Genomic DNA, 144,179 nt, shown 5'->3' on the forward strand with positions numbered 1-144,179 from the left:
TGGAGCCGCACGTCTTCGGGAGGACACGGCTCCCGAAGACTTCCAAATACCCTTTCGGTGGGGGATTGAAACAGGGGGAGCCAGCACAGGATAGAGAGCACCGAGAGAGGAGACGGAAGGCTCTATACAACCCAGAGCCTTCCCTCTCCTTAGGTAAGTATTTGCTTCATTCTTTTAAAAATGCGGTTCCCATTCACTTTAAAGGGAAGATCCGCACTGCTGAAAAAAACTGCACTCACCTGGGGCTTCTTCCAGCTCCTGGCAGTCGATCGGTGCCCTCGGCGCAGCTCCTCTCACTCCTGGTGTCCAGTGGTGAAGAAGCCGACCTCGCCAGATCGGCTTCCGGGTCGGCGTCATGTGCGTTCCACAGTGCGGGTCACGTGGTGTATGTGATGTCATCGGGTCTTTACTGCGCAGGCGCAGTAGCTCTGCGCCTGCGCAGTAGAGACCCGATGACGTCTCTACACCACGTGACCCCCACCGTGGAGCGCACAGAAGCCGACCTGGAAGCCGACCTGGCGAGGTCGGCTTCTTCACTGCTGGACGCCCGGAGGGAGAGGAGCTGCGCTGAGGGCACCGATCGACTGCCAGGAGCTGGAAGAAGCCCCAGGTGAGTGCAATTTTTTTTTTTTTTTAGCAGTGTGAACCTTTCCTTTAAGTCTTCTACACATGCTTGATGCATGTCATCTAGTGGGGATTGGGACCCAATCCCTCAGGCGACATTGCAGGGTCGACGCTGTGCAGATGCGCCACTAGCCTAAAGGCTAGTAAGTGGCAACATATTTTATTGCAATGCGGAAAGGGCAGAGGAATAATGCGGGGCGAGAATGACATCACACGGCAGGCAGAGTGAGTGGGGAGAACAAAGCTCTCACCCAGACCGAACAGCAGTGGGGAGTCGGGGGCTGCTGTTCACATGCTGGATTCTTTGACAGGTCTCTTCCCAAACTAATACTGCTTCCCTGGGGCCCCTGCAGGAGTGCATGTAAAATGCTACAAGCAAATTAGGGCGCAGGGTGAAGCAGAAAGATGGTTCACTCTGCTCCTGCTGAAACGCCTGCCAGTGGTGTAGCTAGAAACTATGGGGCCCCATAGCAAAATTTTCATGGGGCCCTCACAACTAGGCACTCTTGAGCTATGCCACCTTCCCCTACCGTATGGATATGAGTTGATTTGGCAATTTACATTGCCGTGCAATGTAGTCTGTGTATAGTCCTTGAGCTAAGAGACAAAGTCTGTGGGTGGAGAAACAAAGTAACATATCAAGTACAACCTGGGCCCCCTCTGCTCCAGGGCCCCATAGCAGTAGCTATGTCTGCTATGGCTATTGCTTCGCCCCTGCCCCCACCGACTTGTAGCAACTCGGGGGAAGACATAATACGGGCTGCGGCTATTGCCAGCTGCTGAATTATCCCGTTAATTTGTGTTCTATTTACTGCCGGTGCCCAAACTAGTCACTAAGCACCATTATCACCGTAATTCACATCTGTGGGGAGTACTCTGCAGGAGCCTTCGAGGACCACCATGGGAGACCGGGAAGGGGGGAGGGGTTCTATCTACCGACTCTGGAGCCTCAAGGGGACAGTACTGTCTGGGGAACAGAGGCGCCACCTAGCGCCATAGATCCATAGCTTCTCCCACTCATCCTTTGGGGATCCTTTGGATCTCTCAGCAACACACAAATTCTTGGAAGAGCTAGCCATACACTATTCAATTATCACTCGATTTTCTGTTTTCAAGACATGCTGCCTATTGAGTGAAATCTTGCATTTGGTTCAATCACCCAAATCAAAGAATTTTGGATGAAAATCGATCTATCAAGAATAATTTGCTAAATCAATTTCGGCAGATTCTACCAAGAGAGAAATCTGTTAGGTGCCCTACACCACAGGCTGATTCCCATTCAATTTCATGCTGAAACCGATCCAGAATCGACCCTGTGTGCTGCCTCGTTGCTGTGCCTCCCTAATGCCCGCAGTGCCAAATTGTATACATTAACTGTCTGCGGCCTCCGCTTGTACCCCAGTGCTCCGGGCGCATTCTCCTTTTCTGCATACACGCGCGCACCATTTGGTTTCCTAGTAAGGGCGCGCGTGTAGCATTAACCAGATGCCATATGACCTACAAAAGAATCATGCAAATAAAAATCTGCATGTGTCAGACTGTTGCTATCCCTATGACATTTTGTCTAAGAAAACATACCCATGGGAAATAATCCATATACTGTTAGCACAGTGGAAGCTGCCAATCAGTGGCTGTTACTGCAGCTGACACAGTGACAGCTGCTAATCAGTGGCTGTTACTGCTGCTGGTACAGTGGCAGCTGCTAATCAGTGGCTGTTCCTGCTGCCGCCACAGTGGCAGCTGCTAATCAGTGGCTGTTACTGCTGCTGTCACAGTGGCAGCTGCTAATCAGTAGCTGTTACTGCTGCTGGCACAGTGGCAGCTGCTAATCAGTGGCTTTTCTTGCTGCTGCCACAGTGGCAGCTGATAATCAGTAGCTTTTCCTTCTGCCTCCACAGTGGCAGCTGCTAATCAGTGGCTGTTACTGCTGCTGGCACAGTGGCAGCTGCCAATCAGTGGTTGTTACTGCTGCTGGCACAGTAGAGGCTGATAACCTACAGGTGAACAAAGGGAGTGGCAGAGCGGCGACACAAGGTTGCCTTTGCATGTGGCAATGCAGCTATGGCCTGCGGCTTGCATGGAATAAACACCTGTAGAGAGCTTTGGGGGCCACTACAAAAGGCTTGGCGGGCTACATTTGGCCCCAGGGACGATGGACTTTGGATATGCCTGCCCTAAAGCCTTGTACAGTACACAAGATTAGGCATGTTACCCATTGAGGATCGGTACCCAAACCCTCAGGCGACATGGCTGGGCTGAGGCTGACAGACACGTTGTTAGCATGCAAGCTAACAATGTGTTCTGGTTCTATGCAGTGGGCAGAGCGTAGTGAGCATGACATCAGTGCATGAAGTCAGTACGTCACATGGTAGGCGGGGTAAGTGGAGAAAACCATGCTCTCGGCCATCAGTTATGCGGAGGGATCCGCCAGGTGGTAGTGATGGGAATTCTGGCTCTTTTAAGAGAATCGGCTCTTTTGGCTCGGCTCCCATCAAAGAGCCGGCTCGTATGGCTCTCAAACTGCTCTTCATTTAATATCATTAGAAGCCACTCAGATACGGAAGAAAAACCCCACCCCGTCTCCATGACAACGCCAGGCTGCTTCTCTGAGTGAGGCAATCCCTCCTGCTGCTGCTGCTCCGCCCCATACACCCCTACAAGCTACAGGAGGACGACTACATCTTCTGGCATGCCTCAGCACCCTTTATTACAGAGCAGAGCTTTTTAAACTGAGCACCGGCTCTTGTCGTTCGCAGCAAAGAGCCGGCTCTTAGAGCCGGCTCGTTCACGAACGACCCATCACTACCAGGTGGACCCCATGTCAGGGCGGACAATAGGGTAGGGGGCTGCTGTACACACGCTACATTTTCAGCAGTGGTTGAGTTTCATTTAGCGTCCATATTCATTTTCATGTGTGTGATTCCTGTGCGAATTCAGGCGTGGCATTACAGACCATTTAAATCAATAGGCTGTTTTCATAGATGCTTGCAGGGAAAAAATCAGAGTGCCTGCTGCATTTTTCAGATATCGCATAGGGTTTGGAAGCGATTTCTCATCACCACCGATGCTGCATCTAATTTGGAAATGGACGTGGCCCCTAGCAGCTAAATCAAGCCTGGGGTCTGATTGGCTCACAGTGATCAAGAGGACAGGAGCCAATGAAAATGGCTCCTGACCAATGTACGCAACTCGGCTGTCTTTAGTTCTGTGGCAGCGGAAAAATGCATGGAGTCGCCAGCATTAAAACTATGCTGCATCTGGCTCAGGCAGTCACAAGTGCGCATAGTAAAACTCCCGAAAGGGTTTATTGATAAAGTAACGTGTTGTTCGTTTATCCAGATTTCTGTTTCAATATCACATTTCCTTTAAATCTCACTAACCATAAAAAAAATAAGGAAATCAATAAAGGAGTAAATATTTTTTCATGGTGCTGCAAGAGATCCCTGGCAACACACTCTGTTTATGAAGCACGTCATTTCCAGCTGATCTACTCCCTCTTTTTTCACTCCGTCTACCCTCCCCCGGCGAAAGAAGCCTATTGCATCAAAGCACTTTCATTTCCTCTTCTGATGCATGTCTCATATTTTGAGTCATACTGAGAAACTATTTAAAACCTGCTCAGAGTTTTACAGACAGGCACTTTCTTGTTGATTAGACACAGCATACCATGGGCAATGCATATTAACATCTTAAATACTTACAGCTTTCACTCCAGAACCAGTTTTCTGCGGTTTAATGCAAAGTCGAAACTTTGTGTTAACCAAGGTAAAATAAATGTCCATAGACTTTCATTTTACCTTTCACACCCGGCGCTGCGTTTTGATGCATTGCGGTTCGACGCACCCGGGAGCTTTTAATTGTCAGAAGCCGGCGGTTTCCTGTCGGGTGGAATTAATTAATACCACCGCTGAATGCGTCACACTGCTACAACCCGGCGACACGCGCAGAGCATATAACGCGTGCAGGAGAACGGCTCCTGCACGCATTCTAGATGTGAAAGAACCCTTAACACTATATATACAGGGCCGGCCGGCCCGCCCATGAGGCGGGTTCCTCAGGCGGCAGGAAGTGGAGGGGCGGCACCAGATGAATGGCTGTGACTGAGCGGGGGGGGAGCCAGAGCCGCGGTGAGGGCAGCCCGACCTCTCCCTCCCTCTCCCCGGGCCGCCCTCCATGCTCCCCCCTCGGACTTTAGGCAGCAGAGTTAGCGCGCAGGGAAGCGCTGCTGTACACAGTCACAGCCTGTTACTCACCTCCCTGGATCCGATCGCCGCTCCCGCCCTGCTGGTCTCCTCTCTGCAATGTAGCCGCTGATACATTACACACGCGGCTGCTTCCTGTTTACACAGGAAGCAGCCGCGTGTGTATCAGCCGGCTAGGCAGAGAGGAGACCAGCAGGGCGGGAGCGGCGATCGGATCCAGGGAGGTGAGTAACAGGCTGTGACTGTGTACAGCAGCGCTTCCCTGCGCGCTAACTCTGCTGCCTAAAGTCCGAGGGGGGAGCATGGAGGGCGGCCCGGGGAGAGGGAGGGAGAGGTCGGGCTGCCCTCACCGCGGCTCCGGCTCCCCCCTCCGCCATTATGAGGGGGCACCTACCTGGGCAAGCTACCTATCTATCCTATACTGGGGGGCACCTACCTAATCTAACCTGTTTTGGGGGCAGCTACCTATCTATCCTATACTGGGGGGCTCCTACCTAATCTAACCTGTTTTGGGGGCAGCTACCTATCTATCCTATACTGGGGGGCACCTATCTAATCTAACCTGTACTGGGGCAGCTACCTATCTATCCTATACTGGGGGGCACCTACCTAATCTAACCTATACTGGGGGCCAGCTACCTATCTATCCTATACTGGGGGGCAGCTACCTATCTAACCTATACTGGGGGGGCAGCTACCTATCTATCCTATACTGGGGGGCACCTACCTAATCTAACCTATACTGGGGGCCAGCTACCTATCTATCCTATACTGGGGGGCAGCTACCTATCTAACCTATACTGGGGGGCAGCTACCTATCTATCCTATACTGGGGGGCACCTACCTAATCTAACCTGTTTTGGGGGCAGTTACCTATCTATCCTATACTGGGGGGCACCTACCTAATCTAACCTGTACTAGGGGCAGCTACCTATCTATCCTATACTGGGGGGCACCTACCTAATCTAACCTATACTGGGGGCCAGCTACCTATCTAACCTATACTGGGGGGCAGCTACCTATCTAACCTATACTGGGGGGCAGCTACCTATCTAACCTATACTGGGGGGCAGCTACCTATCTAACCTATACTGGGGGGCAGCTACCTATCTATCCTATACTGGGGGGCAGCTACCTATCTAACCTACACTGAGGGGCAGCTACCTATCTAACCTACACTGGGGGGCAGCTACCTATCTAACCTATACTGGGGGCAGCTACCTATCTATCCTATACTGGGGGGCACCTACCTAATCTAACCTGTACTGGGGGCAGCTACCTATCTATCCTATACTGGGGGGCACCTACCTAATCTAACCTGTACTGGGGGGCAGCTACCTATCTAACCTATACTGGGGGGGCAGCTACCTATCTAACCTATACTGGGGGCAGCTACCTATCTATCCTATACTGGGGGGGCACCTACCTAATCTAACCTGTACTGGGGGCAGCTACCTATCTATCCTATACTAGGGGGCACCTACCTAATCTAACCTGTACTGGGGGGCAGCTACCTATCTAACCTATGCTGGGGGGCAGCTACCTATCTAACCTATGCTGGGGGGCAGCTACCTGTCTAACCTATGCTGGGGGCAGCTACCTATCTAATCTATACTGGGGGCACCTACCTAATCTAACCTGTACTGGGGGCACCTACCTAATCTAACCTATACTGAAGGGCAGCGACCTAATCTAACCTATACTGGGGGGAAGCTACCTATCTAACCTATACTGGGGGCACTTATCTAACCTGTATTGGGGGCACCTACCCACCTAGCTAGCCTATACAGGTGGCAACTATACTGGCTACCTATACTGGGGGCACCTACCTAACTAACCTATACTGGGGGTACCTACCTATCTAACCTATGCTGGGGGCAACTATACTGGCTACCTATATTGGAGGCACCTACCTAGCTAACCTGTACTGGGGGCACCTACTTATCTAACTTATACCGGGGGGGGGGGGGTGCCTGCCTATCTAACATACTGGGGGCAACTATACTGGCTACCTATACTGGAGGCAACTACCTGGCTAACCTATACTGGGGGCAACTTTACTGGCTCACCCATGCCTGGCCACCTATACTCTGGGGGGACCTATAGCTGGTTACCTATACCGGGGGGGGGCGCAATTTTTACACCCTCGCCCTGGGTGCATTTTAGCCTAGAAACTGCACTGTTGCCGCCGGCCTCCGAGTCCGATGACTCTGAGCTCTGCGGCCTCTCCTGTCTCCTCCAAGGCTGCATGCTGGTGACGCTGCCTAGTGCCTAAGCCTGCTGATTTGATGGCGGCGGCTGCCGCCCGCTCTGCTGCCCTGGCTGCGGCTGATTGTCACGGTCAGTCACTGAGCAGCGAGCGCCGCCGACGTGTCGATAATGATGATAAGGCTGGCTGGCTGCCGCCGGCTGCCGCCGCCCGCCGCTCGTTTTGTAGAAATATTGGGGGGGGGCGCCATCACGATCTTTGCCTCAGGCAGCAGAAAGTCCAGGACCGGCCCTGTATATATAATTGATAAATGAATAAAACACATGACTCAAAGCCTTTTAAAGGCCATGACCCTTGATTTATTGGGGGTTTTAACCATTAAAACCCCACAAACTATTTTTTACTCAAACCACTAATGCATAGTCTGAACAATAAATAACTTAAGCAGTCCATAGTACCCGTCCACATGGGAAATACTACCTCACAAGGCAGAGATAGCCTGATACCCCCTCCTTCCTCATGAAGCTGAGCTCTGACCGCATACCACCTGATTTGGCTGTTGCTATAACAATAATGGTCCATTGTTCGCACTCAGGTAAATCAGGGTTTCTCCCTATGACAACCTATCTAAAACCTAGGAGTTTGAGAGAGTGCCGTACACCCAGTCATGTTAGCAGAATTTCCCTATGAGGTCTCCTGCTGGGTCTCCTAAACTAGACTAGCACCATCATTTTAGAAAAAATAAAAACAGCCTAAAGGCCCATACACACGTCGGATTTTTGCGAACGACCCGTCGTTTGAACGTTCCGTCGTTCGCACGTCAAATCCGGCGTGTGTACAGACTATCGTTCGGGTGACAAGACTGGCTGAAAACCAGTCTTATCACCTGAACGATAGTCTGTACACACACGGGATTTGACGTGCGAACGACGGAACGTTCAAACGACGTGTCGTTCGCAAAAATCCGACGTGTGTATGGGCCTTAAGGCTATTCCTCATGCCAAAAACAAGTCATTTATCATTGAATGCATGAAATCCATTGTTTTGCATTCCCCCAAATTATTACCCCTAGCATGGGGCTTGTTCCCTTACCAAGCTATTCCATAATTGCTCCCATCTTACCCCCTAAATACCTTTACATAAAACTTGAAAGAATTGTTGAGGCAAATCCATAATAAGTCCTCACTGCAGGGGCCAAAATAGGTCTTATGCTGGGCATACACGGTTGTTTATGCGCCGGAATCGAGCCGCACGATAGATTCCGGCGTGTCCCCGCGGGTGCCTGCATCGATTCCGCTCGTCCCCGCAGGCGCTTATCTTCCGCTCGCTTTCTCCCATTGTTCCGCCCTCGGGTATCGAGCGTGGAATTGATCCAGGCGCTGATTGGAAACGTCGGATTTTAGGCATAAACAAACCGTGTATGCCCAGCATAACATAGATATGAAATCCCTTTGATTCCCACCTCCTCAGACCTGTGATCACTTCCTCACTTAAATAAAAAGCCTCTGTCGCTGCCCCTATGCAAGATGAATGGGAACACCCCCCCCCACACACACACACCCCACACACACACACCCATTCTTACTAAACATTTCTTAGGGGGAAAAAAGGATGCCACTCGCAAAGACGTGAAAGAAGAGACACAGAGACAGGACAGAGCACCGATCCAGGAAATGTGTGCAGTCTCAACCAAATACCTCTAGCCAACTGATCTGTCTTGGACCGTCTGTTGTAAACCAAGACAACATCCAATTGCACAACACCATCCCCTTGTCTAAGAGAAGACACTACCCATTTTAAGGGCAAACCAATTCCAATATGCTGAGAGCTGCAAAATATGCTAAACAAACAGCTTTAAAAAATACCAACGTGTAACTACAGGATCAGATCAAATGCAACTTTGCCCACAAATCTCCTAGCAGAATGAAACAAACAGGGTGCCTACCATCATAATCCATACCTCCCAACATTTTGGTGATAAGAAAGAGGGACACTTATGCTACACCTCTAATCACACCCCTAATAAAGCATACCATCAAAATTGTATGAGAAAAATATGTTGTTTTATGATTCAGACCACACTGGCCCTTTCTATCCTGGTTCATTTTCCTTCATAATAACACATGGAAATAAGAAATGTATCAATTGGATGGGTATAAAGTTTAGAGTCAATTTAACACATTTTCAGTAGAAAAATATATATTTATATAGATCTGTACATCAGTCCTGAAAGAGGGACAAATGAGGTAGAAAGAGGGACTGTCCCTCCAAAAGAGGGACAGTTGGGAGCTATGATAATCAAAAAAAATGCTTCCTGTAACTTTACACAAATTGCTTAATCAGGAAGTGAGAGTTAACAGGTAAGCCACCCCAACAGCTTTCTGAAAAGCAAATCCCATCCAAAGCAACAAGAGACATACCCTTACCAGCCCATTACAAATAAATGCCAAAACAACAGAAACATAATTAGAAAAACATGACACTTTATTAGCAGAACAAATTTTAGACCACTTTACCCACAAATCTTTGTATGAAGACCAAGTTGCCAGAGCCAAAGACCTTTGTACCATATCTTCTATGACTCCCAAATCACATTCCATAAGGGCCTGAGCCCACTGCTGCAGTTGTGTCCGCTTTTCAGTTACACATCAACACATCAATGTTAGAGATGCTAAAAAGCGGACAGAAGCGGATACAACTGCGTCAGTGGGCTCAGGCCCTGAATGGCTGGGACACTCTCCCTTAACAGTTCCGCCTTTGGTACCGAAGCCTGGAATGCCTGAAATTTTTGACAGGAAAAAGCATCTGCAAAACAAGTTGTCTTTTCCAGGAAGTTATTTTGCTTCAAGACAAATGTTCAGTCAAAAGCAGCTCAAGACAATGCTGAACCAAAGGGCACTTAGAGGTCATACAATTTACTGCTTTAGGCTAGGTCCACACTAGACACAGTTGCAGGACGGACACTGCAGTCCTGATCAGGGGAAGATTAGGGGAAGTACCACCGTACTGCAAACTGATGAAAGTGCATCAGTTTTGCATCAGTTTCCGTTCAGTTTTTCCCTGACAGAAAACGTCTCTATCATTAGGAAGGAGTGGGAGGATTTTTTTGGGCCAATCATAAAGCTCAGGCTATCCGTTTTCACATCTGTTTTTTTCCTGTGGAGCTGGAGATGCGTTTTCTCATTGCTTTTCACTACCCCTGCGTGTATCCGTGGTCCTGATCTGTTGCGTGAAAATGCAGCAGATCCGGACCTTCCGTTCAGGTTTTGAAAACGGGTCCCCGCAACCGCAGACAGATCCATTTTTTACTTGGATGAGGCTGGCTGCTATTTTGAACATTAGTATCCGGGACTCCGTTTTTCATCAGGTTTGAAAAACGCAGCCACGGATACGTTTCCGGATCTAGTGTGGACCAGGTCTTATTGTCAGTCTGAAAAAAAAATTCTCCTATTCCGAAAAAGTTCACCCCAAAACACAATAGAGATCAAATCTGCCAGCAATCTTTAGAACACGCCAAATCAATTGTAATTGAAATCGATTCTTTCTAAAAATTGTTCAAAATCAAAATCAGTGTGTGGAAAGATTCAATCCCATACACATACTAGATTGTTCTCAGACGAGGTGACTGGTTGGAGCCGTCTCTGCTGAGAATCTAGTATGTGTATGGTGGTCCTGATGGGTCGCAGAAAGATCTGGAGTGCTGTATTATATCAGCCAGGCCCACTGTTCCCCTACTCACCCCGCCCCATTGAACCAGCACTGTCATATAACGTGCTGTCGTTTATCTATGTACTTACTTCCAATTTACCTCAGACAAAAGGATCATTCCAGAATTCCTTAAAACTTATCTTAACCACTTGCCGACCGCACACTCATAACGTGCGTCGGCAAAGTGGCAGCTGCAGGACCAGCGACGCAGTACTGCGTCGCCAGCTGCAGCCTAATTAATCAGGAAGCAGCCGCTCGTACGAGCGGCTGCTTCCTGTCAAATCACGGCGGGGGGCTCCGTGAATAGCCTGCGGGCCGCCGATGGCGGCTCGCAGGCTAGATGTAAACACAAGCGGAAATAATCCGCTTTGTTTACATTTGTACGGCGCTGCTGCGCAGCAGCGCCGTAAGGCAGATCGGCGATCCCCGGCCAATCAGCGGCCGGGGATCGCCGCCATGTGACAGGGGACGTCCTGTCACTGGCTGCACAGGACGGATAGCCGTCCTGTGCAGCCCCGATCACCGGGGGAGGCAGCAGGTAGGAGAGGGAGGGAGGAATTTCGCCGCGGAGGGGGGCTTTGAGGTGCCCCCCCCGCCACCCACAGCAGGCAGGAGAGATCAGACCCCCCCAGCACATCATCCCCATAGGGGGGAAAAAGGGGGGGCAATCTGATCTCCCTGCCTGCACCCTGATCTGTGCTGGGGGCTGCAGAGCCCACCCAGCACAGATCAATCAAACCAGCGCTGGTCCTTAAGGGGGGGTAAAGGGTGGGTCCTCAAGTGGTTAATGCGCACGCCCATTCAATCACTCTTGTTTGTTATTGGCCAGCCTAAAGGGGCCCATACACCTAACGATTTTCCCGCCGATATACAGCCGTTTCGATCACTGTGGTCGAAACGGCTGTGAAATCGGCCCGCACACCGCTGACAGAACGATCGATTTCCGTCCGAAATCGATTGTTCCCGTCGATTCCCGTCAACCCATCCATACGGAAGATTTTTCTCAGTCGCCGGCGGGTCGGGAGTGCGTCGTTAGCGGTGTTCGAATGCCCGACGACCGACGCAATACAGCGGTAATACATTACCTGCTCCAGCCGGCGCGAGTCCCCTGGTCTTCTTCTCCGCTTCGGGCTCCAGAGCTACACAGAACTTCCTGTCCCGGCAGGAAGTTTAAACAGTAGAGCGCCCTCTACTGTTTAAACTTCCCCTGGACAGGAAGTTCAGTAGCTGGAGCGGAGCGGAGCCGGGGTGGAGAAGAAGACAGTGGAGACTCAAGCCGGCCGGAACAGGTAATGTATGAGGGGGGGGGGGGGGGGATTCGATCAGAGAGGGATCTATCTGTTGGTCGAATCTGCTGGCAAATCGACCAGTGTATGGCCACCTTTATGCTAGGTACACACGAGATTTTTCTGGCAGATTTACTGTCAGATCAATTACGGTAACTCCAACATGTCCAATCCGATTTCTGATCGATTTTCCATTTACTTCTTTGAAAAATCGATCGTACCTAGCATTAGAAATTGTTCACAGTGAAAGTGCTTTTAAGTGCTTTTCTGATCACCAATGTTTTTCAAAAAAAGTGCTTTGACAATAAAATCCTATGGCAGTTTTCACACTAGAGCAATTCGTTTTTATTAAAGGAGTACTGTATTGGCTAGGGGGATAAAAACAGTTAAACTTACCTGGGGCTTCTAATGGTCCCCCGCAGACGTCCTGTGCCTGCGCAGCCACTCACCGATGCTCTTGTCCCCCCCCCCCCGTCCCCCCCCTCTCCCCTCCCGCCGGTTTACTTCTGGAATTTGTGACTTGAAGGTCGCAAACCCACTGTGCCTTTCTTGCTCCCGCTGACGTCACCGGGAGTCAGTGGCGGCGCCAGGGGGGTGCTTAAGCACCCCCTAAATTTGCCCAAGCACCCCCTGACGTGAACTGACTTCAGGCGTCTAAGAGACGCTGAGTCAGTTCACAGCGGCAGCCCGGAGCAGCAGGCAGGGCTACGGTAAGATGGCCGCCCGAAGCCCTGCTCTGCAGACTTGGAGTCTGCAGTGCAGGGCTTCGGGCAACCAGATTCCCGTAGCCCTGCTCGCCGGGTAATGCAGGCTGCTGCAGAAAGGAAGAGGATCGTGGGAGCTGAGCTGCACGCCACAAGGAGGTCGGAAGAGGAGGAGGTCGGAACAGTAGGTCTTCTGACTAGGTGAGTAAATGGGTTTTTCTTTTCTTTTTCAGGTGGTGCTGCTGATTGGGGTCAGATCTGATAAGGATTGTGCATATTGGGGTCAGATCTGATAAGGATTGTGCATATTGGGGTCATATCTGAAAACGGTTGTGCATATTGGAGTCATATCTGATAACGATTGTGCATATTGGAGTCATATCTGATAACGATTGTGCATATTGGGCTCATATCTAATAACGATTGTGCATATTGGAGTCATATCTGATAACGATTGTGCATATTGAGGTCATATCTGATAACGATTGTGCATATTGGGGTCATATCTGATAACGATTGTGCATATTGGGGTCATTTAACGTATTTTTTGTTCAAATCTGCTCACATTACGTGTATTTTCTTGAGAAAACCTGCACAATTATGTGAATTTTCTGGGGAAAGGTTCACCAAAACTTGGGCCCTCTGTCTTTGCCTTGCACTTTTAAAGGGAACCCGAGGTGAGAATAATATTGAGGCTGCCATATTTATCTCCTTTTAATTAATACCAGCTGCCTGGCTGCCGTGTTGGTCCTCTGCCTCTAATTATTTCAACCATAGACCCTGAACAAGCATGCAGCAGGTCAGGGGTTTCTGACAATATTGTCAGAACTGACAAGATTAGCTGAATGCTTGTTTCTGGTGTAATTCAGTTCACTACTGCAGCCAATAGATCAGCAGGGCTGCCAGGCAACTAGAATTGTTTAAAAGGAAATAAATATGGCAGCCACCATATCACTCTCACCCTGGGTTCACTTTAAATTAGTTAGCCCCGCCCTCATCCGGTCATGATCACGCCCATTTCGCCACTGCCGGGAGTTGCCTTCTCCTGCGTAGTACACTCCCAGTGACGTCGGCGTCTGAAATGCGGCTGCGCAAGCGCAGTGGGTTTGCGACTTTAAAGTCGCAAATTCCGGAAGTGAACCGACGGCGGGGACCGGAGCATCAGTGAGTGGCTGCGTGGGCACAGGACGTCTGCGGGAGACCATTAGAAGCCCCAGGTAAGTTTAACTCATTTTTTCCAATTGCCCCTACAAAACTTTAAAATCGCGAGAAAAGGTCTGCATGTAACATTATTATAGCAATTGTAATTGGGTTCTAAGTATAGTGTGGAAGCGAACACAAAAAGCACCTGGTGCTCCCTTGCCTATATCTAAACCTACATACGTACTACTTCTTCATTATCCAAAATAATTGTTCAGAATAGTTGTTACATGTAGTGTTACCCTGTACTAAATCGAAATGTGCAGGATCCAGGGTAATAACTGATCTCCTTCACATTTATTCGGCAAAAGCTGCGATTTGCTGCATTATTGCACATTTATATTGGAAGCAATGAGTAATGGCATTTTTTGGCAGCCATGAATAGGCACTTGTAGGAGATGCTTACTGTGTCTGGCTGTCACTTTCCAGCCATTTTCTGGCATTCCCAGGCATGATGAGCTAATTCTTCCTGGCAATAGTTCATATTTTGTACAGATGGACAAATCACTAGTAACTGCTTCTAAAACACTTGCAGCAAGATTTTTAGCAACACTTGCACAAACTGGTTTCATCATGAACAATTATCTACTGGTGATTGGTGGAAAATTCTTCTCCAAACATGCAAATATCTATACAAGAAATAGAAAGCTTTTCGCTGCCAATGAATTTGCTGGTATCTGGTTAATTGACCTGTAGCTAGTGGATTTTATTTGTTAGCATGGCTTCTACTTCCTGCGGCAGTGGGGATTTAAACACAAGGGATGGGGACCAGCCAAAGTGGGAAGCGTACTTGATGTGCTGAACCCATGTTGGTAATCGGGGTAGCGGGCAGGGGCGGATCAAGACCAAGTTGCGCCTGGGGCAAGGTCAGGTTTTGGCACCTAAAGGTCAGGTTTTGGTGCCTAAACTGCCATTCATTTTGCCTCCTTTTTAAGAATTCAACAAACTGCGCCTGGGGAAAGATACCCGCTTGCCCCCCCCTAGATCCGTCCCAGGTAGCGGGAACAGTGGCGGGGAGGGTGGTCGGCCCCCTCTCCCTCACCTGGGTCCCCACCATCCCAGCTCCCCCTCCAGCTATGTGCCGCAAAAGTGTAGTGAACGAGCGAGAGGGGAAGATTACCTTACTTCCTCTGTTCGCCGTGACTTCCTGCAATGCCGCCCACTAGAGCGTATACTTTTGCGGCACATAGCTGTTATGGCTATCTCTTTGTCTTTTTAAACAATAAAAGAGCTATATATTACTGACGTGGTGCTGTGGACTTTTCGTGTTGGACTTTACTTGACCCATTCAGGGCTACTGGGTCTATCCACTCTAGCACACGTCTGTCCCCATTTGGGTGCTGGTCTACCTGGTTCCTGCATAGCTGGATGGGGAGCGGGGATGGTGGGGTCCCAAGTGAGGGAGGGGCAGGCCGACCCCCCTCCCCGCCGCTGTGCCCGCTGCCCCGTCCTGGCTGCTACCCCCTCAGGCTACCTGGGGGAACACGGAACACCTATAGGGGGAAGGAGCAAGCAGTAGGCAGTGCGGATCTCCCTCCATTTTGGGTATCATTCATAAAGAGGCTGTCGGTAGTGCGGGAAAACACCGTTCTTCTCCGCAACCGGTAATTAAGACTTCTGGGTGGGCATTCATAAAGAAGTTGCCTGTTGCGGTAGAAGTGCAGAGGTTTTCTGGAGGAAGCTGGCGGTAGCGTGGCGGAAGACATGCGGAAACATAAAAGCTGCCCGATTCCCTCCGTGCGCTCCTCTGCCTGATGCTGCTTGGGAGGTCCGTCCCATTCATTTACATGTAATCCGCCCGCCTATCGCTACTGTCGAGCAAGCGGTATTTTCCTTCCGGATACCGCTTGCTCTAATGTTTATGAATGGATGTGTTTGTTACTTTTTCTAGATTAATCTAGAAAAACTCCGCACAAGGCGGAAATGTATAGCTCTGCACGGGAATGTCATTTTTTCATGCGGAAAGAGCCTTTATGAATGCTGACTTTGCCGAGTGGTCGGTAAAGTCAGCTGTTTTTAGCATTTCCGCATGCGGAAATGCTTTATGAATGATACCCATAGTGTGCAAAGTTCTCTGTGTAGAGGGAGATCCGTTTTTGCATTGCCTGCCACTACCCCTCCGTGTATCAGGGATCGATCAGGGTCCGTGAAGTTCCGACAAATCCGGAACCTGCGTTCAGTTTTTCCAAACGGCTCCTCGGAATGCACACAGATCCGTTTTGGAAGTGAGAGAACACTTTTGCTATTTTTAACATTAGTATCCGTGGCTCCGGTTTTGGTCCGGGCCCCAAAACGGAGCCACGGATACTTTCCTGGACGTAGTGTGAACCTGCTCTAACCCCTAGTTAAGGATATGTTTGCATTTTGGAACATGCACATAAGGGCCACACTGAGTCCGTTGCATAGCAACAGGCTGTATGACAGCTTTTGCGATACAATGATATTCCTATGGGGCTTCCAAATCCAGTGCGTTGTCGGCGGGTTCTGATGCAGTAATGCGCAGCATGCTGTGTGTTAATCGGGTAATGCGTGTGTTTACAGTGACAGTGTGGCATACTATCATGGTACTGTATGCCTCACTGTATGGTTGCATTGCAGCCAGGGCTGTGGAGTCAGTACAAAATTCATCTGACTCCAACTCCACCGCTCTGACTGCAGCAGTAACGTGCGGTGCAACATTTTTGCTATGTTGCGTTGCGAGCTGGTCCAAATGCAAATTACTTGGTGTGAAAGGGCCCTAAATGGCAGTAATCACTTGCAGCGAGTCTTGCACTTTTCAGAGCCCATTCACACCAAGAACATGTGAAAATGCAGGTTTGTGTTCACACATTTGCATGCGTTCAGGGCCAGATTTACCATAAGGCACTGTAGGCACGTGCCTACAGGCGCCTAAAGATGGAAAGGCGGCTCACTCTCCTCCTCTAGTGCCACTAGCTACTCAATACTGAAGGTACCTCTGGCTACCTAATGTTAAGGGACACTTAAGGGACACTTGTAGCTATAACTGACAAAGGAAGTAAGGGAGAAGTGACAGTTGGGCCAGTCAGCACACTTGTGGTGCAGTTTGGTTGGGGTTTGTAGGTTCATGAAGGACATCTCTGCCTATAGGCTCCTGTGATGCAAATCCGGGCCTGCATGCGTTAAGTGGTTGCTGACAGGAAATAACAATATTTCTTCACAAATTTGTCTAATGCTGATGCCAGGAAGACACCAAACTGCAGATGGAAACCTTAGCAAGTAGTGACACATCACTAATCTAGATATTTAGATTGTAAGCTCGCAAGGGCAGGGCTCTCACCCTTTTGTGTCATGGAATGTTATTAGTGGCGGCTCCAGGAATTTTTTTTAGGGGGTGCTATGCAGGTGCTGGACCAATTTCCGGGGGAGCTGACGACCTAAATGGGTGTGGCTACAACCTGCGGCGCGCGAAGCGCGTCGCGGCAAAAAAATGGGCGTGGTCATGACCGGATGAGGGCGGGGCTAACTGTAATTTAAAGTGAACCCAGGGTGAGAGTGATATGGTGGCTGCCATATTTATTTCCTTTTAAACAATTTTAGTTGCCTGGCAGCCCTGCTGATCTATTTGGCTGTAGTAGTGAACTGAATTACACCAGAAACAAGCATGCAGCTAATCTTGTCAGTTCTGACAATATTGTCAGAAACCCCTGACCTGCTGCATGCTTGTTCAGGGTCTATGGTTGAAAGAATTAGAGGCAGAGGACCAACACGGCAGCCAGGCAGCTGGTATTACTTAAAAGGAGATAAATATGGCAGCCTCAATATTATTCTCACCTCGGGTTCCCTTTAAAAGTGCAACGCAAAGACAGAGGGCCCAAGTTTTGGTGACCCTTTTCCCAGAAAATTCACATAATTGTGCAGGTGTTCTCAAGAAAATACACGTAACGTGAGCAGATTTTAACAAAAAACACGTCCAATGACCCCAATATGCACAATCGTTATCAGATATGGCTCCAATATGCACAATCGGTAGCAGATATGACCCCAATATGCACAATCGTTATCAGATATGGCCCCAATATGCACAATCGTTATCAGATATGGCCCCAATATGCACAATCGTTATCAGATATGGCCCCAATATGCACAATCGGTAGCAGATATGACCCCAATATGCACAATCGGTAGCAGATATGGCCCCAATATGCACAATCGGTAGCAGATATGGCCCCAATATGCACAATCGGTAGCAGATATGGCCCCAATATGCACAATCGGTAGCAGATATGGCCCCAATATGCACAATCGTTATCAGATATGGCCCCAATATGCACAATCGTTATCAGATATGGTCCCAATATGCACAATCCGTAGCAGATATGACCCCAATATGCACAATCCGTAGCAGATATGACCCCAATATGCACAATCGGTAGCAGATATGACCCCAATATGCACAATCGGTAGCAGATATGACCCCAATATGCACAATCGGTAGCAGATATGACCCCAATATGCACAATCGGTAGCAGATATGACTCCAATATGCACAATCGGTAGCAGATATGACTCCAATATGCACAATCGGTAGCAGATATGACTCCAATATGCACTATCCGTAGCAGATATGACCCCAATATGCACAATCGGTAGCAGATATGACCCCAATATGCACAATCGGTAGCAGAAATGACCCCAATATGCACAATCGGTAGCAGAAATGACCCCAATATGCACAATCGGTAGCAGAAATGACCCCAATATGCACAATCGGTAGCAGAAATGACCCCAATATGCACAATCCGTAGCAGATATGACCCCAATATGCACAATCCGTAGCAGATATGACCCCAATATGCACAATCCGTAGCAGATATGACCCCAATATGCACAATCCGTAGCAGATATGGCCCCAATATGCACAATCAGCATCACCTGAAAAAGAAAAACCCATTTGCTCACCTACAGCCAGAAGACCTTCTTTCCCGACCTCCTGTCCCGACCTCATTGTGGCGCGCAGCGCCCGCGCGCCCACGATCCTCTTCCTTCCCGACGTCACGACGAGACTTCCTGCCTGCATACTGAGAGCAGGGCTACGGGAAAATGGCCGCCCGAAGCCATGCACTGCAGACTCGAAGTCTGCAGAACAGGGCCCCGGGCGGCCATCTTACCGTAGCCCTGCCTGCTGCTCCGTGCTGCCGCTGTGTGAACTGACTTGGCGTCTTTTAGACGCCTGAAGTCAGTTCACTCCAGGGGGTGCTTTGGGGGTGCTTGGACAATTCTAGGGGGTGCTCGAGCACCCCCCTCGCGCCGCCCCTGAATGTTATTAATTCAATTGCTTGCACACTGTTAGAAATTTTACATTTTAGTCATCATGTTAAATCAAGTTGTAATCAGCAGTGCTGTATCTTGTATCAGTGTTCATATTTGATGTATATCATTGTCTGTATCATTATGTATCCCTTGTTTGTTTTCTTACATTGTACAGCGCCACGGAATATGTTGGCGCTTTATAAATAAATAATAATAATAATAATAATAATATTCCTAAATATATGATGGCTGCAGCATCGGTCTACACCAGAGCTCTCCAGTCTATGACAGCTTTTATGGTAATTTCTCAGATTAAATAGAATATGAAAAAGTATTGTTTCCTTTCTCTGTATGCTGAACGATCCAAATAAACAGCTAATGGAAACCTCTGCTGCCCTAAAGTCCATTAGTGTGAGTTCTCTGAGCAGCTCTGTCTCATTCTGCCTAATCACTTTAGGAGAATCTCTGAATCCGGGAAGCCTTTTCTGCAAAGTAATGTACTATTGATTTATGTTAGAAAAAAAGATCTCACTTCTTTTACTGCATCTTCTCATCATCTTAAAGCGCACCTGAATTGACACATGGCATGATGAGATGAACATGGGAACATAAAGTGCTAAGTCTCTTTAGAACTTGCCTGCACCCACTTTTTATTTTCTTGCATTGCAAGTGTTAACAGAATAGAGCAGTGTAATTTGTATGGAAATGAAGGAGTCCCACAGCAAGTCAAATGCAGCACCGGCTCTCCTGAAGAGTAAACAAAAGCAAATTAGTGTTATCTGGATGAGTAAACACTGCTTAGAACAAAAGAGAGCTGCAAAGTTAAGGGTCCTTTTACACTTGGTGCAATGCGTTTTACACGCTGCAAAATGGTTGCGATACCACTTTGGTCCACACACTTTAGTATATGCGGCAGACTGCATTGACTTTTATTGATTCTGATGTCCCGTGCCTGATAACGCACTGCAGACCTGTGTCAGCTAGAGCATTTCCAGTGTGTCACATCACATTGCAGGAAGTGTAACATGCTCTGCCTTTGCAAAATGGCTGTCGCAGGTCGAATTAGTGCTCAACACCCACCTCCACTCCCATGAAGTGGCACTGTGACGTCGGCCCCCACGTTTAGTAAATCTACTATGCATTACTGTTTGTGAATAAAGCTGGATTGTGCAATAAACTCCACGTGGAACTCTGATGGTGCATGCTTCTTATTTCTTCACATTACCGTAAGTGTAACATGTTCCATTGACTTTAATGGCCATTGCGATGATGAGGTGCATTTGGTGAAAGCGATGTTGTGCAGTAAATGTAGAAGGGACCCTAATGTTTATAATTTATTTTTGTTGGCAGCCGAATGAACCAGATTGTAGTCACAGTAAGGCCAGTTGTACACATGGTGCTGTGTGATTTGCACGTGGCAGAAGAGCCTACCGTAGCGCATTGCACCATTGCATGCATTGTTGCCTGCGGCAGACTGCACCAACAGGGTCATCTGCATAGCCATGGATGCCTGACAGAAAGTATGCTACGGCAACTGCACCGATCTGTGCATGCGCGCCGCACCAATGTTTAAAGACTGTTTGCTGTGCCATCAACTCCCACGGAGTTACGCGCCGTGCACTACCACTCGGTAATGTGCTGCAGCTTATGTGTCGCCCAGACTACTTCTGTCACATCGTGTTGCACCACAGGCACAGTGGCCTGTCTCACTGAGATCATTGGTTACTGCAACATGCTGCGGTGGGGTAGAGTACCGGGACACACTATACAGTATATGCAAGGGGCCTGAAATGGATGTTGTGCAGACTTTAGAATGAAAATTTAACCCCTTATTTGAAAATGAGGGAGAATTGTTTTATATTGTTTCTGCTACATGTACAATTAATTTCCTAATAGGTTTCAGTTAAGGTTTGCTTTAACTAAGGATACAATACACACATTTCAGTTGAGCGCAATTAGGAACAACAGTGGCTTTCACAGGCTGGTGTATTATGTACAGTTTATATGGCGACTTCCCCTGGTTGGTTGCCTTGTGTGTAGGCCCTTAGAAACAAGAATGAACTGACCTACCGTAGGCTAGATGTTTCAAGCCATGCTGCAGGAGTATAATGTTCCCAGAAAATACAGAGGTGTGTAATTACAAGCTACAGTGGCAGGCTTCTTCTCGCTCCACACTTTGTAGGTCACACAGACTAATGAAAGGTATTATGTGTCAGCCAAAGAAAAAAAAATACTATTATTTATTAATACTTCTTTCTTCTGGCCTTATGTGCATTCAGTCACCACAGTGACTCTTGGTCAGCTCACGCAATGTGTTGTGGTAGAAATGTGAAATATGAAAAGTTGCCTATAAGTTACCAACAGACATCAGACACAGGTTGTATTTAACAAGGTGATCCATACTAACTGATGGATCAGATGTATGGAGAAGCCTGGTACACATTTTCAATTATGGTTGGCCAATCGCTGACCAATTTTACTGCCTCCATTTAGTATGAGGGTTTAAATACACAATCTGCTCATAGTATTCAATATCTGGTGACCCTCATACTACATGGAGGTGGTAGGATTGGTCAGTTATTGGCCAATCAACGTGGAAGGTGAGTACCAGGCTTTAGTCATAAAGCAGAATTATAGTTAACATTCCCTCTTCTTGCCTTGAATAGTCAAACCCATGGATTCATTTCAAACCATAGCTAATTTCAAAGTCAATATGGCTAAATGTTTAATTTGAACTTAAAACACCGCTTTCTGGAAAAAATGTAAAGAATTTTTCCTGAGTAAAATGCTCTATAAATTTATTTCGTCTTACTTCACTAAAAATCTGACAGGTTTTAGACTGGTTGATCTCCTCAAGGGGGATTCGTAGGGTTTTCTTTCATTTTGAAAGCACTGAATGGCAGTTGCTCAGTCCAACTGTCAAAATAGTGTGCACACAAGTAGGAATATGGCATCTTTGTATAGATCCTGTCCTGCATCTTTGTGAATATGCTTTTGTAAAGAATAAAGAAAATACAGGGTACCTCCCCCCAGAGGAGATGGACTAGTCCAAAACCAGTCAGATCTGTTTTTACTGCCTACTATATGCGACAGCAACATAGGATAAAAGTAATATATAAATACTTTAAGCCATGGTGCTAAAGACATTTTTGGACAGTTCATGCTTATAAACATTGGTTTGTAAAGCAGAAAGCTTCTGTGTACTGAAGTTATCCAGTTGTCAGTTTTGGGTGAGGACAGCTGAATCCAGCTTCTACCAGTGGGCAATCATATTTATACTTTAGATGTGGATTGCCCAATAAATGCGGTCATACACTTATACAGTAGATTTGCAGCAGATTCGCCCATCAGATAGATTTCTGTCAGATGCCTGTCAAGCTGAATCTGACAGGAATCTATCTGATGTGTGCCACACACTAGGAACAGATTTCCAATAGATTTCAGAATGAAATCTATTGGAAATCGATCTAAATGCATTATTGGACCATTAGATCCAATGCAACTCTATGAGCCATCGATCTGCTGCCAGCAGATCGACCTAGATTTTCCATCCAGTCAGATACATCAAATCGATCGAAATCGGCCGCAAATCGATTGATCGGATAATTCGATGGGATCTATTTTTGATCGATTCTATAGAATCGATCGATCGATGGCTGAAATCGACCAGGGTATGGGCCCCTTAAGATGCATTTTCTAAAATCTGTTTGATTGGAAACATTACCTGAGTGATTTTTTTTATTTTTATTTTATTTCCCTGCCCTAAATACTGTGCGGCAGATTAGTGAAGGGGGTCTTCAACTATTGATGTGTCATGCTCTATGGAAGCCTAATGGAGTTTAGAGCATGACCCCAGGTCACCCTGAAGTGGAGCAGACAGTACCACGGTATTGCCCTTGCAGTGAATTCCATTCTCAGTTCTTTACAATTGTGCAGACTGGCAGAGCATTTTAATGAGCTGGCAAGGGGCCCAAAGGACACTCACACACAGAAAAGACTTTGCTCTATCCCCAGGAATAAGGGTGTGTACACATGCCCAAGTTTGTGATTGGTCAATTTTACTACCTCCATGTAGTATGAGAGCTTCCCTTATACTACACGGAAGTGGTAAAATTAGCCAGTTATTGGATATGTATTTGCACCTTCACACCTATCTAGGATTCCTGCATTACGTTCCCCTCCGTTGCGGCAAGGGGCTGCAAAGGCAATGCAAGACTATGGAGCCTTGCATACTTATTGCGGCCCTTTGCAGTGCGCCGGAAGTGTCCGATTCGCCACTCAGGCGACACACAGTCAACAGCTCGTTACCGATGGACTTCCATGTTGACGCAGCAGCAGCAGCAGAAGTAATGTAAGTCAGTGGGACGCATACCTTTTAAAAAGTTTGGCGGCAGCATTGCGGCGCTTATAAGCAAAAAGACAGGAATCCCTGGAAATCCCAGTGAAGTACTTCCTGTCCAGCAGAGAGTACATCACTGGGCGAGGGGCAGCACTATGCATATGACCCTGTTGCGTACTCTATTGCAGGGTCATATGTTTGTGTTTTTTTGCGTTGCTGTGGGATGGGGCGGGGGCAAGGCTTTGCACCACAATGCACACTTTTAGTGTGAAACTGTGACCCAATCAAACAGTATATATAATCATTTTTTTTCCCATGATTTACATGTTACCGCTTGGAAAACTAATCCAAAAACATGGCCTGACATACCACTGCTATGCGGACAACACCCAACTATATCTTTCCTTCCAGCCTGGCGTGACAGACCCAACTCCAACTATAAACGCCTGCTTACACGAACTACAGCAATGGATGAATGACAACTGGCTGAAACTGAATGCAGACAAAACTGAAGTCCTTCTGATTGGAGGGCAGCGCATGACAACAAAACAACTTAACTTGCAGTCTTAACCACTGGGAATAGGAGGTACGGATCTACACAGCTCTGATCATGTGCGTAGCCTGGGAGTTATAATTGATGGGGGTTTAAACTTCAGAACTCAAATCTCTGATGTGGTGAAATCATCCTATTTTCACCTGAACACCGCAAAAATCAAGCACCTCATCCAGCCCAGAAGATTCATGCCTTCATTACCTCTCGACTGGACTACTGCAATGCTCTCTACACTGGCCTTCCAAAAAAGGACTTGTACCGCCTAGAGCTGATACAGAATACTGCTGCCAGACTGTTAACCAACCAACCCCGTCACTGCCACATAACGCCAGTCCTGCACTGGCTACCTATAGAATGGAGGGTCCTATTCAAGATCGGCCTACTGACATTTAAATCACTAAATAATCTGGGTCCTGGATACATGAAAGAAATGTTGCAGCTGCGTAGCAATTCCCGCAATCTCTGATCCACAGATTCTAATAATCTAGACATACCCTAAGTCCACTTGGAAACTTTTGGTCCCAGAGCCTTCTGTCATGCTGCTCCTACGTTTTGGAACTCCTTACCTCAACAGATCAGGACAGCTCCATCCCTGGACGTGTTTAAATCCAGATTGAAAACCCACCTGTTCAGTTTGGCATTTGCAGAAATATAACTTTTGTTGTGTGAATACTTCACCCTACTACCAATTACTGAATCTGAGAGAGCCTAAGTGCTTTGAGTCCTATGGGAGAAAAGCGCTATAGAAATGTTATTGTATTGTATATTAACCAAACATCTTGTGCATCACACCTCAGTGGGCATGCACTGGATCTCTTAAGCATTTGGTAACGGAGTTCACATCATTTTTAATAATCAGTCAGTATATTAATATTCAAATGATATACTGGAACAAGGGAGTGCCATAGTCTAAATGGAGTGCAAGGCTCCGTTCACAGTGAAAGCTGCAATGCATTTCCTGTAAAAACAGAAAATGCAACATAATGGAATGAAAAAGTCGCACCACACTTTATGCAACCTTTAGGTTGCATACAGTGAAGCATACAGTCAATGAAAAGTATGTTTCACTGCCTCTGCTAACACCCATGTTATGCAGTAATGCACTTCATGCAGTGCTGTAGTGTGTTGGATTCCAATGCACCACATGCATGTTGAATGTTGCATAAACTTACTATTGCAGTGCGACTTTCTGCATTGAGATGCCCTAATAAAGTCACATTGCAATACACCACTGTGAGGCCCTTTTTACACCTAAGCAGTGCGTTGATTGTGCAGCAGGAGAGCTTGAAAGAAATCAGTATTCATATTACCCTGTTCTAAGCTGAGGCAACAGGGTCATATGCATAGCCCTGCCCCCTGCTTAGTGACGTACTCCCTGCCGGGCAGGAAGTACGTCACTGGAATTCCTGTAGGTCTGCTCATGTGCGCCGCACCGCACTCTTATCGTTTAGGGCCTGTTTCCACTACATGCAGATTGGATGCAGGATGGATGCAGAAAAACTGACTCCAATGAATGCCTACTGGAAAATCTGCATCAGAAAAATCGCGTTTAGTGGAAACAGGCCCATAGGCATTCATTGGAGTCAGTTTTTCTGCATCCAATTTGCAGCCAATCTGTGTGTAGTGGAAACAGGCCCTTACACAAGGGACTGTTTCCACTACACGCAGATTGGATGCAGAAAACACTCCAATGAATGCCTATGGGCCTGTTTCCACTAAACGCGATTTTTCTGATGCAGATTTTCCCATAGGCATTTATTGGAGCCAGTTTTCTGCATCCAATCTGCGTGTGGTGAAAACAGGCCCTCACTGAGTCATTGACTTGCATTGCTGCATAATCCATGCAAGAGGCTCGGATCATGCGGCAACACACTGCAGCCTTTGCGTCGGCATTGCAATGGTTTGAATACTTCCAGCATACCGCGTTGCGTGAAGTGTGCAAGTTTTCGTAGACTTGCAAGGCTCTTGCGGCAGGAAGCGTAATGCGGGGCGACACTGCGCCAGTTAAAAAGGGGCTTGAAGGTAGCTCAATGGATCAAATCAGTTCATTGTAATTATAATATGCTTTGAAATATGGCTGAAAAATGCTTTCTTCTTTGAAAATTATGTGTGGTTCTAGAGTGAGTTAAAAAGGATTTTAGCCCTTTCATTTACACCCCTGCCATTTTAATAAGTAACTTTTCTCAGCACAGCCATCATTTTGGAGTTTAATGTGTGTTTCCACTTGCAGTGTGTTTTTCCATGCCTGTCTTTTCTGGACACCATGCTTATTTACACATGGAAAAAAACCTGCGCTGGTTTCCAGAGCAGTATGTTATTAATGAATAAAGCATCCATGGTGTTTGTAAGACGACAGTAGAGCCTAAGGTAGTTTTCTGTACTCAAAAAAATGCGTAAGATGTGAGCAGCCATTGATTAATGTTCAGATCTAATGCATTTTTCTGTGCAATATGAAACCTCACACAAAACAGCATTGCCCTTAAAACTGCAAAGAAAGAAAATCTGTCTCTCTGCCTATGGCTACGCTCACAGTGGTCCATTGCGGTGCTTCGGACAATATAATCATATTGTAATGGTACGTCACATAACCTGCACGCTAACAGTTGTCGTGAAGCATACAGCGCATGCTTCACTGCATTCATCACACCACATAATGCAACTTTCCTCCTGCATTGCGATCCTGCTTTTGCAGGATATGCAATGCAACGTGAACAAAGCTTAACTCTTGACTGTTGAGAGAATGTTTAACACTTCTGCAACTCGTAATTTAAAATATATATTGAATGCAAAATTAATTTGTAACCATGAGCTCCACAATATTGTATCGGAGGCAGGGAGAATGGAATCTACATTTTGTTTTGCATATAGTCTCTGAATGAATCTAATGTTCAGCGGGATGCATTGATCAGTACTCTCTGATCAAGATACTGATTTAATATTGAATAGCATTCGTCTGTTATCACTGCAGGCAGAAATCTTTGGGCACAGGGTAGGGGTAAAAATCAGTTTTAGGCATCCCCATTGCAGTATAACACTCCAATGTACTGTCAAACATCAAAAGGCCCCTTTCCATTTTATCAAATGGTCAGTACGCAAACTGGAGGACTAAAAGCTTGTACAAGTGCTCTGTGCTTAAAGGACAAGTCCGAGGAAAAAAAACAAAAAAAACACGATATCTACTTACCTGGTGCTTCCTACAGACCCTGGCAGCCGATCTGTCCCTTGCCACAGCTCCAGTGGCCCAGGGTCCCCTCTGTTGCAGAATCTGACCTTGGCAGGTTGGCATCTACTGCACCTGCGCGAGCTCCGCTCTTGATTGCGCTCACATGGTCTGGAGCGTTTGCGCAGGTGGACCTGGGACAAGACCGGAGCTGTGGTGAAGGACACACATGACTTCTAGGGGCTGGAAGAAGCCCCTGCTAATTATAGATTTTATGAATTGCCTCGGAGGAGCACTAGACACCAGGGAACTGTATAATTGACGGAGGAGGGCCACTAGACACCAGGAAACTGTATGGGGGGCATTACACACCAGAGATCTTTATAAGGGAGGGAGGTGGCCATTAGACATTGGGATTGGCCGGCAATTTAATCCCAACGTTCAGTTTTGGCCCACTTTGTATTTGACACCCCTGCTGTAGTGTAAGTACGAGGCTTTATATTTGGGTAGCTAGTGAACCAGTCCTACAACACTGCATATTCTTATTGGCCATTATCTCTGGTGCATGGTCTTCTAGTTATCTCCTGCTGAGTAGAACAATGCCTAATTGCTAGGCAGATAGATGGTTAGATAGATAATTTCCAACATGTTGGAAATTATCTATCTGGCAGGTAAATCTAATGCCTAGTACACACCATACAATTTTCTGTAAGATTTTCTGTTAGATTTAAGGTGGCTATACACTGGTCGATTTGCCATCAGATTCGACCAACAGATAGATCCCTCTCTGATCGAATCTGATCAGAGAGGGATCGTATGGCTGCCTTTACTGCAAACAGATTGTGAATCTATTTCAGCATGAAACCGATCACAATCTGTGGAGCTGCCGCTGCTGCCACCGCCCCCGACCCCCCCCCCCCCCCCCCACATACATTACCTGCTGCGGCCTGCGCGACTCCCCCAATCTCCGCTGTCTTTTCCATGCTGGGCTTCAGGTTCCAGCTGGCTTCACAGAACTTCCTGTCCAGGGGAAGTTTAAACAGTAGAGGGCGCTCTACTTTTTAAACTTCCTGCCGGGACAGGAAGAAGTGAAGCTGCAGCCCTGGAGCGGAGAAGAAGACAGCGGAGACCGGGGGAGTCGCGCCGGCCAGAGCAGGTAATATATTGCCGCTGTATTGTGTCAGTCGTCGGGCATTCGACCGCCGCCATCAACGCACTCCTGACCCACCGGCGATCGAGAAAAATCTTCCGCACGGACGCATCAACGGGAACGATTGATTTCGGACGAAAATCGATCGTTCTGTCAGCGTTTGCGCAACGATTTCACAGCAGATTCGATCACAGTGATCAAATCTGCTGTAAATCGGTGGGAAAATCGTTAGGTGTATGGGCCCCTTTACCTGCCAGATAGATAATTTCCAACATGTAGGAAATTATCTATCTAACCATCTATCTGCCTAGCAATTAAGCATTGTTCTACTCAGCAGGAGATAACCAGAAGACAATACACCAGAGATAATGACCAGTCTATACCAGTACTTTACAGAAAATAATCTAATTATAGAAAATCTAACAGAAAATTGTATGGTGTTTACTAGGCATAACAGAAAATCTAACAGAAAATTGCATGGTGTGTACATAGCATTATAGAGGTCGCAGTGATTCCTGGGAATAGTGTTGATGCAGTAATCCATTGCCATGCAAGAGCAGAGAGAAAAGAATGCAGTTAACTTATTAGTATATTGAAAGCTTTAACTACTAGCCGACCGTGTCATGCCGATGGGCGTGGCCGTGGCGGCAGCCCCAGGACCTCCTAACGCCGATCGGCATAAAGTCCTGGGGCTCTGTTTTGTAGGAGATCGCGCGCAAATCTCCTGCTTGGTGGCTGGAGCCTTCAGATCGCCGCTTGGGAGACTGATAGATGGTGAAACAACCATCTATTTACACGTACAGCGCTTCGAGCTACAGCAATGCTGTACTGGGGACACGGCTGTCCCCTTGTGTCCCACAGGAGCGATCCGCTGTGATAGGCTCGCTGTGATAGGCTGGCCAGGGGAGGGAGGGTAAGTGAAAAAATATATATATATATTAAAAAAAATACAATAAATATTTATAAAAAAAACAACAACAAACAAACCTGGGGGCGATCAGGCACCACCAACAGAGAGCTCTGTTGGTGGGGCGAAAGGGGGAATCATTTATGTGCTGCAGCCCTGCAGCTTGGCCTTAAAGCTGCAGTGGCCTATTTTACCAAAAAAAGGCTTGGTCTTTAGGGGGTTTAACAAGTCCTCAAGTGGTTAAAGATCTCATTTTGAGGTGTGGTCCCCTTTAAAGTGAACCCAAACTCTTGCACAGGACAGAAGGTAAACAAAGAGAAATGCACCCTGTGAACTCATGCAATTCTGCTAAGTGTGATCCTGGCCTGTATGTATTTAGAGAGTTTAGCCTGTCTAATTCCCCTGTCAAATCACAAGTTGTTATTTGATCCCTCAGAGGGGTTAATTGGAAAGCACAGGATATTAACATTGGGCTCTATTCATAAAAAAGATGTGGCGAAAAAACTCCTGGAGGGAAAATACCGCAGCGGTATTTTACACTTCTGGGTGGTCATTCAAAAAAATCTTGAAAGCTGCGATGCAAGAGCGGAGATCTCCCGCTGAAAGCTGTCGGTAAGCTGTCGGAAGGCATGCGGAAACACTTCAGCCGGCAGAGTCCCTCCGTGCACTGCTCTCTCTGGGAGGTCTGTCCCATTCACTTGTATGTAATCCGCAAAATCAGAGGAAGCGGTATTTCCCGTCCACATACCGCTTCCTCTAATCTTTATGAATGGCCATTTTGTTACTTTTTTCTAGATTAATCTAGAAAAACACTGGAGAAGGCGGAAATTTCTCGCTCTGCTGGGGGATTGTAGATTTTCATGCGGGAACAGCTTTTATGAATGCCCACTTTGCTAAATGGATGAGAAAACCCGCTGTTTTGAGCGGAAAACTTGCGGTAATGGTTTATGAATAGAGCCCATGTGTTTTCTTCCATGAAAGCAGGAAGCAGAGTAGATGTATTGCAGGATTTGTGTCTGCTGTAACAAAAAATGTTTTTCTGGAAAGGTTATTATGCTGTTGTGTATCTTAGAGCAGAGAGGAAGTTCTGAGTTCAGGTTCGCTTTAAGAGCCAAGTATGAAGTTTAAGCTAGAAAATCTCTGACACATCCTCAACTACAAGGCCAATTTGATGCACAGCTCAGAGCTGAATACCTGCTATGCGTAACATAACAGGTCTACTCTGCAGACTGCATAGCTTTCCCCTAATCACGGAGATCTCCTACACTAGAATCTAGTCCCATGAGCACATCCCGACCACGCCACTACATCCCCTGTCCTGTGCTGTGGTCCAGACTGCCCCGCCCCCCGCAGGTGGCCCGGTAGCCGCGATAGAACACAGACAGAAGTGTGAAATACCCCGCCCCTGCCACGAGGCGCCGGCGACGCCCCTTCGTACGATTCAGCCAATAGCCGAGCTCTTGTTTACTTTTCCTCGCCGGTTTCCCAGGCCCGCCCATTATGGTAATAGTTGTGTGCCCGGAGTGGAGCGAGCAGCTGGGAAGAGTTGTTGCGGCGTATCTGTGGCCACTGGCCAGTGCAGCCGTTGTGACGGGTCCTTTCCTCGGTTATAGGCGTGTGGCTTAGGCGCATCAGGGGGTGGGTGCGTCCCGCAGTGATACTAGTGTTATTCCGGGAGGGACCTTATCACGGTGCTGTGTCTGACCTGCTCCACACCAGTGTCCGCCTAGAGATGGAGGGACTGCAGAGCCCGGGCGCCGGGGACAGCAAGGTCAGTGACAATGGAGGGGTGTGTGACAGTGGAGGCCATACACCCGTGTCTGATGTCCCCTGGCTGCTCTCCATGTGACCCATGCCTGCCTCTCCCCTGTGATGCTGCACTCCTGGGACAAGCCACATTCTCCATGCTGCTTGCATTGTTGCTGCAATAAAGATGCCCATTTCTGGTGCAAGCTTGCACCCTTCTTCATGTAGTCCCTCACATTACTTATTAATTTAAAGTTTATTACCTAGCTTACCCTTCTACTGCATAGGATTGGTAAGATTGAACAACCAATATTTTATTAAGCCTGGTACACACTTTCAATCATGATTGGCCAATCATTGATAAATGTTACCATCTAGTATGAGGATTTACCTATGCAATCTTCATAGTAGTCAATATTTGTTGAACCTCATACTACATGGAAGTGGTAAAATTGGTCAGCGATTAAGCCAATCATTGCAAATGTGTACCAGGCTTTACTGATGGGCACCTCAACAGTCTCCCAGGTTTGACCAGTTCAGGATGGACCTTTTATTGACGTCTATAGGCTCTGCACCCTCCGCACTGCATTGGTGTGTGGGATAAGTATTATTATTTGAGCAGTAATTGGTAGACCCTATGAGATTCTGAGTGCTAATTAACTGTTGTAATGAAAGTGGTCTTTGCTAGCCATACACGGGTTCTTCACAGCCCAATCCAGCAAGTGATTGACATTGGGTTGAGTAGCAGTAAGCAAGTCTGTCACCATGTTCCTTTATCTGCAAAGTAGAAACTTGATAGAACTGCTAGCAGTGTACCGCTTTATGCAGCAATACATGACTTCCCTGCTGCTCAGTCCCACCTGCTTGATGGACAATTTCCATTATGCCTAATCATCCTTTCGATTGTTAAACTGCCCCGAATAGATCAAAAGTTTATTGTCTGGGAATATTGAGGCAAAAGAAGCTTGTTTTGTACAATCAAAGGGGTCAAATGGCTGGAAAAACGAATGTGTGTGCGTGGTCATCTTTATATGGTTAAACTAAGACCACGATGGTTAACTTTTGGCACTCTGAAGCATTCTATGAGCCTTTCAAGGGCTAGTTCACAGTGCTCAGTTTCATTGCAGAATTCTGCATGTTGGCTCTCTGCCAATATAATTCTATGGGCCTGATCACAGTATTCCATTGTAACCGTCCTATTATAACTTGCTGCATGCAGGCTTTGTATTAAGGTAGGTGCACACATAGCATAACACGAAGGGTTATGTTTATTTTTGTCATGTGCAGGTTTGTTGTTTTTTTTTTTGCGTTTTTACCGCAGTTGCATTTTTCAAGCGTATACATGTTTCACATACAGAAAATGCTTGTATGCGTTTTCTAATTGCGTTTTATGCAAATTATCGAACACAACAGGAAGTGGAAATACATTATAAAACCATTTTTTTTTAATAACTCATGTAAAAAGCATGAAAAACGCATACCATCACGTTTACATTGACTTTCATTATGTGCGTTTTTGTATATTATGCAACAAAAATTTTTTTTTTTTCCCTGCGGCCCATAGACCTCCATTAGCGGCAAAAACAAAGCGGTTTCCGCAATGCTAGAGTTTCTAAGTGTGCACCTAGCCTCGAAGTCTATGTCCAGTCTCCATTGCACCTCAGTCATTATAACGAGTGCGTTATGCAACTGACCATTGGGAACTTAAGCTGAGTACACACGTACGATAACGATCGTTCAAAAACGAACGATAACGACAATCGGAACGATAATCGTGCGTTCAAAAAGTGTGAACGATCGTTTTTGTGAACGATAACGATCGTTATCGTTCAATCGGACCGATCCAACCCGGCGGATTTTTTCGAAAGATAATCGTTCAATCGTTGCAGTGTGTACAAAGATCGTCCGATAACGCATGTTCTTATTGCCTGTCATAACGTCACTTCCGTTTGCGCACGCATTTTTTTATCGTTCGTCGTTCAGTACTTTATACTTATATCGTTCACGTGTGTACACAATCGTTCATTACGAACGATCTTTTCAGTCTAATTTGAATATCGTGTAAACGTCACGAATCGTTCGTAACGAACGATCTTTATCGGACGTGTATACGAACCTTTAGCCTGTGAGTAGAATTAATTAAGATGCAGTCTGACATGTTGGAAAACTTTGTTAAAATTGACTCTTAATCCATTTTGTTTTACTGTATATAACTGCAGAATGATGTGTGGTAGCAAATGTAATGAATTATGATAGCATTGTTACATTAGCATACAAATCTTATTGAAACCACGCTTCTGTTTGTGGCAGGACTTATCGATTGTAATGCTCATTTCTATTGCCATTTCATTTGTTTTGGTGCCCTGGGATACCAAGTTCATGTCATATTCGATTTACATACATTTCTATGTAGATTGTTTTTGTTTTATTATATGGTCTATTTATAGTTTATTTTAAGTTTAGTGTATAAAAATTCCTAGCATCACATTAATTAAAGGTGAAGAAGTTACATCATATTTATTGCGATGTTGCCCTGGAAATGTAATACCTTGGCTCATGCAGTTTTACAAGCAACATTTATGGTTGCGTATTTCCTTATGTAGGCTACCAGATGAGAAAAATAAATCTCCATTGTGAAGGAAAGCTGCCAGCCTGCCTGATCAGCTCTTGTTTTCATGTAGGTTTATTATAAGATCAGTTAGTGCCAGTCATTAGACCACTGCAGGGCCTCTGCTCCCAGTGCCTGGTCTGTATCCCCTCTGGCTCAGAGGTATATGGGAAGCTGTCAGTGTATACCTACTTTTTCCAAAGACCTTATATTGGATTAGAGATGAGCCTAAATGTGCCCATTAACGATACAATTCCACGGATTATCTGTGTACTGTCATCGCGGTAATCAATTGCTAACAATTGGTTGTGCCCATTAATGCCGAATTTCAGCTAACCAATCCCCTTTTTAGATTCATCCCATTAATTTGGTCGAATTGGTTAGTGTGAATTTGTCATGGGCATGACCTAATGGAAACTGTCGCTTGACTGCAGGATTGTACCATTAATGGGCACCTTTAAGCCTTGCACACACTCTAGAGTCTAGATGGTTCTCAGGCTGAGGGGACAAGGGCTGTGGAGTTGATACAAAAATCATCTGACTCCTCAGTTTATGAATCCACCGAATTAGACTCCAGGTATCCAAACATTGCTCTGACTCCACAGCCCTGGCGTGTACAGTCTCTGCTGAGAGTCTAGCATGTGTATGGCAGCACTAATGCATCGAGACATCTGGCCTGCTGGGTCATCTTGCCCAGATGCAGCTTTGTTGTCCTCCTGCAGCAGATCGGGTGTTTCTAACATTTCTGACAAGATTAGCTGCATGCTTGTTTCTGGTTTTATTCAGACACTACTGCTGCCAAATAGATCAGCAGGATAGCCAGGCAACTGGTATTGTTTAAAAGGAAATAAATATGGTAGCCTCCATATACAGCTCACTTCAGTTTAAGCTAGCCCTCCACTTTTGGTCAGGTAAATGATCATCATTTTCCAGATACTGATTGTTTACTTATTCTGACACTTTGAACCATTACATATTGGTTTTTAAACTGTTTTTTAGTATTTGTATAGCGCTGACATTTTCAGCAGGGCATTAGAGTTTATAGTCATGTTACCAACTGTGCCTCAGAGGAGCTCACCATCTAACTTCTACCACAGTCACAGGCCCTTCCAGGGCCGGTCCTCTCATGAAGCAAGGTGAAACATTGGCATCAGGCAGCATGTTTGTACTGGGTGCTTACACTTTTACTTACAGTTTGCAGTCAGAGTAGGAGGAGAAGCGAGAGGAGAGCGAGTGAGGTGAAGAGGTCAGCATTGGGGGGGGGGGGGGGGGGGGAAGCAGCTTGTTGTGCTGTGTGAGGAGTCTGACAGTGGGGAGGGGGGGGGGGGCAGGAGAGCAGCAATTTCATTCGACTTGAACAGCAGAAGGGAGGAGGTGGCACTGCTGTCCTGACTGAGGAGGAATGGAATGGAATGGAGTGGCTGAGGGTGAGCAGTTTGTTTAGCACGCTGGCTGTGAGTCTCTGTGTTGAGCTGCAGCATGTCATGTGATAACATAAATGAAGCAGAGTAAATTGTCAGGTGCTATGCAATCATTCCAAATTGGGTGAGGGGAGGGGGCGTGTATCCTCACAAGTTTGCCTCGGGCAGCAAAAAGTCTATAACAGACCCTGGGCCCATCAAGTCACTGAGCAATTTTAGGGGAAGCCAATGACTCCATCTGTATGTTTTTTGAGACGTGGGAGGAAACTGGACTGTCTGGAGGAAAGTCGCGCAGACACGGGGAGAACATACAAACTCCATGCGTAGTGCCATTTCCTATATTTCAATTAGGGACCCACTGCATACATGGAAAAAAAATACCATCCACTGCACCAGCGATCAGTTAAAATCTTTTTTTAAAGGACAACTGAAGCGAGAGGGATATGGAAGGCTTCCGTATTTGTTTCCTTTTAAACAATACCTGTTGCCTGACTGTCATCCTGATCCTCTGCCTCTAATACTTTTAGCCATAGCCCGTGAACAAGCATGCAGTAGATCGGGTGTTTTTGACATTGTCAGATCTGACAAGATTAGCAGCATGCTTGTTTCTGGTGTTATTTCAGACACTGCTACAGCAAATAGGTCAGCAGGACAGCCAGGCGACTGGTATGGTTTTAAAGGAAATAAATTACAGCCTCTATATTTTCACTTCAGTTGTCCTTTAAAGGTGACCATACACTGGTCCATGTGGCCAAAAGATAGATCCCTCTCGGATCATCATCTGATCAGAAGAAAATTTATCTGGTCGAATCCTTCCACACTCCGCATATATATATTTTTTTTATAGATTTTGCATGAAATGTTTGTTGCAGTGCAATGCTGTGTGGCGTCAATCTGCTGCCTGTCCTGACCTGCTGACATGTGATCTAATGATTGATCAAGTTGGCATGCTGGAACATCGATTTCTAACAGATCGTATCAAATTGACTCCTTATCAATGGAAAAAATCCATTGTATATGGCCATCCTCATAACAATTACAACCCCATAGCAGCTATCTTTTTATTATCCAGTGCAGTGTACCCATAGTGTATAGGTACAGGCAAAATTGTCATTTGAACCTGGCATTTCCCTGTTCTGGGCATGGGGGAACACTGGCAAAAATGCAGACACCTGGATTCAGTGTCAGTGTTTACACTGTCATTCAGCTTTGACGCTTGAGCAGCAGATGCTACTTTGCAGCAGGGAAGAACAGGCCAATTCCGGGAGAAAGGAGAGGCAGAAGAGGGTGGCGTGGGAGTGATCAGGCCAGAGGGGGCTAGAGGAAGCCCCAGGTATGTATATTTTCTTTATAACGCCCATCTCAGGTTCCTTTAAGTCTCATAAACCCCTGAATAAGCTGTCTGTACAGCCAGTGATGTTGCCCAAGGGGTTTGGGTTCTGATCCCCAATGAGTGACATAAAGAGAAGCGTACGCATCTTAATTGGCTGTCGCATTGGTGTCTCATGGTAATTTCCCTGCAGGTAATTGCCCCTTTCACCTTTCCCAGTTGAAAATTACCATGATGATACACAAAATGTATAGTTCATGCATGGCAAGGATGATACAGCATCTGTTCCTAATGTTCTCAATGACCTGAGCAAACTTAATTATGCACAGAAATCAGAATTTGCAGGGCTGAACCAGAACTTTTCTCAGGACTAATAAGATTTGGGAACTGCTGATAACCGTGGTGTTTGCTCCCCAGCCTAATTAGCACCACGGAAAGTTCTGCTTTGACGTCAGTTCCATTTCCTATAGATCAAAAATAACATTTAAATTAAAATGCTCACCTGTGACCTGTTGTAGTCATGTGCCATTCACTTCTAGATATTGAAAAGACAAACTTATTCCTATGACAAGGTGTGCTGCAAGTGGAAAATAAAGTGGTTTGTTTTTTCTCTTCTCTTTGCTGAGAGTTTGTCTTTAATGTTTTCAGTCACATCATTTATTTGCATGTTTTGTATGTCTGGTGAGCAGCACGGTCACACCCTGAAGGGAATGATTTGCTTCATCATGCTTTCAGACTGCAGTAGTATCCAGGGGCGGCTCCAGTACAGCAGCGTCCCAGCAGACATGTACTGATGCTGAATAAGTGACTGAGCTACTTTAGACTCAATTTATGCAAAAAAAGAAAAAAAAATGTATAAGAATAAATATCTTTAAGTCTCCACTGCTCATTCTTTTTTTCTATAACCAAACTCACCTCTTTGTAGCACTATTCCTTTCCTTCATAGAACAGGCTATATTTTTAGCACAGTCTATTCCCTAGGTGTGTCTTCTGCGCTAGCATCAGCCATGACTGAGACTCGAGGAAGGTGTCTCTTGACTAAATCTGTATACTCCCCTGTGTAATTATAAAAATGTTATTACAATGACTGTGGATAACATTTTGGACTTTGCTGTTTGATTAAGATTGGCCATAAATGACAGCATTACCTTATTTGTCGGAGACTGATTTCCTTTGTATAACAGATATTGGTCATGTTCAGTTAAACACCAGCATTGAAATGAAACAAAGTCTTTTGATACATTTGCGTACAAATCCATGTGTTTTGCAGGTGCATGTGTTTTTTCTTTCATGTGAACACATATTAGCGTTCACACTTGTGTTAGCATTCAGTGTGCTGCACGTTTTTGTTAATTTTATGTACATTTTAATGCTGCAGTAGACCACACATACAACTCAAATCTGTAGATACAAATGTCACTTTTTTGTGCTTTTTATGTTTTAGTGCACATGCTGTAAATTTGGGAGTTGTATAAATGCTACAACTACCGGATAGTGGCATACCGTACTTTCCATCAATCATGTGAGTGAGGTTATGTGTGGAACTTAACCGAATAGAGGTGCACCTATTAAGAGGCATACGTGCATCCATTCTTGATGGGCTAATGTTACCACTTCCGTGTAGTATGACTGCTTGCCTAGACAACCTGTTCATTGTGTACATAGGCTTCAATTCATCAAAGGCTGTTCAATAACAAAAACCAAGTTGTTAAAATACCACGTTCGGTATTGTAGACTTGTGTGTGCTAATTCATCAATATTTTTACAGGTGCAGTAATTCACTGAAGCCCATTGATAAAATCCTTGGTCAGTAACTGTTCTCTGTGCAGTGAGGGCATTACAATAGGCATCCCCAACATCCCTTTAGATGTGCATGTTATACTGCCTCTGCTCACTCTGAATCTGCTCTGACTGTCCCATTAGTCTTAACGTTTTATTCAAGTGCCACAGCTTACATAAACTGCCAAGAAACATTACACATGCCCTGCTTATGTGATTCCCCCTCCCCCACTAGTTCCCACTAGCTCCACTCGAATTTAAGCAGGAATTAAAGGTGTTACACTGCCGGAAGGTGGCAGGAAAAGCTTCTCTCCCCCCCCCCCCCCCTTCACTGCCCTGGGGGTAGGTAAACTAGACCCTCCCTCAGAGCCTTGCAGAAAAGAGAGAACCTTCCCTATTGGCTCTCTGAGGGCTCGTTTCCACTGTAGCGGTGCGGAATCGCCTGGATTCCACCGCTGAAGAAATCGCATGCAGCTGCGTTTCCCCATGCGGATTTACCCGCGATTTCGCATGCGATTTCGCATGGCAGGGAGCCAGGCGAATTTAACCATGTCACTGCCTGTGTAAAGTTCCATTGCCTTTCATGCGAAATCGCGTGGAAATCCGCATGACAAAGCCGCATGCGATTTCCCTATTGAATGCATTAGCGGCGATTCGCCCGCATTCCTGCCGCACGCGAAATCTGACGTCCCTGTCGTGCAGATTTTTCCCGCACCGAAAGCCGCCGCCGCACACGTGGAAACAGCCCCATCCACTAACATTGAGTATGCGAATCCGCATGCAGTGCCCGCATGCGGATTCTCTATAGTCGAAACGAGTCCTGAGGCTATCAGTCAGAGGGATATCCACAGGGAAGGCATTCAAAGCTGGTTACAGACAGAGTAGAGCTGGAGGTAATCACTGCACATGATTCTGTGTGTTATGGAATGCTGTAGCATTGATCAATTGACATTTACTGACGTGTCAGTAATTTACCTCACTCCTCTGTAGTTTGAGCTTTTCATGTGGTAACAGCCTTGATGAATTAACATTTTCCTAAGTGCTCTGTAAAGTCAGCTGTTTTCAGCATTACCAAATGCGGTAAAGGTAGCCATACACTGGTCGATTTGCCATTAGATCGACCAACAGACAGATCCCTCTCTGATCGAATCTGATCAGATAGGGATCGTATGGCTGCCTTTACTGCAAACTGATTGGGAATCGATTTCATCATGAAACCAATTCACAATCTGCTGAGCTGCCGCCTGTCCCCCCGGCATAAATTACCTGAGGCTGGTTGCCGGGCGTAATGTCCCCGTCATGTGGCTCCTCCGGCTCCGACATCCGCATATAACTTGCGCTATCACACCAGTGACAGCGGAAGTTCAAATAGAGCGCCCTTTATTTGTACTTCCGCTGTCGCTGGCGTGACAGCGGAAGTTATGAGGATGCCGGAGGTGCCATGACTGGAGCAGTGACGAACGGGATGCCCGGGAGCCAGCCTCAGGTAATGTATACCTGCGTCGAAAGGCCTGAATCGTACGCCGCAAGCGACGCGCTACCTACCCGCGGGCGATTGACGGTAATTTCCCGCATGGCGCGATCGACAAACTGATTGATATCAGGAGGAAATCAATCGGTCGGGTGTGTTTAGCGCGAGCTATTTGACAGCAGATTCGATCCCAGTGATCGAATCTGCTGTCGATCGGCGGGAAATCGGGCCAGTGTATGGCCAGCTTGATGAATTGAAGCCAAAATCTGTTGGCCCTAACATAACATGAGTGGAAACATTGGCTAATCAATATTGAATGTGTGTATATGCCAGTGCTATGCAGGAGAAGTCGGAGCAATTTTTGGGTACCTGGAGTCGTAGGTTTCATAAACCTGAGGAGTTGGATGATTTTTGTACCAGTTCCATAGCCCTGCATGTGTGCGCCTTTAGTGGTAGGTCATATGGACAGCTGACAGTAGTTGGTTAACCCCCTGTCGACTTCAACCATGGAACCGCCATGTGGTGACAGAAATTCATTGTTGTTCATGGAGCACCACTTGGTGCTCTGCCTTTGCAAGCATGTCTGAGTAGGCAGCAGCCACCTACAAGACAATACATAAAGCATCTGTCACATGCACATGTCCACACTGTATGACAACAGCTAGCACAAACTGCTGTCAGTGGTTCATGCAAATGCCACCATTGGATGCAGTATATAGTGATGGAATGAGGATTTGATCTTCAAGAGCTCAGTGTTTGGGCTGGTGCACACTACAAGAGCCTTTTAAAAGCCAGAGATTTTAAAAGCTCTTGTTAATGCAATGCTATGGGGGATTTTTACAAAATCAGTGCTCCAGTGTGAATTAACACATAGGATAACATTTGCAAGAGCTTTTAAAATCTCAAAGCGCTTAGCAAAGCTCTTGTGGAGCCCTTTAACTGCTTGTTTACCACTTCGTAGCCCCCAGTTTAGCTGTTCCACTGTGGCACTTGAGCCATAGGGAAATGTAGACATTACCTTGCACATTCAGTTGTAACGGACAGCAACTGCACATGCGCTCCTCAGTGCTGGAGGGCACACATAGACTCAGACACCTGCAGTGTTATTATATAGGATGGTGGTTTTCTAGCTTTTACCATAGGTTGTCATATTGCTGTGCTCCCTAGCGATATGGACAGATATATCCGTCCATAAAAACCTGCTGTGAACAGTATAAACGTGCATACACATCAATACTCTCCCGCACTGTATACTAGACCCTTGCTTGACACATTTTGGCAAGTTGCAGGGAAAAAAGTTTTTTTTTAAATAAATTTTATCACTTTTTGCACAGAAATCCTGGGGAAATTGAACGCTAGGGAGGTTAAAAAGGACCAATGGTGAAAAATGCAAAGCCTGCAATGTAAAGCTTGGTGTGTACATCCTATTCTTTAATTGGCTAATTATTGGTAATTATAAATTACCACTTTAAAGGGATACTGTAGGGGGTCGGGGAAAAGGAGTTGAACTTGGGGCTTCTAATGGTCCCCCGCAGACTTCCTGTGCTCGAGCAGCCACTCACCGAAGCTCCGGCCCCGCCTCTGGTTTACCTCTGGAATTTCAGACTTTAAAGTCTGAAAACCACTGCGCCTGCGTTGCCGTGTCCTCGCTCCCACTGGTGTCACCAGGAGCGTACTGCGCAGGCCCAGTATGGTCTGTGCCTGCGCGGTACGCTCCTAGCGACACCAGTGGGAGCGAGGACACGACAACGCAGGCGCAGTGGTTTTCTGACTTTAAAGTCTGAAATTCCAGAGGTGAACCAGAGGCGGGGCCGGAGCTTCGGTGAGTGGCTGCTCGGGCACAGGAAGTCTGCGGGGGACCATTAGAAGCCCCGAGTAAGTTCAACTCCTTTTCCCTGATTTCCCCCCCCTCCCCCCCTACAGTATCCCTTTAATGTAGTATAATGGGCAACTGTCCCTGCGTATAGCAGGGACAGTTGTCTGTGTAGCTGGGTCTGTGCTTTTTGCTACTGCGCATGTGTAGGACAACAGGGACGGAGACAGGCGGGTGCGCGCAGGTGCGCATAGACAGACCTAGCCCGTTTTTAAAACTGGCTAAGGTCACTAGTGTATTATAAGAGCTTACCTACACGATTTGTTCATAGCATTCAAGGTCTTTTGGCCCTCATACTGCTAAAATTGGTCAGTGATTGGCCAATTAAAATTGGATGTGTATGTACCTTAATCTCCTTAGCGGTGATCTCGCGTCAGGCTTGGGACAGAAATCCACAGCTCAGCGGTAACGCCGTGCCTGAGTGAGTTATATGCAGGAGCTGCTGAAGATCTCTGGTATTTTTGTTTCTTTGTTTGTAGGGTCTAAAAGCTTGTTGAAAAAATTGCACGGCGTCTAAATTCTAAATCTGGAAATAATTATAACGTCAGGGAGGTTAAAGGACAACTGAAGTGAGAAGAATATGGAGGCTGTCTGGCAGCCCTGCTGATCTATTTGGCTGCAGTGGTGTCTGAATCGCACTAGAAACAAGCTCGCAGCTAATCTTGTCAGATCTGACAATGTCAAACACCTTATCTGCATATGCTTGTTCAGGGTCTGTGGCTAAAAGTACTAGTTGAAGAAGTTCAGCAGGACAGCTGGGCAACTGGTATTGCTTAAAAGGAAATAAATATGGCAGACTCCATATCCCTCTCACTTTAGTTGTCCTTCAAGGCTCTGTATTACTGTTCCATGGATCGGCAGGTTGTCATACACAGCCCACACCAGCTCAGCAGCTATTGCCTAATTGGTGGCTGCCCAGCAGGGGGTGGGCCGAGGTAAAGTGGGTGGAGGTGGCCACAGAGCTTCGGAAGATTTGGGGGAAAACAGCTGTGGCTTGCCCATAGAGGGGGTGGAGGTTGAGACGGGCTCATTTGTGACTCAATGTGATGGATGCATCTTGACTGCCCATGCCAAGAGCCAACAAGCAATGGGCTGGTGTCTGGAAGAAGCTGACAGGTCTTTGATGAGAGTTCTGAACTTTCTATAGTCTTACTATAGCTGGGATAATGTTCATATGCAATCAAAAAAGCACATGAGTTTTTAATGTACAGCCAGGCACATGCTACCTCCAAACTTCTGTGTAAAGTGTCGCATTACAATCTATGGGAATTTCACACCAGTGTGTATATTGACTTCTCTGAATCCGGTTTGAACAATACCTTTGTGTTAGGACCCCAGTAAATATTTTAACTTTGAAGTAGCCTACGGCTCTCTCCACTTTTATATTCAATACCTTTTGTTACAGGCACATTGGAGACTTCCCTGACATTTCATTGGATTGGGCACTGAATGTATTTACTGGAGTTATTTGAGAAAAAAGTTCCAGGCCATTCTCCCCTTCCTAATGTCTGCTGTGAAATGTAAAATACATGTGTATGCTTATGTATATAGTACGGTACAGTTTTGTTCTGGAGTAAAATGCAGTATAAAGGACACTTCTCCTGTAACTATGGCTGTAGGTTGTAAAAATCTTACAGGTTTTGGACTAGTCAATCTTTGTGGAGCATTCTTGTTTTTTTTTCAGGCACGTCTGATCTAATTTCCAATCGTTTTTCAGATTTTTCGAATCGCTTCAAAACAATATGCTCAAAAAAAAAAACTATCACAAATCCGAGCGGACCTGTCAGAAATGATTGTTTCAACCATCAATCTGGTGGAGAATTGCATTGTGTGTGATGGGTATAAAGTAGCGATGAGGCAAGCCTTGGGTACAAAAAACTATTGGCCCTAAAGTTGGCCACTGACGATACAATCTTTTTTTATCCAATCTTACCATTTCTATGTAATATAAGAGACTGCCTATAGTAAACATTCAATATATTCACTCAGTTTTCTCTTCTACTACATAGATTTGGTAAGATTGGATGAAAAATTTGTATAGTTAGTTGGCCACCTTAAAGGGAACCTAAAGCGAGTTAAATTATTTAAAATAAACACATGATGTAGCTGCATATGAATATTACATACTAACCTCACCGTCAGTTACTCTCAGCTCACCATTTTCTTCTTACAGTGATCCCTTCCAGTTCTGACAATATTTTGTCAGAATTGAAATATATACCAGTTGCTGTCAGTTATAGATCAGCAGCTGTCAGTTACAACTGTGCAAGGTAATGTCCATGTATCTGTATGGCTCAAGTGGGTGATATTACAGATTAAGTGTGCTGACCAGGAAGCTGTTATGGGGGAAATGGCAATTTTTAAAATGGAGGACGGAGAATTCCATCAATCACAGTGGATAAACAGGACGCAGGAGAGGAGAAAGAGATTGAGTAGACTACACAGGAGGTAAGTATGACCTGTGGATGATTATTTTGACTTTTTTATTTTCAGTTCAGCCTCTTTAAGAGGGAAGCCTTTGGATGCTATAGAGCCTGGGTGCTCACACTTTTTCAGCTCACAAGCTACTTTACAAATTAGAATCAATGATCAAGTAGTCCTTTGCAATTGATGGGTAGGTTGCAGGAGACATGTTTGGCACACCTGCTATAGAGGCTGCCCATGCCGTCCCCCGGTTCTCTGTCCCCGAGCGCTAACCCCCAAAGATTACCAACAAGGGTCTGTTGGTAGGAACCTCGGGGCCACACTGCTCTTCAGGCACGAGCGTGGCTGTTCTGCGCCTGCATGAGTACAGATGCTCAGTTAGGGCCAGCGCACACAGAGAGAGAGAGAGGTGCCTCCGCTCTCCCGATCCCCACTGCAATACATACCTCCCCCCAGGGATCCCGCGATGGCGCATCCTCCCGATCAGCTCCAGGCTTGACTATGGGGAGGATCGGGACTGCGCATAACGTTATGCTAATGACGTCCTGTCCGATCGCCGCCATAGCGACGAGTGAAGCTAATTGGGAAGCTGCGGCTCTTGTGGGATCGCGGACAGGTGAGTGTTGCCGGCGGCGATCGGGGGGAGCAGATAGGTGGCGGGGATTTGGGGGACTCGGGTAGCTAGCCTAGTGCTTGCTGTGAAGTTTACAACTACTTTTATTCTAAAAATCCCTCCTGCAAACGCAGCCTCATAAACTGCGTACCGCCAGGGAGGTTAAAGGAAGCCTGAAGGGACTTTTACCTAGGCCTCTTGCCAGCTCCCTGCAGCCTTCCTGTGCCCACGCCATCACGGAATAATCCTCCAGTCCCACGGTCCGACTAAGTTTCGGTATCACTGACTTGCAAGTCACGACCACTGCATCTGCGTGGCCCCTCTTACGCGTGTCCTCTGTGCTCATGTCGGGAGTGTCCTGCGCATTACGAGAAAAGTGCGAAGAGGGAGCCTGGCGATGACGCACGCGTCCAGGGCCACGCAGTTGTTGAGACTTGCAAGTCAGCAATACCAAAACTTAGCCATGCTGGGGGACTGAACGATCATTCCATGACCGTGCAGGCACAGGGTGCCTGAGGGGGCAATCAGAAAGAAACCCTAGGTAAGTGAAACTTAATTTTATTGCATTAGGGCCCGTTCTCACCTGAGTGGGAATCGCGCGATTCCCGCTCACGGCAAACCGCTAGCAGTTCTGCAAAAACCGCTACACAATGTAGTAAGTGGCAGTGTTCTCACTGCCGCGGTTACAGTTGGCGATAACCGCAACCGTGCTGCATGCAGCGGTTTGCCGGCGACTAGCGTTCTGTGATTAGCGCGCAAAGCACGCTAATTGCGATCGCTCCAAAACCGCCGCAGTGTCCAGTGATTTTTTTTTTTCCATGCTAATCACGGGAAAATCACTCCTGCAGTTTGATTACAAGTGTGAACGGGCCCTTAAGTCCCTTCACGTTTCCTTTAAAGTGGACCTGTACTCTTGCACAGAACAGAAGGAAAACATAGAGAAATGCGCCCTGTATGTATTTAGAGAGTTTAGCCTGTCTAATTCCCATTCATCTGTGACTTACCACAGGTTGTAATTTGATTTCTCCTCTGCCTCGATAGCGCAGCTAATTAGTAAACACAGGATGTAAGCAATGTCTGCTTCAATGAAAGCAGGAAGTAGACATGCTGCAGAATTATTGCAGGATTTGTATCAGCTGTAACAAATATTTTTTTCTTTAACCACTTCAGCCTTTAGTGTTTATGCATCCAAGCAATTTTCACCTCCCATTCATTCGCCAAAATAACTTTATCACTACTTATCACAATGAAATGATCTATAGCTTGTTTTTTCTGCCACCAATCTGGCTTTCTTTGGGTGGTACATTTTGCAAATAACTATTTTTATTCTAAATGCATTTTAACGGGAACATTAAGAAAAAAATCATTTTGTCAGTTTTGGGCCATTATAGCTTTAAAATAATACAACCCACGTATTTTATTTGCCCGTTTGTCCCAGTTATTACTGTTTACATTATGTCCCTATCACAATGTATGGTGCCAATATTTTATGTGGAGATAAAGGGGCAATTTTTTCTGTTTTGCGTCAATCACTATTTACAAGCTTATGATTTAAAAAATATTAGCAATATAACCTCTTGACATGCATATTACATTTTTTGATTAAATTTTTTAGAGTATTTTTCGGTGTGTGGGAGGTAAACCTTTAATTTTAAATGTAAAAATGTCTATTCATTTAAAAAATGTATGTAGATGTAGTTTTACAATTTGGCTAAAAGATGGCCACAGTCTTGGGTGAAATGACTAGCAGGACAGGACTTTCCCTGCACTGTACATTCTGTATGTTCCTGTTTCTTCCAGACAGACATCCACTGTGAACTAAATCTTTCATTGTGGTGATCCGGATGATTCGACTCACAAAAAAGATCCGGATCAAATGAACGATTCGTTCATGATCCGGACAACACTACAGTCCCACCAATAGTCATCACAGTGCAGTGAATATTAATTAGCCATGTGGCTGGCCACGAGGAGGGGAGACCTCCTCCACCAACATTACTGAGCATGTGCAAACAATCTAACGTCGCTTAGCCCAGTATAGCGTACAGCATGCAGCACTTTGTTTAAACGTGCTGCGTTACTATGTAGCACAACGTGTGCACTCTGAACAGCGCGATTGATTTTACAGTGCTGTGAGTTAGGCTGCGTTACTGGCTGCTGTAACGTGGGACTTTAACGTCCCGCTGTGAAACCAGCCTTAGAGTAGAGGAAGTTCTGAGTTCAGGCCTGCTTTAAAGCAAACCTGGCGGCAGACCGCTGTGATTGCTGCCACTCTAAAGCTATTCACAGGTACTAGATCTTCACCTGTTGAGATGATTGATCATTTTTGTCCTGGACAAAATTTACCAATATCCTAAGATGTTTGGTGAGCCGCTACTGACACAAAAAATATTGTGTTGTCGCTCCCACTTGTCTTCACCCTCTCCATAGATCAGTCGTAACTATAAATCGGTGGCTCCTAAAACTGTCACCAGCAAACATTTTGAGCAACAGTCATACAGTATCTGTATGGGTATCGGCTGCATAGCTACTGGAAGCACTGAAAAGGGAGGGAGCGGGAACTCTACCTCAGAAAGCAGAAGCTTATTGGTTAGTCATTTTCGGAACAGATCGGATAACAGGTCATGCACATATCTGGGCACTGGCTTTTTTTAATAAGCAGGGCGTCTATAGTATACTTAGCGGCTTGTTAACTACATACTGTTAGTCTTAAAATTTCAGTATGTAGATGTTCTTCTGTATTGTGCTACTTTTTTATTTTGTAAAGACTTCCGCTGTACACAATTGTTGGTTGTGGTGATGTAATAAATCGTGCCCGTTGCATTGTCCTCTTTGTACAGTGGTAAGCTAGGATTAGCAGAGTGAACTTTATTATGCAGAAGTTTGTGAGGAAGACTGCACTGTCTCTGAGGAGACATGTGTGGGGTGTTCTAGAAAACGTGTGCTCCTGTTCCCACAAAAGCCCAAAATGAGCAGACAAATCTCCTCTTCCAAATGATTAACTGCAGGCCAGAGCTTTCTCCTAATTTGCTCAGCCAGACTGTAATTCACTCTCATCTGTGTAATTGAAGGAGACAGCGCCCCATCATGCAGCCACTGTGTAATGGGATTTATGCCTAGTGTTGTGGCCAGATATGGTGCAGCATCCAAGAGTTTCAGGGCCAAAGCCAGAGAACATGAATAGGCAGAGCTAAACACAGCGCTGTGTAATATGTTGGCGCTTTATAAATACAATAAATAACAAGCCACCTCCTTTACACATAAAGGAAACAAGACTGCTATGTACTGCTCTATGCTAGATTTCTTTCTGTGCTTGAAGAGATTTCCTCAATTTCCTGTCCCTGTGATTGGCTTGTCTGAAAAGCAAGTGAAGGGAAACTCCTACAAGGCCACTCACCGCAATAAAATCCTGATTAGTGTTCTAATCGTTCTCCATTGGGTGTTAAAGAAATAAAAAGTTGGCTTGAGCTCCACTTTTATTTTTCAGTGTTAGAATGAAACTTCCATGAACAGTATTGCATGCAGGCTCTGCCTTTTGTAAACTCACTATTTAGTCCTTGAACAATGGCAGTAACTTCATTTCACCATTGCAACGGCCAAGTTTTTCAGCAGAGCCTTTATTCCAGGGCTGGAGAAATATTGGGAGCGTCGTAGTTAATGTGCCTTAAAGCAAACACGTGAGTGCTCCCCCAACCCCCCCCCCCCCCCAAAAAAAAAGATACTTGGCTAAGCAAGGGGAGTGGAATCTTCAAACAAGTTGGCCGTCAAATGAGTATATCTGCTGGGCGGATCGCGTAAGGCTCAGCAGTCGGGGCTGCCATACACATGCTTGTTTGCCGGCTGAGGCGGTCGTTATCTGCTGCCTCAGCCAACTTTAGTCAAGTGTGTGTGCGAGCCTTTAGTATTGGCCTGACCCCAGATCCCATGATACAGCTGCTGGAGTGAAACACAATGCTAAATGTGTGCTCAATGCCAAACAGATGTCTCTCTTTTGGGGTTCTGCTTGTGGCAGTTTTTTCACTCAGTAAATGCAGCACCTAGTTAGCTTGTTAACAAAGGGCTCTGTGAAATCCTCCCGACATTCCCATAGAGCACTATGGCCTCTCTTTCCCAATGGTAAACTATCGCTAAGAAGCTCATGTGACTGAGCCCCAAGTTTTCAGTGGGCTGCTGTTGGGTTGAAAGTTGTTGCCCATATAAGAAAGGAATTCCCTAGAAGCATACAAATTCACTTGCTATTTTTGGGGGATGTGTAATCGGATACAAACACAAATTTGCATACGTGTGCATCTGCTTTACCTGTGAATTTGCATGTGCGATTGCAAATGGTTTAAATTTCTTTCTGTTGACAACTTGAAATTGCGCAAAATCATGACTGCATAAACTAATGTGAAAATCACATGTGACATAAAGAACATTTTGGCACAGCTGTCCAGTATTTTCCTGGATGTGAATTTCGCAGCTAATGGAAACCAGCCAATTTAGATGCATTGAGAATTTGTGTGTATCAAATCCAAACAAATTTGCATCTAGTGGAAACGAGCCCTAAGCTTGTGCACATATTACCATTGCTGTGCTACACAGGTGGCCATTGGCTTTACCTGTGCTGCTCTCTGCTGCAGCGCTAACCACATTCTGTTACACTGAATGGGACAGTGTTGTGCGCAGAAACCCAAGCAGCATTGCGTTGTCTAAAAGCGATTCTGTACAGCGCATAGGTGTGCCCATCAGACTGTGTTGCCTGGTGTCCCTGAATAGTGCACACTGAGACGCATTACTGATATTGGCAACAGTGTGCCCAGGCTATAGGAGTCGTCTGAATGATTACCTTCAGTAGCTTTGCTTTTCAGACTCTTCATCTAAGCGAGCCAGTTTTTGATCAATATTTTATAGTAACTTTTAATTTATATTTAGTAGGTCGCTACCTAATGTATTATGTTGTGACAGCCCATAGCCATACTTTTAATGACAGTGCTGTCCCTATTTGTTACCAGCTGGCAGGAAGTATCACACCAGACTAATGTGAATCTGTACTCTTGGCAAGCAGTAGAGCAAGTTGTAGAGCTCTGTCATATTCCTAGGAGACAGTGCAGTCTGAGGAAAGCATTGCAGATTCCATATGCCTTTCTCTCTTTCAGATTTTAATCTGTGCTTTTACTCTGTTAAAATCGAAGTATTTGCTCATTCAGTGGGTTAAAATAGAAATATTGGGCAGTAATGCAAATATCAGAAACCTGTTTTTCTGGGTCCAGCCAAAAGCACCTAAATATGCTTGCTCTGTGTTTAGCAAGCTCATGGTGAATGAAAACTCCAAGGAGTGTGTAAGGGATTAATAAGGACCAAGATTCCCTCTTACTAAAAATGCTATATAGAACATAATTGTGCCTTCTTAAAGCAGTAGGATTAGCCATTATTTGCCAGGGGAAAAAACAAAACCTATATAAGTAGATAAATACTTGATCTACTTACCTAACACATGTATTGTACTGTCCACGGTTTGATTTCAGTGAATGTTGTATAGTAAATGAAGAGAATTCTGTTCCTGGTGGCAACCATGTCTTCAGCCCACAGTTTAGGATAAATCCTGATGTCATTTCTGCCTTTTTTTTTGGTCCCCTTTTCTCCTCCAATCCCTGAGTCACCTCAGCTTTGCTTGTAAACACAAGTGAGCAGGGGATCTGTTTCAGATAAGTAGCTAGGCAGGGAAATAAATGGAAGAGGAATACATTCTATATAAAAAGAACCCCCAGCATGCAATTGTTTGGTACTGATGACTAAAGGGGCCAGTGCTCCTTAAGTATGTGATAACTCCAAATCACAACAGCAGAGAAAGTTTTGAATGCAGGATTAGCATCTTTATCACTTAATAAACTCAGACCAGTTGCTGTTGAAATTTGATTTTTATGGTGACAATCCCACTTTAAAACAGAAGGTAATTGTGATTATTCAGGTTGGAGTGAACATTGGTGTCCCACAATGCACCACTACTGAATATGCAAATTGTCCCTTTTGTTGACTCTGAAAGCTAAACACACCTCTAGAACAGCTGGAATGCAATGTGTCAACTTGTTAGTTGTACAGATTCATATCTAGCCAACATGCATACAAACTGTCTCGGACTGGATGATCCTTATCAGTGCATGGCATGGATTGTGGCTCTATGGAGCAGGGCTTGAAACACCCAGTTACATATTGCCCAGCAAGCTTGTGTACTTCACATCCCATTAATGATTTTTATGCGGACCAGTGCAGATCACTGATGGTGTTTCTGGCAGAAGGGATTGGCAGACAAATTTTCCCACAGTTATTTGTATGATCAGTGGGGGTAATGGAATTTTACTGGCACTTTGGTTTTGTTTTACTTATTGAATTATTTTTTTATTTTTTTCCTTCCAGGCAACAATTAAAAACATTGAACGAGAACTCCTGTGTCCCTCCTGCAAGGAGCTGTACACCCATCCGCTGATCTTACCATGTCAGCACAGCATCTGCCACAAGTGTGTCAAAGAACTTCTCTTCATGTCCATCGAGGACTCCACCGATGTCAGTTCCGAAGCTTCAACGCCAGGAAGTCCCCGTGTCCGCATTCAGTCACCCAGTGTGGAGAGACTTGACAGACTTATTAGATCAGGTCAGTGGCAGAGATCCGCATTGCAGCATGTATGGATAATAGGCCTGAAGGATAAATCGAATTTAAACTGAAATCGCGATCACCGGGATCACAATTTTGGAATCGTCAAAGCGGCGATTATCGCGATCACTTCATTTCCACATGGGGGAAGTTTGAAGAAGCTGCTTCAAACTTCCCCAATGTCCCGGCGCATGTGGCCCGCAGTGTTGGACATACCTTCCGCACGAGTCGAAACGCTGTCCGTCATCTATCGCCGTCTGCCGGCTCTTGTGCTTGGCAAAACTTGTACAGGAACTATTTCGTGCATTAGAGCCTGCAGGAGGCGAAGTGGATAGATGGGCATCGCTGGACTCGTGCTTGAAGCTATGTCCAGAACTGATGCAGCTTGGGGGACAGAGAGACAGTGGGCACAGAGATACAAAGGGGGCAAGAGACCCAGAGAAGGCATAAAGGGGCAAAGGGGGCACAAAGAGAAATGGGGACAAAGGGGGAACAAACAGGCACAGAGGTGGCACAAAGCTTGAATTGAAGAAAATCGTGAATTGAATCGAAATCGCAATTTTAGACAGAAATCGCTTAATTCAATTTTTTCCTAAAATCGTTCAGGCCTAATGGATGACCCACACACGGTTACATATTTCACCAATATAATCTGTCAGCATGTTCTTTATAAGCTCAAACATTAAAGGTGGCCACACATCTCTCCACTTGGAGGCGGTCAACCATTTGTTTTGATAATTATAGAATTAAATGAAAATCTCTGCCGCCAAGAGCATGCCCTGTCGATGATGCAACCAATTTAGGGCCAAAATTGGTCGCAAATATTGATCGGACATGCTGCAAGATGTCGGGCCGTTGTGGTCGATCGTGTGTGGCGGTAATGACAAGTAGTGGTGATGGCGAGTAGTATCAGGACGAGTGACAAAATCCCCAGCGCGTTGCCGCCACATATGCATTTATACATTACCTGTCCTTTGTCGCCCACCGTGCTGCCACTTCATTAGCGCTGTACATGCCACTGAGGTATAGTACATGACGGGCTAAATGCTGGTGGCGTGTATGGAGCAGCAGGATGGATGGGAACTGTGCAGTGGGTGACATAGGACATCTAACGTGTAAATGCACATGCGGGGGCACACTGGGAGGTGGACTCGGCTGATTCCTAAGATTTCATGCTGAAATTGATTGGCAATCGGCCTGCAGTGTGCGGGCAGCCAATAGATCTCTCTAATCAGATTTGAATAGAGAAATTTGTATCTTGGTCAAATCTGCCCATCATTGCTGGATGTATGGGGACTTTTACTGTTATTATTTTAGCTAAACCATGGCCTCTTATGTACAGGTCAGTGGAGAGTACACAGCAAAACTTTGCCCTCCACCCAAGATCGTCTCACCAGTCTGGTTGCCCTCCTCTTAATGCAGCAGAGCATTGCATATTGGAGAGTGGGCTGATTCCTTTCTTTAGTGGCTAACTCTTACATCCTGCCATTGATGTTATAACTACTGGGTCTCATCTCTGTGAGAATTGTGGTTCCGCCTTGTCAGGTTCTTCAACTCCAGATTGTGGGCAGAAAGCAGAGACCAGAAGACACATCTATAATGGATAGAGATGTGGGAGTCAGCAGCTGTTGGACTTTTGGGTGTTAAATCATACTGGCTGGTGGGGGGACAAGAGTGAAGGGGGTCTCAATGATTTGGATTATTATTATTAGGGAGGGGTTCTTGTTACATATTTCCACCATCTTTCATTTACCATTTGATTACAGCATGTGCAAGAATGAAAGTACCAATGACGCTAGCCAGTTTGTATTTCTAGTAGTGTGGTTTTAGCATGTTGACAGAATGCTGCATTGCATGTAATCAGCTGATGTAACATAAGTGTGTGAGTGTGCATATACTAGCCCCAGGCTTACTATGCCTGCTCTTCTCCTCACACACAAATCTCACTGTCAGTGGGAGGCTTCCTGACATCAGAGAGACCATTCACAGACCGCTGTGGTTAGCAGCTATCTGGTCATTGTTCCCAGAACTCACTGCTTGTTCTAATCTGCCTCTCATTCTTATTAGGAACTTGGTTGGCAGGAGCCACCATTCAGGCATTTATTCTCTAGTTGTCAATTCCCAATACAGATTTACATTTGGTTGGATTGAGGTTGCAGCGAGTCTTAAGTGGGGACAGTGCCTAGTATACCTGTGATAAGTAATTTTGCTAAACAGCTTATCAATAAAAATATAATTGCTATAGGCATGCTGTTAAATTAAGTGGGTAGTTCACATGTGCCTGTAGTATGCATTTGTATAATGGTTGTTTCACATTGTCCTTTGCTGCCTGGCACCATATGTTTCTAGGGGATTCACTGCCATCCCATTCATGTGTTTTAGAATTTGAGGCTTGCATCAAAATGCAGCAGGTAGAATGCTCTTCTGCCTCGTAGATCTGAATAATGCACCAAACTGAAGAAGAAATGGAGTCTTGCGCTCTGCTGTACAAAGCAGCAAATGTAAAGTGGTGTGTTCAGTGCAAGTGGATCATTGGTACATGATGAACTTATGTGGTTACACGAGTACACAGGTGCAAAAGGTCCCTTGATGTGGGCAGCACACGGTTCCTTTTTTGCTTCTTATCCTTTCCTGTTGGACTCAGTTTTCATCTGGTATACTGGAGAATCCTAAGTACAGGCCTTGAGTTGACTTGAAAGCCCTGTCTTGTCTCTTTCAGCATGTGATGTGCACCTAGGATAGCCAATTTATCAGACAGGTGCAGAGAAAGCTGACACAGCTGTACAGTACCTCTTTGATTTAGTAGCTTAAAGAGAACCCGAGGTGGGTTTGAAGAATATTATCTGCATACAGAGGCTGGATCTGCCTATACAGCCCAGCCTCTGTTGCTATCCCAAACCCCCCCTAAGGTCCCCCTGCACTCTGTAATCCCTCATAAATCACAGCCACGCTGCTGACAAACAGCTTGTCAGAGCTGGCTGTGTTTATCTCTATAGTGTCAGTCTGTTGCTCTCCCCGCCTCCTGCAGAACTCCGGTCCCCGCCTGCATCCCTTCCCTCCCTGCTGATTGGAGGGAAGGGACGGGGGCAGGGACCGGAGCTATGCAGGAGGCGGGGGAGCAGTTGAGACTGACACTACAGATGTAAACACAGCCTCACAGCATGGCTGTGATTTATGAGGGATTGCAGAGTGCAGGGGGACCTTAGTGGGGTTTGGGATAGCAACAGAGGCTGGGCTGTATAGGCAGATCCAGCCTCTGTATGCAGATAACATTCTTTAAACACACCTCGGGTTCTCTTTAAACCTGTTTGTTTTCTCCTTGCTACTGACACGTTTGTGCTAGCTTTCTTTGAACCTATGCATAGTGTTGTGTGCATCATCATTGTAACTATTAATCTAGTCATTGGGTCGTTAGAGCAAACTTGCAGTGACAAAATTCTGTCTCCCAACTCCTTGTTACTCATATAGTTATCCTCCCTGACTTTAGGAATCCAGGGAAAATAGCCTTACCTTTACCAGTGTTCGGTTCTTTGATTTCATGCTGATGTGGTCATTTTTGCCTGTAATTTCGCTCTAGGAGCTTGTTGTAAAGGACAACATTTTCGGAAAAATCTTCCTCCACTTTAAATGGTTACCTAGTGCACTAGCAGCAGTGCACCACATGTACTCTAGCACCCAACATTGAATCTACAGCGGGACTAGGCCAGGGATGTGGATATCTGGTCCTAAAGGACCGAGGTCCTCACACTATTGTTTTGCACAGCTCAAATGTAATTGATGGGGCTGAATCAGGAAAGGTGCGGTTCATAAAATAGAACACATTTGAGTCTATCCTAAACGCCGACATGTATTTATGACCATCAAGGAACAGTTTTACACATGTGGTTTAGAGCTACACGCAGCACACAAGTACAGCCACTGTGCTTAAAGGACATCTGAGGTGAAAATAAACTAGATAAATGTTTCTCCTTCTAAAAAGACCTTTTAGTTATCCTACAGTTTTTATTTTATATTTAAATCTTTGTTTTTACTGTTTCATGGCCTCTTCTCAATTACAAATTCGTTGAAGTATGTCAGAGCTAAAATATATGAACTATTGATCCTTTATCTCTTTCCTGCTCTCACAAGCCATTTACTGCCAGGAAAGTGTTTTATGGCTGCAATTCCTTATCAGTGAGAGTTATGCTATCTGATTTTTACCACTTTCAGGCAGAGAAAGAAAAAAAGGAACACAGCCTAGTTATTTGCGTGCTTGCCACTGTACATACACATCTCTCATCGTGTCACATTGGATGTACTTTAAAGAACTGAAGTGAGCATAATATGGAGGCAGGAAGCTGACACTACGCGGTCGTCCATACCATTCATGTAGAATTGGTACAGGAGCTGACAAGATTTACATTTTAACACTGAAATGCACTTGTTTAAACAAATTACAGCTCATATAAACATGATTACTCTTTTGTAGTTTACTAAAATACATATTAAAATTATGTATGAATTGCAAAATGGCCCAGCTGGATGTTCCAATAGTGAAAAGGGAAGGTCATTCAGATGCAAATCTGAGTTGATGCAGGATTATACAAATTTTGTATGAAAAGGTATGCAACTGCAAAGATGGAATTTGATTAGTCCATTTTTAAGCTGCATACATTTGCATACAAAATTATGTAAACCTGCATCAACACCTAATTGACCATCCCTACTTGTGACACAACTACTTGTCTGTGTTGTCTAATGCTGGGCATACACTGGTCGATCCGGCGGCCGATTAGCCGCCGGATCGCCCCCCCCCCCCCCCCCCCCGCCAAATGTGCGCACAGATCGATTCCCGCTCGTCCCCGCCGGCGCTTATCACCAGCTCGATTCGCCGCTATTGTCCACCCGTGGGGATCGAGCGCGGAATCGATCCCCGCAGTGATCGGACACGTCGGATATTATCAATCGGCCATTAGGCTCGATTGATAATCCTCCCCTCAACGCCGTGTATGCCCAGCATGAGAGAGAGAGAGATAATCTGTGTACACATTGAATATCCAATTGGCTATATATATGTGTATCTGATTTTAAAAATAGTGACTGCTTTATTGCAGCAGCGCCAGTAACTGTTTTTGATTGTTAGTTTATTTCATTTTGTGGACAAAGCACAGCTATTACTGTATATGTACTTTTTATAATCTCTGAGAAATTGAATATTTTATCAAGTGTTTTCTGCTGGTTTTAATTGAAGTTAACATTAGACTGGATAACCTCCACTATCCCTTAAAATGTTATATCGACCGGTCAGTACACGATTGGTTTAGATTCCGCATGTGACCTTTTACACTGTAAGTAAATGTTTTTTTACTTTGTAATTTTCTTGCAGCCACTCATCGGAGTTCTCTTGTACTGAGAAGCAGAGGTGATTTATTCTCTAGATTCTGTACACTGCTTCAGTTGGCTTTTTACTTTCCTTTTGCTATTGTAGATTCATTCTGTTGGAGAGGTACCGTAATAAACTATCTGCCTGTATGAAGTCCGGATAAGTCGCATGGGTGATTCCCAGGCTAGCGGCATGATTGCCAGCAGGGAAAGCACAAGTGGATCTCCTTATTGCCTGCATTATATGACTGGAAGCAGAGCTGCTAACATTCAGCCTCAAGTCACCAGAGCAGAAATTGGCCGTACTAGAGATCACGTGAACAGAGTAGGAATCTGCCTCTAGTACTAGAGATCACGTCACCAGAGAAGGAATCTGCCTCTAGTACTAGGGATCACATCACCAGAGCAGAAATTGGCCGTACTAGAGATCACGTGAACAGAGTAGGAATCTGCCTCTAGTACTAGAGATCACGTCACCAGAGAAGGAATCTGCCTCTAGTACTAGGGATCACATCACCAGAGCAGGAATTGGCCTCTAGTACTAGGGATCACATCACCAGAGCAGGAATTGGCCTCTAGTACTAGGGATCACATCACCAGAGCAGGAATTGGCCTCTAGTACTAGGGATCACATCACCAGAGCAGGAATTGGCCTCTAGTACTAGGGATCACATCACCAGAGCAGGAATTGGCCTCTAGTAATGGAGATCCCATCACCAGAGCAGGAATCGGCCTTGTGGCATAGCTGTAAGCTTTCTTGGTACTGTTACTAGGCTTTAGTACATGTGACTTTAATCTTTGATGTCTCTTTGATACATCTGTACACACATAATGGAGTCTGTTGGCATTTGAAGCATGAGCAACTCTGTGCATAATATAGCTTGTGTTTCAGACTGGACTAGTATGAAGCTGGGGAAATCCACCTGCTGGCCAACCAGCAGAAACCATGTGTTATCTCTCCCGGTTGAAACTTGTAGCATGTTTTCACTGTGAATGGCAATAAACATTTGCTGTTGCTTGTCCAACAAACGAGCATCCCAGCTTTCCTTAAAGGACCTCTGTGGTGAAAATCTTAAAATTTAAAATACATGTTAACCTATACAAATAAGTTTCTTCCGGAGTAAAATGAGCCATAAATTTTCTCCTATGTTGCTGTCACTTTCAGCAAGTAGTAGAAATCTACCATTACCGATAGATTTTTGGACTAGCCCATCTTCTCATAGCAGATTCTTAGGGTTTTCTTAATTTTTAAAAGCACTTAATGAATGGCAGTTGCTCCGTCCAACTGCCAAAAAAGTACGGTGAGCAGGCAGACTGTCCAGCATCATTGTATAAATCCTTTTCAGGGAATGTCTTTATAAAGAATAAAGGCCATTCTGAGAATCCCCCATGAAGAGATGGACTAACGTAAAACCTGTCGGTTCCGTCAGATTTCTACTACCTACTGTAAGTGACAGCAACATAGGAGAAAAGTCATTTTTGGCTCATTTTACTCTGAAAGAAGTGTACTTCTTACTTGTATGTGTTTTTTTAAATTTTAAGATTTTCGCATCTGTTCCTCTAGGCAGGGGTCACACTTGTCTTTCAGTTTCTACACTTTTCAGAAAACTGAAAAACAAGTGTGACCTCTACCTTACAACAGCTAATGTAATTTATAGAGAAAACTGACAAATTGCGCAAGATGTCAGTTTTTTTTTTCTGCGCGCGAAATCTACATTCAAGTGTGACCTAGCTCATTGATTAACATGAGTTCTCAGTTGAAAACAGTTTTTCTGTGCAGAAAACGCACACGAAAGCCGACAAGTGTGACCCCTGCCTAAAAGAGAACCTGAACTGAAAATAAAGTCAAATTAACCATACACAGGTCATACCGGTATTTACCTCCTGTGTAGCCTACTCCTCAAACTTTCTCCTCTCCTGCATCCCATTTGTCCACTGTGATCAATGGAATTCTCCGTCTTCCATTTTAAAAATGGCCATAACCGCTTCCTGGTCAGCACACTGTTAAACTGTAATATCGCCCACTTGAGCCATAGGGAAACATGGACATTACTTTGCACATTCAGTTGTAACTGACAGCTGCTGATAAATAACTGACAGCAACTGGTGTTTCAGTTCTGACAAAATATTGTCAGAACTGGAAGGGATCACTGTAAGAAGAAAATGGTGAGCTTCTGAGAGGAACGGACGGTGAGGTAAGTATGTAATATTCATTTGCAGCTACTTCATGTTTTTATTTTAAATTTTACTCCAGGTTCCCTTTAAGCCAGTACCAGGCTGGGCTGCAGTGACATAAGTGCATTTCAAGACTTGCCACTAAATGGGACCCCAGAGTTTTAGAGACCTCCTGCTGGGTATTCTGGAGGCAGGCTACAGTGTCCAGCTTAGCCTCAGCATGCAGCTAGCACCTCTAACCACCTCCCTTTAGAGGGCAGCCTCGCATTTATAGCCACAAACCTCCCTCTCCAGTATATAGCGGTGGTGGGAGGATTGTGAGTGATGTGCCTGTTTTAAATCTGTGGTGTGACATGGGAGGTTTTGGGAGGCAGAAGAGCTGGGTCTGCATTAAGGGCTCGTTTCCACTATAGCGAATCCGCATGCAGCATAGGCAATACAAGTGGATGGGATTGTTTCCACTTGTGCGTTGTGCGGGTGCGTTTCGGTGTGCAGGAAAAATCTGCACGACAGGGTCGTCAGATTTCGCGTGCGGCAGGAATACGGGTGAATCGCCGCTAATGCATTCAATAGGGAAATCACATGCGGCTTTGTCAAGCTGTACAGACAATTGTTTGATAGTAAGCAATCTGCGGTGGTCTACAGCTACTCCCTCCACCTTCCCAAATCCACTGCACACAGATTTTCAATAGATTTCACTGTAAAAACTGAACTGCAGCATTACACTGTTGGAGCACAATGCTATGGGCCATCAATCCACCACTTATTTTTTTTTTTTTACCGTCCAATGGTAGTAATCAATTTTTGTTAGAAATCAATTGAAAATTACAATTGATTTGGCTGTTTGCTCTATAGATTTCTGGCAGATTCAGCGGGGGAAAAAACTGTGTATGGCCTGCTTTACAGCCATTGTCATCCCTTTGGTATATCACAAGAATGTGGGGGAAATAGGAGGGTCCACGGCACTATTATGGCTTTGCAGTTCTGGGGTATATGATGAGGAGAGGCGTTGTCAGAGGGGAAGGAGTTGGGGCAAAACTGCTGGAGCAGAAGTGGGTCTGAGAATGGTACCTGACTGCACAGATTGGAGTCGTGTAACCCTGAAGATAATAACCCTTGTACATGTATGACGGAAAGTCTTTATATTGTACATGTTACGGCCAAAGCCAGAAGTCGGCCAAAGTGGGAAACTTGGACGGGCATTTCTCAAAATGGCCAATTTAGTTGTTACATCACCGGCAAAGGTCTAACAGTGGCTGTGGTGGGCACTGGCCACACGTATACAAAGTTTACTTTACCAAGATGTTACAGCCTCTGCCTATTTAACCTCTGCATAAGGTGAATGTAGTAAGGTGAAAAAGTACCGAAGAGTAGGTGAAAAATAGTATCAAAAAATTAATCTCGCCTACAAAGTACTCTCTACAACAGGGGTGCCCACACTTTTTCGGCTCGCGAGCTACTTTAAAATTCGCCGAGGCCAGGAGATCTACCGATGTTTCAAATGCACCTCCTACCCAGAATTGTAGTTAGGTATAGGTCCCTTCAGTACAGGTTAGCCAGGTATAGGTCCCTTCAGTACAGGTTAGCCGGGTATAGGTCCCTTCAGTACAGGTTAGCCGGGTATAGGTCCCTTCAGTACAGGTTAGCCGGGTATAGGTCCCTTCAGTACAGGTTAGCCGGGTATAGGTCCCTTCAGTACAGGTTAGCCGGGTATAGGTCCCTTCAGTACAGGTTAGCCGGGTATAGGTCCCTTCAGTACAGGTTAGCCGGGTATAGGTCCCTTCAGTATAGGTTAGCCGGGTATAGGTCCCTTCTGTATAGGTTAGCCAGGTATAGGTCCCTTCTGTATAACTTAGCCGGGTATAGGTCCCTTCAGTATAGGTTAGCTGGGTATAGGTCCCTTCAGTATAGGTTAGCTGGGTATAGGTCCCTTCAGTATAGGTAAGCCGGGTATAGGATCCTTCAGTATAGGTTACCTGGGTATAGGGCCGGTGTCTTCCCGCGGTGGTGTCCAGGTATTCAGGCCTGGCTCTGGTGGGCAGCGTGAGTGGAGTCGGAACTCGGAAGTTTTCCGCCTCTCCTCCCCTGATTGGCTGCGCGCCTCTCCTCCCCTGATTGGCTGCGCGCCTCTCCTCCCCTGATTGGCTGCGCGCCTCTCCTCCCCTGATTGGCTGCGCGCCTCTCCTCCCCTGATTGGCTGCGCGCCTCTCCTCCCCTCCCCTGATTGGCCAGGCTCTCTCCTCCAGCGGCCAGCAGCAGAAACTGCATTATACAGCTGCTGGCTGCTAAATTCAATGGGACGCGGCCAAGAGGCCGCGATCTACCGATCAGGCGGTCGCAATCTACCGGTAGATCGCGATCGACCTATTGGGCACCCCTGCTCTACAACCTAGCTCCTCCTTATATAAATAAACTAATTTCCAGATACCATCCTAGAACCTCCGCTCTAACAATGTTCTACTGTGTTCCTGCCTGGTCTCCTTTTCTCACTCCCGCTTACATTTTTCTCAATCCACTCCCCTCCTCTGGAATACACTCCTCAACACATACGCCACTCGCCAACACGTACCCTTTTTAGGTGCAGTCTGAAAACTCAACTCTTCAGGCAAGCACATTTCAGTCACTGACAACCATTTTTATCATCTCATGCACAACTTCCTCTCGCCTATTGTCCTATCTGCTAGGTGCTCACTATGAGATTTTCTGGCAATTTACTGTCAGATCAATTCTTTCCAAATTAAATCTGTGGTGTGACATGGGAGGTTTTGGGAGGCAGAAGAGCTGGGTCTGCATTAAGGGCTCGTTTCCACTATAGCGAATCCGCATGCAGCATAGGCAATACAAGTGGATGGGATTGTTTCCACTTGTGCGTCATGCGGGTGCGTTTCGGTGTGCGGGAAAAATCTGCACGACGGTCGTCAGATTTCGCGTGCGGCAGGAATACGGGTGAATCACCGCTAATGCATTCAATAGGGAAATCGCATGCGGCTTTGTCATGCGGATTTCCCCACGATTTCGCATGCGATTTCGCATGTAAAGCAATGGAGCTTTGCACAGGCAGTGACATGGTTAAATTCGCCTGCCTCCTTGCCATGCGAAATCGCATGCAAAATCGCGGGTAAATCTGCACGCGGAAACGCAGCCGCATGCGATTTCTTCTGCTGTGGAATCCAGGCAATTCCGCACCGCTACAGTGGAAACGAGCCCTAAGTCAGACTTTGGAGGTGCCTTGGTTCTATAAACTATCTGGCCATATGGTGAAGTGTTGACACCTGAAGTTGAAGACCCTTAATGTTGAGTGGGTTGGGAGGGTTTGTGGTGGTGGGATAAGTAGGGATGGAGGTAAGGAACACTGCGGGGAAAAATTAACAGGAATGGGCCTTAAGTTGAGGCCTAGAGCAAGTTCAGCTGATTAGTGCTGCATCAATTTATTATGCTGTACTCTTACAGGAATCGTCAGGCAAAAGGAAAAAAGTCACTTACCTGGGGCTTCTACCAGCCCCATGAAGCCATCCTGTGCCCTCGTAGTCACTCACTGCTGCTCCAGTCCCCCGCCGCCAGCTAGTTTAGTTTTTGCCGACCTCAGGGTCGGCGGGCCGCATTGTGTACATTTTTACGCATTTCCGCTGGTGCAGGAACACTAACGCATACATTTTTACGCATTAGAGGTGCTATGCGTACATTTTTACGCGTTGCATCGCTACTGCGTATAAATGTATATGTTAATGTTCCTGCACCAGTGGGAATGCGTAAAAATGTACGCAATGCGGCCCGCCGACCCCGAGGTCGGCAAAAACGAAACTAGCTGGCATAGGAGGAGAGCACAGGATGGCTGCATTGAGCCGGTAGAAGCCCCAAGTAAGAAACTTTTTTTTTTTGCCTTACTATGAAGTAAGAGGTATATGGATGCTGACATATTTTTTTTCATTTTAAATAAAACAGATTGCTTGGCTGTCCTGATGATCTACAGTCTCTAATACCTTTAGCCATAGACCTGAGCAAGCATGCAGATCAGGGGTTTCTGACAAAAATTTGCCACATGCTTGTTTCAGGTGTGTGATTCGGACACCACTGATGCCAGAAAGATCTGCAGGACTGTCGGGCAGCTGGTATTGTTTAAAAGGACATAAATCTACCTCTCTTCAGGTTCTTTTTAAAAAATAACTTTTTTTTTTTGGGTGACAAATCGGCCATTGTTTGTAGTACAATTAAATTAATTTTACTTACGGTACACTATTTTTTTTAGGAAATCTAAAATTTCTGTATTGTGGTTCTAGAGCCCAGTGCATGCAGTGTCAAATGCATTTTGCCTGACTGGCCTGGAGACTGGTTATAGGTTGAGGACTGCAATGATCGCTTAGCTGCTTACAATGACCTGTTACTTTTGAGTCAGTTGCTGGAAAATCAGATTGCAAGAATATTCCTGGACTGGGCTTGCCGAACATTCTCAATAATAGCCGTATGCTGGGTTTATAGATAGGAAATGAGAAGTCTGAATGTGCTGTATTAAAAGCTAAAAAATGGATTGGTGACATTTAGAGAGGTGGGCCTGAAGTGGTTAATGAACGGTCACCCATAACTGTGTGAAGATTATGTATGGGATTTTGTGCATCATCCAATCCAACTAACCAGTTTTAGGGCTCAGACACACTTCAGTGCGCTTTTTTAAATCCATCTACCCTGTGTTTTTAAAACCACACCCCCATTGACTTTGCTTTAAATGGCACGAAAATTGCACCAAAATTGCTGCGATCAGTTTTCATAAAGATCGTGCCAGTTTTGCTGCAGTTTAAATGCAAGGCAGTGGGAGTGTTTGCGCTGACAGATCGAACAGCACTCTTTAGTGTTTCTCAGCCCTTATATCAGCAACCTTTGCATTATTTAAGGCCATGTTCACATAATGCAACATGTCTGAGCCTTATTCCTTCCATAGTATTTCCTCCATCTTTCTGTGTCCTCATAACCTGTGTCATGTTTAGTGGCTTCCAACAGAATGAAAATACCCTGCTTGGATGTGGTGGCTTGTGGCTATGTTCTCATGCGCATCACTTTTTTCTTGGTGTATGCTTGCATTTGCATTTTCTGGTCAGTTTCATGCTTTTTAAATTGCTTATAATAAAATGGGTTATAGTTACGAAGTGCCTGTAATCTTGCTGATGCCAGTGATCATTCGTTACAGGCACTTTGATAGGCTTTGGGAACGCATGCTCCCATTCACTGATCAGTAAGAACATGCGCGGGAGAGAACGCGGAAAACTAAGTGTGCGTATATATGCATATCAGACATCCGGAGCTGGTTAAATATGAAAAAACATAAGGAATTTGAAGATTGCATACGTGTATGCTTGCTTTCTTTGCTATACGATTAATGTCTGATCTGGATAGTGATTTGATCACTTATTGAATAGAATCTGTAGTGAAAGTGGCATGGTGTTTACCAGGCTAACAGGACAGATGAAGTGAGAATATGGACGCTGCCATATTTATTTTTAAATACCAGTTGCCTGGCAGCACAGCTCATCTATTTGGCTGCAGTAGTGTCTGAAACACTTATCTTAAAGTACTAGAGGCAGATGATCAGCAGGACAGCCAGGCAACTGGTATTGCTTAAAAGGAGATAACTATGGCAGTCTCCAAAGCCATCTGGCTACAGTCTTCCTTTAAAGCTACTTTACGAAAGGTATATTGTGAAGTGAGTCAGGCTGCAGGGGTCAGGGATGAGGACAGGATTGCCAATGCTTCACATGTGGTGTGGTCTCTCCGACCATGTCATCAGAAGCTTGTTCAATTGATTGCTTATTCAGCTGATCATGTGACCTACTTTAGTGCTACAGCAGTCAACACATTCCTCCACACAACAAAGTCACCTGTAATTCATTTGATACATACTGTATATCTAAACTGAGGTGATTATTCTCAGGCTAGTGACAACTACCAGGCCTTGTAGGGTCTGTGGTGAGAGAGAGATTTGAATTTTGATGCAGTGTGTGATGTATATTTATAGTCCTCCATCTTCATCGTTCACTTCCTAGCTTTGCTGTGTACTATGCTGAAATAAACAGAGCCTTTTAGTCTGCTTCTTATGGATGCACCTGTTTATGTATGAAACGGTCACATGTCTCACAGCGATGTTCACAATGGCCTCAATTCACTAAGATCATGCTGGAGATAAGGCAACAGAAAACCTACCTCCACACAGTGAGTTATCTTATCTCTTCATTCCACCCTGGCGTTCTATTGTTTGCACCAGGGTGGATGCGCAGCACTTTTTTTTTTTTTTTTAATTGTGTAGCTAGCCTAGCGCTAGCAACATGATGCCCCCCTCCTTCCGCATTCCTCCCACCCCTCCGATCGCCGCCGGCGCTATTACCCATAAGCTTCCCCCGTCGCCATGACGACATCGTCGTGACGTCAGATGGAGTTCCGATCCATCCCTCAGCGCTGCTTGGCACTGATTGACCAGGCTGCGCAGGGGTCTGGGGGGGGGGGGGGGGTCGGCGTGTTACGTGGCGGGTAGCGGCGCATCGGTGGCGAGTGGTGACGATCGTCCCCAACACGTGTTTTAAAAAATTTATGAAAATCTGCCCAGCGGGGCCTGAGCGGCGCCCTCCGGCAGTCATGGACGAGCTCAGACCGCCAAGGAGGTTAAGTTACCACCTCTGTAGTTATTTTCACACGCAGTTAAAATAACTCCAGAATTCTAACAGGCTGTTAATTAAGGATCGAAGAGTTAACTTAAAGACAAAAGTTAACTTTAGGTTTGCCTGAGGTAAAATGTTTCCTGAATACTACATGCTTTATCACCATGGTAACAACTCTAGAAACGTTATTAAAGACAGGAGAGAAGCTTAGTGAATAGAGGCTATTGATTCTTAACATAAGAGCAGTGTTGTGTGATGCATCCCACTGTTTGGAAGTTCTGACAGTTTAGAGTGTTGTATCCTCAAAGCTGCCTCTCACTCTGTACACATATTAGACTTTTGTTGCCTGAAACAATCTTTCTCTAACCATTCTAGTGTATGGCCTTGAAATGAGACTCCAGGCTCCTCCTCCTGATGAAACACAATCAGCAAGAAGTTTAAAAGACCCCACCCCGCCCCTCTACCTTCAGTATTCTTGTGTTTCCGGCCTACCAGGGGACACAGTCAGCTTCCAGATAGTCTGGATATTATGTTATGCAGGTGAATGTTGGGGGAACACTGTCCTTTCCTGGCCTGTGATCAGGCGTTGGGAGAGTGATTCCTAACCTGTACCTAACGGAATATCTAGGTATCTACTGGATGGCCATGCGTGCATACGGACAAACTTACGTTTTGGGAGATGCAGCAGGGCGTCCGCCTCCAGGTATCGGCTCCACGCTGAGGTCCATGCGGCTGCCAGGAGAGGACGAGAAGGCTGGAGTGATGTGACGTAGACGCGCGCGGCGCGATAATGCGTCATTATATGCGGCCGGGAGGCGGAGCTATGCGGAGGGCTCGGCTTACCATAGAAGGAAAACGCCGTAGACTCCAGCAGGAAGCGGACACGCGGCCATTAAAGAGCGCGGCTTCCGGCGGCCCCCACCGCAAAGCTATGGAGCAGGAGACGGGTGCGGAGGCTGCTAGAACCACGACCACTCCCGCAGGCAGCTCGGCGGTGGTAATGTATAGAGCTGCTATGTGGGGTTTTTTTCCTGTGTACAATGCAGACAAACAGAATCAGGCTGATGGCAGATTGTCTTTTGTTTTATTTTTAAGGACAAGGCTGATAGCAAGGCTAGAAGTAAAAGATGTCCAAACTGCCAGATAAAGTTGGATTCTACATGGCCAAAGAACCTATGTGGAAAATGTACAGATAAAATAATGTCTTCAGAATCAATCTTAATGGTGAAAGAATTCATGGAGGCTATGAGACAGGAAATCAGAGGAGAATTGAGAAACTTAAAAGAAAATCTTTCTCACACTTCTCCACAAAATGAAGGTCAGGAACCTTCAGGGCCGTCTGGTGTTAATATAATTCCGCCACCTCCCAGAACTTTAGAAGAAGAGGAGGAGGAAGAGGGAGAGGACGAAGGGCAGGCAGTAGAGTCATTAGATGAGTCTAATAAACCCTCTGCAGATGAGTCTGAGACAGATAGTGTTAAACTGCGTGCACCTAAATTCCTGTTTGCACCAGAGGAGACACAGGAACTGTTAAAAGCGGTTTACACTACGGAAGATATTAAAGAGGAAACAGCACAGGCTTCAAAGCAAGACAGAGTATATGGGGGTCTTATGCAGCAACAAACCAGAGCATTCCCAGTACACCAGTCTTTAAAGGACATAATTTTAACACAGTGGAAAGAGCCGGAGCGTAGACTATTCATACCAAAATCGGCTAAACGCAAGTTTCCCTTTAAAGAGGAAGAACAAAACAAATGGATTCAATGTCCAAAGCTAGATGCTTCATTAGCGAAGTATTCTAAGCAGTCAGACCTGTCGTTTGAAGACGCAGGAGCACTGAGAGACCCAATGGATAAAAAGATTGAGGCATTAATTAAAAAAGCCTGGGAGTCAGCAGCGTTTGGGTTTAAGACAAATCTGTCAGCTACATGCATATCTAGAAACCTTAAGATTTGGCTAGAAAATTTAATAGACAAGGTGGTTACAAAGGAGCCACTGGAATCTTATTCAGCATCAATTCCAGTGGTGCTCAAAGCAATTTCTTTCTTGGCAGATGCTACAGCTGAAGCCATTAGGATTACAGCCCGTACAACGGCATTATTGAACTCAGCTAGGAGGGCGGTCTGGCTAAAAACATGGGAAGGAGACTTAACCTCAAAGAATAAATTGTGCTCACTCCCATTCGAGGGAGATTTACTGTTTGGGCCTGAGCTGGAAAACATATTAAAAAGGTCAGCGGAAAAAGGAAAACAGTTCCCCAATAAAAAGAGAAGTACGTTCGGTACAAGAGCATTTCACCCGAGAAAAGAGAAAGGAGAACAGCGTAGATCCACATCCTTTCAGAGAAAATGGTTTCCCAAGGGCAGAGGAGGAGGTGGCTTTGTCCTTGGGAGATCAGACCACACAAAAACAACCAAATGACTCGGAGGTGGGAGGGAGATTGAAATATTTTGTGAAGGAATGGGAAAGCATTCACCCAGATATTTTTGTTCTAAACATTATAAAGGAGGGCTACCGCCTAGAATTTTCAGTTCCGCCTCCGGACAGATTTTTTCTCAATCCCCTCCCAAAGGATATAGAAAAAGCAATAGGGATGAGAGCCATGATCTCATCTCTACTAGCAATGAGGGTAATCAGAGAAGTCCCGCTGCAGGAAAGAGGCAGGGGTTTCTATTCTCATATTTTTTTGATAAAAAAGCCGACCGGCAAATTCCGTTTTATTTTAAATCTAAAAAAACTAAATCCATTTTTGAAATACAAAAGGTTCCGGATGGAGAACATCTACTCGGTTCGACAAATCCTAAACAAGGGGGACTATTTTATAATTCTAGATTTACAAGATGCCTACCTACATGTACCAATCTGGGAGAAGCATCAAAAATATTTGAGATTCGCAATAAGGGTGGGCGCACAGATAGAGCATTTTCAGTTTGTAGCCCTCCCTTTTGGAATAGCCTCTGCACCCCGAATATTTACGAAAATTGTGTCAGAGATAGTGGGTCCACTGAGACTGCAAGGAATTGCACTAATCCCCTACCTGGACGATCTGTTAGTACATGCCCAGTCAAGGGAGGTGCTGGAAAGTCACAAACAAACAGTAGTTCAGACCTTTTCCAGACTAGGATGGCTGATAAATTTTCAGAAATCGAATCTAGAGCCAAGCCAGCAGATAAGATTCCTGGGGTATCAAATAGATTCAACCCAAAGAAAGATTTTTCTCCCTCAGGACAAAATAGAGAAACTAATAGAGACATCATCACAAATAAAGGAACAACAGACAGTTGCAATCAGACAGATAATGAGGCTAGTAGGGTTCATGACATCGGCAATGCCGGCGGTAACATGGGCCCAACTACACAGCAGGAAATTACAAAATTTTCTCCTAGAAAGTTGGGACAGGACACAGAAGTCTCTCGACTTAAAAGTAGCAGTCCCGGACGAGATAAGAGTCATTAAATTGGTGGATGCAGAGCAGCAACCTACAGCAGGGCAGATTATGGTCACAGCAAAAGGTGGTAAAAATAACGGATGCGAGCAGCAAAGGATGGGGAGCAGTATGCGGCTCGTGGCAGGTCCAGGGGACATGGAGCAAAGAGCAAGAACTAGAATCCTCAAATTCAAGGGAGATGAGAGCAGTTCAGTTGGCATTGCAGAGGTTTCACCAGCAGATTCAGGGAAGAGAATTGCTAGTGTTGTCAGACAACATCACCACGGTAGCTTATATAAACAAGCAAGGGGGAACGAGAGCTCAGGGTCTATTGAACATAAGTATGCAGATGCTAGAGTGGGTAGAAAAAAGGGCAATATCAATCTCAGCGGTTCACATAAAGGGCAGCCTAAACACGGAGGCGGACTATCTCAGCAGGAACACGATAAAACAGTCAGAGTGGGCCCTAAATCAGGAGATATTCGAACAGATTCAGGAAAGATGGACAGAGGCAGAGATAGACCTGTTCGCAAGTCCAAGGAACAAAAAGTTGAAAAAATTCATGTCACTGCACAGGAACAGTCAAGCAGTGGCCATAGATGCACTGTCTCAACCCTGGCCATACAGGACAGTATATGTGTTCCCACCGATACAGTTGATAGCAAAAATACTAGGAAAGTGGGAAGAGGAAAACGTGAACATGATTTTAGTAGCACCCTGGTGGCCCAAGAGAGTGTGGTTCAGCCGCCTATGGAGAGAAGCAGGAGGTCAATACCTCAGGCTACCAGACAGGAAAGACCTTCTACATCAGGGTCCCTTATATCATCCAAATCCGGAAGTATTCAGTTACACAGCTTGGTATCTGAGGAAGAGGTCCTAAGAGCTAAGGGGCTGTCGGAAGAGGTAATAAAAACCCTTCTGAAATGTAGAAAGCCAGTCACGCAAAAGATCTACAGTAAGATGTGGAAGGCATATGTAGCATGGTGCAGGAAGAAGAATAGAGTTTCAAATTCCATTTCAGACATTTTAGAATTTCTCCAGCAGGGGGTAGAAATGGGCCTTGCAGTAAGCACACTAAGAGTACAGTGTAGAGCATTATCTTTCTTTTTAGACAAACAGCTGGCTAGGGTCACGCTGATTAAAGATTTTTTTTAAGGCCGTGGAGAGATCAAGACCAGTTAAATTGAAAGTTACACCACAGTGGGATTTGCCGTTAGTGTTGCAGAGGTTAATGGACAAACCATACGAGCCGTTGGAAGAATTAGATATTGGAAGGCTTACGCTTAAAGCTCTATTCTTAACAGCAATTACCACGGCAAAAAGAGTAAGCGATATGCAGGCTTTTTCTATTAAGGAACCCTTTCTAACAATCTTGGAGGACAAGATAGTGTTATTGCCGGATCCTAATTTTCTCCCAAAGGTGGTTTCTGACTTCCATAGGACTCAGCAGGTCATTTTACCTTCCTTTTGTCAGAGTCCAGCAAATGAAAAAGAAATACAGCTTCCTGGATGTAAGGCGGACTATACTTCAATATCTCAAAAAGACGAGAGAATTTAGAAAAACCAGCCACCTCTTTGTAACATACACAGGACCTAACAGGGGTACACAGGCTTCAAAAACAACACTCGCAAGGTGGCTAAGGAAAGTTATTAGTGAAGCATATCAAATAGAAGGCAAGGAAGCACCGCACAAAATCACGGCACATTCCTCTAGATCAATGGCCACTTCATGGGCAGAGAAGGCAGGCGCATCACTGCAGCAGATATGCCAGGCAGCCACTTGGAAGACCCCGACAACGTTTATGAGGCACTACAGAATAGATGTTTTATCGGGGCAAGATATGATTTTTGGCCGTAAGGTGTTACAGGCAGCAGTCCCTCCCTGATGTAAGTGGAGATTACTTGTCTGTCTCTCATTTCAAGGCCATACACTAGAATGGTTAGAGAAAGTTTAGTTTAGACTCACCGGTAATGGTGTTTCTAACCATTCTAGGGTATGGCGTACATCTTCCCTCCCTCTTTTCTATCTTCTAAGCTAAAGCACACTTGGGTGTGATATTATATAAAGTCAGCAGTTAGGGCACTGGGGGGGTGTCTTGGTGGCCTTATTTCTTGTTGACTTACTGAAGGTAGAGGGGCGGGGTGGGGTCTTTTAAACTTCTTGCTGATTGTGTTTCATCAGGAGGAGGAGCCTGGAGTCTCTCTCATTTCAAGGCCATACCCTAGAATGGTTAGAAACACCATTACCGGTGAGTCTAAACTAAACTTTTCTGCCCTGCTTCCGAAACGTGCTGTTTAGCAGAGATCTGAGCACCGTGATCATTGGGAAAAGATCATGAACATCAGCTGGGGTGCCAAAAACCTGCCATGTGTATTTGGGTTAAGTGACTTGAGAAGGGAATCTAGGAGGGGCGCAGGAGTTGAAGACAACAGGCTTATAGGTGGCATTCATTTATGGCAAAAGTATGAAACTGGCAAATGCATCTGGGTTCATTTCTCTTCTGTGTTGGTGACTTGTTTGCCTATACTCTGTGATTCTGACTTTAATGTAGAATCGCCTCTGAATATTGGTGTTCTCCTAGCATGCTGTGGACAGATGAGCAGTGCTCTTCAGCTTTGAAGAATATTGTTCTGGTGGAGTGGCGTGTATCCCTGCTGTAAGACTTCTTCTGCAAGAGTGGTAAAGCAGACAAGGACACTTTTTTTTTTTTTTTTTTTTTTTTTTTTTTTTCCCCTCCCGACTTTCTAACTTTAAGGAAATTGCAATTTTAGATTCTTGTCACTTAATTGAGGTACTTGACCTAGTGACAGTTTCATTGAGGACAGTCCCTGGCATAGTCCTATTGCAATTACCCCATGGAATTAATGGTTTCGCAGCTCCTCAGATCAGTGCCTCTGCATACTCTGCACATCCTCTGCTTTGAGGGTATGTTCTATTGTTGGAGTATGTCAGCTGAGGAAATTAGAAGCCCAAATCTAAAGAACTGCTCAACTTTTCACGGTGCACTGACTGCAGCAGTTGTGTATGGCAGACTCTAGTCACTGTATTTACTATAACATAACCTAGTAACAGAGGTGCTCTAATAGACTATGTCCACCTTTTCTGCTTTTACCACTTACGGGAATTTTTTTTGATTTTTCTCCCAGTAACCTCTCGTTGTCCTTTACAGGCTCTAAGCGCAATTCACTTACTCCCCGGATAACTACCCTTTCCTGTCCTGCGTGCCTACATGATGTGGACCTCGGAGATCGTGGCATCAATGGTCTCTTTAGGAACTTTACTCTGGAGGGTATAGTTGAGCGTTACAGACAAGCAGCTCGTGCTGCCACTGCAATCATGTGTGATCTCTGCAAGCCTCCTGTTCAGGAATCCACCAAAAGCTGCCTGGATTGTAGTGCCAGTTTCTGTAACGAGTGCTTCAAAATCCACCACCCCTGGGGAACCATCAAAGCTCAGCACGAATATGGCCCGCCCACAACCAACTTCAGACCAAAGGTGAGTGCTTGGTTTTTGGCGAACTGGCCTCATTTAAAGTATATTTGAGGCAGTGGCATTATGGGAATCACCATTTCTAACTGCATTTTATTGAATAGAGGCTAGTTTATATAGATTTTCAGACAATCTTCTCCTAATGAGATACTGCTTAGGCTTTTTTAACCCATTGGGTACTGTAATTCCCATGAGGAATTAGCTACTGTAAATCCTATTTACCACAATATTAGATCAACCATGCGCTGCCTCACAGTCCACTAGATGTCCACCACTAGTAGGTTCTTATGTGAGTTATTCCACTCCGTTTCTTCAAATCCAAAGCACCTCAAGAGAACAAAGAAAAAAAGGGAAAGTTCATCGCATAGACTGTAGGGCTATAGAGACCTTCCACCCGATATGTCCCATGTGGTATATTATAGTAACACCGCTTTTCCGTGGTCCACACTGGGACCGCTCTCACCTTCTGAACTGGCTGCCCAGAGCCACAGACAGCTCTGTTTAATAGATAACGTGCAAGAGATCCAACTTCGTAATTATCCTCACGCACATTAAAAATATATATAAAAAGATCGTTGCGTAGGCTTTTTGTCTTACTGCTTATTTGGGGACACCACTGCCAGGGGCATACAATCACCGTGTGTCTTAATGGGGGTCACCGTGCTATCACTCATGCACCCACCACCTGCACAGACCGTGCTTACCTTCCTTCTAGGCTGCCACACTCAGACAGCTCAAAGAAGCACCTGTATGCGCGGTTTAGTGTTGCTCATTAAATCCTCTCCCTGGCAAGTTCAGTCCCACCACTTCAATCATAAACAGCCCACTGCAACTGAATAAGCTTCCATAGTGTAAAATGTTTAATATGAAAAAATATACATAGCGCTACTCACAAACATCAATATGTAAAAGCTCCGAGGACGTCTCCTCCATACATTGCCAGCATCTCCTGCCCGTCTAGCCACGCCCTAGGGTGTGGAGCGCGCCAATACAACTTCTATTGGATCATGTAAATCCTATTTATATTAGCTGTTGATTTAAGAAAAATGCTGATTACTGTACCTTGTCTAAGCTGTACAGACAATGGGGAGGAGTGATGTTTTTCAAAGTAATTTGCAGTGGATTGTTTGATGGTAAGCAATCTGCGGTGGTCTACAGCTCACCCCCCCCCCCCTTCCCAAATCCACTGCACAGATTTTCTATAGATTTCACTGTAAAAACTGAACTGCAGCATTACACTGTTGGAGCACAATGCTATGGGCCATCAATCCACCACTTATTTTTTTTTTTTACCGTCCAATGGTAGTAATCAATTTTTGTTAGAAATCAATTGAAAATTACAATTGATTTGGCTGTTTGCTCTATAGATTTCTGGCAGATTCAGCGGGGGGAAAAACTGTGTATGGCCTGCTTTACAGCCATTGTCATCCCTTTGGTATATCACAAGAATGTGGGGGAAATAGGAGGGTCCACGGCACTATTATGGCTTTGCAGTTCTGGGGTATATGATGAGAGGCGTTGTCAGAGGGGAAGGAGTTGGGGCAAAACTGCTGGAGCAGAAGTGGGTCTGAGAATGGTACCTGACTGCACAGATTGGAGTCGTGTAACCCTGAAGATAATAACCCTTGTACATGTATGACGGAAAGTCTTTATATTGTACATGTTACGGCCAAAGCCAGAAGTCGGCCAAAGTGGAAAACTTGGACGGGCATTTCTCAAAATGGCCAATTTAGTTGTTACATCACCGGCAAAGGTCTGAGGCCTGGAACCCACTGAAAACCGCAAACGCAAAACGCAACCGCTAGCGTTTTGTCTGAGCGGTTTGCAAGCGGATTCATGCGCGTTTTGGGTTATGTTTTGCAACATTGTATTTTTTTCCCCAGCGGGTGCCTAGCGTTTTGCGTTTTGCGTTTTTATCCTGATTGGTCCTGTGAATTATTTTTCATTTTGTTACAGTGTGCTGAACCGCAAAACGCTAGCAAAACCGCTCAGTTTAGGTTTTGCTGAGCGTTTCTGCTAGCGTTTCAATACTTTACATTGAAGCGCTAACGCTCCCAAAATGCTGCAGGTCCTGCGTTTGCGTTTCTGGGAAACGCAAACGCTCCTGTGGAAGTTGCCCCATCCATTAACATTAGCCCAGCGTTTTGGCAAACTGCTAGCGTATCGCAGTGCTGCCAAAACGCTGCCAAAAGCGCTCCTGTGGGTTCCAGCCCTTACAGTGGCTGTGGTGGGCACTGGCCACACGTATACAAAGTTTACTTTACCAAGATGTTACAGCCTCTGCCTATTTAACCTCTGCATAAGGTGAATGTAGTAAGGTGAAAAAGTACCGAAGAGTAGGTGAAAAATAGTATCAAAAAATTAATCTCGCCTACAAAGTACTCTCTACAACCTAGCTCCTCCTTATATAAATAAACTAATTTCCAGATACCATCCTAGAACCTCCGCTCTAACAATGTTCTACTGTGTTCCTGCCTGGTCTCCTTTTCTCACTCCCGCTTACATTTTTCTCAATCCACTCCCCTCCTCTGGAATACACTCCTCAACACATACGCCACTCGCCAACACGTACCCTTTTTAGGTGCAGTCTGAAAACTCAACTCTTCAGGCAAGCACATTTCAGTCACTGACAACCATTTTTATCATCTCATGCACAACTTCCTCTCGCCTATTGTCCTATCTGCTAGGTGCTCACTATGAGATTTTCTGGCAATTTACTGTCAGATCAATTCTTTCCAAAATGTATGTTCCGATTTCCAATCGATTTCTAATAGAAGTGAGCGGAAAACCGTTGGAAATTGATCGGGAAATGATTGGAAATCAGATTGGATATGTTGGAAATTGATCTGACAGTAAATCTGTCAGAAAATCTGTGTACCTAGCATTAGACTGTAACGCCTTTTGGGCAGGACTTTTTTTTCCCCCCCTTTTTGCCTCACATTGCTGTATAACGTGTGTATACCTCCCACCCCTGTGTAAAAATCTGTAGTGGATTTGTTCACTGCATCAGCAGTAATCCACTATTGTCTTGTAATTTTTAACTGTTGTATTGTTTTTGTTTTTTTGTATGGTTATACCCTGTATTCTGTTGTACAGTTCCATGGAAGATGCTGGCGCTGTGTCAATAATCCATAATTATAGTATTTTGAGTAGTTTCTTGCTTGCTGGTGGATTAAAAGGCATTTTGGCAAGTTATGAAAATATCACATAGGAGAAAGCCCATGAGAAAAAGTTAGTTGCATATAGGTCCTTGTCTTCTCCAGTGCTTTACATTTGTGTCCGACAGGCATCCTAGGACCCCATTTGTGTTCAGTGGCTTGTGAGTTGCAAAACATTCCTATAATAGTTCCCCAACCCTGTCCTCAAGGCCCACCAACAGTGCATGTTTTGTGGAAATCCACAGAGGTAGTTAATCAGCTCTGCTGAGACACTAATTACCTCAACTGTGTATGTTTGTGGGTTTCTGCAAAACATGTACTGTTGGTGGGCCTTGAGGACAGGGTTGGAACTCTGGATTTAGTCCTGCCCACATAGATTTCACTTCCCCACTTCTTTTTGAGTGAATTCGTACCTTAACCCATTCAGGTTCAGTGGTTTTCACGTGAGAAATGTTCACCTCCCATTCATTAGCCTATAACTTTATCACTACTTATCACAATGCACTGATCTATATCTTGTTTTTTTCCGCCACCAATTAGGCTTTCTTTGGGGGGTACATTTTGCTAAGAGCCACTTTACTGTAAATGCATTTTAACAGGAAGAATAAGAAAAAAAATGGAAAAATTCATTATTTCTCAGTTTTCAGCCATTATAGTTTTAAAATAATACATGCCTCCATAATTAAAACTCGCGTATTGTATTTGTCCATATGTCCCGGTTATTACACCATTAAAATTATGTCCCTATCATAAAGTATGGCGACAATATTTTATTTGGAAATAAAGGTGCATTTTTTCCATTTTGCATCTATCACTATTTACAAGTTTAAAATAAAAAAAAAATATAGAAATATTTCATCTTTACATTGATATTTAAAAAGTTTAGACCCTTAGGTAAATATTTACATGTGTTTTTTTTTTTTTTTTTTTTTTTTTTTATATAGTAAACATTCTATTTGGGTACTTTTGGGAGGTGGGAGGTAAACAATGGATTTATAATGTAAATGTGTTAATTCTTTCTTTCTTTTTTTTTTTCTTTTTTTTTTTTTTTCAGGTGTAGTATTACTTTTTGGCCACAAGATGGCGGCCATGAGTTTGTTTACATGACGTCACTCTAAGCGTAGCACGCGCTTAGAGTGACGCATCGGGAAGGAGACGGCCAGAAAAAGCACAGCTTCCGAGAGAAGCTGTCGCTTTTTCAGCGGGGAAGAGGAATCGGTGATCGGGCTCCATAGCCCGATACATTGATTCCTTGGCTACCGAATCCGCGGCCGGGAGTGCACGTGCACGATCGGCCGCGGGAGCACGCATGGTTCCTGGACGTAGAAACTACGTCCAGGAACCAAAATAGGTTAAAGGATACCCAAAGTGACATGAGATAGACGTGTATGTACAGTGCCCAGCACACAAATAACTATGCTGTTACTTTTTTTTCTTTCTCTGCCTGAAAGAGTTAAATATCAGGTATGTAAGTGGCTTACTCTGTCCTGACTCAGACAGGAAGTGACTACAGTGACTCTCACTGATAAGAAATTCCCCTTTTTACCTCTCAATCTCAGAAGCCATTTTCTGCTAGGAAAGTGTTTTATAGTTAGAATTTCTTATCAGTGAGGGTCACATTGTAGTCACTTCCTGTCTGACTCAGGACAGAGTAAGCCACTTACATACCTGATATTTAACTAATTCAGGCAGAGAAAGAAAAAAAGTAACACAGCATAGTTATTTGTGTGCTGGGCACTGTACATACACGTCTCATGTCTCATGTCACTTCGGGTATCCTTTTAAAGCGGACCTGAACTCAGAACTTCTTCTCTGCTCTAAAAGATATGCAACAGCATAATAACCTTTAAAGAAAAATTTCTTTAAGATTATACAAATTCTGCAATAAATCTGCAGTATCTACTTCCTAGACTCGGACATTAAGATCCTGTGTTTACAAAGTAATTGCTCTGCCGAGGCAGTCAGCTGACACACCTGGGATATCAAATTACAACTTGTGATTAGACAGATTAGGGGAATTAGGCTAAGCTCTTTAAATACATACAGGGTGCACTTCTGTTTTCCTTCCGTCCTGTGCAACAGTTCAGGTCCACTTTAAAAGGCTTTCCGAGGATACGAATGCTGGAGTTACTCCTTGCCCCCTTCAGAAAGGGCACACGCTGCAAATGTATTGGAATTAATATTCTAGCCAGGAGAGAGCCCAGCCTGCCTGAGCCAGCAGGGGATATGAAAATAGTGATGTGGCAGACAATGCTCTGACAGCTTGTATCCTGAGACAGCTGCTTGTAATATCTATGCAGCCTGTTGCCTGGCAACATAACAACAAAACAGGTTTGCATTTACATTTAAAAGACTGATCTATGGTATGCAGAGGGTCATTTTTTTTAGTTGTCTGTTAAAGGTCTGTATTTGCTTATAAATTAGGCTAACTTGCAATACAAAGAATTGACTATTCAGAGAAAGCGTTCTTGTGTTCTAGAGCTATAAACTTGCTAGTGTGTAAAGTCTTCCCCATGGCTTAGGCCCAGACAGCAAGTGACAAGACAAACAAATAACATTTATATCGTGCTTTTCTCCTGGCGGACTCAAAGCGCCAGAGCTGCAGCCATTAGGACGTGCTCTATAGGCAGTAGCAGTGTTAGGGAGACTTGCCTAAGGTCTCCTACTGAATAGGTGCTTGCTTACTGAAAAGGCAGAGCCGAGATTTGAACCCTGGTCGGGGGTACATGGCATAGTGCCATGGATATGGCATAGTGGACCGGGGCTGTGGAGTCACTATAAAAACAAACTCCAATCTTCTAATTTACATATAACAATTGTATTGACTGAAAGTATGTAGCATAAGGCATTTCTTCACCACTATGTCAAAATGACATCTGCTTTTGGGTACAAAAAGCTCCCGGCCAGGAAGCTGACAAACACTACCTTGTTGTCCATCCCATCTCATTGCCGACCTAAATTCCCCAGCACATTGTCTAACAAAGATCACTGGAGCACCATGTAAGCCAGGTTGCAGTGTGTAGCCCCCCCATGTACACCAGAGATGCACTTTAAACTTAGGTTTACCCAGTGTGATAAACCTTTGCATGTACAGTACAAACATATTAATAACCAGGCTGCTGCGGTTCTTTTATTTTGCTGCCCTAAAGAGCTTTTTTTAGGCATGGTGACAGCTTGTCTTGTTTGTACCAAGAATATAGTAAGCCTCACTGATGAGCAAATTACAGCCATAAGTTTTCCTGGCAGAATACAACTTCTGAGGGCTGAGGAGAGATAGAAAAGGTCAATAGTTCATGTATTTGAACTGTGACACAACTACTCATCTCTCTTTATACTTACAGCAGAGATGTTTGTTTGTTATAAATAAGATAGTCACAATCAGATATGTATAGGAGGTATACAGTTTATAGTGGTCAGGAGGGTTTAGGGGGCAGTATAAGGGGGGGGGGTATATTCAGTCCTCTTGCCAATTGAGATGGGAGCAGGTCTTGCTCACAATTTCCTTCCCCAGGTAAATACACTAAACTGTGTGCTGGCTGATGTACCAGTGGCATGGTTTATAGAAAAGCAGTGTTCCCTCCAAGAATTTGCATGAAAGTCTGACGAGCGGTATGCTAAATCTGTGTTAAAGGGTGTGCTCTGTAACCCTCTTGGCATTGGCACACGGCTGAGCTTTATGACATGCTATTCAGTGTGGACTGTGCTTGCTAATACTAAACAAGCGTGTGTGATGGATTTTGGGGACCGGAAGGCTTTTATTTATACTAGAAAATTGGTAGAATTTACAAAAGGTGATCTAAATGTGAAGTAACGAGCATCGAATAAAAAATTAAGAATGTAATTTTCAAACTCTCTGCTTATGAAATCAATTAATCAGATATGTTATTACATCTGGGGTTGATTAGGGTTAGGCATGGGGGGGGGGGGGGGGGGATGGTTCTGTGTCAGAGTAAGGTTAGGTTTAGCTATAGTAAAATAACATTTACTGATATTTTACTATTAAAGATTAACACTTTAATAGTAGAAAACCAGTAAATGTACCATATTTCACGTGAGGAATATGGGAAACTTGAATTCATCCAGCCATGTGTTATACCATTTTTTTTTTTATTTTTTTTTGCCTAAGTAGTAATAATTGAATGTTAACAAAATCAAAAGGCAACTGAATAGTGTATGGCCAGCTTTAGGAATATAAAGCAGTTTACACATCAGTGGTTGTAGTGTTGTAGCAGGTTTATAGGTCTTGGGTGCAGTTTTGTTGGCTGTGTTATAGCTGCTGACTCTTGTACATTTTATTGTATAATGTAATATGCTGGCATTCTTGTCATGGTTTGATTGTAATGCACCAGGCAACCACCGATTTTCTCCCCCCCCCCGATGGAATCTGCCAGTAATATATTGTTCCGAAATACCAAGCTGAAAGTCTGAATGTACATGGGGTAAAATATCTGCACAGTAATGGATGATGGGGGAGGATTAACGGCCCATAGTGTTGCAGTACAACGCACTGCTGTTGCAGTGTAAGGTAGGAATCGATCATTATTTGATCAAGACCGCTCCACTTATTCCTTTTTGTTTGCGCCTATCTAGTTTCAAGAAGATACTGTAACTGCTTAAAATGTGGACAAGTTGAACTTTTCACTGCTGACTCCTTCTTTAACTTAACCTAGGCACACACGTTAGATGACACTTGGCCAAGGTGGCCATTCAGGACTGTCTTGGTTGAGAATCTAGCATGTGTACAGGCATCTCTTTCCTCCCCCTTCCACATCAACTGGATGTGTTGCTAGCCTATAGGCTAACTGTGTGTCTGTACAGCGCTTTTCAACCTTGAAAGATAAGAGTTCCAAAGCCTGCAGGCAACAGTAAGGGCTGGTGCACACCTAGCGGCCTTTTCAGCGTTTCTGCAGCCGCTTACGGCTGCGGATCTGCTTGGTCAATTTATTTCAATGGGGTGGGTCACACCAGAGCGGGAGGAGTTTTGCAGAAACGCATACTCCCGGGGTGAGGCATTTTTTTGGATTGTGGATGAGTTTCTGCCTCAACGTTAAGTATAGGAAAAACGCAAACCGCTCTGAAAACGGCAGTTCAGAGCGGTTTTGAGGTGGTTTTGTTACAGAAGCTGTTCAGTAACAGCTTTACTGTAACAATATATGAAATCTTCTACACCAAAACGCTTCACAAAACCGCAAAATGCTAGCTGAAACGCTACAAAAAACAAAGCGTTTCAAAATCTGCTAGCATTTTGCAGATCTGCTAGCGGGTTTTGGTGTGCACCAAGCCCAAGTGTGTGTCTAAGCAACTTTAACCTCCCCAGTGTTTTAATTTCCCTGCAGTTTTTTTTACCAAAAGTGGTAAAAAAAAATTGTTAATATTGTAAGCATTTTTGCGGACCACTTGCAAGTTGTGGTCTTACAAGCTGTCTGAAAGTAGTGATGGTCAAATAGATGCAAATAACGGAGTTGATGCAAATTTATGCAGCTTGAAAATGAACCAAATCGAATTTAATCCTCAGCAGGATTTGATTGGTTAATTTTCAAACTGCATACATTTGCATCAACTCTGTTATCTACTTGACCATCACAGCATGCATACATACAATATGAAAAGTTTTTTTTAAATGTATTTTCTTTACTTTATTTGCAGCTATGGGCAGTAGTGCTGCCCATGGCTTTATTTTTATTTTTTTTGTACACTTAGAATTTTTTATATCGGATCCAATACCCCGACACCAGGGGGCGCATGCAACCTCCATCAGGGGGACACGCCGGGGCACATGATTGTCGCTTTGTCCCTTGGCAAGTATGAAAGAGGAATACGCACACAGGAAAGCCGTGAGGTGTAGGCGAGGGATCACGCACGCAGTCGATGCCAGAGGTGAGTAATAGTAAGAACTGGACGAGCCTGACTCAACCTTAACAATTCCAACAATTTTTTTTTTTTTTTTTTTTTTTTTATGTTTAGGAACAGTCAGGCATCATCAAAGCTAGGTAGGTTAACTTTCTTTTTTCTAGTTGGAGGGGTGTCGCAGCACCCTAGGCAAAAAGGTACAGGAGACAAAAACGGGAGCCCAAATAGTGTAGTATGTTAGTGAAGAAAAGACATTCGAAATATTACTCACAAAGGCGGGTTGCAAGGGAAGGGGCCAAGCAACCGCAGGAAGCAGGTGGAGACTATGAACCCGACTCCACTCGGGGTGGTGCGGCCCGACCTGGATGTGGTCGCTCACCTTATGAAAAGTGACAGTGAAGCTCTGTGGTAAGAACCACAGGTGTTTTGTCTCAACCCCTACAACAGGGGACAATTGGGGGTAAATTAAGCACAGTTAAAGAGAAAGGGGCGCCCTGGTATGTATAAAATGGATCAGAGCCCCCCCCCCAAAGGGAAACTATTACTTGAGGAGGGATTAAGGCTGCATTTCCACTTGTGCGGTGCGAATCGTCGTGGTAAAAATTTGCATGCGGATGCGAAATTCGCATGCGGGTCCATGCAAATTTTCATGCGAATTTTCATGGATGACGATGCATGCGAATTTAACCATGGCAGTGCTGGTGTGCTTTTCCATTGTTTCTATGCGAATTCGCATGAAAATTCGCATACCCAAACCTCATGCGAATCTCCTATTAAATACATTGTATGAAATTCGCATAGCAGTATGCGAATTCTGATGGCTCTGCCATGCGAATTTTTTCTGCACAGAAAACGCAAAGGAATCCTGACAAGTGGAAACAGCATTCACTTGTATTGCTATGCGAATTTGCATGCGAAAACCGCATGCGAATTCGCGATAGTGGAAATGAGCCCTAAGTCCCGAGCGTACAGAAGCACCTTCAGCATCAGAAATTGAGTGTCAAACCATAACATTTTGAGAGTTTGCTGAAAACAAGATGACAGAGTAACCAAGCAGCTCGGGGTGACCCAAACGACTAGGAATGTATAGGGGGAAAAGAGACCGAAAAGCCCTCCTACTAATAAGCAATGCTTGGTAAAATTTGCCTTCTTAAAACAAGGAAATTTGCAATAATTCAGCTATAAGTGAACATTTGTGGTTGCCCACAATGCTCCACTACTGAATATGCAAATTATCTCCGCCACTGTAAGCCATACAAGCATCCAGAACCGCTGGTGTATAGCAAGCCTATAGCTTTAAATATTACACAGCCACACCAACCCCACATGTAGACAGCCTGTTTCGGGCTGAAAACAAGATGGAAACCCCCTGTAACACAACAGTGTCCAGCAAGGTTAAGGTGGCCGTACCATCATAGATTGCCACCCAATGTGGCAGAAAGATTGGTCAGAGAGGAGTTGAATCCTTCCACGCACTGCATACCTTTTTTTTTTTTTTTGTTTTTTTTTGTTCCCATAGATTTCAGCTTGAAATTTACTGAAAATCTATTGGACTGCAGCATTGTACTGGCACTGCTCCGCCACCACTAAGCAATTGAGATTTTCTGTCCAATAATTTCAATCTATTTTCAACCCAAATCTATCTAAGGGCTGGTGCACACCAAAACCCGCTAGCAGATCCGCAAAATGCTAGCAGATTTTGAAACGCTTTTTCTTCTTTTTCTGCAGCGTTTCAGCTAGCGTTTTGCGGTTTTGTCTAGCGGTTTTGGTGTAGTAAATTTCATGTATTGTTACAGTAAAGCTGTTACTGAACAGCTACTGTAACAAAAACCGCCTGGCAAACCGCTCTGAAGTGCCGTTTTTCAGAGCGGTTTGCGTTTTTCCTATACTTAACATTGAGGCAGAAACGCATCCGCAATCCAAAAAATGCCTCACCCAGGCATTTTTCGTTTCTGCAAAACGCCTCCCGCTCTGGTGTGCACCACCCCATTGAGATACATTGACCAAGCAGATCCGCAGCCGCAAGCGGATCTGAAAACGCCCAAAAAGCCGCTCGGTGTGCACCAGCCCTAAATTAGGATTAATGTGGCATTTTGTGCTATAGATTCCTAGCAGATTTGATCAAGAGTGATTCAGGATAGCCCCTATTGCTAGGATCCCAAAAGATCCAGGGCACATTTGGGCATTCCAGACAGAACATGGGTGTGGCCACACACCAGAATGCAGGTGTGGTCATGGGTGGGGCAGAATTTACATAAACTTAACAGCGATCTAAGTAGGCCTAACCAGCAAAATGTTGGATGAAGTCCCCTCTCCATTAATACAAAAATGCAGCAGTTACCTGGCTTCTGAGCTGGCTGGTCTTGCTTTCTGCTGGGTGGGCTGGCCTGCCGCAAGGTTATCTGGGAATTCCCCCATAGCATTCCCTGACCTTCTAGTGGACTCCCTCCCATGCTCCCAAGGGCCTCTGGTTGAGGCACCACAACTCCCAGCATGGCGCCACAACACCCATTATGCCCACATAGAGGCATCACAGTACCCAGCATAACCCTAAATTGATGCACCACAGCTCCCAGCATGCCTATCATTGAGGCACCACAGCTGACTCTGCCTGGGGGACATCCGGGGCACCCCAGAATAAATCCGGGGCATGTGCCACTAATCTTTAGGGCTAGCAACGCCCCTGATTCAGGATAATATATGCATTGTTCAGTTGCAATTTGCATTAGTAAGGCGGTGTTTTTTTGTTTGTAAAACATGAGATGAGGTCCAGGAAAATTTTAGATCAGGGTTGCTTTATGGAGAAAATGTCATTTGCATGATAGGATTTGAATGTAAATGTTTTCTGTGGTTTATGTTGTACTGGTCATGCTTTTGGCAGTAAAAATGACTGCATGCAATCCAGTATTATGTAAGGGGTGAAGGGTTCATGTTGTGGTCCCATGTGGCACATGGGGGTTCAAGTGTTTTCTATAGGATGATCTGATTTCTGCATGAGGTCATTCCCAGTTGTTGGGGTATTATGTTTCTCTATGTAGCAGAGCCATCTGTCTCTGTTTTCAATGTATTGCATAATGTCCCTTTTTCCTCCCCATTTTATAGCTTTACATTGAACTAGTCTGTGGGCATGGTTTTTTTTTATTTTTTAGCTGACATAAATTCCTATTTGATTTATGGTAATTGTCCTGGCTAGCTGTTACACTAAGGACACTTGAGCTGTACAATTTCTGCATCTGCCACACATACATACAGAGCTTTTACTTTGTGCAATCTGGGTGCTGGCCTGGTACTAAAGCTTGGAACACACCATGCAGTTTTTACCTACGATCATTTTCTCGATCGAGAAGCAAGATCTGATCTAGGTGGGAAAAAAATTGCTAGCGACCGATCCCCAGCTCAAAATGTGTTTTTCAATCAAAAAAAAAAAAATCAGATTGGGAATGCTGGGGGCATACTATTCCATGCTTCCTTTTTAATTAATTTCCGATCAATACCCTTTCGGAAGAATTATTTGAAAACTGATCGGAATTTATGAACAATCGTATACATATGTACATAGCTTTCTTCTATAGCTGGTCAATGTCAGATCTAAATATCGATCTGATCACTCTATAGAATAGTGGCCAGCTATGCAGAGCATGCATGAGAAGGGTACCGGTAACCATACCTACATCTCCTCACTCCATCCCTTGTCTCCTGTGAGGCTTAGTAAATTGCCACTGGAGCTCCAGGTGGTCACATGACACTGAGCCTGGAGCTCTAGAAGGGAGTTTTGAAGCTGCAGGGAAAACCAAGACTGCAGCTGGTGTGAGGGACGGCAGCTATGGTTTCCGGGCTCACTTACAGTCCATACTCTGCAGCAGGGAAATGCTTCCAATGCATGCTTTGCACAGAGGGGTAGGGGATCAGCAGGGCACTGTATTTGGCCTATTTTTAGGCCAAAATTGGGGGATGATGTGATCGATGATATTTTCATGTGTATACGGTCCATCAGCTTATACCATCTAAAGTGGTCTGACACTCCAAATTACATTTTAGCTGTAACACTATAAAGCTCCCTAAAATGGATGGAAAACCGTCTGGTTTTAAAGTGAACCTTAAGCCAGGAAAAAGTTTTACTCACCTGGGGCTTCTACCAGCCCCCTGCAGCAGTCCTGTGCCCTCGCAGCCACTCACTCATCCTCTGGTCCCCCGCTGCCAGCTAGTTTCGTTTTTGCCGACAGGCCCGTCAGGACTGGCCATGCGTAGCTTTTTCCGCATTCCCGACTGTAATTAGCGCTATTGTGGGCCGCAACGCGTACAAAAATACACGTTGTCGCATATCTATGCGTGCGTAATGCGGCAACGCGTATTTTTGTTCGCGTTGCGGCCCGCAATAGCGCTAATTAGTCAGGAATGCGGAAAAAGCTACACATGGCCAGTCCTGACGGGCCTGTCGGCGGCAACGAAACTAGTTGGCAGTGGGGGACCAGAGGATGAGTGAGTGGCTGCGAGGGCACAGGACTGCTGCAGGGGGCTGGTAGAAGCCCCAGGTGAGTAAAACTCCTTTTTTTTTTTTTTTTTTTTTCTCCTGGCTTAAAGGGACTCCGTAACAAAAATTTCATCCTGTTTTTTATCATCCTACAAGTTCCAAAAGCTATTCTAATGTGTTCTGGCTTACTGCAGTAAGTTCTACTATCACAGTCTCTGTAATAAATCAATGTATCTTTCCCTTGTCAGACTTGTCAGCCTGTGTCTGGAAGGCTGCCAAGTTCTTCAGTGTTGTGGTTCTGATATGAACTCCCCCTTCCAGGCCCCTCTCTGCACACTGCCTGTGTATTGTTTAGAAAATGGCAGATTTTCACTTCTCTCTCATCTTTTACAAGCTGGATAAACCATCCTCTGAGCTGGCTTGGCTTTCACATACTGAGGATTACAGACAAGGGCAAAGCTGTTTGCAGGAAGAAAAGAGCAGCCTGAAACGTCAGTGCATGTGATTCTGCAGGGGGCAAGAAACACACACATGATCTCTTGAGATTCAAAAGGAAGGCTGTATACAGCCTGCTTGTGTATGGATGTATTTTCTATGTGTGGACATACTGTACATCAACCTACTTCCTGTTTTGGTGGCCATTTTGTTTGTTTATAAACAAACCTTTTAAAACTGTTTTTAACCACTTTTAATGCGGCGGGGAGCGGCAAAATTGTGACAGAGGGTAATAGGAGATGTCCCCTAACGCACTGGTATGTTTACTTTTGTGCGATTTTTAACAATACAGATTCTCTTTAAGTGTCCCTTTAAAGGCAGCTTTGTCCGTGAGATTCTCACATCTGGTATGCACTGTGGCAGCCAAGAACAGGGGACACTGCGCAAAACCGCTTGAGTCTGCTGCAGGTCTGGCTGACAAGGGTGGTGGAGCACATTGACTGGTGGGTTAGGGAGCATCCCTTCAGAGGTAAGTAATGCCAGTCAGCACCACCAACGCTTCTAATAATGCCACACTCACCTAATGGCACAAACTATTCTTGTTCCTCCCTTGGAGTGGGGTATGTTTTAGTAAATCAGTGTGCTCCAATCCCTTTAGGGCCTGTGTCCACTATAAAGAGTCACAGCACTTCACCACTTGCGAGCTGCACGAGGAATCGCTGCTTATCTGTTACTTGTCGTCCACTTTGTTGCAAATTTGGACGGCATGCTGCAGATTTCTGCAGCACACAGCTGAATCACTATAGCTGTGCATGGCATGCCTTACCGATTTGGGCAGACTGAATCAATTCAGATCCCAGTGGAAACAGGCCCTTCATTTCAAGGCATATTTACACTTCACTGCAGTTAATGGAGAAGGTCGCCGGTTAGAAGTACTAACAAGTTGCACAGTCCTAGCCTACCACCTTTCCAGCCTGTGCAGGAAAACATAGCTACATAGTTACTGCCATTCAAACAGTGAGGCCTCTTGCACACTACATGCGATTCTGATTTCGATTGATTTTCACAAATGTTTCTGATTAATCGGTACTGCATGCTGCGTTTTTTTTCTCTTGACAGCATCCAGGAAAAATCGGAATCGCAAATTAGATTTGCAGTGTGCAGGGAGCCGAAGTCCTCTTACACACTACATGCGATTCCAATTTGTTTTTAATCGATTTTAACTTGCGATTCAGCTTTTACTATTTTTAATCTATACTGCATGCTGCGTTTTTCAGGGTTTTTTCATTTTGATAGCATCAAGGGAAAATCTGAATCACAAATCGGATTTGCAGGGGGCCTAAGGCCTCTTGCACACTACATGCGGTTTCGATTCATTCAGATATGCAATTGTAACGTGATTTTTACATGCAATTCCGATTTGCGATTTTTCTCCTTTTTTTTTTTTTTTTTTTTTAACTGCATGTTTTGTGCTGTTTTCTTTTGATGGCATCCAGGGAAAATCTGAATCGCAAATCCGATTTTGCAGTGTGCAGGGGATGTAAAACTGATTGCAGGCCTATAATCTGGTCTTGCTGGGTCTGTAGATCACTGCTAGATTTAATTGGTCATGGAAATCATTCACTTATTACTGTTTTATAAGGATATTCATGATATTAGTGGGTAGTAATTACAAAATGTGAACAGGTTTCCCACATCGATTGTTTGGATGCTTCAGCCAGGAAGTCATGATATGCTGGTCTAAGAAAGTTGCTCTATGGTAGTATGGTAAACATGTCTCTTGTGGTGGTCTGTTTTGGGGATCCCCTATCACTTGTGGGCTTTCTCAGTGGTTTGCAAAGCAGTGTTCAGTTTATGAATGCTGTAGGTTGGAGCTGTTTGTGTAACAAGAACACACATGCTGTCTGCTGCTGTAAATTCCTGACCTTCTGCTGCACATGAATATTGCTAATTTTAGAATCCTTTCTGTTGAAGCTTACTGAATGATGCTATAGAGAAGTGGGGGAGCCATATATGGATTCCACAATGACTGACCTATAGTAGAGATGCAACAATCATTTTACAAGTGAACTGTACATGCACTGCTATTATGCTAATGTTTTAGTTGTGGAAAAGGCTGCAAAGTAATAACCATTGTATTAACCTCTTACAAAGCATCTAAACAGAATCTCATCAGTGTTTGGTATGTCCACCTATTACCTTTTAAACTGCTTCAATTCATCTAGTTACCATTACACATAGCTAAATATTATCATTGCATTGTTGTATGGTAGTAAGGCTATACAGTGGAAGTTAGTGGCATTGATTCTTTGAGCGTCCTGAGAATTTTACTTGTCTTCCTGGTTCAGAAGCCCATGTGTTCCTTACCCCAACACCCAACCTCCTGGTGAAGCCATCGCCTGTCGACTGCATAACTACTGAGGCGAGACAATGATTACACCAGCTTACGTCGAGATCTGATCAGTGCTCAGAGTTCAGATTCTCAATACAAAAATACATATACTAGCGCTCACAAAGTATGCAAAGTCAATTAAAGGATGCAGGCATCAGTTAACTCTAATATAGGCAAAACACCAACAATGACAGGTGGAGCGCTCCCTGCTTTCTGTGAAAAGCTGAAAAAATGGTAGGTTTAGTTGGGTGCAGCGCTCAGCATATATCAGTCTCTCATACGATCACATGCATTGATGGGGACTCCATAAACAAGGGGGGGTTTGTTTAAACACACTCCCCCCAAAGTGGAAGGACTCACCAGATCAGCTGGCCAAGTGGGCCCGTCTGCGCAGTAGGGGTATTGGCCACCCCTCAGCCACCTCAGGCGACCTCAGCTGGGCACTTGTGTTTCCAATACGTGTCACCTCCAAAAGAGAAGCCTCACCATAGCGTAAGAGAGGGATTGTTTCCCACGTTTATTAAAAGTTTAAAAAGTAACAGAGTCCAACATCAGATGTCGCATAGGGATTCCGGCGAACGCACAGCTCTATAAGCCTGCTCGCCTGTGAAGGCTGCTCCGGCCCCCGCAACAAACGCTGAAGTGTAGAGAAAGCGTGTATGGATAGGGGCCCCTGATGAGTTGCCATAGCAACGAAACTCGTTGGGCGGAGCTACGGAGCGGCGCTGTGCGTGTGACGTCACCGGACGCGGTGACTATCCATAAAGCTTTCTCTACACTTCAGCGTTTGTTGCGGGGACCGGAGCCGGAGCAGCCTTCACAGGCGAGCAGGCTTATAGAGCTGTGCGTTCGCCGGAATCCCTATGCGACATCTGATGTTGGACTCTGTTACTTGTGACGCTTATCGTGACCTTAAGACTGCACTGTCCTCCTGTTCGTTATTGCCTGAAGTGGGAATATACACGCGAAACGCGTTGCGAAGTGTGGTGGCGTATATAAATACATTTATTTGTACTAAAACATATAGTAGCATGTCTGCTTCGGGTAGATGAGTCCACCACCGCCTCCAGATTAATTTTAAGGTTTTTAGATATATTTTATTCTGTTGGCGCCTCTGTTCTCCTTACAATAGCTGTTTAACTAGTTCACGGTAGCCCATTGGCGGCGCAATGCATATGTACTCCGATTGGCAGTCAATGCAAGATGATTTTTAAAACACCTGTTTTTGCACTGAAAAGTGCAACAATACGCTTTAAAACTTCCATTTTGCATTAACTAGTTTGGAATTTGATTTTATGGATAACAATCCTATTATCCACTGATCTGTGTTTATTAAGTAGTGTAGACCATGCCCCTAAATTGCAAGCATTCCAGTATAATCATAAAGGTCTGCTGTAATGAATCTTATCTCAGTCCCTCCTATTTCTTTTTACTTTGCCTGAGAGAAGGAAGCTAAAATAAAGGCCTTATCTGCCCCTCTTCTCCTTCCTACCTCCCTGCTCTGTGTCATGAGGCTGAGAAGGGAAATAAACCTCACAGAATCTGCTGAAATCTGATGTATGCTCTTATCACTTATGTTTACAAAGCATACTAGAGGTCTGCATACACCTTTTCAGGCAAAGGGGGGAAAAAAAGTAAGGGATGAAATCACATCAGGATTGGCTTCAGTCAGAGGCAGTAAAAATGGAAAATGCCTCATTTAGCTTTCCCTTTATTTACTAAACATTCACTGAAATTAAAACATGGACTGTACAATACATGTGTTATGTAAGTAGAACAAGTATTTATCTGCTTACCGTATATATGTTTTTCCCTGGGATAGTATGGCTTTCCCTGCTGCTTTAATCACTTCAATGCCAGCCATGAGTGTCACAAGTGATAGGCTAGCACAATTTGCTTCACTTCTCTCCCACCACTGCTCCCTGCTGGATGGTGTGGGTATTGTCTGGCTCCAGGCTTACAGAGAGATGGGTTTGTTAGACTTGTGAAGGTCCATATCTATAGCAAGATTTCATTAAGATTTTGACTGACAATAGTTTTTCGTGGGATATCATTTGACAATTTGTCTAACGAAAATTTGACGGAGTTCCACCGTGGGTACTTGGCTTAATGCTAGGTACACACGATGAGATTTTCTGGCAGATTTACTGTAAGATCGATTATTTTCAACATGTGCAACCTGATTTCTGATTTTTACATTCACTACTATGGAAAATCCATCGGAAATCAGATCGGACATGTTGGAAATCGATCTAACAATAAATCTGCCAGAAGACCTCATTTTGTGTTTACCTTGCATTAGACTTGCTACTATGATGTAACTGATGGTCTGTTGATTTGGCTAACCATCTGCTGCAGAAAAGATGATTTGTTGTTCTGATCGCACACTGGCAGATTGATTTAAGAGCAGACAAGTCTACTAACCAGGCAGGAGGTTGCGAGCAATCGTGCGAGATGACTGGATACGTGAAATCAACAGTTATACTATTTTACTAAATGGCTTTAATATGCCTCCTGCAGTGTTATATTTGGTTGAGCTAACCGAAATCGGCCGACTGCGGTCAATGTATTTCATTAAATACCGTAACTGGCGTGGCTTACAATTGATAAACCATTTTTGTACTTAGTTTTTTTTTTTTTTTAAATACAACTGTGATGAACACATTGATTTTGTTAACACATTTTTTTTTTTCTATTAAGTTGGACTGGTTTACATATAAAGGTATATCAGAATCCCAAAAGTGTGTTCATAGCCCATGTGCTGACATGCCTAATTATCTCATCTAAGCCTCTCGCACTCCCTACCCAATGTTAAAATACACATTTGGACACAAAGGTACAAACTAATATACCCACATCTGAAGCTGTCATGATATGAAGTCCATAATAAACATTAGTGCTTCAGTGGCATAACCTCATTCTGTCTCTCTAGGTGCTCATGTGTCCAGAACACGAGTCGGAGAAGGTGAACATGTACTGTGAGATCTGCAGGAGGCCTGTGTGTCATTTGTGTAAGCTGGGAGGTGCACATGCTAACCACAGAGTCACCACAATGAGCAATGCATACAAGACTATGAAGGTAAGCAGCTGTTTCTGGCTTTAATGAGCTGTGAGCTTTGAATATTTGTGTGGTAAGCACTGTAAACACAGCTACTCACACATCCAATTGTTGTGAAATGAAGTTTTTATTTTGCCTTTGAATTTCCTGCAGTAGAGTAGCATTTATCAGACCGCATACAATGCTTTTAAGGTGTGGTTGTGTCTTGCCTATTCTTTATTTTTTTAAGTCATTTATATGCTGTCTGCTCAAATACCTTAAATAACAAATACAGCACCTTCGACCCCCTCTGGCAAAGCAGTTTCATTAGCATATACCCCAAGATTGGCTTAATATCTAGGTCAGGCATGTTGAACTCCAGACTTGGCAGAGTTAGAAATTGAGGAGGCTGTTTTTCTGAGAGGGTTTGCATTCGCTGCAGACTGAAGTACAATTAACTTGCTGAATAGCTGTTGCCTAATTGCAAAAATTGTAGAGCACTTGGCATCTAGTCTGTCTCCTTTTGTATGATGTCCTTGAAGAATGTCAAAAATGGTAATGGTACAGTACTATTTTGAATACTGATCTCTAGATTAAAATGGCCTGAATTAGTCACATGACCTCGTTTTATTCCTTAAAGGAGACCATACAATGTATGGGAATGGGCATTTATTCTTAAATCAGTCTTAAAGACATAAATGCTTCTCTCAACTACTTACAGACCATATAGTTATCTTGCCTTTGGCACAAAGTAATTTCTTTATGAAAATCACAATTCCCTCTTGGCCTCTTTCAGCTAGTAGTGGAAGCATAATTATGCAGTTTGTGAGCAGAACTTTACTATGTTTAGACTGCACTCTTTATAAAGGTGCCCATACTCATAGATTTCCCCATTGATTTCTGGCAGATTCAATTACTCTGATTCAATCTGCCATGAAAAGGGGCCCCAACATTTCAGATTGATAATGTCGATCAATTTTCAACAAAGATCAACTGAAGTTATAGATCTGATGGAAGATCTCGGTCGGACGGTACAATTGATTTTCATTTTGAAATCGACAAAAGTAGATGGATGGCTGCAGTGCGTGGCCAACTGGCAGGCCTCCTCACATCTCGCTCCATCTAGTGCTCCCCTGGGGCCCATGCAGAGTGTTGGCAGTGGCGCATACTCACCTATCTGCCAGTGTGCTCCCCATGTGCACTGTCTCCATTCACACTAGCTGCAAGTTCCCCCTGCGGGCATGTACATAATAATGTACAGACCAGCAGGGATGGAGAATGGACACAAGGGGAGTGTGTTGGCAGAAAGGAGAGTGTGCGCTCTGCTGCCAACACTTTGCAAGGGCACAGTAGCACTATTTTACTTGAGTGGAGGCCTAGTCCATTATGAACCTACCGCTATTCACCCCATCTGCCCCCTCTCAACTAAGAACTTTTTGTCTGGCGTTATCGAGGGTTTCCATCTATTTCGGCTGGAAATTGCAATTGGGTGACCATGTTGGCACATCAATCTCTGGCAGATTTGATCAGTGATCCTATGCTGGGAATACACTGTACGTTTTTGAGCCATTTAGATGGCTCGATTGCTCATTTCCAACACGTCCGATCTTCCTGATCGATTCCGCGCTCGATTTTGTGTAGGGAACAATGGTAAAAGATAAGAAAAACTTATGGAAGATAAGAGAATCGGGCATGAAATCGAGCGGGGAATCAAGTGGGCGGGAGAATAGAGCCGCAAAAACGTACCGTGTATTCCCAGCATAATATGCAGGGAGAAAATAGAGAAGTGTATGGGTACCTTTAATGTTTTTACCCACTTATGCTTCTCGAACTACTAAAACATCTGACATACAGATTTCACTGACTGTTTTCTCTGATTATGCACCCTGTGGGATCCCTATATTGTCACAACACAATATATCCTATTACTGAATCATTAAAACTTAACTTTTAATAAACTATTAAATGTAACCCCAGTTTAAAAAAAGTCAGATACTCACCTAAGGAGAGGGAAGGCTCTGGTCCTAATGAGCCTTCCCTCTCCTCTCCCGGTGGCCTCGGTGCTGCGCTGGCTCCTCCGTTCTCATCCCACGCCGAGGGGACTTGGGAAGCCTCCCTTCGGCCGGGAGACAGCAGTATTTGACCAAAACGGTCGAATACCGCTACGGGGGAGCCAGGACAGCAGCGGGCATCGGGAGAGGAGAGGGAATATGGGACCCAGAGCCTCCCTCTCCTTAGGCGAGTATCTTTTTTTTTTTTTTTTTTTTTTTTTTTTTTTTTTTTTTTTTAAACCGGTTCCCATTAGCTTTAAAAGGATAAGAAAAGGGTATTCGGCTGATATTTACATATATAAACTTCCAAATGATGCAGGGCCTGCTAGTTCAGTGCGTACTGGATAAGGATCATTATCCCAGGTCCCTTAAACATCACAGGATAAATATAAAATTACACAACCCCCACCACAAAACCCACCATGTTTCACTTCTAAATGAAGCTTTTTCAAGGGATAAAGTGCTAAAACAGTGCTCAAGTGATAAGGTTTGATTGCAGCCAAATGTTATGAGCCTATAGGCTATATCTATTTACTTGTAATTTTAGAATGTAAACTTACACCTTATCACTTGAGCACTGTCTTAGCACTTTATCCCTGGAAAAAGCTTCATTTAGAAGTGAAACATGGTGGGTTTTGTGGTGGGGGTTGTGTACTTTTTTTATATGTATCCTATGATGTTTAAGGGACCTGGGATAATGATCCTTATCCAGTACGCACTGAAATAGGAGGCCCTGCATCATTTGGAAGTTTATATATGTAAGTATCAGACGAATACACTTTTTTTCTTTTTTAATAGTTTATTAAAAGCTAAGTTTTAATGATTCAGTAATAGGATATATTGTATTAGGATATTTATGACTCATGTTCTGTGATTTGTATCCCTTTTATTTTGCTCAGGTTAACGTTAAAGTCCCTTGCAAAGGTCTGTTTGTATGACGAGGATGCTTAGTGGAGTACGAGGTGAATCGGCGCCGAAAACTTGGGCGCTGGATACAGCCGGTATATGGCTGATCCTGCTGCCGCACAAGTCCCCGGCCGTGTTAATTACTGTTACCCCTTCAGGCTGCCATGGATAGTGGGGAATTATGTAATTTGGTTTCCAGCGATTGCTGGAAGCCAAATTACAGTGTTTTAAATGTAACTTCAGCTCTGTCTTCTGCCGGCGCCGACGTTGCACTCTGTGGGCTGCTATAGCTGTAATTCCTATTACGGCCTATGGTGGCGCCGGCTGCGCCCAAATCTCCTGTGCTGGATTCTTAGTGTTTGGCTTAGTGTGGTTTGCTTTGTAGTGTGGTCTGTTTGTAAGAGAAGGATGAGTGGGTGGTGGAGGCTGAAGTGATCAGCTAAAGCAAAACAAACATCGGGATGCTTTTCCCCTGGTCATTAGAAGAAGAATTTTGAATTTAGCTATAGAAGCCCTTCAATGGTGAACGGATGTCTTCAAGGAGAATTTATGCCTGGTACACACCATGCAATTTCTGTCAGATGGCAGCAGAGCAATTTGATGATTTCCAACCAGTTCGATCAAAATCGATTGGAAACCTCATTGGACCTGCTAGAAATTATCCATTCAACCATTGGATCTGACTGGAAATTGCATGGTGTGTACTAGGCACAATGGATTCTCTGCTGATACTGGTCTCCAGTCTGGGGCTTCTATGGCCAAACTTGATGTGAAGTTTTATGGTTTTTCTGATGAAAGGAATTTAAAAAAAATCCAACTTCCAGCTACAGTAGGCTGCTGATTCCTGACCATTACATTAACATATCAGCAGGTACTAGATGGCCTCACTTCTTCTTTCAGAGTTTTGTAAGATCAGAACAGTGTGTGTACACACGTGTGTGTTTTGTATTTGTCCTCTACAAAGGGCAGGAATCTGTATGTTGACGCACTGTCAGAATTAAGTTGCTGCACTTCATAATTTTGTTTTTTGTATCTGCTCACCTTAGGAAAAACTTACAAAAGGAATCAGCTACCTTATCAGCAAAGAGAGTCAAGTGAAGACTCAAATTTCTGAATTGCAAGTACTGATTAACCGCGCTGAGGTAAGTGCAGAGCTTCATACATAAATTAGTAAAATAAGGTAACTCTATTTTTTTTTTTTTTTTTTTTTTTTTACTGTGAACTCTGCCAGATGGATACTGATTGTAAGTAAAGTGCACACACAATATAGTTAAAAGGGTAATATCAATCCATGCTGCAACAGCTGTTCTAGTGGAATGCGACTTGATCGCATACAACTTTGAAAAACTAAAGAAAAACACAATCAAGAGCCCCCAATAGTTGTTGTTGATAGTGATGGAGATCATTATAGCAGCAAACGAAATATACTAGAAGTATGGGTTGCCAAGGTTCAGGCAACCACTATGTGCACATGGGGGGATATTAGACCTGTCCCCACTCAGGTTAAGTCTGTCAGACGCTGTCTTTCACACCCTTCTAAAGGTACTCCGTTTGTATTTTTGCCTGAGGAAGCGAGCTAGAGACCTGTAAAATGCATTGCATATTTTTGGAGTAAGAATTAAAACCTTTGTTCATATAGAATTGTTTGACCTGGGGAGGTAAGTCCACCCTTACCCCGCATAAAACTTTGCCCACCTCTGATTTAAAGGACAACCGAGGCGACATGAGATAGACGTGCGTATGTACGGTGCCAAGCACACAAGTAACTAGGCTATGTTCCTTTTTTTCTTTCTCTGCCTGAAATGGTTAAACATTCAGGTATACAAATGAGTTTCTATCCGGGTCGAGACTGGGTCAGACTATTGCATAACCTTCACTGATAAGTAATTACAGCCCTAAAACACTTTCCGGTCAGTAACTCTCTTCTGAGAGCAGGAAAGAGAGAGTGTAAATAGTTCATAGATTTCAATACTTCAATGAAGGTGTCATTGAGCAGAGACAAACAGTAAAATCTTGAACTAGATTTAAATCTAAAATAAAATCGTGGGATATCTTAAAAAAAGGTTATTTTGTGGAGGAGGATAGATATACCGGTAATTATTTTTTTCAGTTTATTTTCACCTAAGAGGTCTTTTTAAAGTGCATCTCTGGTGTACATAAACAGAGGTACACTAGTGCCTACCCTCAATCACCCACCTGATGCCCTAAGTTTAACACAGCCACCTTCTTGGTGCCTAACCTTAACCCCTAAGAGCACCCACAAACTCCTAACATTAAAGACCCCCGCCTCCTAAGCAGATTCCCCCAATATTTTCACCGCCGTAGTTAAAAGCAATGTTAAAAGCTGCAATTAGCTACTATGACTCTGTAAAGTGCTGCGGAAGAGGTCGGCACTATATAAATGCTTAATTATAATTCTTCTGTTACTGGTCGAGGCAATGACAAGTAGGGAGCTAGTCGAATCGGTGATTAAAATGAGGTTTGATTGCCTCAGGTGTGTGGCTGGGAGAGAGGGGGTTATTTACACACAAGTTCGCTGTCCTCTGAGTTCCAAACGTTTTGCACACGTCCTGTTGGACACGTTGCAACACTCAGTATGTGCACTTCCTCCTTTAAGCACCTTCTCTCCCAGCCGCACACCTGAGGCAATCAAGCCTCATTTTATTCACGGATTCGAATAGCTCACTACTCGTGAGCTCAACACTAAATGAGAAGACCTCTAATCAGAACCCATCTGACAGATGTTGTGGTCCTTCCCTAGTCTACCCAGCACTAAAATAAATTCTCCTTTAGCCAGAGTCCAAGTCATTTTAAAGATTACAATTTGCGAAACTGAACTTTGGCAGGATTGTTCGATTAAGTTGAATGTTATTGTAAAGCAGAATATAACCCTGCATTTCAACTTTGCTCTAAAACATTATTTACAGCATATTCTATGCAACCAGCTTTTTTTTTTTTTTTTTTACTAGACCAGCATTGGAAGGGTTACACACAGAGCTTGAAAGTTCCATGGATAGAAATGCAGACGCATCCGAAGTTTAGATAGATACATTTACGTAAACACAATGTAACAAGTGGTGAATGTTACACACTGGCTGTCCTCCAGCTCCTGCACAGTCAGTGTCACATTCCACACTTGTTACATTGTTTACTTAAATGTATCTATCTAAACTTCGGAGGCGTCTGCATTTTTATCCACGGAACTTTATAGCTCTGTGTAACCCTTCCAATGCTGGTCTAGTGAAGAAAAAAATGCTGGTCGCATATAATATGCTGTAAATAATGTTTTAGAGCAAAGTTGAAATGCAGAGTTATATTCCGCTTTAATACAGGAGTAAGTTTTCAGTGTGTTTTTGTTTTCAGAGCAATGGAGATCAAGCTATAGAAGAAGCCACCTACAACTTTGAGAAGCTGTTTAACATTTTGGAAGAGAGGAAATCGTTTGTACTGAAATCTATCCAAGACTCTCAGTCCTCAAGGCTGGAAAAACTGCAGAACCAGATGGAGGAATACCAAGGACTTCTGGAGAACAATGGGCTTGTGGGCTACGCACAGGAAGTCTTGAAGGAAACTGATCACTCCTGCTTTGTGCAGACTGCAAAACAGCTTCACACAAGGTGAGGGGACTTGGAAAGGAAGATGAGGTCTGAAAGGAGAACTTGGTGAAGTGTCTCTGAATATTGGGTATTGAGTAGACCCTATTGGAAAAGAACACCTGAAGTGAGGGATGTGGAGGATGCCATACTTATTTCCATCCAAACCATGCACATTTCCTGCCTGTCCTGCTGATCCTCTGCCTCTAGTAATTTTAGCCAGAGATGCTGAACAAGCATGCAGATCAAGTGTTTCTGACTGAAGTCTCACTGTGTTAGCTACATGCTTGTTTCGGGTGTGTGATTCGCACTACTGCAGCCAGAGACAGGGCTGTGGAGTTGGTACAAAAAGCTGACACCTCAGTTTATGAAACCACCGACTCAGACTCCAGTTACCCAAAATTGCTCCAACTCCTCGACTCTGACTCTACAGCCCTGCAGCAGGACTGCCAGGCAACTGGTATTGTTTAAAAGGAAATAAATATATGGAAGCCTTCATATCCCTTTTACTTCAGTTGTGCTTTAAAAATGTGATAACTTGTTTTTGGAGTTTTTTTTAAAGTGTTACCGTAATGTGCTTATGTTTAAAAGGGCCATTTTATATTGTGTGCCATTTTGTATTCTTGACTGGACACCCAGATTATGTACAGAAAGGGCATTTATTCTGAGCCTGTACGGATAACTAGCCATTGCTTAAAAAAAAAAATGTTCCTCCTACTTCTGAAGTGTTTCCTGCCTTTTTTCTTTGCTATATCTAACCTCTCTGCATTACTTATTACAGCAGCTACAGGGGAAGGGAATGGTTCACTTCAAGGCTATTTGCTGATCTGTAGTATAAGGTGTGGGTAGAACATAAATTCTGTAGATGGACTTTGTCACGTTTCTGTGTAACGCTATCTGCAAGTCTACCTGTATAGATGTAACTTTTGTATAATAAACAGCAAACCATTTTAGTCTGTTTTGTAACTTGGACTCATCCAGTGACTTTATGGACACCAACATCCCTGGTTTTGAATTGGGGGTCCTGTGAGTAGTGTTAAAGCACATTAAATTTTGAAATAGATTGACTTTAACAAGATTTGGAAAAAGCAGGCCACATCAGCAGTTTCTTTCCTAGGGAATGAAGCCTACAGGAGCTTGTTGAATCTAACTCTGATTAACCTCTTCAGTACTGTAATTTATTGCATATCATTTTTTATTTTTTTGCAGAATTCAGAAGGCAACAGAAACACTGAAAAACTTCCGCCCAGCTGCAGACGCCAACTTTGAAGACTACTTTGTTGATATTGCCAAGGAGGAAAACATGCTGAGCGACTTGTCTTTCTCTAAAGGTATGGATAGCCTAAAATGGGCAGTTAATAGTGTGTAGCTTACCCTGAGCCTGGGCACCACTGTCCATGGGTATTTCTTGTGGGTGCACATTGGTACATCAGTATGTACTTCCTAGGAGCCAGATCTGTGCACAGGGTGGTTTCTGCATAGTTCAGCACCGCAGAGTAGTGGTTTCATGCCATGCTTCCTCTATGAAAACAGGGCCCGAGAGTCACATGTGGGTGCCCAGCATTGATGTAATATACATTACTTGCAGGTGTGGAACAGATGGTTTATAATCCCTTTTCCGAGTACTGTATGGTAGGAGGGCTGGTGCTAGGGGGGAGGGGGGGGGGTGCATTACGTGCTGGAAGGTGAATAATCCCTATAATGGTTTGTAAAGTCGAGCAGGTTCAGCTTCCTCTACAGTGATTATTTTCCTCTTGTTGGGTCAGACCAGAGAATATGTAGAAGACAAGAGATACGGCAAAGTGAGTGAGTGAAATAAACATGGTTTGCAGGTAACACCAATGAGGGCAAACTCTGAAAAGTTGCATTAGTGAGAGAATTGTCCTATGTTGTGGAAGCAGATCCATTCCAGCTTATATACAGGTCTCTATACAATAGTTGCAGCAAAATGTGTCAGAAGGGGAGAGAGTTTTTGGTGAGGACAGAAGTGTAGTGAGATGGTGTGTCACAGTATTCAGTGCCCTGTATCATGGAACAAATCCACCCTGGAATTCACTAGTGATTTAAATGGTAGAATCATCATATGCATCTCCTCTTCACATTAAATACAGGGATTCTCCACACTTGGTTCTCATGTCACATTGATGCATTAGTAATCCTTTTCTGCTTTTTCTTGCAGCTCTGGAGGTACCTGAAATAGATGAAAATGAGAGTAAAATCTATAATAATGCTAAGATTTGCTGGAACCAGCCCAATGACTCCGGTCTTGCAGACAGTTACATACTGGAATACAGAAAACTTGACAAAAATGAGGATCCTACGTGGAATGAAGTGGAAGCTGCCAGCACCAGTAAAGTCATCTCTGATCTGGATCTGAACAGTTCCTATAGTTTCAGAGTACAGAGCCTGCGAGGTTCCACATGCAGCCCCCGCAGCAGGGAGGTCATCCTAAACACCCCGCCTGCGCCAGGTAACCATGGCAATTCTGAATGTTCAGAGAGGGGATGCAGGCAGACTTCTGTCTTGCTACTTCTACCAAGGCCCCCAGTATTGCACTTCCCTGTAGATGCTAATCCTCCCATTAACAGAGCTACAGATCTACAGTGTTTCCCCGAAAATAAGACACTGTCTAAATTTTTGCTGTAAAAGATGTGCTAGGGCTTATTTCCAGAGGATGTCTTATTTTTGGGCAAACACTGGTAGATTTCCTATACAAAATGTACATACTGTATGCCATGCTGAAACACGTGCAACGTACACAGAGCCTGTGGTTGGCAGATATTGGCTCTCACTTACAAGAAATTGATTCTGCTGATCATGTGAGTAGGGCCAGGAACCCACTGGAGCGATTTTGAGCGTTTAGTGAGCGATTCAAACCGCTAGCAATTTCCTTAAGCGCTCAGCTAATGTTAATGGACTGGCCAAATTCCACTGGAGCGATTGCGTTTACCAAAACGCAGGACATGCTGCATTTTTAGCGGTTAGCGTTTCTGCAATGTAAAGTATATAAAAGCTGACCTAATCGCTGGTCAAAACCTACAGAGCGATTTAGCTAGCGGTTTGCTTGTCTGAAACACTACCCAGAAGGCCTTAAACAGTCCTACTTCCTGGTGACGTCTGCTGGATGGCCGGAAGTGCTACAGAACTGCAGGCTCTGTACACCTAATACATCACTCCAAAAATACTGTGGGTTATGTGTGCTTAATACAGATACAAAGTTGTATTTGAGGTTGTTTTTCTCAAAAAAATAAAAGAAAAAGGTGTCGAACATTAAAAAAGCAAAAAGAAAATAAGTTAACTACCACTATTATTTCTGTGTGAGTACTTATTAGTATTATCATTTATTTATTGTTTGAAGTATGTGATGCTGCCATTCATACAGGTGTGTAGTCCCCTTTAAAGAGAAACTCCAACCAAGACTTTAACTTTATCCCAATCAGTAGCTGATACCCCCTTTTACATGCGAAATCTATTGCTTTTCACAAACAGACCACCAGGGGGCGCTGTATGACTGATATTGTGGTGAAACCCCAATATCAGTCAAACACAAAAAAAAATTTGAATTAACCAATCATATTGCAAATCACTAAACGCTAATCCCTATCGCTCACACAATGCTATACACTTTTTGCAAAACACCAGAAAACGCTATCGCTAAAAAACTGCTCACAGAAAATGCTAGCGATTGCGTTTTGTAGTGAGTTCCAGGCCTCAGTCTAGTTCTTGCAGACAGAGAACTCAGTCAGGCTCCCCAGAGCATAGGATAAGCTGTGTGTGTGTCCTGGGAAGAGGTGAAGTGCTGCTGATGCTTATCACGACAGATCAGGAACACACACACACACACACACACACACACACACACACACACACACACACACACACACACACACACACACACACACACACACACACACACACACACACACACACACACACACACACACACACACACACATACACACACACACATACACACACCTACACACCTACACACCTACACACCTACACACCTACACACCTACACACACACCTACACACCTACACCTCTATCTCTATCTGTGTAGAACTCACATTATACTGCTGCTCACCTGTATCCAGGCTATGTATTCAGAGTGACTTGCTGGTGTCATGTGGGCTGCTAGCTAGGGCTTAAAGGGATACTGTAGGGGGGTCGGGGGAAAATGAGCTGAACTTACCCGGGGCTTCTAATGGTCCCCCGCAGACATCCTGTGCCCGCGCAGTCACTCACTGATGCTCCGGCCCCGCCTCCAGTTCACTTCTGGAATTTCTGACTTTAAAGTCAGAAAACTACTGCGCCTGCGTTGCCGTGTCCTTGCTTCCCCTGATGTCACTAGGAGCGTACTGCGCAGGCACAGACCATACTGGGCCTGCGCTGTGCGCTCTTGATGACATCAGCGGGAGCGAGGACACGGCAACGCAGGCGGAGTGGTTTTCTGACTTTAAAGTCAGAAATTCCAGAAGTGAACCGGAGGTGGGGCCGGAGCATCGGGGAGTGGCTGCGCGGGCACCGGATGTCTGCGGGGGACAATTAGAAGCCCCAGGTAAGTTTAGCTCATTTTCCCCCGACCCCCCCCCCCCCCCCCTACAGTATCCCTTTAAATTCGGGGGAAGTCTTACATTTCAAGCATTCTTGAAATTCCTGCTAGGTCTTATTCTCAGGGGATGTCTGACTTTAGGGGAAACTCTGTAAAAAAAAATAAAAAAAATTAAGTCATCTGGTTGCCCATAAATGGCTATTGTGAAACTCCGCCCCATCAGCAAAATCATGGCCCCTTTTTTTTTTTTTTTTGTTTTTTTTTTTTGTTGCCTGTAGTCTTTCAAAACGAGAATGAAGCTATGTGGCCAATCCCACCTGTGTAAGTGCAGGTCGCCACAGAACTTTGGTCTCCGTCAGAAAGCCTTTTGGCAAACGCCATGGCAGTTTTGCAGGTGTGCGGTGTCATAAAAGCCATTTGTGGGTGACTTAGTTGTAGGTACACATAGAATTGGGGATTGCAAAATTAAGTCACCCGCTCACTCACAAATGGCTTTTGTGACCCCCCCCCCCCCCCCACACCTGTAAATCTGCCATCGTGTTTCTTGCCGTGGTTTGGAAGCGGTTAAACAAGACCAAAGCTTTCCTACAAACTTGCAATGAAAAGTGATGGTACCTTGTGAAAACATACATGTTTTACTTAGACTATTTCTGTATTGTTGTAGTTGTCTAAAGCTATGCTTACTGTCTGGCTGTATTTGTGAGTCAGCCTTGCACAGGATTAGGGAAGGTGATCTCTTGAGAAAACTACACGATCTACAGTATGTGAGGATGGGCTATGTCTGCTCACCCCGACCAATCAATTGTAGGGAAGGAAGCAGTTAATCTGTGTCCATTGTTGTGAACAGTATATGTTGCAGCACATTTTTTAAATTCTCATACATGAACAGGGCAGATGATGTGTAGCTTATTTTCCTTCCAAGACTTGACCTACCTTGTTAAATTGTTTTGTAGAGCTGGTTCAAAAAGGAGATGCCTAGATCAAGGATTTTGATTGGTTGCTCTAAGCAACCGCATTACTTGTTTTGCTGCAATTTCTTTTTTCACCAGTTTTGGAAACTTGGATTCTAGTTCCTCCAATCACAACCTTTTTAGAACATTACTAAATTGACTACCTTGAGACTGTACAACTAAAATGAAACCCAGAAGGGTTATACTTAGGAGGTGATTGATTTTACTGCTAAGTGTTTTGTAATATTTGGATGCCTTAGTTGTGTAGCATTCTCCTAGTACTACATTCCGTAAGGATTAATTATGACTATAAAAGCTTTCTGTAGTTCTGGTGTGGAGTGTTGCATATGTTTGGTATTACTGGTCTTCCTTTTTATGAACCTGTCATATGCTCTGCTATTGTAAGGAGTTTCCTCTCACACTGCACACTGTTTTAGAATGTATTTTGTACATGGTGAGTATACCAAAGATAATAAATCTAGAAAAAGAGAACCCGAGGTGGGGATCTTAGAATGAAATCTATACACAGAGGCTGGGTCTGGCTATAGTGCCCAGGCTCTGTTGCTAGTTGAATCCCCCCTAAGTCCCCCCTGTCCTCCTCTCCCCCATAAATTACAGCCGCGCTGTCGACGCAGTGTGTCGCAGCGGGCTGTGTTAACCGCCATAGTGTCACTCACGCCGGTCCCCACCCCGTCCCTTCCCTCCCCGCTGATTGGTGGGAAGGGACGCCGGCATGGACCAGCGCTATGGAGGAGGCGGGGAGTGGCGTGAGTGACATTAGCTAGGTAAACCTTGCCCGACAACTCAGTTGTGATATATTGGCTAGAGAGAAGCACAGGGGGGATTCAGTTAGCAGCAGAGGCTGGGCACTATAGCCAGACCCAGCCTCTGTGTATAGATTTCATTCTAAGATCCCCACCTCCGGTTCTCTTTAAAGAGGAACTGTAGTCAAAATAACATAATAAAATTGCTTAATTTTTTTGATTTATACATTTCCTCTACCTGACTTACTTTCTGAAATGTATCACAGGCAGCAATATCTTTAGTACTGACAGGTGATCTCTGCGGAATGTTAATTTACTGAGTTCTAAAGCCAGTAGAAAAGCTACAGGTCTTTGGTCTCCCAGAATGCTCTGGAGGGAGAATTCCACATAATAAACAGCCTAGCCTAAGCCTCAGTGGGAGGGCAGGAATACATACTAATATGCAGCAATATATAGCTATAGGAAGGGTTTCTGATACAGAAACCAGGATATTTAACATAAAAGTGGGTATCCAGAATAATTGAATGTGTTCTATGTGTCGTTACGGTTCCTCTTTACGTTAAAAGGGTTGAGATGAAGGTGGACTACGAAATGTAATCCTGTACATTTAAAAAGTAGTTCTACTGATTCAAAACTTCTTCCTTTATGAGATGCAGAGTTAAAAAAAAAAATGTCCGTATGAAATGTCCTGCACTTCACCTGCAATTTTACTATTGTAATCAACTTTTTTTTTTTTTTTTCTCCAAACCCCCCCAGTATTTAGTTTCCTGTTTGATGATAAATGTGGATACAGCAAAGATCACCTCCTGCTGAGTGACGGAAGGGACACTGTGGAGAGTGTGCCAGGCCTTCCCCTTCTTCTCGGAGCAGAGCGAGTACAAGTCGGGTGCTATATGTGCCTTGATTACATCATAGCTGACGCTGGCATAACCAAAGGCAAACACTTCTGGGCCTTCTCTGTACAGCCTTATTCCTACATGGTGAAAGTTGGAGTGGCCTCAGACATCAAACTGCAAGAGTGGCTGCATAATCCTCGGGACATCAGCAGTCCAAGGTAATGTGCCGTTTTATGATCTCCCAGTTCTGGAAGAGTGACAGAAATCGCAAAAATGCAATCGCTAAGTGCTTTTTGTAGTGATTTTAGCAGAGCAATTACTGTTGCTTTTAAGGCACTTTTACATATAAATGGTGCCAGCAAAAGGGGAAAAACAAAAAACGGTTTCTTACCTGGGGCTTCTACCAGCCTTTTGCAGTCATGCTGTGCCGCAATGTTCCTGTCACCCGCAGTGCCCCTCTTTTTCATCTGGATGCGAGGCCTCGGTCCACGCGCCTCCTGATAGTACTCCCATGGACAGGAAAAGCTCTACTGTGCATCCGCAGAACGGCTGGGGCGCAGTGGCCGTCGACTCACCGAGTCGCCCTGCCTAAAGAGGGGCGCTGCGGGGGGGGGGGGGGGGGAGAATGATTTTTCTTTAATGGTTCTGGGTAGCAAAATCATTCCATAATTGCTTTATGCAGTGATTGGAAGGTGATTTTGCAGCCTTCCTATTAACCCCCCTGAGTGACAGGCCATTTTTAGGTAATTGGGCCACTGCAGGTTTAAGGGGAACCTAAACTAAGGATATGGATTTTTCATTTTAAAATACCAGTTGCCTGCCTCTCTTGCTGACCTTGTCTCTCATACTTTCAGCCACAGCCCCTGATCAAGCATGCAGATCAGGTGCTCTGACTGAAGTCAGACTGGATTAGCTGCATGCTTGTTTTAGGTCTGTGAATCAGCCTCTACTGCAGCTAAAGAGATCACCCGGGCTGGCAGGCAACTGGTAGTGTTTAAAAGGAAAAATCCATATCCCTCTGTTTAGGTTCCCTTTAAGGCCAAGCTGCAGGGCCGCACAACACAGCACACAAGTGATTTCTTCCCCCCCCCCCCCCCCCAAATACCTAAACAATGACCACATTGTAACCCTATTATCTGTGCCACAATCTGGAACTGTCCTAGGTAATGGCCCCAAATGTAAAAACCAAAATCTTTTTATACTCACTATTTTTTCACAAAATGTTAGTTTGTCCAATCTGGTCTAACGCCAAGATTTATTGTCTGGTTTTGCTTTTTTTTCACTTTCAACAAAGAATTAGTGTAAATGCTTACTATTTGTTTTTGATTAAAAAAAAAGGCCATGTAAGATAGGTTTTTAATAAGGCTGGCTTCCTATATGGTGTGCAATTGTCCTGCAGCAGGAAAGCCTAGGGCAGGACTACTGCACCATTCCCATGGCAGATTGTGCCAACAGGGTAATAGTCCTAGCTCCACCCCCAAACAGTGACTTTACTTGCTCTGACAGAACGTATGTCATTTATTTATTTATTTTTTTGCCCAATCGTCATGTTCCACTACAACAATATAAATATTGTTGTTGTTCCATGGGCTCAATTTCAAATCCCTTCGTACCCTTTGATAATGCAGTGCCTGCGTTGCCTCTGCGTCATTGTGGCCACTTCCGCTGCATCACGTCTGTTAGACACTAATGGCCACTGCGATGGGAAAAGTGTACTGCGATGCAGTAAGTGTGAAAGTAGCCTAAAACTTCTGGTTCCACTCTCTTAAACATTGTTTTTACAGGTATGATCAAGACAGCGGCCATGACAGTGGCAGTGAAGATGTTGCCTTTGACGCATCTCAGCCTTTCACCCTGGCAACTATAGGAATGAGGCGGTTAATTATACCAAAGAGCGCTAACGTTTCAACAGCCTGCAATGAACGCAGCATCACTCTTCCTAGCCGGATTGGGGTTTGCTTGGACTACGATAAGGGAAAAGTTGCCTTTTACGATGCAAGTAACATGAAGTGCCTTTATGAGCGGGACGTTGACTGCATCGGGACCATGTATCCTGCCTTTGCCTTGATGGGAGGTGGCGCCATCCATCTGGAGGAGGTCATCACTGCAAAACACTTGGACTATTCCCAGGAAATGTAACAGAGACGTGATCTCTATGATGCTCACAAATACATTTCATCTGATACCTTAGTGCTTTGTTTGCACTTGTCTGTTTCTTTTAAATGTCATTCCACTTTCAGCTGGTGACCGGTAGCCTTCTGATCAGGCTTACTTGCTTGTCTAAGCTTTCAAAGCCACTCTGAAAGGGCTGAAGTGTAGTGTTTTGTTTTACAGTGAATGTCAGCTTGTTTTAATGTCAGGCATTACATAGGTCAACACGGTTTTATCTGCAGCTTTGAATTGCCATGAATTGCCTTTTAATAGACAAACACTGACAAACTTTAAAGGGGGGGGTTACATCTGATTCAGAAGTCTTTATATGTAACTGATCACAACAGACTATGCATGGCTGCCTGAGCCCTCTGCGTAATATTAACCTAAAGGGTAAAATGGTTTTAAGTCTGTTCACTGAGGGGTAATAATAAATTGTGTATGTTTATTTATGAATTTTTTTGTTACTAGTTAAGCTTTTAGAAACACTTCACCTGGAATGTCTTCCCAGATGCACATTCTACTTTGTTTTCTATGTTCTATATATGTTGTGTGACTGTCTTATTTTTTTAGCTTGAAGCAATAGCAGTAGTACAAAAATAAATGGAAACACTGAACACACCTATGTAACACACTGGGGAATGGTGAGGTGGGGATGGGGGGGGGGGGGGGGGGGGCTTATAGCGAGATAGATGGGAGCACAGGGTTAGAACGTGGGTTAGTATGGACGACAGAATGTATAAAAGGGTTTTGTGGGAAAATAAAGATTTAGTTTGAGAATGAGCACCTAAACTATCAGCTTTACAGCGTGCTACACTTTGCTTGGCCTGACTTAGCCCAGAAAATGGTATTGTTTATAGCTAATGGAAGAGTTTTATATAGCAACCAGTCAGGTGCTTGTTTTCATTAATTTGAAAGCTGGACTCTGTTTCTATGGATAACGCTATTCTTTAAAGTGGACTTGTCAAGTCTCAAAACATTGAACATGTATTGCCACGATTTAGGCAGTTTGGTACCTGAAGAAAATATTTAATCCTTGTCTGTTCTCCTGGGAGCTGTTAAGATTCCAGTCACATGCTAGAAAGTGGGTACCCTAATTTCTGTGACTGAGCAAAGTGCTCACCCACCCTTCAGCAATCCAGCCTCAGAGCCATAGTACCAATAGAGGCTTGTATGCAATGCTTTACATTGTGCAGCGATCATTTTCGGAGGGTGTGTGGGGTAAGTGAATGCAGAGGAGATCTTACATGGCTTACATCAAGAATCCAAAGCCTCCCCATGTGTGCAGCAAACCAGTCCAGTACTTTTACACATCACAAGTTTTGTGCTTTAGCAATATAGTTAAGATGTTTTGTGACTTGACTGTTTCCAAGTGTTAAGGTGCCCATTAATGGTAGTTTTTTCATCAGGTGCGATCTTTCAATCCGATTATTTTATTTTTTTTATTATTATGATCGAATTGGACAGAATTTTGCACTGTGGTGAAAATTGATGTGAAATTATTCTAGGATCATTTGGAACAGAAAATGTAATGAAAATGCCCTAATTAACCCATTTGAAAACAATCGATAATTACCTTCCGATTACTTTCGATAATAAAAATCACATTGAAAGATCCCATCTGATGAGAAAATTGTACTGTTCAATGGCAGCTTTATAAGGATCACCTGTCATTGGATGCTCTTTGGATCGCATCAGTTATGAGTACGCTACCTGACAGATGTTGTGAGGAAATTTGTCAGTGAGATCTAGTTTTGTTAGGAGTTACAAGTCATTCTTGAGGTAAAATCTAGCCTCTCCCATTCAGTGCCCTTTTCTTTGTAACGATAGCTTAGAAAATGTTTAAAAATTGACACAGGTTCAAGAAATTACACTAAATATCTGATTTGTAGTTTACGATTGCACTACACATTTTGTAAAGGTTTACACATACACCCCACACATGTATTACATCACAATAATTGTTAGTGACGTTTTAATATATGTAGGTTTATTGGTACTAGTAATTTATAACTGGCTTTATTGTAAGCTGGGCTGTGAAGGATATGGCCACATGAATCATTGTATGAATTGTTGTGTGGTGTCATTTACAGAACAGTACGTAACATGGTACGTAACTTTATGCATTAAAACTGAGGCAAGATTGATGTGAGCCTAGGTTATATGGCACTTTATAGCATAGACTGCTGCATACTATGCAATGTTCTAAATATGTACAATGAAGCTGCTAAACTGTAACTTTTGGGTACTACTGTTATGAGATGTACATTATGCAGTTCTTGATTTCCCCAAGAAAGTTTACTATTAAGGCATCTAAAAGTAAAATTACTAAATGTTTCTTCGTGTTTTTTTAAGTAAAGTATTAAAATATATTTCATTTCTATGTATTTGTGTTTCTGTTAACACTACACATTGCTACACAATGATTTAGACTGTCAACAGTGGAAGCTGCATCTCGCTCCCTGTAAAAACAGTAAAGCAATGCACTGGAACAAAAAGTTGCACCACGTTATTTAAAGTGTACCAGAGCCGAAGCTCGGGTATGACATTAGATACTTAGAGAGGGAAGTCTCAGGATCCTATTGAAGGTTCCCACTGTGCTCTGTAGTCCCCGTCGCTGAGCGTGGCCCCCGGAAGATTAGCGACAAGGCATTGTCACTAATCCTATCTGGGCCATGTAGCTCCCCTTCCTCCAGCGTGGTTGTGCAATAGCTGACCCAGCCCATCTGCACAGTTAGCCGGAGCCACAGGCTCCATGCTACTGCACATGTGAGGGCAGGCTTGCATGGCTAGCACACAGCTACGCTTGAGAATGAAGAGCTACGTGGCAGCAATGTGGAGGGGGGACCGTACTCAAAAATGGGGGGCTTCAAATGTGCGAGGGAAGCCTCTATAGAAGGATCCTGAGGCTGCCTCCTTTTAAGGTATGGCTCTGATTTTGATCCCGTGCTTCAGCTCAGGATCACTTTAACCTTTAGGATGCATACAGTCAATGAAAGTATGCTTTGCTGCCTCTCTTAACACATGTTGGGCAATAATGCACTGCATGGAGTGCATTGGGGTACTGTAGTGTGTTGGATCCTAACACATCACATGCACTGTGAAGGGTGCATAAACTTACTATTGCTGTGACTTTCTGCATTTAGGTGCCCCCATAAATTCACAATGCACTACTGTGAACATGGCCTTAAAGGGAACCTAAAGTGAGGCATATAGAGACTGCCATGTTTGTTTCCTTTTAAACGAAACCAGTTAACTGGCTCTCCTGATCTCTCTGGCTTTATTAGTGTCTGAATTGCATACCTAAAACAAGCATGTGGGTAATCTAGTCAGTCTTCGATCTCAGAGCATACATTTGAAATAGGTACCAGCTAATTTAGGCGTGGCATTAAATAACGATATTACTAGCAATATCGGTAAATTAAGCACAACATTAAATAACAAAAACAATAATAACAGTATAATTGAGGTATTACATTATCGGTATATTTAACAATAATGATAAACCTAACTATGACCTAACCTCTCCCAACTCTCGCACACAACCCTCGCCTGGTGGTGCCTAACACTTAAGCCCCCATACACACGCTCAACTGCGGTCTTTTAGGCAGCACAATTATCAAACAACTTTTGTTGTGAAAGAAGTTGAACAACCGAAAAAAGTTGCTTCCTGTTGTTCACGCAACTGATAAGACGTCAATCCAACTGTTGGATTGACTTATCAGTTGTGTGAACAATCACAACCATTTTTTTTTTTTTTTTTTTTGGTTGCTCAACCCCCAGGTGGTGCCTAGCCCTAGGACCCCCCCCGGTGGTGCCTAACCATTACACCCTCTCATCCCCGCTAACAATATGATACATTTCAATTCAATTGCAGCTGCCCACTTAACATAACTGCTTTCTATATTACGATAATTACACCCTCTTTTGGATGCAACTTTTTAACTTTAAGGGCCCGTTTCCACTAGTGCGGTGCGGAATTGCCGCATATCACCGCTGACAAAATCGCATGCGGGTGCGATTCCGCATGCGTTTTTTGCCACGATTTCGCATGCGATTTCGCATAGGCAGGGTATATGCGATTTTAACCATGTCACTGCCTGTGTCAATTTACATTACTTTCAATGCGAAATCGCACGCGAAATCGCGGCAAAAAACGCATGCAAAAAACGCATGCGATTTCCCTATTAAATACATTGCCTGCGATTCGCCTGCATTCCACACGCAGGCGAATTCTGCAGGGTCTACCGTGCAGAAAAATCCTGCACATAAAAACGCAAATGAAAACTGACAAGTGGAAACAGTCCCATCCACTTGTATTGCCTATGCGAATCCGCATGCGTTGTCTGCATGCGAATTCGCGCTAGTGGAAACGGGCCCTAACTGTTCCTATCCCGGAACATCTAATCTGCATTAGACCGGATAAGCAGGCATAAATATGGCAGCCTCCATATCACTCTCACTTCAGGTATCCTTTAACAGGAGGTTCTTCCTCTGTTAAAAAAAAAAAAAAAAAAAAAAAATACCCTCAAACTTCTGTAAATGATCAAGCTTATGGCCACATATGGGTACTAGTGTGCTTGAGGGGACTCTGTAAAATCTCCACCCACATATGGTGGCACCGCCTGTTAAAATCTCCACCCACGGCTAGTCCTATTAGGCTGCTTGAAGGTATCTAACAATGTGCTGCTGCTAGGTGGAGGTTAGTCATGCTGGGAGAACACGATGCAATTTCCCGTGCGATCGACGGGTGATCTGACAAGAAGTTGTAGCGTGTACATGTCCAAACTAATTCCGATTGATAAAGGAATTGATTTTCCAATGATACCTTCGCAAAATTGACCCCTTTCTCGATCAAAAAACGGATCGTACATGTTGCAAATGATTCCCGCCGATTGGGTGGGAAATTGCATTGTGTTCCCAGCATTAGGCATTGGAGAAGGGGAGGTTAGTATTGGGCATTGTGGAAGAGGAAGAATGCGACGGAGAGAGGTAGGTGGAGATTTTATTGGTGTGGGTGGGGATTTACTTGATTCCCTCAAGCACACTAGTTTCCACATACTGTACGTGTGGAATAACTCTGCCTGGATCCAATTCGCAGTTCAAATGAACATCTTGGGTGAAGGAATACTTTAGTCATCTAACACAGAAGAAAATCACACACTTTCCACTTGACCTATGCAATATATGAAAGCAAACTGCATTGGGATCACACAGAGGTACACACTACATGTTTTGGGCATACACTGTGCGTTTATGCGCCGGAATCGAGCCGCTGGCTCTTCCTTATCAGCCGCTCGTTTCTTCCATTGTCCGCCTGCTGGGATCAAGCGCAGAATCGATCCGCCACGGTGATCGGACAGGTTGGATATTATCAATCGAGCCATCAGCGGCTCGATTGATAATAATCTAGCTGTGTATGCCCAGCATAACGCCTGAAACCTGTCCAGTGTACCAGAGCAATGCTGAAACATGTCTTGTGTACCTCTGTATGCTCCCAACATAGTTTGCTTGCTGATTCATTTGTGTGCTGTCTCCAGTTTTGTTTGCATCTAACAATCTTACCTGGTTGTAATCTTCCTCCATTCAGTTTCCTGCCAGTAGCAAAGTGAGAGACTAGACTGCTCCTAGTGTGCCTCGCTGCTAGTGTGGAATGTTGGGGCCTGTAGCCCAGATCCTGATTGAAACATTGTGATGCAGATGGGGCTGGTGAATGACCTGCAAATCTGAAAGCAGCTTGGAAATGGACCAATGAAATGCAGCAGCTTCAACATTTCATTAGTCCAATTCCAAGCTGTGTAAGATTTTTAAGATTCAGTACTGACCTTCAATACAGGTGATGTCCCCACTGGACAGACTAGTGCATATTGGTATGCATACTTCCCTTCTTGGTAGCAAAATCTTCTGGTGATGATTTAACCACTTGATGACTGCGGTGTCCAGGACATTTATTGCTAAAATGGCCACTGCAGCTTTAAGGCCAAGCTACAGGGGTGAACTACTCTTCTCAACCCCTCCCCCCCGCCCCTCTCCTTTTCTCCCCACCAACAGCTCGCTGTTGGTGGGGTCTGAGCGCCCCCCAAGTGTTTGTTTTTTTTATTTGTAAATATTAAATGAAATTTGTAATAAAATTTACTATTTTTTTCCCCTCCCTCCCCTGGTCAGCCAATCACTGCGATCGGCTGTGATAGGCTTCAGCCTATCACAGCGGATCGCTTCCCTGTGTCCCAGGGGGACAGTTGTGTCACACGGCTGTCCCCATTACAGCGCTGCTGCAGATCGCAGCGCTGTACAAAGTAATTAGATGGCGGTTTTGCCATCTAACAGTCTCCTGAGTGGCAATTACCGTTCGGAGACTGAAGGCAGGGTGGAGCTCCGCCCCCCCAAGCAGGAGATGTGCATGCGATCTCCTGCTAGCCCCATAGACAGCCGTTCACGCCATTCGACGTGGAGTGGTCCTGGTGCTGCCGCACTGCTCTGCTAATAGGTGTGGAGCAGTCGGCAAGAAGTTAATGCATTCAGAAGTGACTTGCGTGTCTCAAAATGGCAGACTTTTTTTACTGGCCCAGGGCTGATCGTGTAAACATTTTTTTTCTTTCTGGGTTACAATGTCTATTTTCAGTGTCAGATTTTGAACAGGAATTTTTATTGGCTATCATGCCTAGACCTTGTTCCCACTGCATGCTATTTAATTCAGTATTAAAACAGGCCAATGTGTAACTATTTTTAAATATTAAAAGTTTGTCTCTTTGTTGGACAGTATAGTAATGTGTTTTTTGCAAATCAAATATTGTTAGCTGTGCAAGTTACAAAGCCACAGGAAATTTGGTCAGAGTTGATGGCAATATGAACACAGTAAGTTATCAAAGTTTGCACTTATCAGCCAGGAAGCTGAGCATGGGACATACTTAGCCGTGTATTTTGTATCATCCAAGTCAACCTTTCATTGGTTACAGCAACCTAAAGTGAAGGTTATGTAGTGGCCATCAGTCTCCTGAACTCGATATTATTGAGACACTGGAGACCTCAAACATGCAGTTCATACAAGACAGCCCAAGAATTTACAGGAGCTGGAGGCTTTTTGCCAGGAGGAATGAGCAGCTTTACCGTCTGAGAAGATAAAGAGCCTCCTCCACAACAACCAACACTTCAAGCTATCATTGATGTTAAAGGGGCAATACATGGTATTAAGAACTGATGTATGCAAACTTTTGATCAGGGGTCATTTGGGTAGTTTTTACTGATTATGATTTCAGAAGGGTAAACAGTTGTTTGACAATAAATGACTTCAGCCAACCACTAAGCATGAGCGAAAATGTTTTGTTCATATTCTATGAAAAATGGTCAAGAAATGCATTCTTCCAGGCCAGGGTATGTAAACTTACAAGCACAACTGTAATGTGGAACTCTGTGCGGACAGGAAAATTTGCACAATAATCTTACTCTGTTACCTGAAGCATTCCATCCGAAAGAAAAGCTTTTTTTTTTTTTTTACCAGTTCACCCCCAAGTGGTTTTTACCCTAATGGACCAGAGCAAATTTCACCTGTCAGTGCTCCTCCCTTTTATTCCCTAATAACGTTATTACTAATCACAACAAAATGATCTATGCCTTGTATTTTTTCACCACCAATTAGGCTTTCTGTGGGTAGTACATTTTGCTAAGAATCTTTTTATTCTAAATGCGTTTTAACGGGAAAAATAATGGGAAAAAAAAATCATTTCTCAGTTTTCGGCCATTATAGTTTTAAAATTAAATGTTCTCCTGTGGTTAATTCCGACACAATTTGTTTGCCCAGTTGTCCTGATTATTAAACTGTTTAAAGAGACTCTGAAGCGAGAATAAATCTCGCTTCAGAGCTCATAGTTAGCAGGGGCATGTGTGCCCCTGCTAAACTGCCGCTATTGCACCGCTAAACGGGGGTCCCTTCACCCCTGAAAACCTTGGTTATCTTTTGGTCGCTGATTTATTGCTTCCTGGAGGCAGGGCTAACGCTGCAGCCCTGCCTCCAGTCGCGTCTATCAGCGGCGCATCGCCGCCTCTCCCCCGGCCCTCTCAGTGAAGGAAGACTGAGGGGTGGGGGAGAGGCGGAGATACGCGCTGACAGATGCGCGTGGGGCAGGGCTGCGGCGGTTAGCCCTGCCCCAACCAGGAAGCGCTCCCCGGCTGTACGGAGGAGATTTGGGGGATCAGGGACCCCCGTTAAGCCGCAGGATAGCGGCGTTTTAGCAGGGGCACACATGCCCCTGCTATCTATGAGGTCTGAAGCGAGATTTATTCTCACTTCAGACTCTTTAAATTATGTCCCTGTCACAATGTATGGCAACAGTATACAATTTTGAAATATAGGTGTAATTTTTCAGTTTTTTTTACAGTCCGTAATTACAAGCCCCTATGTAGTAAAGTTGTAGTAATCCCTCATAAAATATAAAAGCTGAGCCCCTAAAACTATTTGTATTTTTTTTAAACTGATTTTTCTTTTACAAGTGTTTTTTTTGGGGGGGGGGGCTTTGGAAGTCTAAGTTATTAATTTTATTAATATTGTGTATAAGTGTATGTATGTGTAATTTTACTTTTTTTTAAAATTTTGTTACGATGTGACGGCTTCCTGTTTTATGAATGGACGCGGCCGCTGATCGTGGTCATGTCCATTCATTCCAGGTATTGCGATTGGGCAGAGGACCGCTTGGTCCTCTTCCCCAATCACGGAACACTGATACCCGACGGTAAACTGTGGCGGGAGCGAGCAACTTATTAAAACGTCCTGTTGCTGTTAACAGGGTTAAAAAGGACGTTTTAAGTCAGGTGGCTGTTAATAGGTTACGTAATTAATCCAGTACTTGTTCAAGAAAGATAGCTCCACATTTTGAAAAGAGAATTGAACTTCTATAAACGCCCTCATCAGCTAGCCACTTCTAAACAGAATTTTTATCAACGATAAGCTACACCTCGGTTTATGAAGTCTGTCATGATATATGCATGCTCTGGTTCAAAATCTGCTACTTAAGAACCTGTACTGAGTAAAAATATTTAAAATAAACACATGAGGTAACTTCAAATGAACATTACATAGTTACCTTGCCATCATTTCCTCTCAGAAGCTCACCATTTTCTTCTGACAATAATCCCTTCCAGTTCTGACAACATTGTGTCAGATCTAAAATATATCAGTTGCTGGCAGTTATAACGGAGAGGAAAACTGATGTACCAGGTAATGTCCATGTTTCCCTATGGCTCAAGTGGGCGATGTTACAGTTTAACTGTGTGCTGACCAGAAAGCTGTTATGGGTAATGGCCATTTTCAAAATGGAGGATGGAAAATTCCCTTGATCACAGTGAACAAATAGGACGCAGGAGAGGAGAGAGACACTGAGGAGTAGACTACATGGAAGGTAAGTATGACTTGTGTATGCTTATTTTGACTTTTAATTTTCAGTTCATGTTTTCTTTAAGCTACATACACACATCTGACTTTTTTCTTTACAAGCTACCAGTCGTCAGACCTGCCCCGCGAGGTGTCTGTTCTGACAGTTTGCCTGTGTGTACAATCTGTCATCAGGCTGATAAAGCTGTTTTTGACCGATCCGCCGAGTGGATCAGTCAAAACCAGCCTTATTAACCTGACGACAGACTGTACACACTGGCAAACTGCATGTAGGTGCGTTCAGCAATGGGGGACCAAGGAATAGTGAGGGAAGCTTCAATAGGATCCTGAGGCTTCCCTCTCAAGGTAAGTATCTGATTTTGTACCGGAGCTGCGACTCTGGTATATTTAAGGCCCCATTCACACTGAAGCGCTTTTCGAGTGATTTCTGTAGCACTTTGAATTGCTGGCGATTACTAGAGCATTGAAAAGCGATGGTGTAATTTATAAAATATGGCAGTGATCTTACTGCATCGTCTGTGATTTGTGGAAATTCAAAACGTGGAGAATGCAGTGATCAGCGTTCAAATGTTAAATTGCAAGCACTCAAAAAGGGGGTTTGTGTTCAATGAAAAATGTAAACAATCACTCTGCAAAATGATAGTGATTTTGCAATCTAAAGTGTGGACTGGTCCTAAAGCATTTTATCCTGATGTTGATGGACCGCACGGACTCTTCCCTGGCATTGGCAGGCATCCTTGTATGAAGATGCTTTGTTAGAGTAATCCGGGAGTGATGTGAAAATGGAGGCCACATTTCTATCTCATTCTATATCATGCCTGTTACATCTGTCGTAATGTCCTTTTGCATTTAGCAGTCTGAAACCTTTTACAAGCAAGCAATCAATACTGTTGTCTTGGTTGGTGTTTGGTGCCTATGACAACTGCATTGTGTTTTATCTTTTCGTATCAAATATTTTGATAATTAAGTCACACCTGAAGTGAGGGTAATATGGTTTCATTGATTTCCTTTTAAACAAATGTGAATTGCCTTGCTGTCCTGTTGATGCTCTGATACCTAATGTGGTAAAATGGTTTACTGCAACACCACAGTGTAAAAGCATGCAGATCAGATGTTTAAATGGAAACAAAAATGGCAGCCTCCCTATCCTCAATTCAGATGTCCTTTAAAAAAAAAAAAAAAAGCAACCAGTTGGGCACATGCAAGATTATCTTTTCACCAAAATATTCATAATTAAGCAAGAGTTGAGGGGGGTATTTTGTTCCCTACTTAAAATTTGATTTCCAATTTTATGATAGATTCTTAAGGGCCGGCTCACACGAACGTCTGCCATCGTTATTTTCTGTCGTTTAAACGACGCGTTTTAACCGCTCGTAATAGATTTCTATGAGAGCGTTTATGTTAGTATCGTCTGGCAGCGGTTTTGGGAGTTTTTTTCAGCGTCGAGGTTGATGACGTTCTTTCGGACGCCTCATGAGACTTCTATTGGCGGCTGCGTTTGGCAAACGTCAGCGGTAAACGCATACAATCGCCGTCGAAAGCAGTGGGAACGGTTGTGTTGAAGGTTGTAGGCGTTCTGGAGGTATCTTGTTGACAGGAAATAGACCAGAATTCATAGGGAAGGGTGTTGACAGGAAATGGACCATAATCCTCTAGTGCTAAGGACACAGAAGGAAGGAGAGATGGCGCAGGTGTCTCTGGAGAACACTGTGGAGCTGGGCAGACTGGTGGACCTGATCCAGAACAAGCCTGCTATATGGGACACAGGCAGCGCTGAGTACAGCAACAACATACAGAAGAGCAGGGCATGGGAGAGTGTGTGCCTGTATTTTTTCCCTGATTACCATCGTCGGTCTGCAGCCACCAAGAAAAAAATTAGTGAATTTACACTTTGTGGTTCATTATTTCGTTGTGCACGAGTATTTGTAATGTTCTATTGTTTTTTAAAACTTGAGCCTTGGTATATCTTTTTGTGCAATCCAGCTAGCCAGCCGAACTGTTGTGCAAGGTTGCTAGGCCTGAGAATGGGGAAATTTGTCTTATTATACTGTATGCATCATGTTCAACCATGCTTCATTTGCTATCTCTAGGCTGTTGCACATGTCTTCCAAAGCTTTTTGGGGTTTATTTGGTATAGTGCATTTTTTTTTTTGTTTTTTTTTTTTTTGTTATTATTATTGGAAGGGTGGTGTGTGGTAAGGGGTAAGAGAGTGGTAATGTCTGATGAAAGTATGAATTTGTATTGTTGTACTATTTATGCACAATTTTGACATTGGTGTTTCAATGTATTTACAGTGAACATTGTGAAAACCAAGTGGAAATCCTTGAGAGATAGATTCAAGAAAGACTTGAAGGTGCATCGTGGTTCCAAAAGTGGGCAGGCTCCATCCAAATACAAATTCCATCCGATGTTTGAAAGCCTGATGTTCCTTGTTCCGTCGCTGCAAACCAGGGCGTAAGTGTGATTTTAACGATTACCACCTAATCAATATGTCTTTCTCCATAGTCATGTCATCTTTCATGCGAATGTGGTCGAATTTTTTTTTTTTTTTTTGTTTTCCATAGTACTTCTGGAAACATGGGATCGGTGCGTCGTGAGGAGGAAGAGCATGACAGTCAGTCTTCTGTACAACCTGAGGATTCGTTTTCTGGACAGTCAGCAAGTGAATCTCTATGTGATGTTGGTGTGGAGGAGCAATCAGAGTCTTCCTCTGTGTATCAAGATCATGGTGATGATTGTCTCTCTCCGCTAGCTATAACTCCTCCCCCATCTTCACCCGTTTCTGTAGCTGCTCGTGCCCCTGTGAACCCACCCAAAAGAAGCAGAGGTGCTGCCAAAAAAACCACAGATAGTAATAATGAGGAAGTTTTAAAAATGATTAAAGAGGTGTCAACTTGTGTAGAAAATGCTATGAGGCCTAAAGATGACATATCCTATTTTATGCAGTCCTTAGAATTGGATGTTGGAAAAGTACCAAAACACAATTTGGGGAAGTTAAAAATTGATTTTTTAAAAATTGTTGATCTTTACCTACAGCCAGATGTTCCTTTGCAAAGACAACCAGACACACAGCAATATGCTCCACCTCTCAACCAATCATTAGCATCAAATCAAAACCCAATTTCAAACTATAGTGCCATGTATCCTTTCACCACATCCTCATCTCAAACCCCATTTTCTTACAACAACTATCCGGGCCACTGTATTCCTTATATGCAACCAACACTGGCAAATACTTCAAGATCACAGCGCGGTCCTACTCAAACATCCCCTGTGGATTTTGGTACTGCTGAGGCTCTAGGGTCTTCTTTACAAATGTTGTCCAGATCCTCAACTCCCATAATTGAGGATGTGTAAACTGCTGAGTATTACAATAGTACTGCATTGGTGTTTAGTATATTACATAGTATGTATAGTATAGTATTTATGGTATAAGTTGTGGAATACCAGTTTTTTCCGTTAAGTTTATATAATTTTACCTGGTCCATTGCAGTTTCTAGGCTAAAATGCACCCAGGGCGAGGGTGTAAAAATTGTGCCCCCCTCCCCCCCGAGCAAGGTATGGGTGCCCGCAGTATAGTTTTGCCAGGTCTAGTTGCACTTAGTATAGGTCCCCCCAGTATAGATAGCCAAGAATAGGTACCCCAGTATAGGTAGCCAGGCATAGGTGAGCCGGTATAGTTGCCCACGCTATAGGTTAGCTAGGTAGGTGCCTCCAGTATAGGTAGCCAGTATAGTTGCCCCCAGTATAGGTTAGATAGGTAGCTGCCCCCCAGTGTAGGTTAGATTAGGTAGCTGCCCCCCAGCGTAGGTTAGATTAGGTAGGTGCCCCCCAGCGTAGGTTAGATTAGGTAGGTGCCCCCAGGATAGATTAGATAGCTAGCTGTCCCCTATAATGGAGGGGGGAGCCAGAGCCGCGGGGAGGGCAGCCCGACCTCTCCCTCCTTCTCTTCTCCCGGGTGCCCTCCATGCTCCCCCCTCAGATGCAGAGCGAGCAGCCGGGAAGCGCTGTTTACAACATACCTCCCTGGCTCCAAGCGCTGCTCTCTCGCCGCTGGTCTGTCTCCTCTCTCTGCATAGATGCGGATACACACGCGGCTTCCTGTTTAGCAGCGTGTGTATCAGCATCTATGCAGAGAGAGGAGACAGACCAGCGGCGAGAGAGCAGCGCTTGGAGCCAGGGAGGTATGTTGTAAACAGCGCTTCCCGGCTGCTCGCTCTGCATCTGAGGGGGGAGCACGGAGGGCACCCGGGAGAGGAGAGGGAGGGAGAGGTCGGGCTGCCCTCCCCGCGGCTCTGGCTCCCCCCTCCATTATAGCGCCCTCCACCCAACAGCGCCCCGGGCGGTGGCACGCCACGCACGGCTGAAGAAATGGGCCTGACCTGGTCACATAGTCTCAGCAGTGCACATACTATTGCAACCTGTATTTGACAGTACCCTTATCTGTCCCATTGTTACCGTTATTAAAATTACATAATTTCTTAGTGTGTGAAAAATATAACATGTACTTGCCCTCGGGCTTCCTCATTCTACTGGCAGTAGATCTATCCACCGCTGCCACTGCACATTTTTTCATGAAGGGCACTCTGCGGCGATGGACAGATCATCTGCCAGTGGATTGGGGAAGCCCCGGGCAAGCACATGCTAATTTTTCACCACTACGATACTTCCAACCTATGCGGGTATAAAAATGTCCCATCATACACATTTTTATACTATATATCATATATATAGTTAGTATATACGTCCATATAATTGCAGTATATATAGTGCCCCCCCCCCCTGTATACAGGTAGTATATACTAGTGGAGTGTTTGGAACTGCAACCTCCCCCCCCCCCCCCCCCCCCCGCCTGCACACACACGACAATCCTGATCTCTGTGTCTGTCCAACCACCCCCTGCCCCCCCGGTCAACGCCACTCTATCCTCATGCAGCTCTCTGAGATTTGTTTGATAAAATCCCAAAGGCACATTGAACATACCTTCGTGTTCTAGTGAGGCGATAATTAAACCCACACTCTGTAATATCCAAATCTCTCTTTGAGAAAGGCTTCATGAGGTTTGTATACAGCGCAAAGGCCTCATCTCCTACAAGTACATGTGGGAAAGGCTGTCCACCATCACTAATGGGACAGGGGATGGGGAGATTTAATTCCCCTGCATACAATCAATGACCAATACTGCTAATAAAAAAAAAATACAAGGCAGCCACAGATGTTATCTAAATTTTTATTGTGGAAAACACAATTATATATATATATAAAAGAGTATGTTCAAGTAGTAAATATAGTATGTTGTTCACAACTTTACAACTATTTTATCTAACAGTTTTTACCTGTTGTTTATAGAAAAAACTTTACTGCAGATATCAATGTGATAATACATTGTAATAAAAAAAAACATGTTTTGGACATAATCTATACGTCTACATTCTTGGTTTGTAACATATTAAAATCATGTTTGCCGGATATCACCACTGGTGTGAAACAGTCCCTGCCAGGTAAAGTGTTGTCTCTGTACCTCCTTAGTTGGAAACAGTTCTGTTGAAGACTTGTGGTACAGACACAAACTAGGCACAGTGGGGGTGGGGTGGTGGTGATCAGCACTGGTGTGAAACAGTCCCTGCCAGGTAAAGTGTTGTCTCTGTACCTCCTTAGTTGGAAACAGTTCTGTTGAAGACTTGTGGTACAGACACAAACTAGGCTCAGTGATCAGCACTGGTGTGAAACAGTCCATGTCTATTTTTTTTTTAAATCTTGCTGTACTGAAATGGTATGGAACCTTCGCGAGACACAAAGTAGTTAGCAAATCTGCCACGTACATCTCCGGCTTCATTGCTGCCTCTACAAGAAACACTCTGAGTGTCTGTGAAAGGATGATCTGGGACCTCATCTGAGTTAATGCCTTCTTTCATGCGTACATAATTATGGAGAACGCATGCGGCCTTCACTACATTATCCACATTATCAGGTGTCATGATTAGTGTAGAGTGGAACACCCTCCATTTGTTTGATAAAATCCCAAAGGCACATTCAACATACCTTCGTGCTCTAGTGAGGCGATAATTGAAGACACGTTTTCTAATATCCAAATCTCTCTTTGGGAAAGGCTTCATGAGGTTTGTATGCAGAGCAAAGGCCTCATCTCCTACAAGTACATGTGGGAAAGGCTGTCCACCATCAGCAATGGGACAGGGGGTGGGGAGATTTAATTCCCCTGCATACAATTTCTGACCAATACTGCAGGAACGGAATATGTGAGAGTCTGCAGTACTCCCATAGGACCCCACATCCACTGCAATGAACTTGTACTGTGCATCAACCACAGCCATAAGCACAATTGAGAAATACTTCTTGTAGTTAAAATATTTAGAACCGGATCCTGTCGGTAGCTGGATACGTATGTGCTTTCCGTCGACGACACCGACACAATTTGGAAAATTTGCTTTGGCTTTGAAGCCTCGGGCTGCCTCTTTCCAGGTATCCTCAGTTGGTTCTGGCATATAAAGTGGTTGGAGTACCTCCCAAATCCGACGGCAAGTGTCATGCACTATCCCATGTATAGTTGATCTTCCCAACCTAAACTGATAATGCAATGAGGCAAAAGACTCTCCAGAAGCAAGAAACCGGAGGAGGAGGAGGAAAATAGTATTAAAATACACAAAAAATACGAGTTGGACACAAAAGTATAAAAAAACAAACACCATAAACAAAAAAAAACCTGACTCACCGTAAGGTCAGCAACAGTCTTTCGGCTGGACTGACCGGCATCCGCATGTTGGTGCGCTGTCTCCGAATAAGTGGCGACACCAACATCAGGAGTTCATCGAATGACGACACAGACATCCGAACATAACGGTGAAACTTCTCGGGGTGTCTTCTTAAGTCTTTATAAAGGGCCATAAAGACACCCTTAGTAGACCTCTGAGCTGTTATGGGATGTACCCATGTACGATGACGCACAACCCTCTGAGGCGAAGACCGCTTCATCAGAAGCATCCTCAAAGAAAGAAGCTTCAGCTGCAGCAGACTAGCCTCACACTGATCCATATTGAAAGTCAAAAACGCAATTCCTGGGGACAACTACCAGAGCTCAAAGACAAAATGTCGATATCACTCAGGAGTACAGGAAGTACAAACCTATGACGAATTTCCACTTCCAGGTACAGTTGTTCTGCCCCTTTTTATGACTACTTCCTCTTTAACAGGCGTCTAACTATCAAACGCTACCAAACGCTGTTGAACGCGTACGCTCACTGGAACGCTGACAACCGCAGGCAAATAGTTTTGTTCAAACGACATGACGATTTGTGTCGTTCGGCGTTCAGCGGTTGAACGCTTATAGACGCGGACGCAGCGCAGACGTTCGTGTGAACCGGCCCTAAAAGGGTGATCAAATTATGTATAGTGGTGAAGGGTGATCAAATTATGTATAGTGGTGGTCAGAGCTTTGATCCTCATCCAATAATTGCCCTAAATTGGCGATCTACAATGTTTACTTACTTGATGTGCAGCTGTGACCATTAAGCCAGAAAAGGGTAGAAAATCCAACAATTTGCTGTCCATTAACGTACACTGTTTCAAGCAGCAGTTTGACGCAGAGTGTCACTTTAAGCATAAACACCACTGTTCTCTAAAGTAACCTATGGCACGCTCTATATTTAAAGTGACAAATGCAGTTTAGTGACGGTCTGATTACCTATTAATAAATAGGCCCCTTTATAACTAAAAATTATGTGAAAAGTTTTACAGACCCAGGAATGGAAACACTAACTAGTCAAAGCCAGCAACTGCAAGTCAGTTAGCACCCGGCTATTTAACTATGATCGCATGGGGGCCCTCTTGGTCACCGAACCCCATGCAGGTGATGTGATCAGGAGCAGGCAAATGGCAGTAGTGAGTGTTCTGCTGTTAAGCAGCGTCTGGAAGCAGGAAAAAAATTACACATGGTCCTGAACATGGTTTTTATTAGTGAACGGGAAGGGTTTTTTTTGCTTATTGGTTGCACTTGCGGTTGGGAAGATAAAGGAGAGCCCCCCCCCCCCCTGCAATGGCAGGTGTGATTGCTACGCCCATGTTTGCTTGGCTTACTTCTCAGTAATTAAAACAAAGGTTTGAAATATGTCCACCATGCAGGTTCAGTGCACACAGACTAACTCCGGGCAGGGGTGTTGCTAGGAACCTTATAGATATGGGGCACTTTTGGCTGCTCCAGATGTAAAATGAGTGGGGACACATTTACATGAACTTAAATGGCCTAAGCAGGCCTGCCCAGCAAGATGTTGGATGAAGCCCCCCTCTCCATTAATACAATAAATAAATGCAGCATGTCGCATAAATGGGCAGTGCCACTTAAACATAACAAGGCAGAGTTACTTGGCTTCTGTGCTCACTGGTCTGGCTTGCTGCTGGACAGGCTGGCCTGCTGTCTGGCAGTCCCCCTACAGCATTCCCTGACCTTCTAGTGCAGGGGTAGGGAACCTATGGCTCGGGAGCCAGATGTGGCTCTTTTGATGGCTACGGGCTGAGACACACCAGAAAAGCTCCCCAAACGCTAGAGGTTTCAAAAGCTCTTCCCAATGTAATGCTATGGGTTTTTTTTTTTTATAACATTAGCAGAAAGTTTCAAAAACTCAAACCGCTCAGAAAAACTCCTCTGGTGTGCCCCAGGCCTACATCTGGCTCACATACAAATCAATAGGGGTTGATTCACTAAGCTACAATGATCAAGCAGCGCAGCTTAGTGTGGCAGCGCAAAAAAATTCAAAGTAGGCACGCTACTGCTGTAGCATGCTCTACTAACTTACTCACGCTACCCCAAAACAAACGGCTGCTCTAATTGCCCCACTCTGGACCCTGTCAGGTTCACTGACTTTGTAGGACGAAATCCCCGCACTTTTATTGGCCCAAGCAGCCTATTGGGCCAAAGTTTGGTGATCTCGTCCTACAAAGTGAATCAACCCCCAAGTCAGCTATCTAATTGTACAAGCTGTTAGTTGGTATTTCTCCTGTCTGGAAAATTGCTAATGTTGCGGAAAATCCAAGAGAAGCTGAAGACGTATCTGACACTTTTGCTGCCCGGTGGGTCAACTGTATATCCATCACCATAGCAACAGGGACGTAAGCTCTCTGCTGCGCATGTACACTGTCCTAGTTTGAAACCTATTGTATGGCTCTAACAGAATTACATTTTAAAATATGTGGCGTTTATGGCTCTCTCAGCCAAAAAGTTTCCTGACCCCTGTTCTAGTGGATCGCCTCCCATTAACCACCCTGGCGTTCTATTAAGATCGCCAGGGCGGCTGCGGGAGGGTTTTTTTAAATAAAAAAAAACCTATTTCATGCAGCCAACTGAAAGTTGGCTGCATGAAAGCCCACTAGAGGGCGCTCCGGAGGCGTTCTTCCGATCGCCTCCGGCGCCCAGAATAAACAAGGAAGGCCGCAATGAGCGCCCTTCCTTGTTTTGCTTACATCGTCGCCATAGCGACGAGCGGAGTGACGTCATGGACGTCAGCCGACGTCCTGACGTCAGCCGCCTCCGATCCAGCCCTTAGCGCTGGCCGGAACTTTTTGTTCCGGCTACGCTGGGCTCAGGCGGCTGGGGGAACCTCTTTCGCCGCTGCTCGCGGCGGATCGCCGCTGCTCGCGGCGGATCGCCGCAGAGCGGTGGCGATCAGGCAGCACACGCGGCTGGCAAAGTGCCGGCTGTGTGTGCTGCTCTTTATTTGAAGAAAATCGGCCCAGCAGGGCCTGAGCGGCAGCCTCCGGCGGTGATGGACGAGCTGAGCTCGTCCATACCGCCCGGCTGGTTAAAGCACCACAACCCCCATAGAATAACATGGAAAGACACTCGGAAACACCGCTCACTCAGAACCGGACCGTGCTGGAACCAGGATGGCCAGATCCTTGAAACTATAGCAGAAGAAGAGGAAGGCCCGCACGTTGTCCTAAACGAAGTCCTTTATTATGGACGTATCCAGAGAATCAGCACACACTATCACACATCTCCAGCTGACATGTTTCAGACCAGGTGGTCCTTAACCTCCTTAGCGGTAACCCCGTGTGTGACACGGGGTAAGCCGCCGGAGGGTGCCGCTCAGGCCCTGCTGGGCCGATTTACTTAATTTTTTTTTTGCTGGACGCAGCTAGCATTTTGCTAGCTGCGCCAGCACCCCGATCGCCGCCGCCGCGCGCCCGATCGCCGCTATCCGGTGCGGCGCGCGGCCCCCCCCCCCCCAGACCCCGAGCGCTGCCTGGCCAATCAGTGCCAGGCAGCGCCGAGGGGTGGATCGGGTCTCCCAATGACGTCGGTGACGTCATTCCGCCCCGTCGCCATGGCGACGGGGGAAGCCCTCCAGGAAATCCCGTTCTTTGAACGGGATTTCCTGATCGCCTATCGCCGGAGGCGATCGGCGGGGCTGGGGGGATGCCGCTGAGCAGCGGCTATCATGTAGCGAGCCCTCGGCTCGCTACATGATTTAAAAAAAAAATAATTAAAAAAAAAACTGCTGCGCTGCCCCCTGGCGGTATTTTTCATACCGCCAAGGGGGTTAATCATAGATTGACACAGGAAGAACTTATATACCCTCCTCCTGTGGGGGAGGCGGCCCTGTAACCAGGGATAACCTTCAACTCCACATAAAGAGGGGATATTAACAATAGTAAGCATATTAAAATTAATAAAATCAACTATATATAATAATAGTAATACAAATAATAAAAGGAGGGAGAAAAAGAAGAAGCGGGCTCAGGTGCAGAATTAGGTAATTAAGGCTAAATCCCCCGGGAATTTAGACCGTTAGGGAGTCTCGTGCCCAACCTATAGATCCATAAAGCCTCACGGCTTTTTAGTTTGATTGTATCCCCACCCCTAACACTTTGAGATATCCTTTCTAGGCCATGGTAGGAAAAAGAGGACATGTCGCCATGGTTAACTTGGCGAAAATGTTTCGCCACATTCGAAACATTGGTACTCAGCCAACCCGGACCGCAGTAATGTTCCCCTATTCTGGCACGCAAGGGTCTAGTGGTGCACCCTACATATTGCATGGCACACTCACTACAATTAACCAAATATATAACGTATCGGGTGCCACAGTTAATAAACTGTTTGATGGGGAACCTATGACCGTTCGCAGCGGAGATAGCTTCCTGAGTTCGGATATGAACATTACAGTAGCGACATGTCCTCACCCCACATCTATATGAGCCTATCGTGTTAAGCCAGGTGGGATTCCCGGATCCAGAGTTGAACAGGCTTGGGGATAATGATTGGGCCAGAGTGGGAGCACGCCTACTCGCAAAACGTACCCCCTGCTGTATAACATCCCGTAAATCCTCATCCCCCTCCAAAATCGGGAGGTATTTTTTAAGGATTGAAACGATCTTGTTATACTCGACACTGTAAGTTGTCACAAAAGTGGGTCTAGAGGACTTTGTGCCACTCCGGTCTATATTCTCCAGAAGTTGGTTCCTGTCCCTGGAAAGCGCCCGAGCTTTGCCCCTTCTAATCATTGGTTCAGGATAACCCCTCTCCCGCAATCTAGCTTCAACTTTCCCAAACTCCTCGTCGAGCCAAGCTGCCTCCGAACAATTACGGCGGGCTCTAATAAACTCCCCCACAGGGACCCCGCGAATGGTATGTGTCGGATGACAGCTAGTGGCTCGAAGAGTGGTGTTTCCACTGCTGGGTTTCCGAAAGGTCCTGGAGAGTATCTTTCCTCCAATTGGGTCACCAACCAGGGTGACATCCAAATAATCTATGGAATTTTTGTGCCAACTAAATGTAAACTGCGTCTTCCTGTGTCAATCTTACTTCAGCTATGATTAAGGACCACCTGGTCTGAAACATGTCAGCTGGAGATGTGTGATTGTGTGTGCTGATTCTCTGGATACGTCCATAATAAAGGACTTTGTTTACGACAACGTGTGGGCCTTCCTCTTCCCCCATAGAATAACCACAGCTCCCTGCATGCCCCCATGAAGGCACCACAGCACCCAGCATACCCCCATTGATGCATCACAGCTCCCAGCATGCCTGCCTTTGAGGCACCACAGCTCCCAGCATGCCCTCAGAGAGGCTCCACAGCTCTGACTACCTGGGTAACATCTGGGGCACCCCAGAATAGATCCGTGGCACATGCCACTGATCGTTGGGGCAATGTTGAGGTAATGTTGTGCTTTTTATTATGTTAATAGGAAATTTCACTTTCGCAACAATCTATGAAAGTGAGCTCATCTCAGGGATGGATAGCTAACTGATGAACGCTGTGTATAAAAATCTGAAAAAGAAAATGGTAGGAACACCCCTGGCTTTATTTACATGCCATTCCTCGTTAAAAGAATCTGGGATCATATTTTTCATGTCAGTAACCCTGTGGAAGATTTTTCCTTCACTAGGTAGACTTATTAGTTTTGCTGTTGCCCAGTAACAGCATAGTTGGTAACAGACTGATTGGGTATTGTGGTTTGTCCGAATATAATGTTGGATAATATTACACTGGCTATTCCTCTGCTTGAGTAACATTCTCCTATGAAGTCCTGCCAAGCAGAGGTCATTGCATGGGTAAGGCCACATTTCCAGTTGGGCATTGCATATCCTGCAATAGCACGGAGGGGCAAAGTCGCATTGCGTGTTATATGTGCAGTGCAACGCATACAGTACATATAAAGTATGCTTCACTGTACCCTTAAAGAGGAGCTGTTAGCCATACTATCTCAGAAAAAACACATATACAGGGAGTACAGAATTATTAGGCAAGTTGTATTTTTGAGGAATAATTTTATTATTGAACAATAGAGATGTTGCGAACTGTTCGCTCGGCGAACATCTCTGGGGCTTTTACTACTTCCGGGTCGCTCTGACCCGGAGTAGTACGCCTGCGCTGCCCGGCAAAGCGCGTCCTAGATCGCGCTCCTGTTGCCGGGCACTCTGCGCATGTGCGTGACGTCGTTCATGACGTCACGCACATGCGCAGAGAGTGCCCGGCAACAGGAGCGCGATCTAGGACGCGCTTTGCCGGGCAGCGCAGGCGTACTACTCCGGGTCAGAGCGACCCGGAAGTAGTAAAAGCCCCATGCTTTCAGAGATGTTCGCCAGCGAACGGTTTGGGAACCGTTCGCTACATCTCTATTATACAACAACCATGTTCTCAATGAACCAAAAAAACTCATTAATATCAAAGCTGAATATTTTTGAAAGTAGTTTTTAATTTGTTTTTAGTTTTAGCTATTTTAGGGGGATATCTGTGTGTGCAGGTGACTATTACTGTGCATAATTATTAGGCAACTTAACAAAAAACAAATATATACCCATTTCAATTATTTATTTTTACCAGTGAAACCAATATAACATCTCAACATTCACAAATATACATTTTTGACATTCAAAAACAAAACAAAAACAAAACAGTGACCAATATAGCCACCTTTCTTTGCAAGGACACTCAAAAGCCTGCCATCCATGGATTCTGTCAGTGTTTTGATCTGTTCACCATCAACATTGCGTGCAGCAGCAACCACAGCCTCCCAGACACTGTTCAGAGAGGTGTACTGTTTTCCCTCCTTGTAAATCTCACATTTTATGATGGACCACAGGTTCTCAATGGGGTTCAGATCAGATGAACAAGGAGGCCATGTCATTAGTTTTTCTTCTTTTAGGCCTAGTGCACACCAGAGCGGTTCTGCTGCGGTTTGCGATCCACTTGCGGGTGCTGATCCCCTAGGGTAATGTATTTCAATGAGCTGGTGCACACCAGAACGGGAGGCGTTTTGCAGAAACGCATACTCCCGGGCTGCTGCATATTTTGGATTGCGGATGCGTTTCTGCCTCAATGTTAAGTATAGGAAAAACGCAAACCGCTCTGAAAAACGGCACTTCAGAGCGGTTTGCCAGGCGTTTTTTGTTACAGTAGCTGTTCAGTAACAGCTTTACTGTAACAATACATGAAATCTACTACACCAAAAACGCTTCACAAAACCGCAAAATGCTAGCTGAAACGCTACAGAAAAAGAAGAAAAAGTGTTTCAAAATCTGCTAGCATTTTGCGGATCTGCTAGTGGTTTTTGGTGTGCACCAGGCCTAATACCCTTTCTTGCCAGCCACACTGTGGAGTACTTGGACACGTGTGATCATGTTTTTCTTGAAGGATGCAGACTTCTTCCTGTACCACTGCTTGGAGAAGGTGTCTTCCAGAAACTGGCAGTAGGACTGGGAGTTGAGCTTGACTCCATCCTCAACCTGAAAAGGCCCCACAAGCTCATCTTTGATGATACGAGCCCAAACCAGTACTCCACCTCCACCTTGCTGGCGTCTGAGTCAGACTGGAGCTCTCTGCCCTTTACCAATCCAGCCACGGGCCCATCCATCTGGCCCATCAAGACTCACTCTCATTTCATCAGTCCATAAAACCTTAGAAAAATCAGTCTTGAGATATTTCTTGGCCCAGTCTTGACGTTTCAGCTTGTGTGTCTTGTTCAGTGGTGGTCGTCTTTCAGCCTTTCTTACCTTGGCCATGTCTCTGAGTATTGCACACCTTGTGCTTTTGGGCACTCCAGTGATGTTGCAGCTCTGAAATATGGCCAAACTGGTGGCATCTTGGCAGCTGCACGCTTGACTTTTCTCAGTTCATGGGCAGTTATTTTGCGCCTTGGTTTTTCCACACGCTTCTTGCTACCCTGTTGACTATTTTGAATGAAACGCTTGATTGTGCGATGACCACGCTTCAGAAGCTTTGCAATTTTAAGAGTGCTGCATCCCTCTGCAAGATATCTCACTATTTTTGACTTTTCTGAGCCTGTCAAGTCCTTCTATTGACCCATTTTGCCAAAGGAAAGGAAGCTGCCTAATAATTATGCACACCTGATATAGGGTGTTGATGTCATTAGACCACACCCCTTCTCATTACAGAGATGCACATCACCTAATATGCTTAATTAGTAGTAAGCTTTCGAGCCTATACAGCTTGGAGTAAGACAACATGCATAAAGAGGATGATGTGGTCAAAATACTAATTTGCCTAATAATTCTGCACTCCCTGTATAAGTAGATAAATACTTGCTCTGCTTACATAACATTTTGATTTTAGTGATTTTTCTACAGTAAAAAAGGAGAAAATCCTTAGCATTTCCCATTTTAAGTGTGGCTGTTTTGAAGCCAATTCTGATGTAATGTCCGCTCTAGTCTCCTCTGCCTGATTTGCCCGCCCTTCACTATAGAAAGTGCATTGTCTCAGCCTGAGAAATATTGGCCAATCAGAGAGGAACAGAGGGAAAACAGGAGGGAAAGAGGCTTCAGCCAATCAGGCTGCATTAGTTAAGTTTGAGGGGAAGTAGAGAAGCAAAAAAAGGACAACCCAGCATGCCCTGCAACATCCTTTTTATACCAAATTTTGTGTGTAGCAAATAAGAGAAAGGTAAACTGGGTAATGATTTATTAACAAGAAAAGTAAGAGATTTTAAGTTTTGGATTGCCTGGTTAGCAACCTTATTGTTTTGTTTACCAGATAAAAATAAAGAATTGATTTTTGATTTTATGCCCGACAGTTACTCTTTAATCAGCACATTATGCAATGCCGCACTGCATGCACCGTGTTATGCCAACGGATTTCATAGCGCCACACTGACACTGCTAACACACCTTTGTGAAAGTATCATTACAATATAATTGCATCGCATTATATAATCAGACGCAATGCTGCTCCACTGTGAACATAGCCTAAAGCTGTGAACCAGCCCTTAGACTTTTGTTACACAAAATTACTGAGATTGTGACAGTCTCCATTGAACTACTGTGTTCTGGTGTCCCTGCCTGTGTCTTCTTATATTTGTCAATAAGGCTGCGCTGTCAATATATCATATAGTTTGTCCACCAACAGTTCCAAACAAAAACCTGTACACACAACTCTGCACACAGGTAGTGGGATCGCTGTTTCACTTTTCCAGGTGAATAACTGCTACAGGTTGCCGAACTGCGCTCTCCACTTAATCCAACAAGTCCAAATAGTAGCCACCGAAGATAACAGGTGGATCTAGCGTTCAATTCAACGGCACTTGTCACTCTTCCAGTTTTCTTTAATCAGTAAAACTCCATTCCATATAAAACAATATAAAAAAAAGCACACATAGTGTAAATCCATTTAAAATAATTAAAAGCGCCCATGCACAAATTGCGCACTCACATATATTGACTTGTACAGTTGCACATCAATACTTTCAAGACAGCGGGGTCTGCAAGGCAACAGATAGACAGGCGGCGTCCTGGCTCTCTAACCCTCTCTGCAGGGTTCTAGCTCTCCCTCGTACGCTTGGCTGAATCCTCGTATTGCCCGATAGCTATCCCAGGTGATGACATCAGACAAGCTAGACGTGGCTCCGCCCTTCTCCATGTCTTCTGGTTGAACTTGATGGAGGGATGTCTTTTTTTTTTTTTTTTTTATCAACCAATCAGTCGATCATTTCTTGTGGTCTTTCATGAAACCTCTTGTAATGCTTGCAGGATGTGGCTCCTGCCTTTCCTCTGCCTCCCTTCCCTCATAAACAGGTTGATGAGCAGAGAGCCGATCTGATTGTATCTACAGCAATCATACCTATATATGTCACCTTAATGGACAACTGTAGTGAGAGTTATATGGAGGCTGACATATTTATTTCTTTTTAAACAATACCAGTTGCCTGGCAGCCCTGCTGGTCTATTCAGCTGCAGTAGTGTCTAAATCACACCAGAAACAAAGCATGCAGCTAATCTTGACAGATCTGACTGTAATGTCAGATGGCAAAAAATATTAGAGGCAGAGGATCAGCAGTACTGCCAGGCAACTGGTGGTATTGCTTAAAAGGCAATCAATATGGCAGCCTTCATACAGTGGTTTGCAAAAGTATTCGCCCCCTTGATGTTTTCCAAATTTTGTCATATTACTGCCACAAACATGAATCAAATTTATTGGAATTCCACGTGAAAGACCAATACAAAGTGGTGTACACGTGAGAAGTGGAACGAAAATCATACATGATTCCAAACATTTTTTACAAATAAATAACTGCAAAGTGGGGTGTGCGTAATTATTCAGCCCCCTTTGGTCTGAGTGCAGTCAGTTGCCCATGGACATTGCCTGATGAGTTCTAATGACTAAATAGAGTGCACCTGTGTGTAATCTAATGTCAGCACAAATACAGCTGACATACCGTACAAGACTGGCAGCTGTAATTGCAGCAAAAGGTGGTTCTACAAAGTATTGACTCAGGGGGCCGAATAATTACGCACACCCCACTTTGCACTTATTGATTTGTAAAAAATGTGTGGCATAATGTATGATTTTTGTTCCACTTCTCACGTGGAACTGAGAAGGGTCTTTCATGTGGAATTCCAATAAAATTGATTCATGTATGTGGCAGTAATGTGACAAAATGTGGAAAACTTCAAGGGGGCCGAATACTTTTGCAAACCACTGTATATCTCTTACTTCAAGAGAACCCGAGGTGGGTTTGAAGAATATTATCTGCATACAGAGGCTGGATCTGCCTATACAGCCCAGCCTCTGTTGCTATCCCAAACCCCCCTAAGGTCCCCCTGCACTCTGCAATCCCTCATAAATCACAGCCACGCTGCTGACAAACAGCTTGTCAGAGCTGGCTGTGTTTATCTCTATAGTGTCAGTCTGCTGCTCTCCCCGCCTCCTGCAGAACTCCAGTCCCCGCCTGCATCCCTTCCCTCCCTGCTTATTAGAGGGAAGGGACGGGGGCAGGGAAAGGAGCTATGCAGGAGGTGGGGAGCAGCTGAGAGAGACTGACACTACAGATGTAAACACAGCCTCACAGCACGGCTGTGATTTATGAGGGATTGCAGAGTGCAGGGGGACCTTAGTGGGGTTTGGGATAGCAACAGAGGCTGGGCTGTATAGGCAGATCCAGCCTCTGTATGCAGATAACATTCTTTAAAGACACCTCGGGTTCTCTTTCAGTTGTCCTTTAAACAGTCACAAATGGTAACAGACATCTAAAAGGAGCAGTCCAGACAAATTCCTTTCTTTTCCCGCAGCAAAGTCCATCTTTACCAGCATGATAACAAATAATACTCTGCAGCACACTAAAATGACTGACTGCAATCTTAACAGCATAATGTTACTTTCCGTACTTTCCTGGAGGCATCAGTTTACAAGTTATCAGCTTCACTGCAGAAAGAAAATCAAAGCTGGATTTGCTTTTACTGTTTCCATTTACAGAACATCTAAAAAGGTAATTGGCTTTAGACAAAACCTGCTATTGATGAAAGTATTTCAAGTAGCTGTTCAATTAAATGCTGACAAGTATGTTAGTACACTTGGTATATGGTTATTCCAGAGAGACACCTGCAGGCAAAAAGCAAGAACTACAATAAAATTAAATGTCATTTTTGTTATTCTGTAAGAAAGCAAGTTGTGTATAATGCTTATGTTCACTATGTTAGTATGAGTTTTAGAAAAAAAATGGGTATACAGTATTTACATAAGATACAATGGGATGGCAATGCATACAGTCACACCTACACCTTCTATTGCACCCACAGCAAATCCTCAGTTGCTACCTAAACTCCACCACCCCCACTCAGGCTCACTACACTTCCAATCTAGGTCCAGCACACCTTCACTGACACCCCCATTACATGTTCAGTCAGATGTTCACCACACCTGCAGTCACACTAATAGAGAAGCTAAAAGTACTGTTTCAATTTTTCTTATCACTGGTTATCTCTATCATTAGTACTATCTCTTAAAGTGGATCCGAGATGAACTTTTACTCATTGCATAATTGTGTTCCTTTCCTATTGTTTATAGGGCATTCCTCAAGCCAAATACTTGTTTGTTTTTGTTTTAATACTCCAATTCCCTACAGACTAAACATGCCACACCCACAGGTTTTCAGAGAGCCAAGGCACTTTCAGACAGTAGCAAGGACTCATGGCAGCTCAGTCTGGGCAGGAGGAGGGGGAGGTATTACTAGCCAGAGATTTCAGAAGCAGAGGGGAGGGGGGAGGAGGAGGGGGGATTAGGTTTTTTTGCTCAAGATGCAGATAAACCTGCCTCTGTGTAATGTTTACAAACAACATGGCTGCTGTCATTGTATCACAGAAAGAAATAATCATATTCTATTTAAAGGAGTACTATCGATTGAAACGACTTTTTTTTTAATACTGTATATTAGTGTACACATTACCACTAGTGCTAGGGGCACTTTATTTATTCACCCAGGTCTCTCTCTTGCTATCCCTGCTTAAAAATTCATTTCTCACACAGCTCATAGTAGTTTGGGTCACCCTGAGCTGCTTGGTTACTCTGTCACACAGCTCACAAATATATTTCACTGTGTCACTCACAGCATGCAGCAGACATGAGGAGAAATAGGCTGATCTGAGGTGGTAACAGGTAACTAAATGAGCTGGAATATTGCTGGAATATAACTAGCTATAAACAATAGTCTGTGTTTACACTCAGTCTGGCTGCCTGCTTGTGGTGATTCACTCCAGGCTGCATCCACTTTACAAGCTGCTGAGAGGGGCAGACCACTGTTTACAATTAGCATTATTAGTATCTTTATCAGTCAAGAGAAGCAAAGATAATAAACACACATTGCTAGAATCTTTAACCCCTTACCACTATATCAATAAGATTCTTTCAGCAAGGTGATAATTAAACTATAAACTGAGGAGTTGATAGCAACTCCCCTGTGCAGACATGGGCTTAGCCCTCTGGGAGCCCTCAGCATATAGATACATTTGTATCAAACACTGACGGCCAAAACTGACGGAGGATTTTACAGCTGAGAGGAACAGCTGTGTGAGGAATCAAATTGCTCCTAGTACTTGTCCTAATGTGTGCTACAACATACAGCATTTAAAAATAAATGCATACATCGATAGTATTCCTTTAAGCTGTTTGCAAATAGATATGCTGTGTAAACAAATCTAAACTTTAGATAAGATATACAGACAAGTTACCTGTTATAGTTAGCATTCAAGTAAAATGTAGGCAATCATTTTAGAGACTGAACATAAAAGTCAGCACAATACTTCTTCTCCTGTAATTGTTGTATTTATATTGGTCTGTACAGAACGCCTACAAGAGGAGCAGAAGAAGAAAGAGGGACAGAGAATGTGGCCCCAAAATAGACTTTCTCTAAAAAGGGGGAACGCTGGGAGCTACAAAGTCACCATATTTTTTACTAAACCTAGTATGTCTGTAGTGCAGGGGTGTCTTATTCCCCACCCCCCTCCTGTCTCATTAAACTGCCTCCAAGCGACTTTATCTAAGCTACTCTACACTTACCCCTGCTGCACCCACCAGCTAAGCTATACTACAATACACTAATCCCTGCTGTACAACAGGAGGAAATTGGCAGCACTTCCAAATGGAGGCTGCGTCTGAATTGACCAGCTACATTGATGTGCAGAGCCCAATAAACAGGCAGATTACACAATTTGCAAAACAGATGCAGCAAATGGAGGTCGCTAGCTTCCAGAAACAGTTTGCGCCCAGATTGATTAGTACTAGACTCTTCCACATTGATGTGCTCTCACGGAAGAGACCTAACCACTAACCATCAATTAAAATATAGTTTAAACCTGGGGCTGCTTGCCACAACTGGTCTACACATTTTCTAAGGACTGGCAAAGAGATTTGACAGTGCTCCTAATCAGGCTGCAACGGAAATGATGGTGTAATTTCACTTGCAGCCTGATTAGGCTCGCTGTTATTTTTTTATTTTTTACTAATCCCGGCTACCCTACCAGCTTAGCTACACTACTCTACAGACTACATTGCACTGACACTTCCCACCTGATCTGCTGGCGCCCTCTTCTCCCCTTTGCTTTAGTTGCTTTACATCTTTTCTTCTGCAGCTGTCGATATACACTACAGCTGTCTGCCACCTCCAATCCTCTTGGCCTCCATACTTCCTAATAAGTAGTTCCATGTTAATGCTAGACCCCAGCGGCGCATGTGCACCGGGCCCCGCATAAAGTGCAGCGCATGTGCTAGGGAACCACATCAGGAAGTACAGAGGCTATAAGGAACAGAGGACCCGGAGCTGTATAGCGGCAGCAGGTGGCTGCTGTGTACTGTATATCGGCAGTTGCAGAAGAGGAGTGTGTGTACAGCGACTGGAGCAAGGGCAAAAGGAACGCAGAAGGATGTAGTAAGTGCTTCTCTGCGCACTCTATACAACTATTTACCTTATATTTTGAATATACAGTAAATAGCTGTGCATTTTTGGGGAAGAAAAAGCGCATCTTATAGTCACGAAAAATATGGTACTTTAAGCTTTCAAATCACAATGGAAGGATATTTTGGTGTTTCACCTTGTTCACTGCTTAGGAATGAACAAGTGATGTAGAGAGGTGTAAGTACTTCCAATACCCACGTGTATCTGTGCAGTCTCAAGAACACCTCTAACAGTAAAAATGTTCAGCCACCCAGTGACTCTTGTTGCACTGGCACTCAGTAGCTGCTGCACATGAGTTGCATAGGGTCACCACATGGTTGCCCAGGGGTTACAAGATGCTTGGTGATGTTTAGCCTCATGGCTCAAAACCTCCACATGTATATGGATGTAAAACTGGTTAAAGGACAGAAGGCAGAGTAGTGGTAAATGGATCATATTCAAAGCGGGAAACGGTTAGCAGTGGAGTCCCGCAAAGGCATAAAGCTTTAGAGTTAGTAAGAATCCTTTATGCTGCCACAGTACAGAAAGGTCCCATTGTGACTATCATTATTATTATTGTTTATTGTATTTAGAAAGCACCAACATATTACACAGCGCTGGACAATAAATAGGGTACATACACTGCAACAAGGGGTGACAGACAGAGAGGTAGCAAACGGTTATACAACATAGCACAAGGTTAAACATGCAATCAGGGTATAAAATGCGTTTTACAAAGTCCTGGCAAAACAAGTCCGAGTTAGTCCATCTACTTCCAGTATGATTTTCTGAAGATATCTAAAACAATACTTGTGTGGAAGGATGGTTTCAGGTAAAATGGGACTCTGGGCAAAAATGATTTTCAACAACAAAAAAATGATCTGCGCACAATCCATAATTCCATTCAGTTTGTGTTAAATAGTCTCTACCCTAGTAAGGGTTAATCTGTGTGTTAAGGTGGTACCTGCCGCTAATGAGTGGGCGTGATGTTAAATGTCTATATATGTGACACAGTTGTTCCAGAGATTCAAGCACTTGACAAAGGGCGGTTGGCCCGAAACGTTGTGCTCCTTGTATGCTGGATCCGCACTTATATGCATTAAAGAAGTTGGATTTTTATCCGTGATTGGGTTGAGTCCGGTGTGAATACTTCTACTGTGTCTGGACTTTTGAGAGAGGTTTGATGGACCCTTCATCTCACTAGGACTCCCCGTGAATTAGATTTACCTGAGGCCGGCTGACATCTGGTTTTCTTTGTAAATAGTCTACTTTCAGCATACAACATGCAAATCTGTGAAACCAGGGGACATTCAGGTGGATGGTGGGTGTGCTGAGCAGACAGTGCTTTCTCATTGCACCCACCTTCCATCTGAATGTTCATTGGTTTCCCATGTACAGTGTGCTCAAAGTGGACTGTTTACTGCCAAAACCAGATGAATTTATGGATTGTGCTCGGATCGCTTCTTCATTGTTGTAACTCTTTTGGATTTACCTTTTTGGATCCTTGTGATTACATCCTATTCTTGGCTTGAAAGGTTCCACAAGCATCACACAAAATGTTCCAGTATATGTTCAACTGTAATCCCTAACCTCGTATAGACCGAGTGCCAAGCTTTTCTCCATTGTACTTTATAACTAAAATAATTTTGCAGACACTTACATTTTAATACTCTATTGTCAGGAAAGTTGTTGTGGCTTCTACCTTCCATGACTTGAGGGCCCTAGGCTGTCATCAACTTTACCCCATGAACGAAACTGGGCTGGTTGCATTAACTTTACATGGAACAGTCATAGGAAACCAGCAGCCTTTAAATCTCTGTGCATCAGCAGTAGAAAATACAAAATATGTATTTTCAACAGTCCAGTCTGTTGTCCCCTTAGCCAATGTAAGATGCTTCTGAGGTTGTCTCTGGTTCAGGAGCTACCTGTCTGGCTGGTGCTCCTCCTTCAGGCTGTGTCCTTCACCTTCATCCCTGTGAGCACCTCTTCTGAGGTACATCCGCACTCATGTAACATGCAGCCAGCCAGGTCACGGAGAAGAGGCGCCCTCAAGGAGGAATGAAGATGAAGGACACAGGAGGAAGCGCACTGCCTAGACAGGCGAGTGACTTTCGCTACCAGTAGTGGGAAGTAACCTGAGGAGCCGTCAACCAGTGCTGGGTCACGGGTGACAACAACACTATGGGAGGAGGGGGGATGAAAGAACAGAGAAATGGGAAACATTTGATTTGGATTTTGGGCTCTTTGGCCACCTTGTCCCTCAGGTATATGAGTGTCACAAGTAACATGTTTTTATGTATATTGTTTGCAGATATTCTTTATATGGCTCAATGATGTATCACAAACTTATTCTATGCCTCTGATGAAGCCGGCCCTTGTGCCGTAAAACATTAGTACATTTATTTTGCCATGTAACCTGTTTTGGTTTAATGTGGCTCTATGGGGACTCAAGTCCTACCCCATAGAGCCACATGAATCCATGTCATACACTGATGATGATCAACCAATCCGAAACAGTCTGTGTGCATTCTGGATTATTGTGGCTCTGTACAATTAAAAATTGCATTCCAGTTTCAGCTTACAGGGAAAACAAAGGTTGATTTGCATATTCAGAAGTGATGCATCGTGGGAGATATCATACAGTGGCTTGCAAAAGTAATCATCCTCCTTGAAGTTTTCCACATTTTGTCACATTACTGCCACAAACATGAATCAATTTTATTGGAATTACATGTGAAAGACCAATACAAAGTGGTGTACATGTGAGAAGTGGAACGAAGATCATACATGATTCCAAACATTTAAAAAAAAAAAATAACTGCAAAGTGGGGTGTGCGTAATTATTCAGCCCCCTTTGGTCTGAGTGCAGTCAGTTGCCCGTAGACATTGCCTGATGAGTGCTAATGACTAAATAGAGTGCACCTGTGTGTAATCTAATGTCAGTATAAATACAGCTGCTCTGTGACGGCCTCTGAGGTTGTCTAAGAGAATATTGGGAGCAACAACACCATGAAGTCCAAAGAACACACCAGACAGGCCAGGGATAAAGTTATTGAGAAATTTAAAGCAGGTTTAGGCTACAAAAAGATTTCCAAAGCCTTGAACATCCCACGGAGCACTGTTTAAGCGATCATTCAGAAATGGATGGAGTATGGCACAACTGTAAACCTACCAAGACAAGGCCATCCACCTAAACTCACAGGCCGAACAAGGAGAGTGCTGATTAGAAATACAGTCAAGAGGCCCATGGTGACTCTGGACGAGCTGCAGAGATCTATAGCTCAGGTGGGGGAATCTATCCATAGGACAACTATTAGTCATGCACTGCACAAAGTTGGCCTGTATGGAAGAGTGGCAAGAAGATCGCCATTGTTAACAGAAAAGCATAAGAATTCCCGTTTGCAGTTTGCCACAAGCCATGTGGGGGACACAGCAAACATGTGGAAGAAGGTGCTCTGGTCAGAGGAGACCAAAATGGAACTTTTTGGCCAAAATGCAAAACGCTATGTGTGGTGCAAAACTAACACTGCACATCACTCTGAACACACCATTACCACTGTCCAATATGGTGGTGGCAGCATTATGCTCTGGGGGTGCTTCTGTTCAGCAGAGACAGGGAAGCTGGTCAGAGTTGATGGGAAGATGAATGGAGCCAAATACAGGGCAATCTTGGAAGAAAACCTCTTGGAGTCTGCAAAAGACTTGAGACTGGTGCCAAGGTTTACCTTCCAGCAGGACAATGACCCTAAACATAAAGCCAGGGCAACAATGGAATGGTTTAAAACAAAACATATCCATGTGTTAGAATGACCCAGTCAAAGTCCAGATCTAAATTCAATCGAGAATCTGTGGCAAGATCTGAAAACTGCTGTTCACAAACACTGTCCATCTAATCTGACTGGGCTGGAGCTGTTTTGCAAAGAAGAATGGGCAAGGATTTCAGTCTCTAGATGTGCAAAGCTGGTAGAGACATACCCTAAAAGACCGGCAGCTGTAATTGCAGCAAAAGGTGGTTCTACAAAGTATTTACTCAGGGGACTGAATTATTATGCACACCCCACTTTGCAGTTAATTATTTAAAAAAAATGTTTGGAATCATGTATGATTTTCGTTCCACTTCTTACATGTACACCACTTTGTATTGGTCTTTCACGTGGAATTCCAATAAAATTGATTCATGTTTGTGGCAGTAATGTGACAAAATGTGGAAAACTTCAAGGGGGCCGAATACTTTTGCAAGCCACTGTATGCTCACTCCAATCTGAATAATCCCAAATACCCTCTGTTTTAAGAAGGCAAACTTTTGTTTTGATTAGCATTTTAGTTAAGTTTTTTTTGGTCCTTTGTTGTCTTTTACACAAGTTCTGGTTGAGCATGAGCTTGCTGGGTAGTCTGTTTTACTGCTTTTGATGATATTTTGCTTAGGCAAATTTGTTTGTCATCATTTAAAAGCTTTTACACACGTGCAACTATTCTACCCAACTATCGCCAAAACTTGGTCTGTTGGGTGTGTGTACACGTGACAAACGACTAGATGAGAGACTGATAACAGGGGACTGATGTTACTGATCACATGGGTGGTTTAACTCACACGTTGCCGTGTGGACAGGTCATGTCAACGGGTTATCGTGCAGTTGGTCATGTCATCGGGTTGGTGGTGCACTTTGCTGGATGTGACTTAAAATACATAACTTTAAACAGGGGCGTAGCAATAGGGGGTGCAGAGGTAGCGACCGCATCGGGGCCCTTGGGCCAGAGGGGCCCCAAAGGGCCTCCCCTCAACTACAGTATTAGCTCTCTATTGCTCCTGTGCTCATAATAATAACTTCTATAGATACTTTGAATAGTAGTAATCATTAACAAACTGCTCCCCATTCCCCTCTTGCACTTCTGACACTGTAGTTGCCATTGGCAGGGATTGGTGTCCCGTATCAATTGTTATGTAAAGAGTGCTTGGGGGGCCCCAATGTAAAACTTCCATCGGGACCCACGGCTCCTTAGCTACGCCACTGACTTTAAAAGACTGATATGCAAAAATATTTCCTATTCTGTCTAAAGCTGAACCAGGGAATTGACTGCAATTTTTCTTCAGTGATCCCTATTTTCTGACATGGTAGTGAAAATATTGAAAAGAAAAGGTTCTATATCAGCTCTCAGCTGTTATAATAACTTCATATGATCTGACTTTCAAAAAATACAATCATTTGTATGAAATGTTTACTTTTATTGAAGACATGGGGAAATTTACAGCACTAGAGAAAATGCTGACTAAAAACTACATTTTAGAAATACGGTAGTTCTTCACTAGTTCTTTATTATCTTAGAAAGTTCTTCGCTAGTTCTTTATTATTTTGCAACAACCCCCTAGGTGTTGTCAATAAATTCATTCTTGCTACCTGAAAAGTAATTGTGTTAAACAGAATCCCATTTTAAACAAGATGTACCGCCAGGGGCTCTGAGCATGGTTTCCAACATCCTGAAAAGTACTAGCAGGGCTTGAAGCAAACCTTTGAATAACTGTGGCGTTTTCTGCATCTTCAACTAATAAACGTGTGCTTACCACAGTCAGTCTTATGCTGGGAATATACGGCTCGATTCTGAGCTGATAAGATGGTTAGATAGATAATTTCTGACATGTTCAATCACCATTCGATCGTTTTGCCGCTCGATTTGTCATTGAAGTGAATTGAAAAAAGATAAGAAAAACGAGCGAAAGATAAGAGAATCGAGCGGGCAAAACAATCGGGCGCAGAATCGAGCCGTGTATTCCCAGCATAACTCCTTTCTCATATCAGATTGGCACAACCATTTCTGTATCATTCTTTCATGTAAAAGTGTAAATGGCTTCCAAGGTTAACCAGCACTCCCTGACCACAATTTATCTGGCTTGAATCTTAAACAGAAGTGGTCAGTAACACTCCCACGCTATAGTTCCAGTTAAAGTGGGGAAAGTGCTGCCTTGATGTGGTTGGTGTTTGGTCTGAGCAGTAACTTCACCCATCCGGAAAGGAGGGTGCAGACAGATCTAGAAGGCAAGCGGCTGAATGATAGACTGCTAAGATCTCTGATCTTTCATATTTAGTTCATTAGCTAATTAGGTCATGGCTTCTTCTTCCCCTTCTCCTCCTTCTTCTTCTTCTTCTTCTTATTATTATTATTATTATTATTA

General features: G+C 44.4%; 2 protein-coding genes across 2 annotated transcripts; one reads left to right on the forward strand and one right to left on the reverse strand.

Annotated features, from left to right (window-relative positions):
* Positions 1-30,843: 30,843 nt before the first annotated feature.
* Positions 30,844-107,492, forward strand: TRIM36 (tripartite motif containing 36). Its single transcript, XM_068247252.1, has 10 exons — positions 30,844-31,084; positions 50,975-51,209; positions 71,984-72,309; positions 91,542-91,688; positions 95,650-95,745; positions 97,967-98,220; positions 99,406-99,527; positions 100,376-100,666; positions 105,223-105,520; positions 107,087-107,492. Exons 1-10 carry the CDS (start codon positions 31,046-31,048, stop codon positions 107,439-107,441), a joined length of 2,163 nt encoding a protein of 720 aa, XP_068103353.1. The 5' UTR covers positions 30,844-31,045; the 3' UTR covers positions 107,442-107,492.
* A 15,097-nt stretch (positions 107,493-122,589) lies between these two features.
* On the reverse strand, positions 122,590-123,685 carry LOC137536130 (uncharacterized). Its single transcript, XM_068258232.1, has 2 exons — positions 123,576-123,685; positions 122,590-123,472 (listed from the first exon to the last, which is right to left on the reverse strand). Exons 1-2 carry the CDS (start codon positions 123,683-123,685, stop codon positions 122,590-122,592), a joined length of 993 nt encoding a protein of 330 aa, XP_068114333.1.
* Positions 123,686-144,179: the final 20,494 nt, after the last annotated feature.

This window comes from Hyperolius riggenbachi, chromosome 1 (assembly GCF_040937935.1).
Source record: "Hyperolius riggenbachi isolate aHypRig1 chromosome 1, aHypRig1.pri, whole genome shotgun sequence".
Taxonomy (NCBI): Eukaryota; Metazoa; Chordata; class Amphibia; order Anura; family Hyperoliidae; genus Hyperolius; species Hyperolius riggenbachi.

Excerpts from the sequence above, each read along its gene's own strand:
- LOC137536130 (XM_068258232.1), bottom strand. The coding sequence starts at position 123,685 with ATGTCTGTGTCGTCATTCGATGAACTCCTGATGTTGGTGTCGCCACTT. Across the intron at positions 123,473-123,575 it reads GCCGAAAGACTGTTGCTGAC|CCTCCGGTTTCTTGCTTCTG; the intron begins CTTACGGTGAGT and ends TTTCCTCCTCCT.
- TRIM36 (XM_068247252.1), top strand. The coding sequence starts at position 31,046 with ATGGAGGGACTGCAGAGCCCGGGCGCCGGGGACAGCAAG. Across the intron at positions 72,310-91,541 it reads CAACCAACTTCAGACCAAAG|GTGCTCATGTGTCCAGAACA; the intron begins GTGAGTGCTTGG and ends CTGTCTCTCTAG. Across the intron at positions 105,521-107,086 it reads CGGGACATCAGCAGTCCAAG|GTATGATCAAGACAGCGGCC; the intron begins GTAATGTGCCGT and ends TTGTTTTTACAG.